This window comes from Hyperolius riggenbachi, chromosome 10 (genome assembly GCF_040937935.1).
Source record: "Hyperolius riggenbachi isolate aHypRig1 chromosome 10, aHypRig1.pri, whole genome shotgun sequence".
NCBI classification, from domain to species: domain Eukaryota; kingdom Metazoa; phylum Chordata; class Amphibia; order Anura; family Hyperoliidae; genus Hyperolius; species Hyperolius riggenbachi.
This window is the reverse complement of record NC_090655.1, coordinates 252,703,939-252,848,117: the sequence shown is the minus strand read 5'-3', so window position 1 is coordinate 252,848,117 and position 144,179 is coordinate 252,703,939. Positions and strand designations below refer to the sequence as shown.

At 46.0% G+C, this 144,179-nt stretch overlaps 2 protein-coding genes across 2 annotated transcripts; both read right to left on the bottom strand.

Annotated features, from left to right (window-relative positions):
* Window positions 1-24,210: 24,210 nt before the first annotated feature.
* Window positions 24,211-26,291, bottom strand: LOC137537103 (uncharacterized). Its single transcript, XM_068259241.1, has 4 exons — window positions 26,235-26,291; window positions 25,265-25,384; window positions 25,001-25,135; window positions 24,211-24,729 (listed from the first exon to the last, which is right to left on the bottom strand). The coding sequence occupies exons 2-4, from the start codon at window positions 25,358-25,360 to the stop codon at window positions 24,211-24,213; spliced, it is 750 nt and encodes a 249-aa protein (XP_068115342.1). The 5' UTR covers window positions 25,361-25,384; window positions 26,235-26,291.
* A 13,155-nt stretch (window positions 26,292-39,446) lies between these two features.
* On the bottom strand, window positions 39,447-121,988 carry LOC137537101 (zinc finger protein 850-like). The gene is made up of 9 exons (XM_068259240.1): window positions 121,938-121,988; window positions 115,580-116,009; window positions 102,127-103,497; window positions 69,391-69,548; window positions 69,143-69,277; window positions 68,947-69,025; window positions 68,722-68,819; window positions 65,386-66,343; window positions 39,447-47,257 (listed from the first exon to the last, which is right to left on the bottom strand). Exons 2-9 carry the CDS (start codon window positions 115,935-115,937, stop codon window positions 45,375-45,377), a joined length of 5,040 nt encoding a protein of 1,679 aa, XP_068115341.1. The 5' UTR covers window positions 115,938-116,009; window positions 121,938-121,988; the 3' UTR covers window positions 39,447-45,374.
* Window positions 121,989-144,179: the final 22,191 nt, after the last annotated feature.

Below are 144,179 nucleotides of genomic sequence, written 5' to 3'. Positions count from 1 at the left end.
CTAATGACCCCATTTTAGAAAGAAGACACCCCAAGGTATTCCGTTAGGAGTATGGTGAGTTCATAGAAGTTTTTATTTTTTTGTCACAAGTTAGCGGAAATTGATTTTAATAGTTTTTTTTCACAAAGTGTCATTTTCCGCTAACTTGTGACAAAAAATAAAATCTTCTATGAACTCACCATACTCCGTACGGAATACCTTTGGGTGTCTTCTTTCTAGAATGGGGTCATTTGTGGGGTTCCTATACTGCCCTGGCATTTTAGGGGCCCTAAACCGTGAGGAGTAGTCTTGAAACCAAATGTCGCAAAATGACCTGTGAAATCCTAAAGGTACTCATTGGACTTTGGGCCCCTTAGCGTACTTAGGGTGTAAAAAAGTGCCACACATGTGGTACCGCTGTACTCAGGAGAAGTAGTATAATGCGTTTTGGGGTGTATTTTTACACATACCCATGCTAAGTGGGAGAAATATCTCTGTAAATGACAATTGTTTGATTTTTTTACACACAATTGTCCATTTACATAGAAATTTCTCCCACCCAGCATGGGTATGTGTAAAAATACACCCCAAAACACATTATACTACTTTTCCTGAGTACGGCGGTACCACATGTGTGACACTTTTTTGCAGCCTAGGTGCACTAAGGGGCCCAACGTCCTATTCACAGGTCATTTTGAAGTATTTGTTTTCTAGACTACTCCTCGCGGTTTAGGGCCCCTAAAATGCCAAGGCAGTAAAGGAACCCCACAAGTGACCCCATTTTAGAAAGAAGACACCCCAAGGTATTCCGTTAGGTGTATGGCGAGTTCATAGAAGATTTTATTTTTTGTCACAAGTTAGTGAAAAATGACAGTTTGTGAAAAAAAACCAATAAAAATTAATTTCCGCTAACTTTTGACAAAAAATTAAATCTTCTATGAACTCGTCATACACCTAACATAATACCTTGGGGTGTCTTTTTTTTCTAAAATGGGGTCACTTGTGGGGTTCCTATACCGCCCTGGCATTTTACAGGCCCAAAACCGTGAGTAGTCTGGAAACCAAATGTCTCAAAATGACTGTTCAGGGGTATAAGCATCTGCAAATTTTGATGACAGGTGGTCTATGAGGGGGCGAATTTTGTGGAACCGGTCATAAGCAGGGTGGCCTTTTAGATGACAGGTTGTATTGGGCCTGATCTGATGGATAGGAGTGCTAGGGGGGTGACAGGAGGTGATTTATGGGTGTCTCAGGGGGTGGTTAGAGGGGAAAATAGATGCAATCCATGCACTGGGGAGGTGATCGGAAGGGGGTCTGAGGGTTTGGCCGAGTGATCAGGAGCCCACACGGGGCAAATTGGGGCCTGATCTGATGGGTAGGTGTGCTAGGGGGTGACAGGAGGTGATTGATGGGTGTCTCAAGGTGTGATTAGAGGGGGGAATGGATGCAAGCAATGCACTGGCGAGGTGATCAGGGCTGGGGTCTGAGGGCATTCTGAGGGTGTGGGCGGGTGATTGAGTGCCCTAGGGGCAGATAGGGGTCTAATCTGATAGGTAGCAGTGACAGGGGGTGATTGATGGGTAATTAGTGGGTGTTTAGGGTAGAGAATAGATGGAAACACTGCACTTGGGTGGTGATCTGATGTCGGATCTGCGGGCGATCTATTGGTGTGGGTGGGTGATCAGTTTGCCCGCAAGGGGCAGGTTAGGGGCTGATTGATGGGTGGCAGTGACAGCGGGTGATTGATGGGTGGCAGTGACAGGGGGTGATTGATGGGTGGCAGTGACAGGGGGTGATTGATGGGTGATTGATAGGTGATTGACAGGTAATCAGTGGGTTATTACAGGGGAGAACAGATGTAAATATTGCACTGGCGAATTGATAAGGGGGGGTCTGAGGGCAATCTGAGCGTGTAGGCGGTCGATTGGGTGCCCGCAAGGGGCAGATTAGGGTCTGATCTGATAGGTAACAGTGACAGGTGGTGATAGGGAGTGATTGATGGGTGATTGATGGGTAATTAGTGGGTGTTTAGAGGAGAGAATAGATGGAAACACTGCGCTTGGGTGGTGATCTGATGTCGGATCTGCGGGCGATCTATTGGTGTGGGTGGGTGATCAGATTGCCCGCAAGGGGCAGGTTAGGGGCTGATTGTTGGGTGGCAGTGACAGGGGGTGATTGATGGGTGATAGGTGATTGGCAGGTGATTGACAGGTGATCAGTGGGTTATTACAGGGAAGGACAGATGTAATTAATGCACTGGCGAATTGATAAGGGGGGGTCTGAGGGCAATCTGAGCGTGTGGGCGGGTGATTGGGTGCCCGCAAGGGGCAGATTAGGGTCTGATCTGATAGGTAACAGTGACAGGTGGTGATAGGGGGTGATTGATGGGTAATTAGTGGGTGTTTAGAGAAGATAACAGATGTAAACGATACATTTGGGAGGTAATCTGACGGCGGGTTTGCGGGCGATCTAATGGTGTGGGTGGGTGATCAGATTGCCCGCAAGGGGCAGGTTAGGGGCTGATTGATGGGTGGCAGTGACAGGGGGTGATTGATGGGTGATAGGTGATTGGCAGGTGATTGACAGGTGATCAGTGGGTTATTACAGGGAAGAACAGATGTAATTAATGCACTGGTGAATTGATAAGGGGGGGTCAGAGGGCAATCTGAGCGTGTGGGCGGGTGATTGGGTGCCCGCAAGGGGCAGATTAGGGTCTGATCTGATAGGTAACAGTGACAGGTGGTGATAGGGGGTGATTGATGGGTAATTAGTGGGTGTTTAGAGAAGATAACAGATGTAAACGATACATTTGGGAGGTAATCTGACGGCGGGTTTGCGGGCGATCTAATGGTGTGGGTGGGTGATCAGATTGCCCGCAAGGGGCAGGTTAGGGGCTGATTGATGGGTGGCAGTGACAGGGGGTGACAGGGGGTGATTGATGGGTGATAGGTGATTGGCAGGTGATTGACAGGTGATCAGTGGGTTATTACAGGGAAGAACAGATGTAATTAATGCACTGGTGAATTGATAAGGGGGGGTCAGAGGGCAATCTGAGCGTGTGGGCGGGTGATTGGGTGCCCGCAAGGGGCAGATTAGGGTCTGATCTGATAGGTAAAAGTGACAAGTGGTGATAGGGGGTGATTGATGGGTGATTGATGGGTAATTAGTGGGTGTTTAGAGGAGAGAATAGATGTAAACAATGGATTTGGGAGGTGATCTGATGTCGGATCTGTGGGCGATCTATTGGTGTGGGGGGGTGATCAGATTGCCCGCAAGGGGCAGGTTAGGGGCTGATTGATGGGTGGCAGTGACAGGGGGTGATTGACGGGTGATTGATGGGTGATTGACGGGTGATTGACAGGTGATTGACAGGTGATCAGGGGGATAGATGCATACAGTAAACAGGGGGGGGTGGTCTGGGGGGGGGGTCTGGGGAGAATCTGAGGGGTGGGGGGTGATCAGGAGGGGGCAGGGAGCAGGGGGGGGGATAAAAAAAAAAATAGCGTTGACAGATAGTGACAGGGAGTGATTGATGGGTGATTAGGGGGGTGATTGGGTGCAAACAGGGGTCTGGGGGGTGGGCAGGGGGGGGTCTGATGGGTGCTGTGGGCGATCTGGGGCAGGGGGGGGAGAAATCAGTGTGCTTGGGTGCAGACTAGGGTGGCTGCAGCCTGCCCTGGTGGTCCCTCGGACACTGGGACCACCAGGGCAGGAGGCAGCCTGTATAATACACTTTGTAAACATTACAAAGTGTATTATACACTTTGTATGCGGCGATCGCGGGGTTAACATCCCGCCGGCGCTTCCGTATAGCCGGCGGGATGTTGCGGCGAGCGAGCGGTGACAGGCGCCGGCGGAGGATCGCGTCACGGATGACGCGATCGCTCCGCCCATGCCCTTAAATGGACCGCCGCCTCTGTGGGTGAGGCCGTCCTGTAGGGCTCCACTTCCCCGCCGCCCCTGTGTAGTGGGCGGTCGGGAAGTGGTTAATGCGCAGAAATTATGATCTCAATCTTTTTTGGGGTTGATAATATTATGTTTTGAAATGTTCTGCAAATTCTTTTAGTGAATTTCAAGATTTTATGATAATAAGCAGAGTTATTCTTTAATCACGTTAGATTATTGGTTAGAGTAACCCTTACAGTAAGAAGCGCAAACCGCCGGCGATTTTTGCTGGCATCAGAGGATGCGGGCATCAGAGTGATTTTTCCGCGATTTCACATGGAAAAATCACTGGACAGTGCAGCAATGTCTCCGCGATCCCGTTTAGCGCTTCTAAAGCACTGAAATGCGATTGTCGGGAAATCGCCTGAAAATGGTGCAGGAGACATGTTTGCATTTTGCGATTTTGGCCGATTTGCGTCGATTAGCGCAAATCGCCCAAGTAAGAACGGGCCCATAGGGTTTAATTACACTAGCGCTTTCAAAAGCGTTTTGCCAAAATCAAAAGTGCTCAATGTCATTTTCTGCAGTGAGCTGTCTGTTCCCTGCACAAGGTTATGTTTATATTAAGATAGCGCTGAAGAAATGTTCTGACTCAGTTCTTGCTGCAATGCATGCTTAGAGCAAGGCTTGCCCAGCCCATCAGAGCTACATACCGCAGAAGCTAAGCCTGCTATATGCTGATAAGTTGATCATGTTTACTGATCATAGAGGTATTAATTAATAAGTTGATCAATAATAGACCTCTATATTAAAGGTAAATAAATTTGCTTTCTACATATTTTAGCATGTATTAAAACAGATGGCTGTTTGTTATAAAAACAATAAAGCATGTGATCAAGACAGTACAACCTGTGACCACAGGGGGCGTTCAGAAATCCCAGTTAATGATATACCAGAGAACATCCCATATTTTTAGAACATAAGATAAGCTTGAACATACGCATATATCTGGGCGTCCATCAGATCTAGGAAGATGTCATAAGACCACCACTTGGGTCATTAGATCTAAATAAAATGTTATTGATGTAATTTTGATTAGAAAAGACGTAGAGTGCTTACGTTAATAAGCCAAGTAGCGTCATATACTTACGCACCTGCTCAGATAACCCCATAGTTTAAAATGTCACAAAATGTCAGAATGTACCAGTTAAAAAAAATAAGTATGAATTTTATGCGTCACCCTAAAATCCCCCAACAGACCCCATCTTAGAAACTTTACTATAAGAAGGCCTACCAGGCTGTATATCTATTTCATTGAGCCTGAAACTCTACTGACTGAGGCCTATAGACTACCTACCTTCCACTGTGATTTTAGAACCCAAGAGAGGTAATATACATTATTCTTGGTGAATTTATTGACAATAGCTTATATGAATGTTAAAGAGACACTGAAGCGAAAAAAAAAATATGATATAATGAATTGGTTGTGTACTATGAATAATTACTAGAAGATTAGCAGCAAAGAAAAAATTCTCATATTTTCAGGTGTATAGTGTTTTCTAACATTGCATCATTCTCTAATATGTGCAGATTACACAACACTCTGCATTCAAAATGATTCTTTCAGAGCAGTCTGTGAAGTAATGACCTCTCCTCTGGCAGATAAAAAGAAAACTGTTTACTTACAGTTGAGATAATAAAAGTCAGAAGACAGCCCTCTCCACGACTTTGAAAGTCATAGAGATTAATGGCTTTTTTGCATAGAGATAACAACTGGAGTTTCTTGACTCTTCCTGTACTGGAAACAATTACACTGATGTATTTGATCTTCATGTTTTATTTCTTAGCTGTGCTACACATACAAATCATAATATCATAATTTTTTTTTCGCTTCAGTGTCTCTTTAAAGACTAGTCATTTCAAACTGAAGCAGTTTTCAATTTTTTAGATAACTTTTTTAATGTTATTTTTTTTTATAAACTAATCAGTAAGCATTACTATTTAAATGCAATTGCAAGCTTAGGGACAACTACCTAGCGTTGTTTCATATATCTACTTAAAGTTCTTTATAGAAGAATAAAACTCTATATACTCTACTGATAAGGATAACGCTATATTTGTGTGCACCATACATTGTACAATCTCGAGATAACAATCGATGAAGAAGAATTGCTATATCGATATGGACTTGTTTTACTAAAGGAACTTTGACAATGTATATTGGATGATGGACAACAATTGGAGAGATGTATATTTCTGTGTATATATGCTTTATCTATTTTTTATCAATATTTTATTCAATAATTATTTATAGCAATATAAATGTATAAACTTCAACTGATGAGTGTTGCGTATTTTTTTTGCAGAGGTAAACCTGTTAACCTATAAATATTCTGTTTATAGTGAGCTACGCACCCACTACAGGCTAATCTTGATTACGAGGACTTTTAGGCTGGCCCTTTAAGTAGTTAATGATCATTTTAAGGAATACTGTAGAGGGGTTGGGGGAAAATGAGTTGAACTTACCCGGGGCTTCTAATGGTCCCCCGTAGACGTCCTGTGCCTGCGCAGCCACTCACCGATGCTCCGGCCCCACCTCCGGTTCACTTCTGGAATTTCAGACTTTAAAGTCTGAAAACCACTGCGCCTGCGTTGCCGTGTCCTCTTTCCCGCTGACGTCACCAGGAGTGACCAGTATGGTCTGTGCCTGCGCAGTACGCTCCTGGTGACATCATGGGAGGCGAGGACATGGCAACGCAGGCGCAGTGGTTTTCAGACTTTAAAGTCTGAAATTCCAGAAGTGAACCAGTGGCGGGGCCGGAGCATCGGTGAGTGGCTGTGCGGCACAGGATGCCTGAGGGGGACCATTAGAAGCCCCGGGTAAGTTCAACTAATTTTCCCCCGACCCCCCTACAGTATCCATTTAACCACCCTGGCGTTCTGATTAAATCGCCAGGGTGGCTGCGGGAGGGTTTTTTTTAAATAAAAAAAAAACTATTTCATGCAGCCAACTGAAAGTTGGCTGCATGAAAGCCCACTAGAGGGCGCTCCGGAGGCGATCTTCCGATCGCCTCCGGCGCCCAGAATAAACAAGGAAGGCCGCAATGAGCGGCCTTCCTTGTTTTGCTTATATCGTCGCCATAGCGACGAGCGGAGTGACGTCATCGACGTCAGCCGACGTCCTGACGTCAGCCGCCTCCGATCCAGCCCTTAGCGCTGGCCGGAACTTTTTGTTCCGGCTACGCTGGGCTCAGGCGGCTGGGGGGCCCTCTTTCGCCGCTGCTCGCAGAGCGGCGGCGATCAGGCAGCACACGCGGCTGGCAAAGTGCCGGCTGCGTGTGCTGCTTTTTATTTGATGAAAATCGGCCCAGCAGGGCCTGAGCGGCGACCTCCGGCGGTGTTGGACGAGCTGAGCTCGTCCAGACCGCTCAGGTGGTTAAGGCAGATAGTGATAAGATATTTGACAGTCCTTAAGCGTAAGTCACGGGCCTCAGTACTCTTCTCCACTCCCTGAATTAGGCTTCATGACTGTGAGGTATTTCATGTGTGACAAGATGTGATTTCTGTGCAAAATATTTCCCAATCAGACACATGAATGGGTCTTCTCACCTGTGTGAGATTTCTCATGTCTGACAAGGTTCGATTTCCTGGCAAAACCTTTCCCACACTCATCACATGAATAGAGCTTCTCACCAGTGTGGGATCTCTCATGTGTGATAAGGTTTGATTTCCGTGAAAAACATTTCCCACACTCAGTACACGAATAGGGCTTCTCACCAGTATGAAATCTCTCATGTTTGGCAAGGTCTGTCTTCTGTCCAAAACATTTCCCACACTCAGCACATGAATAGGGTCTCTTACCAGTGTGAGATCTCTCGTGTCTGACAAGGGTCCCTTTGTCTCTAAAACATTTCCCACACTCAGCACATGAATAAGGCTTCTCACCAGTGTGGGATCTCTCATGTCTAACAAGATTCCCTTTCTCTCCAAAACATTTCCCACACACAGCACATGAATAGGGCTTTTCACCAGTGTGAGATCTCTCATGTGAGACAAGGTTTGCTTTCCTGGTAAAACATTTCCCACACTCAGCACATGAATAGAGCTTCTCACCAGTGTGAGATCTCTTACAATTATGAGATTTCTCATGTGTGATAAGGTTTGATTTCTGGCCAAAAAATTCCCCACACTCAGTACATGAATTGGGTTTCACACCAGTATGAAATTTCTCATGTTTGGCAAGGTCTGTCTTCTGTTCAAAAAATTTCCCACACTCATCACATGAATATGGCTTCTCACCAGTGTGAGATCTCTCATGCTTTACAAGGTTTCCTTTAAGTCCAAAACATTTCCCACACTCAGCACATGAATATGGCTTCTCACCAGTGTGAGATCTCTCATGTGTGAAAAGGTTGGATTTCTGGGCAAAACATTTCCCACACTCAGCACATGAATAGGGCTTCTCACCAGTGTGAGATCTCTCATGAATGGCAAGTTGTGATTTCCATACAAAACATTTCCCACATGTGAAACAGGAATAAGACCCTCCAGCAGGTGGATAGCTGTGCTGGGTATGGGGCCCCTCAGGGTTAGACAGGTGAGGGGAGTCTGGGGGAATATTTGGGGTAACCAGGATATCTGCAGGAGACTCTTGTCCAGTGACATCATCATCATCCGTTGTACAGTCTGTGGATACAGATAGACGAGTCCCTGAGAGGTTCCTGATGCCGGAACTCCGTGCTGCAAATAGAGAAATATCATCACTTCCTGTTAGAGAATTGTGAGGGGAGGAACAATTATCATTAGGGAGGGTCAGTGAGCTGCTGATAATTCCAAGTTGATACAAAATTGATTAAAATTAGACCAGATGCAGCAGCTGTATAACTGCATAAAATAAGTATATAATTTGCAACATCTCAGAGTTATTGGCATGTCACTGACCATCTCTAGTTATCAGCCTGACAGAGAACTGCAGAAGGTTGTGCTCATTACAGGCGGCCTGCATGCAAAGTTTATGTAGCTTAGAATTCAGCCAATAAAATGTACTTCCTGATAAATGTGATTAGCTGCATACAATTTGCATGATATTTGCATACAAGTACAGAGGTATTTGCATCTCATTGACCTCCCTACACATAAAGCGTTGGCCACACATTGACAAGCAGTAAATTGTAGAGCTTGGTGAGACAATGGAAGCAATGTGTTACTCTTGTGACAACAGACCTATATGTAGTTATAGCAAGAGATCTGTGTTATGTTTGTAGAGCAATGTGGTGTCACTTACACATTCTTATTACCATTGTATCCTCCTGTCACTCATATGCCCCTTGTAATGCACCTTTATCTCTCTCTTGTTCCCAATTGTACAAATAAAGATAATGTGATATTACACAACACAGAATTATAGGAGCTGCGAGGCAGAGGAATTATCCATTTACAACACGGGGATCCACAACCACTAATACTTCTCTAGCTGGATATAAATACATCCATATATACTCCTATATATACAGTATAGCCATATTTCTCCTCCCATCCTTCTGTCCAATGAGGACCCAGACTGCTTCACACTGCAGCTCCAATTGGACAGGAGATCAGTGGGGGCGGGGAATGGGCGTGACTAGAAATCTATGGGCCCTCTTGCAAAACTTGGGAAACTCCCTCCACCTTTGTAAAAAACCTGATATGACCCGATTTATGTTTTTTAAATGACGTAGTGATGTACATAGAACTGTATGGAAGCTCTTACTGGTTTTGCTGTCTTCCCCTGTCTCCTGTTTCCACCTGTGTTCACCTTTTGTGTCTCGCCGGTCTCACCCCTTAGTGCCCCCTGTGTTAATGCCAGGCTTTCGGGGTACATATCATTATGGCGCCAGGCTGTTTGGCGTTGGGCGAGCTGAATGATGGCTCTCCCTGTTGCCGCTAAACTCCCCGGAGGCGTTAAATACTATTCCCCCTTGTAGCAACTCAGAGGAACATGTAATTCCCAGTCTGGCATCCGCCGGAGCACTGAATTACCATTACGCGGGGGGGTACAGCACAGCTGCTATGACGGCACTCTGTTCTTCCTAAGTCTGTTAAGGAAAACATTACTTTTTTTCACTAGTTTTGTTAATATGTCACACAGGTTCTGCCATAAGAAGCTCTTAAGCTGGGTCACATCTGAACCAGAGTAACAGGAGGCCAGGCACGGCGGATGTAATGTAACATGCGCTGGGACTTTCCATCATTGCTATCTATGCCACATCTGATTCCCATCACTGCAATGGACAGAGCATACATGTCAGAACATGCTTAGCACAGGATCTGCTGACATGTCCATTTGCCAGTTGCAGGTTTAGTGAGAACCGAGCCTCACCGCTTCCTCCTCCGCCCCAGTGGCCGGTTACCAGAGCAATTATTAATCCTGGATTATAGAAGCACTCCTTTCCAGGAATATGTCCATGATCCGCACATGCCCAGTAAAAGGGAGTGCTTGTGCATGAAGGAAAGCAGACGTGCACAAGCCTTTCCTTTTATCAGCCATGAGCAGTATGTGAAGCTGCAATGTCCCTCCACCATGTGACACAAGCACTCTGCACGCTCTGCCACGGGTGTGGGGACATGTGCTGGCAGCAGCAGCATCATCAGCAGGCTGCTAGGCTTTTACTCCCTGTCCTGCACATATTGTGAACTGTGAAAAGTTTGTGTGACGGGCCCTCCTGACAACTTTTGAATTTTTTCAAGAGAATAGTAGTGGTGTGTGTTCATTATCAAGCAGCATCTGACTTGTGTCAGCTGCAGATATAACTTAAAGGCACAGCATGCGCAAATGTGTATCTGCAGTGCCAGAATATGCTGGGCCTAAACTAACTATACTGCTATGCTGTGCAGGAGTGCGGTCGGCGCGCTGCTTGTGCTGATCCCCTTTCTTGGGTGCATAGGAGACCCACATGCAGCACCACTGTTAATATGTAAACATGTTTGTATGGACTGACTCCTGCAGGGAGAAGCAGTGTAGTTAGTTCAGCCCATGCACATTCTGGCACTGTGGATGCAATTTGCACATGTTGTGCCTTTAATTAGCCGTGAGGCTTTTCTGCAGCCATTGGTTTGTCAGGGGCTGCTCGGTCGTCAGGGACTGCTTGGTCGTCAGGGGCTGCTTGGTCGTCAGGGGCTGCTTGGTACTCAGGGGCTGCTTGGTCGTCAGGGGCTGCTTGGTCATCAGGGGCTTCCTGGATGTCAGGGGCTGCTCGGTAGTCAGGGGCTGCTTGGTAGTCAGGGGCTGCTTGGTAGTCAGGGGCTGCTTGGTCGTCAGGGGCTGCTTGGTCGCCAGGGGCTGCTTGGTCGCCAGGGGCTGTGTGGTAGTCAGGGGCTGCTTGGACGTCAGGGGCTGCGTGGACGTCAGGGGCTGCTTGGTAGTCAGGGGCTGCGTGGTAGTCAGGGGCTGCTTGGACGTCAGGGGCTGCTTGGACGTCAGGGGCTGCTTGGACGTCAGGGGCTGCTTGGACGTCAGGGGCTGCTTGGAAGTCAGGGGCTGCTTGGTACTCAGGGGCTGCTTGGTACGCAGGGGCTGCTTGGTACTCAGGGGCTGCTTGGTACTCAGGGGCTGCTTGGTATTTAGAAGCTGCTTGGTCCTCAGGGGCTGCAATCGAGAATCTGTGGCAAGATCTGAAAACTGCTGTTCACAAACGCTGTCCATCTAATCTGACTGAGCTGGAGCTGTTTTGCAAAGAAGAATGGGCAAGGATTTCAGTCTCTAGATGTGCAAAGCTGGTAGAGACATACCCTACAAGACTGGCAGCTGTAATTGCAACAAAAGGTGGTTCTACAAAGTATTGACTCAGGGGGCTGAATAATTACGCACACCCCACTTTGCTGTTTTTGTTTTTTTTTAAATGTTTGTGGCAGTAATATGACAAAATGTGGAAAACTTCAAGGGGGCCGAATACTTTTGCAAGCCACTGTATGTTGTTGTTGGGTAAGATATATCGATGATGTGTTTTGCGTGTGGGCGGGGCCACGTTGGACCCTTGACCAATTTGTTGGCCAGTTACATGGTCAGTGTGTACCCAATATGTAGTCTATATTCTAAAATGCCCATGAGGCCTATTCTATGTGGGTGAGACTACTCAAAAGTTTAAAGTGAGAATTCCAGCACATAAACATGCTATCCATGAGCGCATTATGGAACAACCTGCTGCATGTCACTTTGCAGTAAACAACCATCATGTCAGTCAATTACGCTGTCAAATAATCGACAGCGTTCCACTAATGAAAAGAGGAGGGGACAGACATAAACGTCTATTGCTCCGTGAAGCCCACTAGATAAAAACTCTTGATACTCTAGAACCCCGGGGTATGAATAGGGAATATAATCTTTTGCCTCTTATTTAGCTATCTATTTTAGTTATTCCTGCTGATGGCCTTCAGATCTGCCCCATTTGATTAATGTGTGTTGTACATACTCAGTAGCATTATGATGTATATAGCAAGGAAATGAGCAGCGCTACTTAAAAACAGACAAGTGCCTACCTGCAAAAGAGTGCAAGCCCCACTTGTGGGGTCGAATACACACCGAGCATACACATGACCTGTCTACCACTGGAGGATGTTGGTTTCCTGTAACAGCTTGCATGCAACCTATTAAGTACTCGTCCCTCCCACTGCGAAGAAGTCAATCCTCCATGGGAGGGGCCTAACACTAACTAAATCCTAACATATGTATATGCATAGCCTGGGTGCGCTACCAAGTAAAATTGAAAAATCGAAAATTGCGCAAAAAGGTGGATCAGCGCAACACCAGGCCGCCTCCGAATGGCCTCCAATCAGAGATGCGCTGAGCCCCCCCAGGAACTACAAACGCACCTTGAACCCAAACAGAAGCTCTGCATATACACCAAAAGCATGGCTGTTAAGTGGGAGCAGCTGACCAAAAACAAATTAAATTAGTACATAGCAAGTGGGGCTTGCACTCTTTTGCAGGTAGGCACTAGTCTGTTTTAAGTAGCGCTGCTCATTTCCTTGCTATGTACTAATTTAATTTGTTTTTGGTCAGCTGCTCCCACTTAACAGCCATGCTTTTGGTGTATATGCAGAGCTTCTGTTTGGGTTCAAGGTGCGTTTGTAGTTCCTGGGGGGGCTCAGCGCATCTCTGATTGGAGGCCATTCGGAGGCGGCCTGGTGTTGCTCTGATCCACCTTTTTGCGCAATTTTCGATTTTTCAATTTTACTTGGTAGCGCACCCAGGCTATGCATATACATAGGTTAGGATTTAGTTAGTGTTAGGCCCCTCCCATGGAGGATTGACTTCTTCGCAGTGGGAGGGATGAGTACTTAATAGGTTGCATGCAAGCTGTTACAGGAAACCAACATCCTCCAGTGGTAGACAGATCATGTGTATGCTCGGTGTGTATTCGACCCCACAAGTGGGGCTTGCACTCTTTTGCAGGTAGGCACTAGTCTGTTTTTAAGTAGCGCTGCTCATTTCCTTGCTATGTACTAATTTAATTTGTTTTTGGTCAGCTGCTCCCACTTAACAGCCATGCTTTTGGTGTATATGCAGAGCTTCTGTTTGGGTTCAAGGTGCGTTTGTAGTTCCTGGGGGGGCTCAGCGCATCTCTGATTGGAGGCCATTCGGAGGCGGCCTGGTGTTGCGCTGATCCACCTTTTTGAGCATTATGATGTATGCTTAATAGTTCCCCATCAAGTCCGCTGCTGCTGCAGTGGACAGGGATTGGTTCTTCATGTATCTGGAACCATGATTGGTGAATTCAAAATGATGATGTACTATATAAACTGCTGTAAAACCGTGTTTAATTGAGACATGGCTTGATAAAGGAGCAGACCACCACTCCGAAACGTCGCACTCTGTATTTTTATACTGCATGACGGTCTATCAATAAAAGTAAAAGAGCAATTTTGATGGTGCCGGCTGTGCTTCTTCCATTGTCTAGGCTCGGGTGGTGACTGAGCCTGCCGTAGCACATCAGCTGTTTAACTCTATAGGAGTGTGCAACGCTACATTACTTCTACCCTTGAAGGAACATAGTATACGGGATAAACCCACAGTGAATATAATTTAATTCTGTTATATGGTATTCTGTATATCTTTCAATTAGCAGACCTACATTTTGACTATAACTGATGTATATGTACACCTATGTGAGTTGATAAAATATTGGTATGTGATAGGAACGCTGAAGCTTTATAAATATGGCTACTCCTAAATTAATAATGGTCCAACAATTATACACAATGAAAAGGATGTGCTATCAGACGCATCCTGAGAAATAATGACCTTATGTCAGTGTGCAGTAAAAAAATGGATATAAGAAATTAGTAATGATGTATTTATAATCAATATATAAGATGTCTGTGGCTGACAGAATACAAATGATACTGTACATTCAGGTTAAAAATAATGTCAGAGATCGAGAAGATATTTATTGAGTAATCAGGAAAGAAGACAGTGCTTAATACCAGCAGGAGCCTGACAGTTTGCCCTCCAAACTGGTTAAAGGGGTTCTCTTGGGATTTTTTAAAACAAAAACGGACACTTAACTGGGGCTTCTACCGGCCCTCTGAAGCTGTAATGTCCCGCACCGTCCTCCTTTAATCCGCCGTTCTCCGCCGCCGGTCCCGGCTGATCGGCATCTGCGACCCACAGCGGCTGCACAGCCATGTCCGCAGTAAGCTCCTGATGACGCGCGTGGGAGCGAGCATTATTCGTCTTGTTAGAAGAATATATTACTGGGACCGGTGGCGGGGAACCGAGGATCGTAGGAGGAAGCCCCAAGTAAGTGTCCGTTTTATTTTTTTTTTAAAACCAAGAGAACCCTTTAAACACTTCCTGTGGGCGATATAACTTTTAATCTCTTTGCCTGCTGCATTCGTTTATATGAGCCAAGTCGCTGCTTGTAATCCATAATGACGGGACACTTGGGCGGTGACGTGTGCCTTGTTTACTGGGCACTGATTGACCCAATAGATGAGAGTAGACGCAGCACACACGGACTGGTGATGAACGCTGGTCTCCCCGCCCTGACAAGTGATGAAGCGCATATGGATTGGCAGTAAGCACTGGTCTCTCCACCTTGCCGGTCTCCATTGCAACTAGTGTACGCTGCTCGAAGAGCTGAGCGGTGATTAGAGAATAGAGGTGGGGGCGGGCTGAGGTGGTGGAAATGCACTAATGGGAAGCTCCCTATGTTTCCTTATGGGGAAACAGCGCAGATCGGCATTTTACCTTTATTTTACACTGCCTTATAAAGCCTTCAGGGGGAAAAAGTACTCAGCAACCAAACTACTACATGAAGTTACTTTTGAGGTGAGCAGATCCCTAGAAAGCGTGTTTTCAGGATTAACGGAGTGAGATATGACAGCCAATGGCTATCTGTTTTTGTTGATTGAAAGCCTAACTGACCAATGAAAAGGATGAAAAAGACAACTTTACTTACGGTAACGTCTTTTCCGGTAGTCAGGAGGACAGCACCCCTGGATGAGACCTGTCTCCCTCCCAATCGTGGACAGGAAACTGCAAGAGAATAATTTGCATAAGCTACTGGCAGCCTACTATATAAGGTACCTAACTTGCTACTATACCTCAGTAAATAAAAGAGATAACACGGACAATAATAATGCTTATACAAACCTTTGATTCTCCACCCAATAAGGGCGGGTTGTAGGGGTGCTGTCCTCCTGACTACCGGAAAAGACGTTACCGTAAGTAAAGTTGTCTTTCCCGGATCGTCACTCGGACAGCACCCCTGGATGAGACGATATAACAGAGATCAGGCTTAGGGCGGGACCACTGCTTGCAGAACCTTTCTTCCAAAGCATAAATCTGCGCTTGCCGATACGTTAAGTCGATAATGCTTCACAAAGGTGTTATGACTCGACCAAGTTGCAGCTCTGCATATCTGATCAATAGAGGCCCCTGCCCTCTCTGCCCATGACGTAGAGATACTTCTTGTTGAATGAGCTTTAACAGAAGAAGTTAATGTCTTTCCCTGTGTCTGATATGTTGACATAATCGACTGCTTAATCCAGCGTGCTAAAGTTGTTTTAGAAGCCCTGCTTCCTTTCGATTTGCCTGCAAACAGAACAAAGATTGAGTCTGACTTCCTCCATGATTTAGTCCTTTCAATGTATTCTAATAGACATCTTCTTACGTCCAGAGAATGAAGTCTCTTTTCTTTATCATTCGTAGGATTTTCACAGAATGATGGTATATATATTTCCTGGTTTCTGTGAAAGGAAGAGACCATTTTAGGCAGAAATGCTGCATCCGGACGCAATGTAACTCTATCCTCTGAAACAATAAAGTACGGTTCCTTTATGGATAATGCCTGTAGTTCTCCTATTCTTCTTGCTGTAGTAATGGCCAGAAGAAACACAGTCTTTAACGAGAGGAATTTGTCCGAACTCTGAGTTAAGGGTTCAAATGGTGGGTCACATAGACCCTATAAGACAGTATTAAGGTCCCAAGGTGGTACCCTTGATTTTATAGATGGTTTTAGTCTTCTCAGTGCCTGAAAGAATCGAATTATATAATCTTCCTGTGCTAATTTTCTTTCTAAAAATACACTTAAAGCTGAAACCTGAACCTTCAGGGTAACACTGAGGCCTTTTTTATATCCACATTGTAAAAATTCCAAAATAGATCTGAGTGACCTGTTGCTAACAGACCTGTTTGTACACCAGTCATTAAAGACTCTCCATGCCTTATGGTAAATTACCCGAGTAACCTTCTTCCTACTATTACGTAATGTCTCAGAGAGACCATCTGAGAACCCTTTGGACTTCAAGATCTTCCACTCAGGTTCCAGGCTGAGAGGTGCAGTAGATTCAATTCTGGATGAGACACTGGGCCCTGGGTCAACAGGTCCTGCGTCAGCGGAAGGATTATTGGTTCTGATATTGCCAGAGATTGAAGTAATGTAAACCATGGACGTTTGGGCCACATTGGAGCAATCAATATGACCCGTGCTGTGTCCTGGACTATCTTCTTCAACACCCTTGAAAGCAATGGAATTGGGGGAAAAGCATACATCATCATACCCGTCCAACTGATTGTGAATGCATCCACTGCCCAAGGAGAGTCCTCTTGGTACAGGGCACAAAATTTCTGACATTTCGTGTTCCTTCTCCTGGCAAATAAATCCAGTTCTGGACTTCCCCAATGCGAAGTTATCATCTGAAATATTTTTGGATTGAGTGACCATTCGTTCTGATTCAGCACTTCTCTGCTGAGAAAATCTGCTATCCTGTTTGATACACCTTTTAAATGAAGTGCCCTTAGTGAGTTGAGATTGCTCTCTGCCCAAAACATAATTTTTGATGTTTGATTCCACAATGTTTGACTCCTTGTGCCTCCCTGTCTGTTTATGAACGCAACAACTGCCCTGTTGTCGGTCCTTACTGTAACATGTGATCCTTTGATCTGATCCTTGAAATGTAGTAATGCCCTCCATACTGCCTCTAATTCTCTGCTGTTCGAGGATTTCGAACTGATTTGTGCAGACCACTGTCCCTGGGCTGGGAGAGAATCCAGGTGGGTTCCCCATCCCCATAGGCTGGCATCTGTCATAATTATCCTCTGTTCTGGGTAATTCCATAAACGACCTGTCGAGAAGTGAACCTGGTCCTGCCACCAAAGTAAAGACACCTTTATGCTGTATGGGATAGGAACTCTCTTGTCTAGGACTTTGAGGCTTCTGTTCCATGACTTGAGTATCCACAACTGTAGAACTCTTGCGTGGAATTGCCCCCATTGTACTGCCGGAAATGAGGCTGTTAAGAGGCTGAGTATTGCCATTGCTCTCCTCAGTGATATTGTTCTTGCTTTCTGAAAGGAAAAAACAGCGTTTAGAATAGTAATCGTCTTTCTATTAGGTAAGAAAAGTTTCTCTTTCCTAGTATCAATATTAAATCCTAGAAATTCAATAACTTGAGACGGAACTAGGGAAGACTTCTCCCAATTTATAAGCCAACCCAACTCTTGAAGATAATCTAATGTAGAGGTCATCTGTATTTTTACTATTTCTGCTGATGATCCCCATATCAAAAAATCATCTAAGTAGCCAATAATATTAATCTTCCTTAGTCTAAGATTCGCTAACACTTCAGACATCACCTTGGTAAATAGCCATGGGGCTGAGGAAAGTCCAAAAGGAAGGGCAATAAACTGAAAATGTCTTACCTCTTCCTCCATGTGGACCACAAATCTTAGGTACTGCTGAGATGATGGATGGACGGGTAAGTGGAGGTATGCATCTTTCAGATCTAGGGAGGCAAGAAAATCGTTTCTCTGCAAAAGATGAATCACAGATCTTATATTGTCCATCCTGAATTTTCTGTATCTTACGTTCAGATTTAATTTTTTTAAGTTCAGAATAAACCGGAAATTTCCTTGATGTTTCTTTACTAGAAATACTGGAGAGTAGAAACCTTTTTCTCTCTGACAAGTTGGTACGTCTCTTATCACACCCTTTTTTAGTAGAGAGAGGACCTCGCTTTGTAATGCTAGATCCCTTCTCTGATCCTTGGGCTGGGGAGTAATGCAAAACTTTACTGGAGGAGGGTGATCGAACTCGATCTGATATCCCTCCAGAATAATCTTTAGTAACCACTGATTTGCAAATTGTGGCTGCCATGTTTCGTAAAAATTTGCAATTCTCCCCCCCACTGGGATTCTGGCGTCATTGTTTATCCTGCCTTTTGGCAGGATTGAAGTTAGGCTTTGACTTCTGCGTTCTATATGGGACCCAACGTTTACCTTTAGAGGACTTGGAATCTTGTTCTGATCTGTTAGGGGGACGAAAAGGCCGTTTGTATTGAAAAGGTCTTTTCTTATCTGGAAAGTTCTTTTTCCTATCAGCTGTTCTATCCAGTGTGTCATCTAATTTGGACCCAAAGAGGAGACCTCCCTCACATGGTATACCACATAGTTTTGATTTTGAGGAATTGTCACCATTCCAAGTCTTGACCCATATTCCTCTTCTGGCCGAGTTAACCAAAGCAGTAGTTCTGGCCGTAAGCTTTACAGTGTCGTCAGAAGCATCCACAATATAATTAGAGGCATTTAAAACTTTAGGGAAATCATTCAGGATCTCCTCTCGAGGAACCCCCGAAGCAATTTTATCCTGCATTTCTAATAGCCATGTCTTCAATGACCTACTCACCGCCGTTGAAGCTACAGCAGGCTTGAAGGTCAAAGAAGAGGATTCCCATGCTCTGCGTAAGAGATTGTCCATCTTTTTATCGATTGGATCCTTTAGACTACTGAAATCCTCAAATAATAAATCGGTTTTCTTTGACACCCTTGAAAAGGATGGGTCCAACTTAGGCGGAGTCCCCCAAAAACCCTGATCCTCAGGAGAGAAAGGGTAACGGTTAGACAAGGACCTAGGCCAAAAGGCTTGTTTCTCAGGATTATCCCATTCCTTCTTAATCATACCTTTTAAGGTGGAATAGACTGGGATAAACTGAGGCTGGGGGTCCGCCAAAGTTTTGTACATCTCATCCAAAGGTGTCAAAGATTTTTGTTCTGTCTTATTGCCCATTGTATCATACATGGCCCCCAATAAGTCCTTCATTAAATCAGTAGAAAAAGCAAATTTTGGCCTATCTGTATTAGACCGCTCCTCTGTATCTGATGTTTGTTCAAAATCAGAAAATTCCCCTTCTGATAATTCTGATCCTTCCAAGTCACTTTCCCTTCTGCGTTTAGAACCAATAGGTGCTGTTTGGGATAAAGTTAACACAGGAGATGTGGGGGTAGTAATAGCCGGCACTGCGTCCATATTCCACTAGTTCCAGGAAGGTCAGACGGGACTACAGAAGCGGAAGCAATGGCGGAATCCTTAATCTCCTTTATAGCGGTGGACATCTCCGACCGCATCCAGCCCATCAAATCCTTAAATATAACTGGTGATTCATCTTTAACCACTTTTTCTGTACAGTTTTGACATAACTTCTTAGAGGAAGATGAAGATATACGACTGCCACAAATTGCACACTTCTTTTCAGACCTGCTCGAACTATGCTGGCTGGTCTGAGTAGCAGATTTGTCAGATTTTTCACTCTTATCAGATTTGTCCAACTTGTCATGTTTTTTAGGCTATGAAAAAAACACAAACAAGGAACAACTATTACTATGGTTTCTCATACACAAACAATCAAGCAGGAGTATCACAAGTACCACATCTACTTGCCAGAGAGGGGTCCTGTCCAGACTTAGCAGACTGCAAAGGAGCTGAACTAGAGGCGTCCTCCATGATGAACAGCAACAACTGACTCATGGACTACTAGCCAAATATATAGAAACAAGGACCCAGCTGAAAGGAATTAATGCTGCCCCTGCTGCATAATTTATTCAATCAGTCTCACATACCTTAACAAATCAGCCTCCAATCTGACTACGTGTCACCGACGCGGCCCCTGCCGCATAATTAATTAGTCAGGCAAATACATCTGCTGATTGAAATCAGCTGTTTCGCTGATTTGTCTCTCTCCGCTGCGGCCCCTGCCGCTCTGCAGACCTCAGATCACGCGGGACGCCAGCGCGTGATTACTTCCGGGTAACCCGGAAGTTGTTTTTTCTGTGAGGGCGCCTGCGCGCATAATACTGCTGCCAAATCCGGAGAAGCCTCCCAAACTCTGCAGGACTCCGCACTATGCACTGCACAGCTCTATCCGGAGCCCTGCTGACCGCTGCCCCTGCCGACTGACACGGATGGCACCCCGGAGACCTCTCCCTCCGCTTCCGTCCGGGACAGGAAACTATACTGAGGTATAGTAGCAAGTTAGGTATCTTATATAGTAGGCTGCCAATAGCTTATGCAAATTATTCTCTTGCAGTTTCCTGTCCACGATTGGGAGGGAGACAGGTCTCATCCAGGGGTGCTGTGCGAGTGACGATCCGGGAAAGAGGGTGGTCCAGATTGCATGAGACCCACCCCTCCCATAGAGTATATAAGGCTGGTCAGTGGAAAGGCTCATTTGATTGCTGACTGAGCTGGAGAGCACATCGCTCTAAATTTTTTGTTTTTCATATATGATGTGATTGCAATGTAAGTTCTCTGATGCACTTAGCACCCTAGCACTGAGCACTTTTTCCCTGACGATGGCTCCAATTAAGGGGTTGAAACATGTTGGATTGGTGGGGGAGGGGGGGGTATCTCATTATGTATAAGAGAGCAAAAGCATCCTAGTCGAAGGATAGGATTTGATCATTCCTAGATCTGCCTGAGTGGCAGAATCACATCATCACTGAACAATAGAATCCTACCTCGTTATGTTAACAATGTTTATTAAGGAAATTTTTTTTTATAAAAATATAATGAAAAGTTTTAATATATATATATATATATATATATATATATATATATATATATATATATATACATATATATATATATATATATATATATATATATATATATATACACTTCCAAGAGGATCAAGCTTGTGTTTTGAATGTAAATCAGAATTTGCGAATGGTTAGTTTTCTGTACAGGGAAAACATGGTCTTCATTCTGCTCCAGATCCTTATACAATTGGCCATAAACTGACAGGTCCTCCTCCCTCTACTTACCTAACTCTAATGTGTGAGATCAGTGTCTTCCACGTGGAATTAAAATCCAGAAGAGCCCTCAGGTTCCTGTCTCTCCCTCTCTGGAATCTGACTCTTCTGGACTAGCTAGCTGCTGGATTGGCTACTCCCTGCTCCTGATTATTTCCCTCAGTAATCGGAGCAACAGGAGCTGGACTTTTGGACATAGACAGACCAGCCTCAGTCAAACAAGATTTAAAGGAGACCAGAGAAGAGTTCCTCTCCCCTCTAACTGCCTGTAAGGTCTCATGCAGGGACAGACCAGCCTGATCCCCCAATACTTTTTCCACACAAACTAGGCACAAAGTTTTAGGATAAGTTATGGAAAGTTTAACATTACATATTGGGCATCGCTTCGATCAAGGCTTATCAGAAGATTCCCCAGATTCTGTCTAAAAATAATTTTATGAAAAATACCATCAGCCTAACATGAAATGATGTAATGCAACACTACCCCCTTAAAGGCAATGGAGCGCTGGTCCTTTAAGGGACTACTGTAGGGAGAAAAATATGGAGGCTGCCATATTTCCTTCCTTTTAACCACTCAAGGACTGCAGTTATAAAACCCCTTAAGGACCAGACACTTTTTTTCCATTCAGACGACTGCATGTTTAACGGTTTATTGCTCAGTCATACAACCTACCACCTAAATGAATTTTACCTCCTTTTCTTGTCACTAATACAGCTTTCTTTTGGTGCTATTTGATTGCTGCTGTGATTTTTAGTTTTTATTATATTCATCAAAAAAGACATGAATTTTGTAAAAAAAAAAATGATTTTTTTTAACTTTCTGTGCTGACATTTTTCAAATAAAGTAAAGTGTGTATGTACATTTTTGTCCAAATGTATTGTGCTACATGTCTTTGATAAAAAAAAAATCCAATAAGTGTAAATTTATTGGTTTGGGTAAAAGTGATAGCGTTTACAAACTATGGTGCAAAAAGTGAATTTTCCCATTTTAAAAGCATCTCTGACTTTTCTGAGCACCTGGTGAGTTCATAGAAGATTTTTTTTCTTTTCACAGGTTAGCTGAAATTGATTTTTGTTTTTTTTTCACAAAGTGTCATTTTCCACTAACTTGTGACAAAAAAATAAAATCTTCTATGAACGCACTATACACCTAATGGAATACCTTGGGGTGTCTTCTTTCTAAAATGGGGTCACTTGTGGGGTTCCTATACTGCCCTGGCATTTTAGGGGCCCTAAACCGTGAGGAGTAGTTTAGAAACCAAATGCATCAAAATGACCTGTGAAATCCTAAAGGTACTCATAGGACGTTGGGCCCCTTAGCGCACCTAGGCTGCAAAAAAGTGTCACACATGTGGTATCGCCGTACTCAGGAGAAGTAGTATAATGTGTTTTAGGGTGTATTTTTACACATACCCATGCTGGGTGGGAAAAATATCTCTGTAAATGACAATTTTTTTTTGTACACACAACGCTCCTAAAAATGCTAGGCATATTTAGAAAACGTCTCTAAACATGCCTAGAATCGCTCTGAAAACAGCTCCAAAAACCGCTAGCGTTTTGAGGATCTGCTAGCGGTTTTGGTGTGCACTGGGCCTTACATGTACCCACAGTTACATTGCCTAGGGCCTGATCCACTAGATTTAGTCTGTGACTAAAAGTATTAGAGGTAGAAGATCCACCGGATATCCAGATAACACTGGTATTGTTTAAAAGGGAATAAATATGGCAGTCTCCATATCCCTCTCACTTCAGTTGCATTTTAAAGTTCCTAAGTGTTGGCAGTTAAGAGACGAATTTCATGTTGCATACTTCCAATCAACAAGATTGTAATATGCAAATTATAGGAGTCGGCGTCAAGAATTCAGAGTCAGTGGAATACTAACCTGAGGAATCGGAGTACGTGGATTTTTATACCGACTCCACAGCCCTGCATGCACAACCATCCCACAACAGAAGCTGTGTCTCTCTCTCCCATAGTGAGCAAAAGGGCCATTTCCAGCAACTTTACCACTTCCCGGAAGTAGCATGTGACTGGAAGGGGCGGAGCCAATAGAGAGACGGCCTCGCAGGCTGAGGCCAGTAATACCCGCTGGAAATTCTGACATGTAGGGACGCCAGATGATCAGCTCATACTGCCAGAGCCACATGCAAACAGCTGCACTCCGCCACTCGATCCACACATCACTGGCTACCCAAAGCGCAAAAATCATCTCATTGACTCCCAGAAAAGCCCCCCAGCCCCCCCCCCCCCCCCACACACACACTTCCAAGCTGCAAGTTATACTGGAAGGTTATGACGCTGCACCGTTCACACTTGCAATGTACAGTGACCATTATCAGCTTATTACAGACCAGTAGAAGTCACCATTACTATGACTAATTTGTATACAGTAATGTACAGTGACCATTATCAGCATGTTACAGCCTTGTAGAACTAGTTTAAATCACACATGGTAGTTTTCTATTAGTTTAAACAATTCGTACTAGTACTCTCGGAGTTGAAAAGTCCTCACCTGATTACCATTGTATTTCTACTGTGAGATGTAGCGAGATGCTTCTCACTCATCTACCACCTCCCCTCTCCACAGAACAAAACAGGGCACTCCAAATCCATCAGGATGTCTGTACTGCTATTGTTACTAAGCTGTCACCATATATATTCATGAATGATAGTTTTAGATTACATGAGTACATAGCATATCCCCTAATATGGCCAGTCTGTGAGCAGTGATAGTCATAACAGCAATACAGATACACATTTATTCTACATTTAATGCTGATTACTCACCTGTTCTGTCCTCTGTAACAGTGTCCTCCTCTTTACTTGTCCTCATCATGTCACCCTCCTCCATAGACTGCTGATCACCCCTCACATATGTCTCTTCTTCTTCCTCTTTAATTGTCCTCCTCATGTCACCCTTCTCCACAGACTGCTGATCACTCCTCGCATATGTCTCTTCTTCTTCCTCTTTAATTGTCCTCATCATGTCACCCTTCTCCACAGACTGCTGATCACTCCTCACATATGTCTCTTCTTCTTCCTCTTTAATTGTCCTCATCATGTCACCCTTCTCCACAGACTGCTGATCACGCCACACATATGTCTCTTCTTCTTCCTCTTTAATTGTCCTCAATATATCCCCCTCTTCTGCAGACTGCTGATCACCCCTCACATACATCTCTTCCTCTTTATTTGTCCTCCTCATGTCCCCCTCCTCCATAGACTGCTGATCACTCCTCACATACATCTCCTCATCTTCCTCTTTAACCACAGCACTTCCATGTATACGTTCTCCATCCTAGGTGCACAAAGTAAGAGATAATGTAAAATATGAACACATATAACAGCATACACAGAAGGGAACAATGTCACATAGTTTGGGTGTGATGTTGGGGGTGGCTAATTCTCTATCGTGGTGTCCTTGTAGATTTCCTTGTGCCCTTCTATATGTTGCCAATACTCCATGGAGAAATAGATGGTGATATCCTGACACCTCATAGGAACCTGACCCACACAAAGATACAGTCACTGTTACTGGATAATATCCCATAATTCTCAGCCCTTCTCACCTCTCCAGTCAGCAGCATCATCATCTTCCTGGTTATTTCCAAAATCTTCTGCTTGCTATGTACATCAAAGATCAGGGAGTGAGGTGGGGGTACCGTGATGGTCACATGATCACCATACTTAACTAGAGAAAAACTCTGTGTAGAAAAAAATAAAAAATAATGTCCCATTGCCCTCACAGAATCGCCCTCACCTCTCCAGTCAGGTGTGTGTTTTATTTATAGAGATAAGAGTAATGTCATGTGATCTGCCAGAATCCTCCTCACCTCTTCAGTCAGCAGACAGATGATTTCCAGGGTGAAGTTGAATATCATCTCAGTCATGTGACTCTGGTCCTCATCCATCCTCAGTGATGTGGTCATGTGATCTGTACAGGATGCTGCTGCCTTTTGATAGATAAAAAGGGAAGATAATCTAGGCTGTACAGTTTTCAGTGGTGAAACAGGATCCCCCTCCCCCCAGCAGTCCCAATTGCTGTCACTTGTGGGTGGTAGGGCCATGCAGAGTATTATTATTATTTATTGTATTTATAAAGCGCCAACATATTACACAGCACTGAGTATTGCAGGAAAGCATAAAAAGTTGGATAATAGCTACCTGTGCACTATACTTACAGCATGCTGCAGTCCTGTCCTCCCTCTGCCTCCTCTCCAGCTGGCCTTCTCTCCTCACATCCACCTGCCACTGTTACCATTCCTGTGATGTTACAGAAGTGCTGGTGGTGGTATATGGATGAGGATATGAGGAGAGAATAGGCAGAGAGGCTAATGGGAGCAGAGGACTGGTACACACTGTGACAGCTAGCTATAAACCAATGTAAATCCTTCCTTTTACTACTCTGCATAGAGGTGGGGGCCGGGGGGGGAGGGAGAAATACTGAATTGTGGACATTAAATAACTGGCATTACAGGGGTGGGGGAAATGACATACTGGAGGATAACTGCAATGCAGGGGAAGCAGGGAGGACGTAGCTGTACTGGGACATATATAACAATGGGGGGGGGGGGGGGGGGCACAAGGAGGACATGGCTATGCAGGTAATGAAATTAGAAGTTACATTACTGGGGTGGGGGGGCCAATCCATACTGCAGGACAAGCAAGTCACAGCAGTCTCTTCTATGACAATTACTTCAAGGGGGATGATCAGGATAGTGACAGGTGTACTATGACCTCCTCTGTAACAAAGTATGTCCACCCCGACCTCTACTCAATATATAACATAAATCACACAATTACCACTTCCAACAGCGTCTCCTCTCCACTGCCTGCAACTTCTCTTCCTGCATGTGCATCACATCCTGTCTGTGGAACCATTACTTCCTGCCTGTGCGTTCCACCTGGGAGAGAGGAGTTCGCCATCTTGTGGTGAATAGGCTAACTGCAGCCTCTGACTGTGAAATTACTGCACTTACAGTAGTAGCAGCAGCAGTAGAAAGCTCTGTAGGTGGCAAGAAAAAGAGGGGAGGGGGGCGGGGGCAGCGGCAGCAGCATACCTCACAACTTTTTGAGGTAAGAAAGAGGGACAGTTAAGCTACGCCCCTGTCACACCCCTAACCACGCTCCCAACACACCCCTAATCATGCATACCATAAAGATTTCGAAAGAAAAATATGTTGTTTTATATTTCAAACCACACTGGTTCCCTCTATCCTGCTTCATTTTCCTCCATATAACTCATGAAAATACGATGGGAATAAAGTTTAGAGTCAAACACATTTTTCAGTAGAAAAATACATACATTTACACAGACTTATATATCAGTCCTGAAAGAGGGACAAATGAGGAGGAAAGAGGGACAGTGGGGGGATTTATTTGTATGCTTAGTAGTATGGCTCTGCAATGATCTTTTAAATCTGCAGAGCACTAAATTGTAAAAAAAAATAGCCTGGTCACTAGGGGGGGTGTAAGTCTGTTGTCCTGTAGTGGTTGAAGGATACCTTAGCCCCATAACACAAATTAAGAATGGGGGGGGACAGGTATGTGTGTTGGGCTCTCCTCATGCCCACCGTTTCCCCTTCTACTCCGGCAACCTCCTTTACCGTGCATCGACCCTCCAACGCTACTTTCTAGTTGGGAGGATTGGTGAAGACTGCGCATGCGCAGTATGTAGTTGTGATGTAGCGCACATGTGCAGAGTGCTTCCAGCTGTGAGTGCACAATTTATGATGCATGTCACCAGGCAGCACTTGCGCAGTCTTCACCAACCCTTAGGGTTGCCACCCAGCCGGAATCTGGCCGGCACAGCTGGAAAATCTATTATGAAGCCGGTGTCGGCATTAATTTTGTCTCGGCACGCCATTTGCCGGGCAGCACGGTGGCGTAGTGGTTAGTGGTTAGCTCTTTCGCCTTGCAGGGCTGGGTCCCCGGTTCGAATCTCAGCCAGGTCAACATCTGCAAGGAGTTTGTATGTTCTCCCTGTGTCTGTGTGGGTTTCCTCCGGGCACTCCGGTTTCCTCCCACATCCCAAAAAACATACGGATAGGTTAATTGGCTCCCCCCTAAATTGGCTCTAGACTGCAACACATACACTACACAATATAGACATAGGACTATGGTAGGGAATTAGATTGTGAGCTCCTCTGAGGGACAGTTAGTGACAAGTCAATATACTCTGTACAGCGCTACGAAAGATGTTGGCGCTATATAAATACCAAATAATAATAATAAATCTGTCAGCTCTCTCTCTCCCTTCCTGGATTGGCTGGCCACCGGCACTGCCAGCCAATCACAAGTGATTGATGTATGGTGTTTATTTTCTCCCCCACGCTGGCTGGTTAGTACTCGGGGAGAAGCTGACGGGGAGTCTGTGCTGTGGCTACTGCTGCTTCTGAGCTGAGCAGCGTGTTCTTCTGCGCACTGTCCCTGAGTCACACTCTGCAGCTCAAATATACACTGTGATCTGCTGCATGGGCAGAGTTTCAGGAGCCAGGGTGAGAGAGGAGAGTGGTCGTTGCTGTGTGGTGTATGCACACAGTGAAAAGCTGAGCAAGCCCAGACCCCCAGGCAGCAGTGTGGAGAGGAGAGGGGTCCAGACGACTTATCACAGCTTATGCTGTATGACAGCAAGGCGAGAGGAGCATCCAAATGACCTGGCTGAGCCTGTCCAGCAGGTAGAGTGGACACAAACACAGTCACTTTCTCTGTCTTTAATCTCTCTCTCCCCAAACCTCCATCAGCCCCTATCCTCCTTTCCAGATTTTTAAAGGGAATCTGAACCATTTGAATTAAAATGAGATTCACTTACCTGGGGCTTCTCCCAGCCACCTGCAGCCGTCCTGTCTCACGCCTCTCCTCAACGATCCTATGTTTCCCCACTGCGGGTTATTTTAGTTTTTGCCGACTGAGAGTCAGCGGGCCACTGCGCCTGTGCAGCCCTGGCCATGCTTATCCTTCTTCGCATTCCCCTTATATTGTGGAGGAGAACGTGAAGGATACGTGTGGCCAGGGCTGCACAGGTGCAGTGGCCCGTTGACTCCAAGTCGACAAAAACTAAACTAACCCGCAGCGGGGTAACGGAGGATTGTTGTGGACCGGCTGCAGGGGGCTGGTGGGAGAAGGTAAGCAAATCTCATTTTAGTTCAAATGGTTTAGGAACACTTTTTAAAGTAATTAAAGTGTGCAGGCACTCGAGAGCATCAGTGGGTCAACAAAAAGTAAATAAATTCACATCAGCAGAAATGTCCATACAGGGTACTCTCACCATAAGGGATGGCTGATTGTATGATAAATCAGCATATGCACATGTCAGCAGTATCCTGTGAGCAAGTATCCTCAAACAAATCTGGATCTGGAACTCAAAAAGCAAATATGCATAGCGTAATTCCGTTCAGGAGAGTGTTAAGTTCACACTACCCCACAAGTGAACCAAAGTGTAAAACACCCTCCACCAGCACACAAATGGTAAATATAACCGCTCACCAGATATTATTGCTGATCACAGTGTCAGACCAGCATCAACGTTTTTATATTGTAGAGATCTTCCAAGACAACCTGCAGACACTGTAATCCTATGAACTTGAAACAAACGCTAACATATCGTAATACCGTTTTATTAAATATTTAAATGGCATGGAGCAGGGTGGGAGACGCGACTGTGTGAGCTGGTCCGGACTGCCGAAGATTTTATTATACAATGCGCATTGTTTTCATGGGAAATGTGAGTGCACTGGCATACTTTTAAATATTTAATAAACCGGTATTACGCTATGTTAGCGTTTGTTTCAAGTTCATAGGATTACAGTGTCTGCAGGTTGTCTTGGAAGATCTCTACAATATAAAAACGTTGATGCTGGTCTGACACTGTGATCAGCAATAATATCTGGTGAGCGGTTATATTTACCATTCGTGTGCTGGTGGAGGGTGTTTTACACGTTTGGTTCACTTGTGGGGTAGTGTGAACTTAACACTCTCCTGAACGGAATTACGCTATGCATATTTGCTTTTTGAGTTCCAGATCCAGATTTATTTGAAGATACTTGCTCACAGGATACTGCTGACATGTGCATATGCTGATTTATCATACAATCAGCCATCCCTTATGGAGAGAGTACCCTGTATGGACATTTCTGCTGATGTGAATTTATTTACTTTTTGATGACCCACTGATGCTGTCGAGCGCCTGCACACTTTCTTTATAAACTGTGTTAGGGTGGATACCCCCCAAGTGTGTGGCGAACCAGTTAAATTGGACTTTTGTTGTATCAATTTGTGCTTGATTGTTTTGTATTCAGGTTTATATAGTTGATTTTTATAGAGGAGCGCCATCAAGCCACTTTTAGCATCACACTTTTTAAAGTAAACCTGAGATCTCAGAATAAGATTTTATACTCACCCGGGGCTTTCTCCAGCCCCATAAGCACTGATGCGTCCCTCACCGTCCTCCTGGGTGCCTCTGTTCAGCTGCAATCAGCCCCGGTAACTGGCTCAGTCGCGTCAGTCGGGGTCTTCTGCGCATGTGCAGCCCCTCCGTGCATGCGCAGAAGAGCAGGCTGATGCGACTGAGCCAGATTACCAGGGCTGATTGCGGCCAAACAGAGGCACTTGGGAGGATGTTGAGGAACGATTTGATGCTCATGGGGCTGGAGGAAGCCCCGGGTGAGTATAAAATCTTCTTATTGCGAGATCTCAGGTACATTTACCAATTAATGATACAATTCTGTGGCTGATCGATCATTTCCACAGTAATCAGTCAAAAACAATTGGTCATGCCCATAAATGGCCGAATTCCTGCTACCCAATTATATTGGGATCCATCCAAAAATTCGATTCTATTAATCTGATCAACTTGGCTACCAGTAATTCGGTCATTAATGGACATGACCAATTGTTTCCAATTGATTACTACAGTCATTGGAAATGATTGATCAGCTATGGAATTGTATAATTAATGGGCACTTTTAAAGTGTGCCTGTAGGAAAAAAAATTGCCCCTGGGGTTATTTACCTTGTAAAAGAAAGCCTTTGGATCCTAATAAGGGTTCCCCTGTCCTCCTCGGCAGGGGCATTCCAGCGCTAGGACCCCCTCAAGATCTCCAATCGCTTGTTGGCATGTGTGCTTGCGCACTAGCAGTTTCCCGCTCTGCTCACGCAGTAGAGCAGACCCGATCAGGCTTGGCTATTTTCGCCAGAGCCCAAGTGAGAAGCTGCTACTGCTCCTGCGCACAATGGCAACATGGATTGGTTTTGTTTTCTTTTGTCCGAGGGCCCAGCGCAGGATCAGGCTGCCCGAGGAGGATGGAGGAAGCCGTAGGATTCAGGGGCCTTCCCTTCCAGAGGCAAGTACCACCCATGGGCACTTTTTTTAACGTGTGATCTTTAAACTATATAAAGGGATCCTAAAGGCAAGAAAAAAAAGAGTTTCACTTACCTGGGACTTCTACCTACCCCCTGCAGCAGTCCTGGGCCTTCGCCAGTCCTCAACGATCCTCCAGTCCCCCGCCAGGGGTTAGTTTTGTTTTTGCCAACTCGGAGTCGGCGACTCAGCTCTGTCCATGCAAATCGATGCATGGACAGAGCTGACCATGCATATCCTTCTTCGCATTCCTGTCCACAATAGCGTCCTGCGCAGGATGCTATTGCGAATGGGAATGCGAAGAAGGACATGCGAGGACAGAGCTGCAGCCCGCCGACTCTGAGTCGCCAAAAACGAAACTGACCCACGGTGGGAGACCAGAGCATCAGTGAGTGGCTGAGCGGGCACAGGACAGCTGCAGGGGGCTGGTAGAAGCTCCAGGTAAGTGAAACTCATTTTTTTTCTTGCCTTTAGGATCCCTTTAACATTTGTTTCTATTTCTGTAAATATTTAACTTTCTTGTGCTATGCTTGAAAAAAGGTTGTGGCAAACCCCTCCCACTTTTAGGCCACACCTCCAGGCCACACCCTAAAGCCGGTATTTTTTCAGTCAAAAGGTGGCAACCCTCCTGTCCAGGAAGTAGCTTTGGAGAGTCAGTGCACGGTAAAGGAGGGCGACCGAGGAGCATGGGGGAGCAGCAGTGTCAGACTGGGAGGTGGAAAAACTGAGGAAATCCACCTGCTACCCAAACAGCAGAAACCCTGTGTTATCACTCCCAATAGAAACCTGCAGCAAGTCTTCATTGTGAGCAGCACCTGATAACTGCTGCTTGGCCAGCAAGTGGTTTTCTCAGCTTTTCCAGCTCCCAGTCTGACACTGGGGAGTAGTGGGCATGAGAAGAGCTCACCACCCATGCCAGCTCCCGCCGTTCTTAATTTGTGTTATGGGCAGGGCTGCTCATCACCAGGGGCGCCTCTGGCAATTTTGTCACTCCAGGCGCGGAAACCTGTGGCGCTACAACACCCCCCCCCCCCCCATGAGAATAATCGTAACGCAGCAGCATTTCACCAGAGAATAATCGTATTACAGTAGTGGTTCAGTGCAATACTATGAGCCGCCGATCTGCCGCCACTATGCCACTGCGTCAAATTGAAAAATGTTCTGTTTAACCATTTAAGGACCACAGTGATTGAAATCTACGTCATATTTTGGTGGGCTCCTGGCTGGCAGGACGTAGATTTCAATCACCTTCCGCAGCGCGCCTCCGCCATTTCCATCGCTCCCCGCATCTCACAGGCTCTGCCTGTCTCTATGACAGCAGAGCCACATGAGCCGGCCAGGGGCCAATTTCATTGGCTCCTGGCCATGTCTATCAATGTAAGTCGCTCCAATTGGCTTACATTGATAGACACGGTCAGGAGCCAATGAAAGCGGCTCTTGACTGGATCACATGGCTCTGCCATCATTAAGACAACAGAGTCTTTGTCCTGGGGGTCCCGGCGAGCGGCGATGATGACAAGTATGTGCGTGGCGATTCGTCGGGATTCCGTCGTTATTGTACTAGCGGTCTCTGGTCCTTAAATGATACCCGAACTGACATGTGACATGATGAGATAGACATGTGTATGTACAGTGCCTAGCACACAAATAGCTATGCTGTGTTCCTTTTTTTCTTTCTCTGCCTGAAAGAGTTAAATATCAGGTATGTAAGTGGCTGACTCATTCCTGACTCAGACAGGAAGTGACTACAGTGTGACCCTCACTGATAAGAAATTCCCCTTTTTTATCTCTTTCTTGCTCTCAGAAGCCATTTTCTGCTAGGAAAATGTTTTATAGTTGGAATTCCTTGTCAGTGAGGGTCACACTGTAGTCACTTCCTGTCTGAGTCAGGACTGAGTCAGCCACTTGCATACCTGATATTTAACACTTTCAGGCAGAGAAAGAAAAAAAAGGAACACAGCATAGTTATTTGTGTGCTAGGCACTGTACATACACATCTCTATCTCATCATGTCACATGTCAGTGCGGGTATCCTTTAAGGGGGCACAGACAGCTGGTACTTAAGTGGTTAATTTAAATTTTTATATATTTTTGCACCGGATTGATTGAGCATTATCGATGCGATTTTCTTCTGGCGGACTCAATTTGCTTGAGCTGCAGCCACTAAGAATCACTCAGTAGGCAGTATCAGTCTTGCCCAAGGTCTCCTACTGAATAGGTGCTGGCTTACTAAGTAGGAAGAGCTGACAGGAAAAATAAACTTTTTTCCCCCCCTGGAAGCCCGCCCCTAGATAAAGCAGCGCTCCAGGCAATTAGCTTATCAGCTGGTCCCTAGAAGCACCTCTGCTCATCACAAGAACTTTTCCCCTCCGGATTCAGATCCTGTAATCGAGCATGATCACGGGTCCCAGTTCGAATGGCACCCATGATTGCACTCGAATCCTGCCGCGATCACGGGTTAAGCTAGTGATCACGAATCTGGATGACGCGCGGTATCCATGGATGACGTTGTTGGGCCAATCAGAAGGCCCCCAGCCAAGGCCCTAGCAACAAATCAGAGGAGGGGAGCCTGGCCCTCCCCCTCCTCTATATAAAGCGGTGGCCATCTTGAGGATCTCGTCCTTGCTTGTGACTCTGTGGTACTGAGAGCATCTCCAGTACTGCTGTGCTGTATGTCTTTGCAAGTGCTTTTCTACTGTTTTACAGTGCGTTTTTGCTAATTAACACATTCTCAACACATATATTGTACTGATTTATAGATAGTGATTTGATTGTTATAGTTTTCAGTCAGCTAGTGTAGTGTATATACTGTATACTGCTAGGCTAGTGTTAGGTCTGTGTGCAGGCTAGGCCTGCTAGCCTAGGTAGCCTTAGCCTACTAGCCTCCTGTAGGTAGGTTAGGGATTAGTTAGCTGTTGTGTAGTGTAGTTCATTTGTACTGTTAGTTGATTTATTGTTAGACTAGCAGCTGCAGTACTAGTTAGCAGGCAGGCCAGCCTCTGTTTGATTATTTTCTGACTGCTGCGTCTGCCTGTATTGATTGTGTGGCAGACAGTCTTTTAGTGTCACTGTCTGTCACTCTGTTAGTGCCACTGGTACTTATCTACTGCTGTGTGTTACATTTATTTAGTGTCCACTGACTACTACTACTACTACTAATAGTGTAGTGTGTGTACTACTCCAGCCAGGCAGCATCTGTTTCTGACTGCTGCCTGTATTTTGAGAGTGTGACAGACAGTCTTAGTGTCACTGACTGTCTGTCACTCTTTGCTCTGTTAAAGCTGACCCAAACCAAACATTTTTTTTAATTCAAAATATTTAGTTGCACCACTCTGACCCATAAAAACATACAAAAACACTCCTTCAAGCCTATGAGAATTTCAGTGCATGCTTTTCAACCTTCTGTTTCCATAACTAGGGTTATACAGGTGGCAGCCATTAGCAATTCCTCCTTTGCTGGACACCTACTCCACCAGTCTGCCAGATTCTAATATGAAAGGAAGGGAGGGGTTCCGCCAATAAATGTAAAATATTTTATATTTGTCATCAGACATGCAGCTGAAAAAAGGCTGCTATTCATTATTATAATTGATAAAATAGATTTTATTTCTGAAATCTTGTATTTTTAATTTGGGTCCACTTTAAGTGTTATTCTTGTAGTTCATTCACTGTCAGTCTGTCACTAACCGTTTACAGTGAAGTGAACTACCTGTCATCATTCCTGACTTGTGTGACTGAGTGACCTGTCTACTAGTTAAAAAAAACCCTTTCAATTTTTTTTGTCACCAACCACCACCCCTCTTTCCCACCCTATATATATATATATATATATATATATATATATACACACATACTGTATACTGTACATATTTTTTTGTTTTTCTTATTGTATTTGTATATTATTGTACAATGACTGGCAGAGGTAGAGGAACCACCAGGAGTGCTGCAACCACTGCCAGCAGGTCTGTGACTGGTCTGCTGCCAGCCACTGGCTGCACAGTTGTAGAGGAGGGAGCAGAGGCGCAGCAGCAGCGTGTTGCACCTATCTTTGCCGTGGGTCATCTTCGCTGGCCCATTGAGGAGAGTCAGGCACAGGCTATCGTGGAACTGATGGCGGAGCAGCAGGCCACTGGTTCCAGCCAGACCTCCAGCGAGACCAGTGCCACCACCAGCACTCCGGTCTACAGCAGGCCTCCACCACCGCTTGAGGTCACGTCGACCCCAGTGGCCAGCCTGCCCTCACTGAGCTCGCCGTTTACCCCAAGGACCGCGAGTGACTTGAGGGCTGTTGTGGCAGAGTTTGAGGAGATGATGATGGGGAGAGGTGAGGAGGAGGGGTTGAGATGGAGGAGGTTGTTGCCGGCGAACAACAACCTGATTTTCACGAGGAGGAGGAGGGGCCTGATCCAGGGTATGTTGGGGCAGAAGAGGTGGTTGGGGGCTCAGAAGAGCTGTTTCAGGAGAATGATGATTATGAGGTGCGGGACAGTCCCTACGTGCCACAGTTGGGTGAAGGCAGCTCTGAGGAGGAGAAGGCAGCTCTGGCACAGAGGTGCAGCAGCATGGCAACCAGGGGCAGGGGCAGCATTGGGCGTGGAAGGCAGGAGCCACAGCCTGCTGCTTCAGCCGCTACCACCACCACCAACAACAGTCAACCCCCAACCAAAGGGAAAAACCACAGCCTTCAAGCCAGAAGGGGAAGTTCACATCCCCAATCTGGCGTTTTTTCCACGTGTCAGAGACGGATGAGAGCCGCACAGTTTGTAACAACTGCAGGGCCAGCCTGAGCAGAGGTCATGAAGATGGGTACCTCGAGCCTGCAGATCCACTTGCAGACCAGGAACCAGCAGGAGTACAAGGAGTTTCAGAGGCTGAAGGACAGTGGCGCTGGCAGTGGTCAGAGCAAGGGACCCACTGCACAGCCTACCGCAGCATCAGAAGCGGGAAAACTCATGCCCCCCCCTCCTTCCGCGCACTCTGTCACTCCCGCCGCGATTGAGGCTGGATTGTGCAGCCAGTCCTCAGTGGCCTCCTCTGCTCCCTCCACAGTTGCCTCCTCATCCTACCGTGCAGGCAAATGCCGCCAGACCTTGCTCAGCGAGTCCTTTCCGGGTGTGACCAAAATTCTGCCTCCCAGTTATAGGCGCATCCGGATGCTAAACGGGTTGCTTGCCGGGGCCATGTGCTCCCAGCTCCTGCCATACTCCTTTGTGCAGGAGGGGAGTGACATGAGAGCACTCCTGCAGTATGGGATCCCAGAGTGGCGAATCCCCAGCCACCACTACTTCTCCCGCACAGCGATTTTGGCATACAGCTCATGAAAACCCAAATTTCCTATCTCAAAAAATTAACATATTTCACCCGACCAATAAAAGAAAAGTGTTTTTAAAACAAAAAAATCAACCTTCAAATAATTATGTTCAGTTATGCACTCAATACTTGGTCGGGTATCCTTTTGCAGAAATGACTGCTTCAATGCGGCGTGGCATGGAGGCAACCAGCCTGTGGCACTGCTCAGGTGTTATGGAGGCCCAGGATGCTTTGATAACGGCCTTAAGCTCATCCAGAGTGTTGGGTCTTGCTTCTCTCAACTTTCTCTTCACAATATCCCACAGATTCTCTATGGGGTTCAGGTCAGGAGAGTTGGCAGGCCAATTGAGCACAGTAATACCATTGTCAGTAAACCATTTACCAGTGGTTTTGGCACTCTGAGCAGGTGCCAGGTCGTGCTGAAAAATTAAATCTTCATCTCCACAAAGCTTTTCAGCAGATGGAAGCATGAAGTGCTCCAAAATCTCCTGATAGCTAACTGCATTGACCCTGCCCTTGACAAAACACAGTGGACCAACACCAGCAGCTGACATGGCTTTATGGAGATGAAGATTTCATTTTTCAGCATGACCTGGCACCTGCTCACAGTGCCCAAACCACTGGTAAATGGTTTACTGACCATAGTATTACTGTGCTCAATTGGCCTGCCAACTCTCCTGACCTGAACGCCATAGAGAATCTGTGAGATATTGTGAAGAGAAAGTTGAGAGACGCAAGACCCAACACTCTGAAAGAGCTTAAGGCCGCTATCGAAGCATCCTGGGCCTCCATAACACCTGAGCAGTGCCACAGACTGATTGCCTACATGCCACGCCGCATTTAAGCAGTCATTTCTGCAAAAGGATTCCCGACCAAGTATTGGGTGCATAACTGAACATAATTATTTGAAGGTTGACTTTTTTGTTTTAAAAACACTTTTCTTTTATTGGTCGGATAAAATATGCTAATTTTTTGAGATAGGAAATTTGGGTTTTCATGAGCTGTATGCCAAAATCATCAATATTAAAACAATAAAAGGCTTGAACTACTTCAGTTGTGTGTATTTGAATTTAAAATATATGAAAGTCTAATGTTTGTCAGTACATTACAGAAAATAATGAACTTTATCACAATATGCTAATTTTTTGAAAAGATCCTGTAGTGTTGTACAAAAAAATATTCTGAGATGTCTGGGTTGAAAACTGTGCTGTCCCAGTTGTGCATTGGACACAATGTGGGCTTCACGACTGCTGTCCGGAACCTCCTGCTGTTGGTGTTTATTTACAGCCGTGCTACCAACGCTAGGTACCATGGTCCGTTACATTGCCTGCTGCCAAACGTCACTCCTCCTCCTCCTGCTGCTGCTGTATTTAACTTCCTGCTGTGTGTGTTCCCACCGCCAGGGTCCACACAATTATGCGCTGCTGCCATGCGCCACTAGGTATTACGCCACAAATTTAGCTATGCTGGTGTTGAAGAAAATTTTTTACAACAGTAGAGTTCTGTAAGGGAAAAAACATTAAGTTGGGTACAAGAGGAAGAATATGAACACAAAACAAACAAAAAAAAAAAAAGATGGTGGTGGTGAAGAAGAAGAATAACCAGGTGAAGAAGAACCAGAAGAAGAAGAACCTAGCCAGAGTTTGGAGGTTCTTCTCGTATCTGCATGGGTTTCCTCCAGGCACTCCGCTTTCCTCTCACATCCCAAAGACATACAGATAAGTTAATTGGCTTCCCCCTAAATTGGCCCTAGACTACAATACACTACACGATACATACATAGACATATGACTATGGTGGGGATTAGATTGTGAGCCCCTCTGAGGGACAGTTGAATGACAAGACAAAATACTCTGCACTGTGCTGCATAAATAATAATAATCCTCTGTAGGAATCTCAATTTTTTCTTGAAGACTGAAAGAAAGGATGATTTCATGGTTATCAAATAACGTGTGAATTGGTGATAACAATGATTACCGAGTTTTGCAGAGATACTGTATGTCTTGTGAAAGGTACCCTATAAGGGAGAAGGGCATTGGAATTTTCCCAAAAACCCTATTGGGGGATTTAACATTTTTCCCAGGCCTCTAATGATGTTTGAATAGTTGTTAGCTTACCATATTTTTCAGAATATAAAACGCTCCAGAATATAAACCCGCACCTAGGTTTAGAGAGCAAAAATATATATACTAAACATGGTGTGTCCATGTTCCTTGTAGTTGTTCTACCCCAATCAGTGTCCTCCTGTGTCTCCTTCTGCCCTTTATTGCTCTACCTGTGTGTCCCCTTCTGTCCTCAGTTCAGTGTGTCCCACTGTGTCCTCCTTTGCCCCCTAATGTTCTCATGTCCCCTCTTGGTCCCACTTTTCCCCGTCCTGGTCCCCCTGTGTCTCCTATGTAACCCTGTGTCTCCTGTGACCCTCCTGCTCCCGTGTCTCCTCCTGGTCCCCCTGTGTCTCCTCCTGATCCCCCTGTGTCTCCTCATATGTCACCCTGTGTCTCATTCTATGTCCCTGTGTCCCCTCCTGCTCCACCATTGTCCCCTCCTGGTCCCCCTGTGTCTCCTCCTATGTCCCTGTGTCCCCTCCTGCTCCCCCTGGGTCCCCTCCTAAGTCCTCCTGTGTCTCCTCCTATGTCCCCGTGTCTCCTGTCACCCGTGTCGCCTCTTATGTCTCCCTGTGTCCCCTCCTGGTCCCCTGTGCCTTTTTCCCGGTCCCCATGTCCTCTCCTTATCCCACTGTTTCAAACTCTGTGCAGATAGTGTCTCAGCTGGGATTTAAACTGGGGACCCAGCACTGTAAAGTGAGAGAGCTAACCACTACGCTTACAACAGTATCTGTCTTACAGATTGGAAGCGTTCGTTCCATAAGGCATCAGGGCCGGGGGGTTATTATGTGAGAGCGGGGAGATGGACATATTTATTTCAGTGCCATTAGTAGGTAGTGTCTCTAGTTCTTCTTAGGAAATGAAAGGAAGGTTTAGGGATCTCAAACAGGTTTTAATCTCTTCAGGAGATGGCTGGTGGTTATCAGCATTACTGGGTGGGCTGTAAAGTTTATTATAGAACTCACTGAAGGTCTCAGCTATGGCTTGACAGTTTACTATTTTTCCCTTGGGCTAGGATGAATAACTTGTTGTATGACCTAGTGCTGTCTTTCCTTCCTATTTACCATTGTCTCTAGCCCTATTAATTGTCCAGCACTACATAATATGTTGGCACATCATGAATACAATAACAATAATAAAAATCACTGAGCTTAGAATAAATTGTGACAATGCAATTTATTTGTTTACAGTAAATCTAATTTGTGCACTTAACAGTACATCTTACATTACATGACGAGGCATGAACAACTTAACAATGTGCAAACGATATACAGTATAGTAGAATAGTATAAACAACCAGTCTCTCCAGCACACACACTGCAAAACACACACACACACACACACACACACACACACACACACACACACACACACACACACACACACACACACACACACACAATTCAGTCCATCTGTACTACATTCTATCACATTTGCTCAGACAGCCCATTGGTATTCAACATATTATCCAGAGGAATAACTTTATTAGCAGCTTTTAATCACAGGAGAGCTACTTGGAGAGGCATCAGATTTCCATTCAAATAGGATTTATTTTGTTACATAACCTGTCCCCCTCTCCACCCCAGAATTTCTGTATCTCACCTCAAGCCCAAATTACCTGTATCCAATCACCTTCTTCTAATTTACATTTGGCGTGCGGCACTGAGGTATTGGGGTATAGCTGCATTATTTGTGCTGGAGTATAATTTGACCTGGGAATACTGTACATCTATTACCTTATCTATTGCTGCTATCATATTTATAGTATTATCAAATAAGATTGTTCCAATCTTCCTCTGTGATAGGGTAACTATATAGATCTATAACTTTATCCCTCATATTATTTGGAGTAAACAAGGGATCTCTGAAAAATCCCGTCACAATGATCCAATCTCTCTGAATATCAGTCCTGTGTGTGTCCAGCGTAACATTGCTGGCAGATAAATCCCTCTCTTTTTAGCTTACTGGACTTTGTGCATTCAGCTCACATCTCCTCGTTTCCTGCATATAAATATGGTATTTCCTGTGAGCCCATTAATAATCACCTGGATAGACCAGACTCATATGTCAGGATCCTCCTCATTGACTTTAGCTCAGCGTTTAATACCATCAGCTCCCAAATACTTCAGGAGAGCCACGCTAGAGATCCACCCTACCCTATGCCTGTGGATCACAGACTCCCTCACAAACAGATCCCAGGTCATCAAGCTAGGCGCTGTCTCCTCACAACCAATGGCCACCAATACAGGGGCCCCACAAGGCTGTGTTCTGTCACCGGTCCTGCTCTCCCCATATACAAACAACTGAACATTCACAACAAACTGTCAAAGTAATAAAATTAACTCACGACTCCACCATAGTTGGCCTCATCACCAATGATGAGCAGACATAGGCCAGCAGGCTGATAGAATTTGCACTGGTGAAGAAAGAATGGGCTGGTTCTCAACCTCTGCAAAATCCATTGAGATGATCGTTGACTTTAGGAAGCTCACCTTCAATCCACAATCCACAAGTAAAAAAAAAAAAAAAAGTTCCCTGTGTCCACCTCCGGGGCACAACCATCTCCAATGACCTGAGTTGGAAGGCCAACACTGCCTCCACCCAGGGGAAAGCCCAGCAGAAGCCATTCTTCCTCTATCAAATGAAGAAGTTTGGTATGGCCCAGAAGCTTCTGATGAGCTTCTACTCCACCACAACCAAATCTGTCCTCTCTTCTTCCATCCTGGTCTGGTATGCTGGCTCCTCCGCCAGCGACAAACACAAACTACAGAAGGTCATCAGATCAGTGGGAACCCCCTTCCTCCTTTGGACCTCCTCAACAACTCCAGAATATGCTCCAGAGCACTGTGGGATGCCAATGATCCCTCACACCCAGGCCACAGATTCTCCCATTGGCTCCCCTCAGGCCAGAGGTTTCGATTCACCTCCTACAGGAACCTTCAGTCACAGGAAAAGCTTCTTCCCATCAGCAGTCAACTTTCTGAACTCATTTCCCCCCAAAACCACACACACACATCTTAGGGGGGGAAATTCTATGCTATAACTGACAAATAATGTTCACATTGCTATATATTGCACATAGTAGCAGTACATTTTTAAGTTTAATTGCTGTGCTTGTGAATTATTCTACCCTGCTATTTCTGCATGTGAAATTGTGTCCTATCCTTTAGCCCTGTATGTGCCAAGTCCAATTCCAGCAAAGCCCAAGTCATGCTTGGAAAAATAAAATTACTTTGATTCTGAAAACAAAACAAACAAAAACACAATGAGAAAGAGAGGAGGGAATCCCCTTTCCTCTGCATGAATGGGAGCTTCTAATATCGCCACATTTTCAGCTCACAGAAGATAAATAATGGTATACAGAACTTTCCTGGAGTCTTCACATTCTCATCTTCACATTTAGTGATGGCAGAGCAGTTCCCCAGGAGAACAATTCCCAGCAAACTTCCACCATGTGCCCCTTTGCCTTTGATGCAAACTTTTTTTAAAAAAAATTTGTGTTTGCATTTAACATGAAAGTCAATGGCTGCCGACGGTTAATAGCAGAGCCACATTTGCAGAATATGTTAAGGAGAACCAGGGCTGTGGAGTCAGAGTAATTTTGGGTACCTGGAGTCGGTGATTTTTGGACAAAATTCAAAGCCCTGGTAAATATTAGACTAAGGAGTTGGAGTCGAGGAGTCTGAGCTATTTTGGGCACCTGGAGTCGGAGTCGGTGGTTTCATTAACTGAGGAGTCGGAAGATTTTTGTACTGACGTCACAGCCCTGAGGAGAACAGTGGGTGTGACAGGTGTGGGGAGGACAGTGGAAGCCAGCAGTGCAGCGTCGGGAGGGACCGCTGTGCAGCCGACACGCCTCTCAGCTGTGTAGGGGAGCGTTGCGTGTGTGGCAGCAGCTGGTGGAGATCTTCAATCAAGGTAACATGAATACAGTATATTGGTGTGTGACTTTTTTGAGGCTATTGGCATGGGAGCCTTTTTAAAAAACAAGTATTTATGGTTAATTAAGAACATTAAAAGACTTTTTTTGTGGTTGTGTTTTTATTTCAATGTAACCCTTTGTGGAAATGGGTAAGGGGTACTGTGTATCTCTATACTCATTTCACCTGGGCAAGGGACTGGCATCTGGGGGTTCCCTTTTTTAAAAGGGACACCCAGAGTCCACCATGAACCCCCCCAGGGCATCGTCAGCCCTCACCTCCTCCTGGGGCAACATGAATTGGACAAGGGCTCTAGGGGAGGGGAGGCTTGGCCACCCCTCTCCTCCAGAGCTCCCTCAACCATAGACCATGATAGCTGGTATAGCTCAGGGTGTAAAGCCCCATACTGCCGGGGCTCTGCATTCTTGCTGTCCCAGCTTGCTTGGGAGGGGGGACCCCATGTAATTTTTTGGGGATTTACATTTATATCCATGTTGATACATTATCTGTCATTTAACAGCATTTAAATATAGAATTTTAAAATCAATTTTTGAAAAAACAAAATCTCTCATTCCCACTGTCCTCCTTAACATGCCCCGCAAATGTGGTGGTTGCTTTGGGGGCTTTGCTATGAACCATTAAAGTCGGCGGCTATTACATTTCTTTAAAAATAACCATTAAAAAAAAGCATTTGCCCAAAATACCTATTTTTGGGTGATTTTGCACGTGACCCCATGCAACTGTCCTGGTTTTGTACACTTTTTACATATTTCTCAAAGAAATTGTGGCTGAAAAGAAGCCCTGAAAGATTTAGAAGTTTGTCTGACTATTAAAGTCTATGGAGCTCGCCGCAAACAGTCAGTTCACGAATGTTCATGGTTAAATTTGCAAAGGTGAAATTTTGATGTTCGGCCCTCACTATTCAAGTTAATGGGGTTAAAAATGACTGTGAATTGTGCACAGCAGCCATATCAGTGTGATGTAAAATCTGGGTCATTTGACCCCCAACAGCACTTTCGTGTTACCTGGAATGTTTCTTCATCCAGATAAATGTGTTTAGTCTATCAATAACTGATCAGGAGAACTGTGGCTGCAATTGCACATCCTGCCTCATTTGCATATTGACAAAGCAACTGATTCATGAGCTTCTGCAAAAACTGAATGCAGGGAAAGTGTAAGTTTAGTACTACATGGTAAAGCAGGTCATGTGGGCATAGCGCCAGGCGATGGCGCAGCTATAGCTGCAGTAATATAATCCGCAACCTGCGTAACGGTAATTCGGGGTTCTGGTGATCGTCGGACCCCAAATTACTTCTCCCTGCGAGTTTCTCTGACTCGGAGGGGGAATAGTATTTAACACCGCCTGGTGATTCAGCAACAGGGTGAGCCTTCATTCAGCTCTCCCTGCGCCCAGCTGATGGCGTACTAATACATACTTCTTTAGATACCCATGTTTATCTCATCGTGTCTTCTCAGTTCAGGGACTTTAACACTTTAAAGTGGACCTGAACTCAGAACTCCTCTCTGCTCTAAAAGATACACAACAGCATAATAACCTTTAAACAAAAAAACATTTCTTTGTTGCAGCTGAGACAAATCCTAACATACATCTGCACAGTTTCTACTTCCTGATTCATGGAAGCAGACATATTGTTTACAGCCTGTGCTTTGAAATGGGATTATCTGCCATAGGCAGTAGGCCTGAACGATTTATCGTTTTGATATCGAAATCGCGATCACGGAAACGACGATTCCGTGATCGCCACAGTGGCGATTTTTGCTGATATTCTGCGGACATGTGCCATCCCGCTGTGCGCAGCTCTGTGTGTAAAATAGCAGTGGCTTTCACTCCCCGCGGCAGCTTATCTTTCTCTCTGCCTAGTTCCCCCTCCTCCTCTCCTACGTCATCAGCCCTGCTGCGAGAGCGGCTCAGGCTCTGGCTCTCGCTAATGTGAACAAACACTTTCCTCCACAGATTGTTTAATTCTGCAGACCACGGGGAGGGGAGAGACAACGGCTATTTAGCTAATGTCTGGCTGACTTTTCCTCTCCCCTTATTCAACAGTTCCCATTGAAAGCAGGGAGCAGAGAAGGAATTCCCTCCACCTTCATTGCCGAAGTACAGGAGAAGAGAGCATGTGGATGGAGCTGCACAGCATGGGGGAGTTTGAGTAAGCAAGACTGAGTGCATGACTGTGTGTGTTTCAGTATGTGTGTATCAGTGAGTGCTGGAGAAGTTTGATTGTGTGTGTGCGCATATTAGTGTGTGCTGCAGGATGTGTGTATCAGATATGCTGCAGGATCATCTGTGTGTATCAGTGAGTGCTGCAAGATGGAGAAGTGTGTGTGTAGTGTGTGGTGTGTGTGTGTGTAAGTGCTGAGGGCGAGATGGATGTGTATCAGCGCAACCCCCCACGGCTTACCTTTACGCTACCTATCCCACACCTAACATTAACTGTCCCCACCGCCTCTGTGACATGGCTTTTATCCCAAGCACACACCCCAAGCATAGTAATATGTACTGCATGGGGAATCAAGGGACAGTGGCATGATAACTCCCCACCCCCTCGACTTGGTCTATTTTTTTTTTAATTTTGACCTACTGTCTATTTGTTTGGGCTTAGGATTTATCACAGCTCTGCTCTGCCTCCTTTGCGCAGACGAATAGGCACATGCTTAAGCTCGATTTTGAAGAAATCGTGAATCGAATCAAAATCGCAATTTCTGACAGAAATCGTGCGATTCAATCTTTTCTCAAAATCGTTCAGGCCTAATAGGCAGTCATGTGACACAGAGGAGAGATCAGATTACAACCAATGTTCTCCCCAGGCTAGTTTTGCTGAGCACCCGGCTGTCATCGGCCCACCACCTCCTATTCTGTAAGAAGAGTTACACACAAAAGCACCGGCCCTGCATTCTTTCATCTCGCCCCACCCGGCTACTTTTTCATGCCACCCGGTTGGAAAAATTTTTTTGGGGGGAGAACACTGTTACAACTAGTGATTAGACACAAATGAGGGGGAATTACACAGGCTAAACTATTTAAACACATACAGGGTGCATTTCTGTTATGTTTTCCTTCTGTCCTGTGCAAGAGTTCAGGTCCACTTTAACAATCCAATGCACTGAGCAGCATGAAAGAGTCCTCGGGATTCTGTGTAAAAATGCTTCCATGTGCGCCTTGCAAGATGTAAAAGAGACATTGGAAAGGAAGACTCATGGCCAAAGCATGTCCCACACTCAGCAAATGACTAGAACTTCTCACCAGTGTGAGATATCTTATGTTTATCAAGATGTGATGTCTGTGCAAAACATTTCCCACACTCGGCACATGAATAGGGCTTCTCGCCACTGTGACATCTCTTATGTCTGACAAGGTCTGACTTCTGAACAAAACACTTCCCACACTCAGCACATGAATAAGGCTTCTCACCAGTGTGAAACAGCCCATGTATAGCAAGGCTTCTTTTCTCTCCAAAACCTTTCCCACACACAGCACATGAATAGGGCTTCTCAGCAATGTGAGATTTCTCATGACTGACAAGATGTGATTTCCGCCCAAAACATTTCCCACACTCAGCACATGAATAGGGCTTCTCACCAGTGTGTGATCTCTCATGTATAGCTAACGCTGATTTCTGGGCAAAACATTTCCCACACTCAGCACATGAATAGGGCTTTTTCCCAGTGTGAGATCTCTCATGCGAGAAAAGGACTGACTGCTGTACAAAACCTTTCCCACACACAGTACAAGAATAGGGCTTCTCAGCAATGTGAGATCTCTCATGACTGACAAGATGTGATTTACATACAAAATATTTCCCACACTCAGCACATGAATAGGGCTTCTCACCAGTGTGTGATCTCTCATGTATGACCAATGCTGATTTCTGGGCATAACATTTCCCACATTCAGCACATGAATAGGGCTTCTCCCCAGTGTGAGATCTTTTGTGTTTATTAAGATCTGATTTCCATGCAAAACATTTCCCACACTCAGCACATGGATAGGGCTTTTCACCAGTGTGATATCGGTTGTGTTTAACAACATCTGATTTCGATGCAAAAGATTTTCCACACTCAGCACATGGATATGGCTTCTCACCAGTGTGGTATCTCCTATGTTTACCAAGATCTGTCTTCTGGGCAAAACATTTCCCACACTCAGAACATGAATAAGGTCGCTCACCAGTGTGAGATTTTTCATGTCTGATAAGGTTTTCTTTATTTACAAAACATTTACCACACTGAACACATAAAAAGGGCTTTTCACCAGTGTGAGATCTCTTATGTTTAACAAGATTTGTTTTACACGTAAAATATTTCCCACACTCAGCACATGAAAAGCGCTCCTCACCAGTGTGTGATCTCTTATGTATGACCAACACTGATTTATGGGCAAAACATTTCCCACATTCAGCACATGAATAGGGTTTCTCACCAGTGTGAGATCTCTTGTGTTTATTAAGATCTGATTGCCATGCAAAACATTTCCCACACTGAGCACATGAAAAAGGCTTTTCACCAGTGTGAGATCTCCCATGCTTGACAAGGTTCCCTTTAAGTCCAAAACATTTCCCACATGCAGCACATGAATAGGGCTTCTCACCAGTGTGAGATCTCTCATGTGTAATGAGCTCTAATTTCAGTGTAAAACATTTCCTACACTCAGCACACGAATGTGGCTTCTCAGCAGTGTGGGATCGCTTATGTTTGACAAGATTCCCTTTATGCCCAAAACATTTCCCACACTCAGCACATGAATATGGCTTCTCACCAGTGTGAGATCTCTCATGCCTGACAAAACTTGATTTCCAAACAAAACATTTTCCACACTCAGCACATTCATAGGGCTTCTCACCAGTGTGAGATCTCTCATGTATGACAAGTTTTGATTTCCGTACAAAACATTTCCCACACATGGAACAGGAATAACATCCTCCAGCAGGGGGAGAGCTGCGCTGGGTATGAGGCTCCTTGTGGTTATACAGGTGAGGGGAGTCTGGGGGAATATTTGGGGTAACCAGGATATCTGCAGGAGACTCTTGTCCAGTGACATCATCATAATCCGTTGTACAGTCTGTGGATACAGAGCGACGAGTCTCTGAGAAGTTCCTGATGCCGGGACTCCGCTCTGCAAATAGAGAAACATCATCACTTCCTGTTAGAGAATTCTGAGGGGAGGAACAATTATCATTAGGGATGGTCAGTGAGCTGCTGATAATTCCAAGTTGAGGCACATTGGAAATGGACCAAATGCAGCTGCTGCATAGCTTCACATATTCATAGCATACATTCTGCAGCATCTCAGAGTTACAGTTAGGGAAATAAGTATTTGAGCCCCTGATGATTTTGCTCGTTTGCCTTCTGACTAAAACATGATCAGTCTATAATTGTAATTGTAGGGTTTGTAGCTGTGAGAGACAGAATGACAAAAACAAAAAACAGTGTCCCAACGTCAGAGCTTGATATGCATTGTAATGAGTGAGATAAGTATTTGCTCACCTATCAAACTGTAAGATTTCAGGCTCCCAGGCGTATGCAACTGAGATTAGGAGAAACCAAGGGAGTGCTCTCGATTCCAGCTTGTTACAGGACCTGTATAAAAGACACCTATCCTCACAATAAAATCAATCAATCCGATTCCAAACTAGCCAAAATAGCCAAGACCAAAGAACTGTCCAAGGATGTCAGGGAAAGGTTTATACCATCACCAGGCTGGGTTGGGCTACAAGACTATCGCCAAGCAGCTTGGGGAGGAGACAACAGATGGCTGCATAATTTGCAAATGGAAGAAACACAAAACAACTGTGTCTTCCTCAGTCTGGGGCTCAATGCGAGTATCGCCTCGTGGACTGGAAACGATCATGAGAACGTTGATGAAGCAGCCCAGAACTACACACAGAGAACTTGTCATTGATCTCAGGGCAACTTGGACCATAGTCACCAAGAAAACAACTGGTAACACTACGCTGTGAAGGACTCAAATCTTGCAGAGCTTGCAAGGTCCTCCTGCTCAAGGCAGAACATGTACAGACCCACCTGCAGTTTGTCACTGCACATCTGAATGATTGAGAGGAGAACCGGGGGAAGTGTTGTGGTCAGATGAGACCAAAATTGAGCACTTTGGCATAAACTCAACTCGTCATGTTTGGAGGAGGAGGAATGCTGCCTATGACCCAAAGGACACAATCCCAAATGTCAATCATGGAGGTGGACACATTATACATTGAAGTTATTTTTTTTTTCAGGACACCATCACTGCATTAAAGGAACAATTGTCTCTAAGGATTCTCTCTGGGGCTGGTACAATATGCACAACCTCTGCTTTTATTAAGCCAGTATTCTATGATTTTTATTCTGACTTTTAAGCCGCATCTACACGATTTTAAGCCGCATCTACACGGATCTCCGCAACGCCGATTCCCTGCTCACTCCCCGCGAGGGGACAATGGCAGGGAATTGAGCGGAAGATAAGCGGCGCCGGCGGGCACGAGCGTGAAATCGAATGCGGCGCACGCGCGGCGAGTGGGGACGCGGCGGGCACGCGGAAGAGGCGATCCGGCGGCTAATCGAGCCGCCGTATCGCTACAACATCTACCCGTGTAGACGGGGCTATACACAAGTAAAATTAATAGCTGTTCATACTCCACATATGGATTTCTGGATGAGCTAGATCTACCAAAATCAGAATGGCTCTAGAAACCATGCCATCTCGGCAGAGGAAAAAGCTCTAAGGCTAGAAACCCACTAGGAGAGCTTTTCTGAGCGCTTTGTGATTTGAAAAGCTCTAGCTAATGTAATGCAAACTCGAGAGGGGTAGGTAGGCACTCAGTACAATGCAGATGAAGATTATTACGCTGAATATAGTGCAGGAGACCTCAGCAGCAGCTACGTGCTCAAGATGCGGATAGTTGAAACATGATAACCATTTGTACAAAGGAGAGAATAGAGAGGCGTCTGGCACTGTAGCTTTAATTTCAACACAGCAAGTGTACAGTGATGTGGCAGTGAACAATGCAGAGTGTAAAGTTCAAATGATGCCAAAACTGGTACTTATCGTGCTTCTGCTGGAGGTGGGGAGGCAACTGTGGGCGCCAGAGGGTGCACGGCCTTACAGCCGTTTCACATTGGGGTGAGCCTTTCTTCTTCGGAGGCTATTCGTGCACGAATAGCCGTGCACCCTCTGGCGCCCACAGTTGCCTCCCCACCTCCAGCAGAAGCACGATAAGTACCAGTTTTGGCATCATTTGAACTTTACACTCTGCATTGTTCACTGCCACATCACTGTACACTTGCTGTGTTGAAATTAAAGCTACAGTGCCAGACGCCTCTCTATTCTCTCCTTTGTACAAAAAGCTAATGTAATGCTATGGGTGTGATCCCACTTGAGTGATGTGATTTTATAAAAATCCCCCATAGCATTGCATTACCAAGAGCTTTTTCAAATCACTCACGCTTACAAAGCGCTCCCAGTGGGTTTCTGGCCTAAGGGCTGGTGCACACCAAGAGCGGTTCTGAGCATTTTTAAAAACACTCTCCGGTCGAAAACCATTTGGTTAATGTATTTCAATGGGATGGTGCACACCTGAGCGGTTCATTTTTTCCCGAAACGCAAACTCTGATCCTGCGGCATTTTTGTGGATTTCTGAGGCGTTCCTGCCTCAATTTTAAGTATAGGAAAGTGGAAAACCGCTCTGAAAAACGCTAGATCAGAGCAGTTTTCCAGGCGTTTTTGTTACAGTAGCTGTTTAGTTACAACTTTACTGTAACAAAATATAAAATCTGCTATACAAAAATGCTAGACATGTTTAGAAAATCACTATAAACATGCCTAGAACCGCTCTGAAAACCGTTTCAAAAACCGCTAGAGTTTGAGGATCTGCTAACGGTTTTTGGTGTGCACTGGCCCTAACTTCTTTAAAAAAAGCAAGATGGACTATCTGTAGAATGGTACTTGAAAAGTAAAAAAAGTGATCAGTGCCCATGTTGGCAAAGTGGTTTGCTTACTCATCAGAGGGGTGCACTTCCAGAGTCAATGTATGAGACCTTTATTACTTTGTTACCCAAGCCGAATAAAAACTTGGAGCTGTGCACATCATACAGACCTATATCTCTGGTTAATTCAGATGCTAAGGTCCTGGCAAAAGGTTTTAGCAAATAGGTTGATCCAAGATATGACTTCCCCAGTTTGTGATAAGATAAGGGGAAAATTAACTCACCTCTCCAGGATCCACAACCAGCTATACAAAGGCATATACCTGCGGGGGCGGGGCTTTTCAAGAGTTTGGAGGTGGAACTTGGCACGGCCCGATTTGGGGTGGAGCTGTGCAGCGGCTCCTTCGACCACTCAAAGAAGAACATTGTGGCACCCTGGACGGCCATTCAGGGCAATATTCTCAAACAGTACAGACCGAAAGTTTGGACACACCTAATTCAAAGAGTTTTCTTTATGTTCATGACTATGAACATTGTAGATTCACACTGAAGGCATCCCAACTATGAATTAACACATGTGGGAGTATAGTACATAACCAAAAAGTGTGAAACTACTGAAAATATGTCATATTCTAGGTTCTTCAAAGTAGCCACCTTTTGCTTTGATTACTGCTTTGCACACTCTTGGCATTCTCTTGATGAGCTTCAAGAGGTAGTCACCTGAAATGGTCTCCCAACAGTCTTGAAGGAGTTCCCAGAGATGCTTAGCACTTGTTGGCCCTTTTGCCTTCACTCTGCGGTCCAGCTCACCCCAAACCATCTCGATTGGGTTCAGGTCTGGTGACTGTGGAGGCCAGGTCATCTGGCGCAGCACCCCATCACTCTCCTTCCTGGTCAAATAGCCCTTACACAGCCTGGAGGTGTGTTTGGGGTCATTGTCCTGTTGAAAAATAAATGATGGTCCAACTAAACACAAACCGGATGGAATAGCATGCCGCTGCAAGATGCTGTGGTAGCCATGCTGGTTCAGTATGCCTTCAATTTTGAATGAGTCCTCAACAGTGTCAAAAGCAAAGCACCCCCACACCATCACCCCTCCTCCTCCATGCTTCATGGTGGGAACCAGGCATCTAGAGACCATCCATTCACCTTTTCTGCGTCGCACAAAGACACGGTGGTTGGAACCAAAAATCTCAAATCTGGACTCATCAGACCAAAGCACAGATTTCCACTGGTCTAATGTCCATTCCTTGTGTTCTTTAGTCCAAACAAGTCTCTTCTGCTTGTTGCCTGTCCTTAGCAGTGGTTTCCTAGCAGATATTCTACCATGAAGGCCTGATTCACACATTCTCCTCTTAACAGTTGTTCTAGAAATGTGTCTGCTGCTAGAATTCTGTGCAGCATTGACCTGGTCTCTAATCTGAGCTGCTGTTAACCTGTGATTGCTGAGGCTGGTGACTTGGATGAACTATTCCTCCGCAGCAGAGGCGACTCTTGGTCTTCCTTTCCTGGGCGGTGCGCATGTGAGCCAGTTTCTTTGTAGCGTTTGATGGTTTTTGAGACTGCACTTGGGGACACTTTCAAAGTTTTCCCAATTTTTCGGACTGACTGACCTTCATTTCTTAAAGTAATGATGGCCACTCGTTTTTCTTTACTTAGCTGCATTTTTCTTGCCATAATACAAATTCTAACAGTCTATTCAGTAGGACTATCAGCTGTGCATCCACCTGACTTCTCCACAATGCAACTGATGATCCCCACCCCATTTATAAGGCAAGAAATCCCACTTATTAAACCTGACAGGGCACACCTGTGAAGTGAAAACCATTTCAGGTGACTACCTCTTGAAGCTCATCAAGAGAATGCCAAGAGTGTGCAAAGCAGTAATCAAAGCAAAGGGTGGCTACTTTGAAGAACCCTGAATAATATAAATGCGAAAGTTAGGATGTTTGTTACTCAATCACGCAACAATGGCTGAATGGATTAGAATGAAATTTGGCACACACATAGTACACTACCTGGAATAACATACAAGATACATTTTATCCCCGTGCCCAAAAAGTGGGCGGAGACAAATACAAATTTCACTGGGAAAATGTAAACTGCAGCCATTCTTACACTGTTAATGGCGGGGCTCTCAAACTTTGCACAGTTGGTCACTGGGTGACTGGGATTAATATTCAGAAGAGTGGGTGGAGCCTACAAAAACCAATCAAAATTCACCTATTGATTTTCAAGGGGAATGTTTAATTGCTGCCATTCTTGCAACGCTAATGGCACAAGCCTCAATCCTGGTACAGTTGGTCATTGGGTGACTGGGGTTCAAATTCAGAAAAGGGGGTTGAGCCACAAACAGCCAATCAGATTTGTTTCATTTCAATGCAAATTATTGATGCCAAAGACCGCAAAGCTCACAAACTAGGTCATTGAATAACTGAGTAATTGTGTATTAGGGTTAGAAAAAGTGGGAGGAGCCATCACCACTTAAATACATACCCATCAGCTAGAGAGTGTGTGTGTGTGTGTGTGTGTGTGTGTGTGTGTGTGTGTGTGTGTGTGTGTGTGTGTGTGTGTGTGTGTGTGTGTGTGTGTGTGTATAATATACAGTACAATATACATACATACATACGTACATACATACATACATACATGCATATGTATACACACTCACAAAGTGTAGCTGTATTCCTTCTCCCTTTCTTTTGTTCATTGAGGAACCAAACTGCTGCACACTGTGTATCTCTTTATACAGGAGGCAGGATGGGGATGAGCAGATTTTAAAGGGGCATAACGAGCTGAGTGCATGGGGTGCGACCCACCCCTGGGTGTCACCATCAGAGGGGGTGTCACAGGTCAGGGTTATCTTGTGTGCGCATTAGCACACCACTGCTACAGACAGCCTACACCTCCATGCCCGCTTTTTCCTGCTGGCTCCTCTCTCCAGCCAATAAGAGCGAGAGACAGGAGCTAGCAAGCCCGCCCACACAAGCCACCCAGGAAGCAGTAGCAGGAGAGAGAGCTACAGTGGAGGAAATAATTATTTGACCCCCCACTGATTTTGTAAGTTTGTCCAATGACAAAGAAATGAAAAGTCTCAGAACAGTATCATTTCAATGGTAGGTTTATTTTAAAAGTGGCAGATAGCACATCAAAAGGAAAATCGAAAAAATAACCTTAAATAAAAGATAGCAACTGATTTGCATTTCATTGAGTGAACTAAGTTTTTGAACCCCTACCAACCATTAAGAGTTCTGGCTCCCACAGAGTGGTTAGACACTTCTACTCAATTAGTCACCCTCATAAAGGACACCTGTCTTAACTAGTCACCTGTATAAAAGACACCTGTCCACAGAATCAATCAATCAAGCAGACTCCAAACTCTCCAACATGGGAAAGACCAAAGAGCTGTCCAAGGATGTCAGAGACAAAATTGTAGACCTGCACAAGGCTGGAATGGGCTACAAAACCATTAGCAAGAAGCTGGGAGAGAAGGTGACAACTGTTGGTGTGATTGTTCGAAAATGGAAGGAGCACAAAATGACCATCAATCGACCTCGCTCTGGGGCTCCACGCAAGATCTCACCTCGTGGGGTGTCAATGGTTCTGAGAAAGGTGAAAAAGCATCCTAGAACTACACGGGAGGAGTTAGTGAATGACCTCAAATTAGCAGGGACCACAGTCACCAAGAAAACCATTGGAAACACATTACACCGCAATGGATTAAAATCCTGCAGGGCTCGCAAGGTCCCCCTGCTCAAGAAGGCACATGTGTAGGCCCGTCTGAAGTTTGCCAATGAACACCTGAATGATTCTGTGAGTGACTGGGAGAAGGTGCTGCGGTCTGATGAGACCAAAATAGAGCTCTTTGGCATTAACTCAACTCGCTGTGTTTGGAGGAAGAAAAATGCTGCCTATGACCCTCAAAACACCGTCCCCACCATCAAGCATGGGGGTGGAAACATTTTGCTTTCGGGGTGTTTTTCTGCTAAGGGCACAGGACAACTTAATCGCATTAACGGGAAAATAGACGGAGCCATGTATCGTGAAATCCTGAACGACAACCTCCTTCCCTCTGCCAGGAAACTGAAAATGGGTCGTGGATGGGTGTTCCAGCACGACAATGACCCAAAACATACAGCAAAGGCAACAAAGGAGTGGCTCAAGAAGAAGCACATTAAGGTCATGGAGTGGCCTAGTCAGTCTCCGGACCTTAATCCAATAGAAAACCTATGGAGGGAGCTCAAGCTCAGAGTTGCACAGAGACAGCCTCGAAACCTTAGGGATTTAGAGATGATCTGCAAAGAGGAGTGGACCAACATTCCTCCTAAAATGTGTGCAAACTTGGTCATCAATTACAAGAAACGTTTGACCTCTGTGCTTGCAAACAAGGGTTTTTCCACTAAGTATTAAGTCTTTTATTGTTAGAGGGTTCAAAAACTTATTTCACTCAATGAAATGCAAATCAGTTGCTATCTTTTATTTAAGGTTATTTTTTCGATTTTCCTTTTGATGTGCTATCTGCCACTGTTAAAATAAACCTACCATTGAAATGATACTGTTCTGAGACTTTTCATTTCTTTGTCATTGGACAAACTTACAAAATCAGTGAGGGGTCAAATAATTATTTCCTCCACTGTATATGCTCCAGCGAAGACTGTTGTGTTTCAGTTCTCCCCCAGCCAGCCAGGTAACAAACTGACCTCTGCTCTGCAGCCAGCCGGGATCGGATGACACAGGATCCCTTCCTCGCTGTGCGAGTGTGACATAGTGCAGAGCCCTGACAGCCAGGCAGGCCTGCATGTCACACTGTCACACACACACTGCTGGGCTGGCTGCAAAACATCAGATAATAGTGTGCTACACAAATCAGTTTGCTGTTGAACACTAAACTTTAGTTTTATTCTGAGGTGTGTATCTTATATTGTTTACTGAGAAACGAGCATGACTGATGTCATTTATGGCTGTCCTTTATGGAACTTGCTGATCTTAGGATAAATGCCCACTGCAGAGAGTTCCATAAAGGGATTCCTTAAATTAGATCAGTTATGCTTGTTTCTCAATAAATAATATAAACTATGCCTTACAATAAAACAAAAGTTTGTGTACAACAGACAACCGTCCTCAGAGAAGCTCACAATCTAATCCTACCATAGTCATAGTATAATATCCTACCATATTATCATTATTTCTTTAGCACTGACATCTTCTGCTGCATTTTACAGAGTACATAGTCATGTCACTGACTGTTCTCAGAGGAGCTCACAATCTACCGTATATACTCGCATATAAGCCGACCCCCCAACTTTTCTCTGAAAAACCAGGGAAAAATGATTGACCCCCATATAAGCCGGGGGTAGGAAATGCTGGATTGGTGCAGCCCCCCAGTGTGTCCCAGTATAGCTAGTATAGTGTCCAGTATAGGTAGGTAGTGTCCAGTATAGCTAGTATAGTGCCCAGTATAGCTAGTAAAGTGCCCAGTATAGCCAGTATAGTGCCCAGTATAGCCAGTATAGTGCCCAGTATAGCGCCCAGTATGGGTAGGTAGTGCCTCAGTTTAGCTAGTATAGTGCCCAGTTTAGCTAGTATAGTGCCCAGTTTAGCTAGTATAGTGCCCCAGTATGGCTAGTATAGTGCTCCAGTATGGCTAGTAAAGTGCCCAGTTTAGCCAGTATAGTGCCCAGTATAGCGCCCAGTATGGGTAGGTAGTGCCTCAGTATAGTGCCCAGTTTAGCTAGTATAGTGCCCAGTTTAGCTAGTATAGTGCCCCAGTATGGCTAGTAAAGTGCCCAGTTTAGCCAGTATAGTGCCCAGTTTAGCTAGTATAGTGCCCAGTTTAGCCAGTATAGTGCCCAGTTTAGCCAGTATAGTGCCCAGTTTAGCTAGTATAGTGCCCAGTTTAGCCAGTATAGTGCCCAGTTTAGCTAGTATAGTGCTCAGTTTAGCTAGTATAGTGCCCCAGTATGGCTAGTAAAGTGCCCAGTTTAGCCAGTATAGTGCCCAGTTTAGCTAGTATAGTGCCCAGTTTAGCCAGTATAGTGCCCAGCATAGGTAGGTAGTGCTCCCCCCGCTCCCCGCTCCCCCCGCGGCTGCCGCTGCTATCACCTGCTTAGGCAGCGGCCGCTTCCTAGTCCGCGTTCCCCTTCTGAACTTTCAGAGTGTATCACAGCAGCGCGCCCGGCGCTGCTGCTGTGACGATGCAGAGTGCAGGAAAGAGCGTGGCTCCCTATAGCGGCGATCTGTATCGCCGTTACCAGGGGAACCGCTCTTTCCTGCCCCCTGCATCGTCACAGCAGCAGCGCCGGGCGTGCTGCTGTGATACACTCTGAAAGTTCAGAAGGGGAACGCGGATTAGGAAGCGGCCGCTGCCTAAGCAGGTAATAGCAGCGGCGGCCGCGGGGGGAGCGGGGAGGGGGGGGGGGAGCGGGGCGCGGACCACCCACCACTAGACCACCAGGGAAGACTCGCATACAAGCCGACCCCCCAACTTTTGACCCCCTTTTTGGGGGTCAAAAATTTGGCTTGTATGTGAGTATATACGGTAATCCTGCCATAATCATAGTCTAATGTCCTACCATATTATTATTATTATTATTATGTATTTATATAGCACTGACATCTTCTGCAGCACTTTACAGAGTACATAGTCATGTCACTGACTGTAATGTATTTTTCCACTATACACCATAAAGGCTATAGCAAAAGTTTTTGCAGCCACAACAAAGGTTCAAGATGCCTCTACGGCAGCACAATAGTACTCTGCCTAGTACATGCACACTAATCCTCCTATAATCACAAAGTTACCCAGGCAGAGGCTGGTACATAAAGGTATCTTAGTCCACACTGATTACAGGATTACAACATCAGGGGCCTCTAAGGAGACGTTGATTTCAGAGTGATCTCAATGCGAATATTACTAGGAATTTGTTTATATGTATATTATCATACTACTAATTTTATATATATTATTATATGAAGTTTATATATATTTTACTATCACCATTACGTTAAATGATTGGAAAACAGAAGCATAACCAATCCATTGAAGAAACGTATGTTTGTAAAGCATTTAAGATTTGAAGAAATAGGGTGCTTTTGTTGTGATGTCCGTTTGCATTATGAAGTATTAAGTTAGACATTTGTATGTATGTTTTGAGGTTAACTGTTCTCTAATTGACCTGAGGAAGCGGGCCTGGTCCCGTGAAACCTTTTCTTTTGGGCGCCTCCTCACAACCCTGATCCAGTGTCCTCAGAGGGGCTCATAATCTGATCCCTACCATAGTCATAGCCTAATGTCCTATCATATTATTATTATGCACTTATATAGTGCTGCACTCTTCTACAGCAGGGGAAGGACCACTATATAATTACCTTTTAGGTCACCTCCTAACTGTGTTTTTGGAGGAAACTCGGGTCCACTGCCTTTGAGTTACACTGTTATATAAGCTACACCCACATCCTGTCATGGCCATGCCCATTTTTTGCTGTGGAGTGCTTACCACTACATACTCCTTTACCCTCAGAATTTGCCACAACGCACAAACAAAATTGCTTGGGGGGGGGGGTGTAAATAAGCAGCACCGAGTTTCAAATACCCTAGCTCTGCAACTGCATTTGTGTCAGAGACAGGCACAGCGGATGTGATGTACATTGCGATCTACTGTATGCCACGTCTGATTCCCATCACTGCAATGGACACAGCATGTGATGGTACATGATAGTGATCCATCATTAAGGATGGCAGGCCTAGTACATGTCCCAAATCCCAGGAAGGGAGGGGATCGCAAGAGGATACTGCTACAGAGTGAAGCATACCTCATCTCCAAAACAGAGGCCATGGGTCCTTTAGGATTTAAAGGACAACTGAAGTGAGAGGTATATGGAGGCTGCCATGTTTATTTCCTTTTAAACAATACCAGTTGCATGGCAGCCCTGCTGATCCTCTGCCTCTAATACTATTAGCCATAGCCCCTGAACAAGCATGCAGCAGATCAGGTGTTTCAGTGGTTCAGACTTTAAAGTCAGATCTGACAAGACTAGCTGCATGCTTGTTTCTGGTGTTATTCAGATACTACTGCAGTGAAATAGACCAGCAGGGCTGCCAAGCAACTGGTATTGATTAAAAGGAAATAAATATGGCAGCCTCCATATACCTCTTACTTCAGTTCCCCTTCAATGATAAGAATGACCTTGGGGTGTTCCTCGAGAGATAACGGATAAATGATAACTTGTTATGAGATGTTTTGACAACTTATGCAAATAGATGTATGAATATAGTGGTAACTAGTATGAATATTTGTATAGTCTTTTGTAGAGTAACATACATATTTGGAAGATGTAGTCTTTTTGTAGAAAATTGGATTTATGATTGTTAGAGGTTTACCCTTCTAACCGACCTCCCTACTGGTAGTTTGGCTGGTTCCTTATTCTTTGTCACTGAGGTGGCTTTTATCCTATTCTGAATTTCAAGCATTCTGGGGTCCTAGATCTATTAATACTTTCAATGTCCTTGAGCCATGTATTGCAATATTATGCCTAAACACTGCTCTCTGTCCGCAACTCTGCCTCCCCCTTTAATATGGCAGGTTCTCCTGTAGTTGGCCGGCTGCTTAAACGGGGGATATTTCCTCCCTTCTCCCTTGATTGAATGGGTGCCCGAATGAAGTGCAACTTCCTCTACGAGGGATGCAGCAGACAAACATTACACGACACGTGTGCATGCGTACATTTTGATGCATAGAGCTACAACACGTGTACAGGTGAAGCGGATTGGCTGATAGGAGCATGTGAGCGCACCCGGAAGTATTTAAAAGGGAAGCGCCTGTTCAGTGGCGTGGAGCCCTATTCCTCACCGCAGAGACAACAAGCAGTCTGTGAAGATGCATGTTTGATGTGAAACGATTGTTGAACAAAGTATCTCTATGCTGGGTGACCCCGGGAAAGGTGATGTATTGCTTTTTATTGTGACATCTGCTAGATTGCTGAAGTTTGCCATTAACCTCCTGAGCGTTACGCCGCTCAAGAGGTTTTGTTAGTTTGTGCCCGCAGGATTAATTTGCTCGCATGGCTGTAAAAGCTTTAGCTAGCACTAGGCTAGCTAGTAAAGGTGTTCGGCACCCCCCATTCCAGCCAGTTTATACATTACTCAGCCTGGAGCCAGCGATCGGCACAGCCTCCCCGCACTGCTCTGGTCTTCACTATGGGGAGGATCGCACATGACGTCATGCGCAAACCCGATCCTCCCCATAGAGAGACCGGAGCTGTGCAGGGAGGCTGCGCAATCGCTGGGTCCAGGATGGGTAATGTATAAACAGGGGGGATCGGGGGGGATCACAGGCAATCGGGGGGTGCCGGACACCTTTAATAGCTAGCCTAGGGCTAGCTAAAGCGTTTACAGCTATGTGAGCAAATTAATTAATTCTGGAGGACAGAGAGCGGTATGCTTGACACAGTGTCAGGCATACCGCTAAGGATGTTAAACACAGCAATGTGCATTTTACTGGTGCCCATGTAGTCTGTTGTTGGAACTGTTTGCTCTGTTCTCCTTATATGTGGAGGCACAGAAGGAACAGCACGCAGTGAATGTTATCCTTTCCAAAGTAGTCAGACCAAAAGAATGCACAAACTGCTTTTTTCTTGATTTGTTTGTAATGGACACAGTATACATGTCAGAACATGCCTAGCACAGGATCTGCTGACATGTCCATTTGCAGGTTGCAGGCTTAGTGAGAACCGAGCCTCACCGCTTCCTCCTCTGCCCCAGTGGCCGGTTACCACAGCAATTATAAATGCTGCATTATAGAGGAGCTCCTGGCCCCCTGATAGATCCCACCTTATACAGTTCGTTTTCTTTAAAAAAAAAAATAATTTAAAAATCCATCTATCAAGTTCAATCAATAACACTGGTACTAGCTTCCACCCTCTTATGTCCCATCAGATACAGAGGAAGGAAAAAAACCCTTACAAGGCCGGGGCCGATTAGCCTTCAATGGTAAAAATATTCCTTCCCAACTCCAGGTGGCGGTCAGATAAATCCCTGGATCAACACTGCTGGGAATTACCTAGTAATTATTGCCTTCCTGTGATAAGATTATCCACATTTTAACTACTGCTACTGTTATTCAGGGAGATTTCAATATTGCTGTGGTCAAAGAGGTCAAAGACGTGTCTACATCAGCTACATCAGGGATGAATGGGGTCAGCAAGCAACTCTGGGACAGTTTAATACATTACGCATGGGACATGAGAATTCTCGCTGATACACGAGGGGTGGTAGGGGATGGATGGGGAGGCGTGGGCCTGGAGTAGTAGTAGCAGTGTTGTATGGTTGTAGGTTGGATAGGCTGTGTGATTGGGGGGAAAGGAGGAGGGATGGGGAAGCGTGGGCATGGAATATGAAATGTGGTTATATGGTTGGAAAGGCTGTGTGATGGATGATGTTGAGTCACTACCGTAGTCCTAATCCTGGGGCCACTGTTATATTTATTCTTGAAATCCCGATGCTTATAATAAAAGATTGTTTGATATATCATTTCAACTAATGGATGGATAATATAGTCAAGCCTTTTGTTTCTTTCGATCTGTTTGCCTTTTCTGCTATATCACTTATAAATGAAAACCATGATGCAAATGTATCCAACATCAGGAAGGCCCTGAGCCATTGGTTAGGCCCTGATTCAGCTATTGGTTGGGACTATGCGACTAAACGCTGCTGAAAGTTTGCATTAAAAAACAAAACTAACTGTAAAAATCTCCTTCCCTGCCTCCCTGGCGTTCACTTTCCCCAGAATTTCTTTGCAAAAAGTGCTCCATTTAATTTCAAATAATTTTCAAGCATTTTTTTTATACTTACTTTTTTAAATCATGAATTTAATATAAAAAGAAATACATCTATTTGCCGCCAGATGTTGATCATGCTGCGTGACCCTGGTGTCATCATCACCAATCACCGGGGAACATGCCATCACCGAGGGAGAAGCAAATCCGTCGAGTGACATGGACGAAGACAGTGGATAAGCTATCAGAGCTATCAGAGGAACACAATGAGGGATCAGCACGCCAATGCTCGACTCAAGTATGAGCCTCCACCCCTATATGTCTGATGCAGAGTGCGCATTAGAAGCTAAGCTTCCAATCAGGGCAGTTTCTATACTAAATTGGTCTCAGGATGGGGGTGTAAAAATTGCGACCCCCAACCCCAGTATAGGTAGCCAGGTATAGGTGCCCCCAGTATGGGTAGCTTGGTATAGGTGCCCCCAGTATTGGTACTCTGGTATAGGTGCCACCAGTATAGGTAGCCATGTATAAGTGTCCCCAGTATAGATAGCTAGGTATAGGTAGCCAGGTATGTGTCCCCAGTACAGGTTAGCCAGCTATAGGTGCCCCCAGTGTAGTTTCTCTCCCTCCTTCCCCTCTGCAGAGATCCCGGCACTGTGTGAAGCATGTGTTTACTCACCGTGCCTCTCTCCAGCGCTGATCACACCACCTCTGCCGTATACAGCTCCACTCTACTGTCCACAGCACTGGGACATGGTTCAATGATGTCATCAAGATGCGCCTCAGTGCTGTGTAAGGAGAAGACCAGAGCTGTATGTGGCAGAGGTGGTGCGATTATAGCTGGAGAGAGGCAAGGTGAGTAATACACACGCATGTATTACAGTGTGAGGATGGCTGCAGGGAGGGTGAGAAGGAGGGAGGGGGAAAAGGAAACAGTGTACAAAACTGCCCTGCTCCGCTGGCTACCCTAGGACTGCTGGATGTTTGTTGGCACACTGTGGGTAGCACAGAACGCTACTCAAAGTGTGCTGACTGGGTAACCAGCAGTCCTAGGCAAGCCTACGTGGACCCAGCAGAGCAGAGCAGCTATAAATCTTCCCTCGCAGCATGGACGAGCCTGACTCATCCTTTCAGCTACAGCTTTTAGCTGGATAAGTCAGACTCGTCCTTACTGCCAGGGAGGTTAAGGGCTAGTTCACAGTGCTCATTTGTGTTGCAGGATAATTCTGCATGTCAGCTCCCTGCCCATGCAGCTCTATGGGGCTGTTCACAGTACTGCGTTGTAACGGATTGCGTTATTCTAACTTGCTGCATGCAGGCTTTGCATTAAAGTCTATATCCAGTCTTCATTGCAGTTCACACTCAGTATAACTCATGCCTCATACAACGGACCACTGCGGATCCAGCCTAAATAGAAGGCAAAACCTTTTAGCCCCCATACACAGATCATGTCCCCCTATGCTTTTGTAAAGACCTAAGGACAAAAAGCTAATCAGTCGAGATAATGTATTACCCTCTGATGTATTTATACTGTTAATCAGATCACCTCTAAGTCATATTTTTACCAAGCTAAATAAGTTGCCGTCTTCATACCTGTTCTAATATGTAATTGTCCTTGCCATAGTGTGGTGGCCAAACCTGTATCCTATACTGCAGATGCACCCTCACAAGTGATTTATACAGAGGGAATAGTATACTAGCATCCTGTGATTTTATTTTCCATATTATGCAATTCCAGGTTTCAGGAGCCATTTTCTAATCCTGATGTTCCCAGCTGAAAGCTATTTATCTTATATGGTGCATGACATAACATTTATCTACCACACATTAAATTTAACCTGCCAACTGTCTGCCCATATGGTCATGCTGTTGAGATCCTGATGTAAAATGTTACTGGCCTGCTTAGTGTTCAGAGCCACTGGATCATTGATAAATTAACTGAAAAGGATTGGATCTAGTACTCTCTGTTTAACCTCTTCCACTCCACTGGCACTTTCTCCTCTCACTATAAACAGGACAGCATACTTCCCATGCTCACTTGACCCCTTACTGCCATTCAGCTACCACCCTATCTCCCTTCCTCCCCTTCGCTTCAAAACTCCTTAACTGTCTAGTTCACCAACACATGACCCAATAACTTGGCTCCAATTACCTGATGGGCTCCAACTATCTGTTCAACCACCTACAATCCGGATTTCATCAGGCCTATTCCACCCTCACCAAGGTTGTCAATGACCTCACGCTTGCCAAAGGAAAATACTCCAGCCTCCTCCCATCAGCATTTGACACAGTGGCTCTGAATCTCCAGATACCTCCCCGCCCGGACCCTTCATTCCTCACAGGAGACCCTTTTGTCCTCTAGCCTAGTCACTTCCTCTCACGCTCGTATCCAAGACTTCTCCCGAGCTGTCTCTTTCCTTTGGAACTCTCTCCCTCAGCCGGTTCATTAGGCCCTGAGTCTGGAAACCTTCAAATGTACTCTGAAAACACACCTGTTCAGACAAGCCTATGATTTGCTATAAGCAGCACTGAAGGCACACTGCCTCACCACTAACCCCTGTGTTTCCTTCCCTGTTTCCTCTCCACTACCCTCTAGATTGTAAGCTCGCAAGGGCAGAGACCTCCTCCTAGTGTTTCTCATACTGCTGTAATTTTAACATATGCACATGTACCAACTACAGATCAACTATGTATGTATTTGTATTTATTCTATCCAATGTCATGACTGTACAGTGTCTTGTATTTCTTATGTATATTTGTTCCCCATTATTTGTTTGTACTATGTACAGCGCTACGGAAGATGTTGGTGGTATATAAATAATAATAAAAACTAATAATAATAATAATAATAATAACAGTCGATCACCTCCTGCTCCTCCAATCCCTGCAATCTGCAGGCATCCAAGAACTTGCTCTAGCATGGTTCTCCTCCTACCTCTTCAAACATTCCTTTAGGACTTCCTTCAATGGGCCCTCCTTAACCCCCACCCTCCTCTAGGTTAGGGTCCCCCAAAGCTCTGTTCTAAGTCCCTTGCTGTTCTCAGTTTACACCACCTCCATTTGCAAACTCATCTCCTCCCTGGCCTTCAACTACCTCCTATTCACAGATATCTCCATTGTAAGGACCTCTCTACCACCACCATGGACACCATGGAAAAGGTATCTCCCTGCCTCTTAACCATCTCATCCTGGATGTAGCCGGGTTCCTGAAATACAAACCCAGATAAAACAGAACTTCTAATTTCCCTGACCCATGCTGTCTGACCCCCCCCCCCCACACACACACACACACACTCCACAATGGGCCATATGGTGCAAAAAATTCTGCTTTGGATTTTAACTCCATAAAATGCATTCTGGGCCTCCAGTTCTCCAACAACGCGGCCGTGGCATTAGCATTTGATACCCCCATGCATGGGAAAAGTTGACACATGTTTTAGGATGTATTTTGTGGTCTAAAGACAGCATGTTGGCATTATGTGCTTTCAGTAGCATGTTTGCAGAAAAATATGAATTTTTAAATTTTACCCCATTCTTCCAATCAAAATGGAAGGAAAGACCAGAGGGCAAATTCCTCATTATACCCCCTGCCAAATACAATTGGGAGTTGAATTTTAAGATGGGTTAATTAGTGGGGACATTTAATGGTCGTGTACCTTTTACCATGCTATAAAGGAAGTATGGTGCAAAAAAACTTGTGTTATATTTTTAGTCTGAAATCAAAATACATACAGCTTTTCCTGCGGCTTCCAATAATACCAAATTGGAAATAAATACACAAATTTGGTGCCGCTACACTCAAGATACAATGAAAAGTTAGTTTTAGGGAAAAAATACATGTTAAAGAGAACCCGGTGGGAATTACTTATGCTATTGGGGCACAGAGGCTGGTTGTGCACACTAAGATCAGCCTCTGTTGCCCCATGGTGTGCCTACATGTCCCCCCTGCGCGCCGCTATACCCCCCGCAGTGATGGCGACACGCAGCGCGTCGCCTGCACAATGTTTACCTAAGCGCTGTCTGTCAGCGCCGCTCCCCTGCCTCCTCCGCATCGCTGCTACCCGCCCGCGTCACTTCCCTCCTATCAGCGGGAAGGAAGGGACACGGGCGGGTGCGCCGATGCGTAGGAGGCGGGGGAGCGGCGCTGACAGACAGCGCTTAGGTAAACATTGTGCTGGAGACGTGCTGCGTGTCGCCAGCACTGCGGGGGCTATAGCGGCGAGCAGGGGGGACATGGAGGCACACCATGGGGCAACAGAGGCTGGTCTTAGTGTGCACAACCAGCCTCTGTGCCCCAATAGCATAAGTAATTCCCACCTCGGGTTCTCTTTAACTCCCCTTTTAAAATATTACCTTTTTTTCCATTTGTAAGATTAAATATTTGACATTAGAAAAAAGCCCAATCTGTTCCAAGAAAAACAATACCAAGACTATTACCAGAAGAACTATGAGCTGTGAAATATTCACACCAATAGCAAAAATAAAAAAATGCTCTGGCACTGAGAGCTGCTTTCACTGGCAGTAGCAAAGTGGTTAATGCAGATTACTCACCTGTTCTACCCTCTGTAACAGTGTCCTCCTCCTCTTTACTAGTCCTCATCATGTCACCCTCCTCCATAGACTGCTGATCACTCCTTGTGTATGTCTCCTCTTCTTCCTCTTTCAATGTCCACGTCATGTCACCCTCTTCCAAAGACTGCTGATAACTCCTCACATATGTCTCTTCTTCTTTTATAATTGTCCTCACTATGTCACTGTCTTCCATAGACTGCAGATCAATTCCCGCATACGTCTCTTCTTCTTCCTCTTTAATGGTCCTCATCATGTTACCCTCCTCCATAGACTGCTGGTCATGCCTTGCATACATCTCCTCTTCTTCCTCTTTAATAGACCCCATCATGTCTCCCTCCTCTGCAGACCACTTACCACTCCTCACATATGTCTCTTCTTCCACTTTATTTGTCCCCCTCATGCCACCCTCCTCCATAGACCGCGGATCATGCCTCACATACATCTCTTCTTTTTTCTCTTTATTTGTCCTCATCATGTAATTCTCTTCAATAGACTGCTGATCACTCTTCATATACATCTCTTCTTCTTCCTCTTTATTTGTCCTCATCATGTCACCCTCCTCCATAGACTGCTGATCACTCCTCACATATGCATCTTCTTCCTCTTTACTTGTCCTCATCATGTCACCCTCCTTCATAGACTGCTGATCACTCCTCACATATGTCTCTTCTTCCTCTTTATTTGTCCTCATCATGTCAACCTCCTCCATAGACCGCTGATCACTCCTCACATATGTCTCTTCTTCTTCCTCTTTACTTGTCCTCATCATGTCACCCTCCTCCATAGTCTGCTGATCACTCCTCACATATGTCTCTTCTTCTTCCTTTTTACTTGTCCTCATCACGTCACCCTCCTCCATAGACTGCTGATCACTCCTCACATACGTCTTTGCTTCCTCCTCTTTAACCACAGCACCTCCATGTGTACATTCTCCACCCTAAGTGCACAAAGGGTCATATCCTATTAACATTTCTCCTGTGTTTTCTCCAAGGAGATACAGTATTTTCAAACCTTAACAATAAAATGCCTTTAAAGGAGTTGCGAGGTGGTCAAAATAACAAATTAAGCTTTACTTACCTGGTGCTTCTTCCAGCCCCTAGAAGGCATTGTGTCCCTCATCGCAGCTCCAGTCTTCTCCTGGGTCCTGCTGGCAGCCTCTGAAGGATCAGCGAACCGAAAGTCACCATCTTCTGTGCATGGGCCCACATGACCTGTCATCGGTCCTTTCCGATCCTTCAGAGGCTGCCAGCAGGACCCAGGAGAAGACCGGAGCTGCGGTGAGGGACACAATGCCTTCTAGGGGGTTGGTAGAAGCACCAGATAAATTAAACTTAATTTCTTATTTTCACCTAGTAGCTCCTTTAAAGTGGAATATAACTGACATAACATTCATAAAAATGAGTTTTCTTACTTTTTACCACCCATACAGTTACCATATTTGCTTTTGTGCACAAGTAATGGTTGTCTGATTACAAATTACATTGTCCAAAGTACAGTTTATCTGCTCTGAAAGCTGCCATTACGTTTTTGAAAAGCTGCTGTATTTATATATTAACATCTATTGATTAATCAGTGAAGCAGAGATAGATCAGTTTCTGCACTTTGCTAATGTTTACTAATAGCAGCACCATAGTTTCACACCAGTCTTCTTAAAACACAATAAGTCTTTATTAAATTCCGCTAAACAAAGAAACCCATAACCCCACATAAAAATGAGCCACATTAGGTGTAGTAAGCCTAAAAATACACAGCCAGCTATGTCATCCACACTACACACATACACATCGGGCACGCATACAGAATGTCCAAAAGCTCCCGAGAGTTTATGAAGGGGGTGCCCCAATTGCAGATACTCCTAAGGAATGGAACCACAAACTGTAGCTGTCCTTAGTGTCAATAACCACAGAACATAATGCGTCTAGATGTTGAGCACATACATGGAAAAACCATCCTGGTCACTTTAATAACATATCTGCTGATCTTGCAAGCATATCACGATGCAGTCCAAGCAGGATCAATTAGCAAGCGTGCCAGTATGCAGTTGAAGCAGTGTAATGTGCGCTGTTATCGGCGGGGAGGACAGGCATGCAGAATAAGGGTACTAAGTGTAGCTGCCTCAGAGGGCTCTCACCACCTCCATTAGGTTGTTTTCAGCACTTGGGGTCCCCCTCTGGCCACTTGCCACTACAGCGAATGGCTGTCTCCTTCCCATAGTTCACGCTGCGGCGCTCGTCTCCCGCTTAGACATCTCAGTCTGGTGCGGATGACATAATTGGCTGTGTATGTTTAGGCTTACTACACCTTATGTGGCTCATTTTATGTGGGGTTATGGGTTTGTTTTTTCAGCAGAATTTAATAAAGACTTATTGGGCTTAATTCACTAACCGGCTATAAGTGATAGCGCTGGAGTGAACAGCCGCTTAGTGCCCCATAAGTAGCTTTGCGGGCACTAATAGTCCCGCAAAGCTACATCAAGCACAAGACCACCCACATCGCACGCAGCGCAGCGGGACAGTAATAGTGCGCGGTGCGACGATAACGTCGCACCCACTGCCTTGTAAACGTTGCACCCGGTGCGATGAAAACGCGCTTCGGGGGAACCTGATGTGCCGTTTTCGTCGCATTTACAAGGCAGCGGGTGCGACGTTATCGTCGCTCTGCGCACTATTACTGTCCCGCCGCGCTGCGCGTGATGTGGGTTAGTGAATCGAGGCCATTGTGTTTTAAGAAGACTGGTGTGAAACTATGGTGCTGTTATATGTGAATTCTTCACACTAAGGCTCCCCTATACGGGTTGTTAATTTATACTTGAGCGCTTGATACTGTTGTTGGAATACAATGTTTACTAAACGTATCTGACAAAGGAATGTAAACAAAATATAATGTCACTGTTTCAGATGCAGCCAGAAACTGCCCACAAAAGCAAGAAGCTTTACAATTAAGAACAAAGTGCTGTGTTTAACTGTCTGAATGCTGTTCTGCTACAATATTTTTGCGGTAGTAGGTTTAAGGCTGTAAATTATTTTTTAGATCAAAGAAGAAATTATGAGTTTCATACCACTTTAAATATCCCACAAAGCAATAAAATACTCAAAATAAGCTTAATATTACTTTTTACCTTCTTTTTAGTACTTTTTTCAATTGCTGAGTACTGAGAAGTTAATTGTTAGATAAGAGGAAAACTCAAGAAAAAAAGAAATTTGGATAATGGCTAAAGTGAGAGATAATGTAAAATGTGAACGCAGATAACAGCATAAGCTGAAGGAAAGGATTTATCGTGGTTTGGAGTCACTGGGGACACTCAGCCCCACCTACCTGATAATGGTGGGAGATGGTGCAATCTTCTTGTGGATGATGCAGGGAATAAAGAGGACCTGTACATCTCTTTGGTGGGTTTCTGTTATTGGATCCATCTGTAGGAGACACACACACTGACTTGAATTTGTTGTCTCTTATCTGTTTATCAGAGGATGGGGAGGGAATCTAGGCGGACCCTCAATACTGCTCTCTCCATTACAAGACATGAAAGTCTCCTCTTACCTGGTGATGTGAGGGACAGCTGATTCTCCATCATGGTGTCCTTGTACAGGTCCTTGTGTCCTTCTATATACTGCCACTCCTGCATGGAGAAATAGACACACCTTATAGGAACCTGACACACACAATGATACAGTCACCACACAGACACACCCCTTATGTTACTGGATAATATCCCATAATTCCAACCATCACTCACCTTTCCAGTCAGCAACTCCATCATCATCCTGGTTACATCCAGAATCTTTTGCTTGTTATGTACATCAGATATCAGGAAGTGAGGTGGGGGCACTGTGATGGTCACATGATCACCAGACTTCACTGGAGAAAAACTCTGTGTATAAAAAGCAACAATAATCTCACATGACTCTCATTGAATCCTCCTAACCTCTTCTGTCGGCTGTGTGTTTATATGAATGACATGTGACTTCCCAGAATCCTCCTCACCTCTTCAGTCAGCAGATAGATGATCTCCAGGGTAAGGTTGAATATCCTCTCGGTCATGTGACTCTGGTCCTCATCCATCCTCAGCGGTCCGCTTAGTGCCTCCCAATCTGCTTCAGCCCACAGACCATCCAATCTCATGGATGCAATTAATGCAACCACTAGAATTGGGAAAACAGACAGGCCAGGAGGAAACGTGTGACAAACACAACACTTTACTACATACAATTTCGGTAAAAGGCTGCCACTACCTCTATTGTTCGGGAAAAGAGGAACCAGCTGTCCAGTCTGAGCTAAGAAGAAAGGGTTAACAATGTATTCTTACTGAAACAGCACAATACTTCAGGCAGCGAATCTTCAGAAAGGCCAGGATTCTGTCTGCAGTGCTCAAAGCAGGTAAATAGCTGAAAAAATGACTTATAGTGGTACCTTTAATTGCAATACAAATATTTCATGTCTACAGAAAAATGATTATGAGTAATAATTATGAAAAAGGTAGCCACAGTATGAAATAAAAAGGAGAAAATAAAGAAATTAATACTTAGAGATTAGAAATGTTGAGTCCTTTGTGGAAGTCCAGAAAGTTGTTATGTTTGAATGACAACTGTAACGGGAGGGATGTGGAGGCTGCCATATTTATTTCCTTTTAAAGGATACCTTAGTGCTAAAAATATGACAAAAATAACGCCTAATGTGTGTGGGGAGTAGTGCACCTCCCTTGCCCTGATGTCAGCCTCAGTTTCCCTGCAAAGTGGACTGTTCCAAAGTCCTGGTCAGCAGGATCGTGCCCTCTGTCCTGGACATACTACGCTGCGTATGCGCAGTATGTCCATTTGGGCACCTTGTGACCACGTGACTGCACCCCCCGCTGACCTCAAGCCCAGAGCGCGCTGGGTACAACTTCCTGTGGTAGTGCGCGCATGCGCTGACCTAGACATTCAGAATGGTCTGCTTTGCAGGGAAACTGAGGATGACGCCAGGGAAAGGGAGGGGTGGTGAGCCTCTGCACCACTCCCCACACACAGAAGGCATCATTTTTGCCATATTTGTAGCGCCAAAGTATCCTTTAAACAAAACCTGTTTCCTGGCTATCCTGCTGATCCTCTGCATTCATTACATTTAGCTATAGACCCTGAACAAGCATGCAGCAGATCAGGCATTTCTGACATTATTATCAGATCTGACAAGATTAGCTGCATGATGGTTTCTGGTGCAATTCAGAACTACAGCAACCAAATAGACGAGCGGGGCTGTCAAGCAACCGGTATTGTTGAAAAGGAAATAAATATGGCAACTTCCATATACCTCTTACTTCAGGTGTCCTTTAACCGCTTCCCGTCCGCCTAATGCAGGATGGTGGTGGGACAGTGGCTCTCTCGGGTCACAGAGATGCCATATGGCATCATTTTGTGAGGAGTGAGATTTAAAGGGAGCTTGCATGAGCATAAGCTCCCGTCACTGTACACAGCGGGCTCCAATGATCAGCCTGCCAGCAGCTGCTGGTTAGAGCTGGCAGGCTGTTTTTTTTAGTAATTAAACAAGACTGTGGAGACGGTATGAAAATCATCCGACTCCAACTCCTCAGTTTATGTTACCACAGACTATGACTCCAACGCCAGGTACCCAAAATGGCTCTGACTCCTTGACTCTGACTCCTTAGTCTAATACTTACCAGGGCTGTTGATTTGGTACAAAAATCATCTGACTTCGGACTCCTCAGTTTATGAAACCACTGACTCCTACTCCAGGTACCCAAAATTGCTCCGACTCCTCGACTCCGACTCCACAGTCCTGTATTTAACAATAAAAGTATTTATATAGCACTGACATCTTACGCAGTGCTGTACAGAGTATAGTCTTGTCATCTTAACTGTCCCTCAGAGGGGCTCACAATCTAATCCCTGCCATAGTCATATGTCTATGTATGTATTGTGCAGTGTATGTATCGTAGTCTAGGGCCAATTGGGGGTGGGGAGAGAGTAAAAAAATAGGTTTTTTGCAACAGTTGTTGGTCCTTTTTAATTAATAAAAAAAATAAAAAATAGCAGCTGCAATCAGATACCACCAAAAGAAATCTGTTTGTGAGAAGAAAATGAGGTAAAATTCATTTGGGTGCGAAGTTGTATGACCGAGCAATAAACTGTTCAAGTTGTGAAGTGCCGAATTGCAAAAAATGGCCTGGTCACTACGGGGGTATAACCCTCTGGGGCTCAAATGGTTAAGAGTGGTTAGAGTCACGGCTCAGGCAAGCTATCTCCATGGGCTCTTTTGGAAGTTGCCTGTTGGATGGAGAGTGGGAGATTGAAGATGGCCACCAGGCCTGTCCTTCCGAAGAATCTGCCTGGGGAGGCGGGAGCCCGAGTCCTGCCCCTGCTTTAGGCTCATCCTCCCACTGCATGCTGTAAGTGTGGAATGTATGATCACTCATATTCCGGGCTTGGCTCATCGCCTTCCTACGATAATACCATATTCATGACTCATGGAAAATCTGCACTCTTTTGACACCACACATGATTGTACTGTATGAAATAATAAACTATTAAAGGGGACCTGAACTCAGCACCTCCTCTCTGCTTCAAAAGATAGGCAACCTTTAAAGAAAAACATTTCATTGTTATAGCTGATACAAATCCTGCAATAAACCTGCAGTGTTTCTACTTACTGCTTTCATGGAAGCAGACATATTGCTAACATCCCGTTTTTACAAATTAGCTGCTCTGCCGTGGCAGGTAGCTGACACGGCTGAGGGATCAAATTACAACTTGTGATTAGTCATAGATGACTCACATATTAGTAGCACCTAAGTAACATATTTACTTTGTAATTTACTAATTGCTATTAGTAGTAAAAATGTTTCTGTACCGTGTTAGCCAAACAATATATGTAGGTAGAAAAAAACAAAGTCTTGTAAAAGTAATACCTTTTAATGGCTAACTGATTAACAAGATTAAAGACACTGAGGAAGATATCGAAAGCCCTGCAACCGATACTTCATAAAGACAAACGCCTGAAAGAAGTTTTTCCTGATTTACCACTGCTTGCTTTCAGACAACCTCCCAATTTGAGACAAATGATTATCAGAAGTGCATTATCTACACCAGAAACTCCAGGCACATTACCCTGCAATAACGCAAGGTGTGAGACCTGCCCTTATATCTTGTGCACAAGCCAAATACAAATACCAAACTCACAGAAATATCATCAAATATCAGACCAATTTTCCTGTGAGTCATCCAATGTTGTATACATGATACGCTGCATGAAATGCCCCCTCAAGAGGAATCTATATAGGAGAAACAGGACAAAAACTGCGCACAAGAATGAACCATCACCGCTTTAAAATTAATGAGGGTAAAATGGACACACCAGTGGGCCAACACTTCTGTGAACCAGGACACAGCATGCAAGATCTAAAAGTATTTATTCTTAAGGGTAACTTCAAAAATGAACAAGCAAGAAAGATTTCTGAGTACAAATTTATGAAAATGTTCAAGACATTAACAGAAGGTTTAAATTGTGGAATGGGATTCATGACTCCTTATGTAACATGATTGACTTGGCTTCACTATCTTCAGAAACCTGCTAGATTTCATGTTTGCTTGCATAAGCTCACTGGCTCCAGCCTGCTGATCACCTGACATCTAACTGCTAAACAGCAACCAGTACAACTGCCATCTTCATGCAGCTTCCCTGCATCAGTGTTTTACTACAGCTAACATCTAGAAATATGCCTGAAGAAGGGGACTAGTTCCCAGAAAGCTTGCATTATTTAACTTTATCAGTTAGCCATTAAAAGGTATTACTTTTACAAGACTTTGTTTTTTTCTACCTACACTAATTGCTATTGAAATTCTGGCTTTTGTTTCACGCTGGTGGCCTGTCTGTAATTTCAAACAAAGTTGTAACACCTACAAGTTTGTTTGACTTGCAGGAGACTCTAGTGACCCACCCCCCTGCTTAATTGTAAATTGTCTGCCAGGCCATCCTGATTACTCATTTGCTCTGATGGTGTGTGTATATCAGGAGGCCTGCTAGTCGGTTCGGCCCGACTTCGGTTCGTCTTCTAAGGGTGGAAATTAACCAGAATTTACCAGAATTCCACAGCAATTCAGCAGAATTCAGCATTACACCAAGGTAACTTCCTCGACCTTTTAGCCTCACCTGCATTCCTGATCACTATCCAAACCTTACACACATTTCTTCCTCTCTCCTACTCCATGCATCTTCCACCATTCTCTACACTTCTACCTCAGTCCAAACCACCGCCAGCCTCATCACCACACAACGTAATGTACCCCTTCCCCCTGCCTTTTTCCTGGCTCACCCACACTTCACCCACCATATTCCTCCCAACCCTTTGCCACCCCTCCACCACTACCACATGCTATTCCTCCACCTGCTTCTCCAGCTTGTCCCATTACTTTCTCCCTCCATCCTCTACCCAACCATCCCAAGACCCCCACTGGTCCCTAAACTCCCAGCCACCCCCCTTCCAGCCCCTCCACACTCCTCTTGCATCTGCAGACCACACCATAATAATCTCATTCCCATCCATACAACCTCCAGGCACTCTCTCCCTCTGTTTTGTGGTCTATGGAATGCCAGATCTGTCCGCAACAAGCTCACATCCACCTATGAGCTCTTCCTCTCCAAATCCCTCACCTTCCTCGCCCTCACAGAGACATGGCTCACCCCCTCTGACTGTTCCGCAGCCGCTGCTCTCTCCTATTGGGGACTGCACCTCAGTCACACCCCCAGACCTGACAACAGGACTGGAGGAGGGGTGGGTATGCTTCTTTCCGCATCCTGCACCTTCCGGGTCCTATCACCACCCCCTTCCCTGCACTTCTTATCCTTTGAGGCCCATGCAATCTGCCTGTACCAACCTCTCCCAGCCATCATTGCAGTCCTATATCACCCCACATCTGCTGCAAATTCACTCTTCCTTGACACATCCTGTCATCTGACCTTGGCTCCCCCACATCTTGTCATCTGACCTCCCCACCATCATACTTGGGGATTTCAACGTATCTATCGATGAGCCTATCTCCCCTGCAGCCAAACAGCTACTCTCCCTCACCAAATCCCTTGGTCTCTCTCAGCACACAAATTCCCCCACCCACTGCGCTGGTCATACTCTTGACCTCCTATTCTCAAAGTCCACCTCCCTCAGCAACCTGGACATCGCACCTTTCCCTATTTCCGACCATCACCTCCTCACCTTCACCATCTCCCCCATCAACAACTTCTCTCCCCACCCCTCAGCCTGGTCGATGGCAGAGAGACCTACGTAATCTCAGCCCAAATGTCCTAGCAAGTCCCCTTCTCTCTCTCCTCCCACCTACCCACCCTCACATGCCCCAATGAAGCGGCTGCACAATATAACCTTGCCCTCTCATCTGCTTTAGATCAAGCTGCCCCCTCAATCTTCCGCCCTAACAAGCCCCCCCAACCCCCAACCTTGGCACAACACCCACACACGTAACCTCAGGAAAGAAACTCGAGCAGCCGAACGGAAATGGAGGAAATCACGTCTCAATTCTGACTTCCTAGATTACAAGGCCAAACTGTTACTCTTCCACACTGCCCTCTCTGAGGCTAAACAAAGGTACTTTGCATCACCGATTGGAACCCAAGCTTCCAACCCTCGACAGCTTTTTGCTACCTTTAATTCCCTCCTCAACCCCACTCCTCCCCCTCCCAGCTCCTCCCCCTCAGCCAACGACTTTGACAACCACTTCACCACTAAAATTGCAACAATATGCAATGAAATTTCCCTCCTCCATCCCTCCCTTCCCAACGCCTCTCAGGTTGTCCCCTTGCCTGCCCTTCCAGCTGCTCCCGTCTCATCCACCTCTCACCTCTTTTGCTCCTGCCACCATTGATGAAGTCAGCCTGCTGCCCCCCCCCCCCCCCCACATCCTCTCCCTGTGATCCGGTACCTGCGAATACTCTTCGTCCCCACTTCCCTGACCTGGCCCCAGTCCTCACCTCCTTGTTCAATCTCTCCCTTTCCACAGGCACCTTCCCCAAAGCTTTCAAACAGGTCACTGTACTTCCCCTGCTGAAAAAACCCTCACTTGACCCAGCCCTACCCTCAAACTACCGCCCAATCTCCCTCCTTCCCTATGCTTCTAAACTCCTCGAACGTCTAGTCCACCAACGCATTACCCAATACATCAACACCAATACCCTACTTGACCCCTTACAGTCTGGATTCCGACCTGCACACTCAACTGAAACAGCCCTCGCCAAGGTGGTCTACGACCTTACCTTTGCCAGGGCCAAAGGCAGTTATTCCATCCTGCTCCTCCTTGACCTCTCCACAGCATTTGACACTGTTGACCACCCCCTCCTCCTCCAATCACTACAGTCCATGGGCATCCATGGTCTTGCCTTGGCCTGGATCTCCTCCTACCTATCCAATCGCTCCTTCACCACTTCCTTCAATGGCTCCTCCTCAACCCCTGCCCCCCTCTCAGTTGGGGTCCCCAGGGCTCTGTTCTGGGCCCCCTTCTTTTCTCCATATACACTTCCTCAATTGGCAAGTTTATCTCCTCCCTGGGCTTCAAATACCACCTTTATGCCGATGACACTCAGATTTACTTCCATACCCCCGATCTCTCATCCACCACCATAAACAAGGTCTCCTCGTGTCTCTCAGCAATTTCCTCCTGGATGTCAGCTAGGTTCCTGAAGCTTAACCTAGACAAAACTGAGCTCCTGATCTTTCCATCCCATGCTGCTGCACCCCTCCCAGATTTCCACCTCACAATTGACAACACAACCATTCACTCTACCTCCCAGGCCCGCTGACTGGGTGTCACCTTGGACTCTGACCTCTCCTTCATCCCACACATCCAAAACATCACCAGAGCCTGCAATTTCCACCTCCGTAATATTTTCAAGATCCGCCCCTTCTTAACCCCGGACACAACCAAACTGCTCTTTCATGCCCTCATCATCTCCCGCCTTGATTACTGTAACTCCCTCCTTTCTGGCCTCCCCTTGAAACGCACTGCCCCCCTTCAATCAGTGATGAACGCGGCTGCAAGACTCATCCATTCTTCGCACCGCTCCGCATCCACATCTCCCCTTTGTGAATCCCTGCACTGGCTCCCTATCCGTTTCAGGATAACTTTCAAGATTCAATGTCTGACATATAAATCTGTGCACAAAACCTGCCTTACCTACATCTCGGAGCTTGTTCACAGGTATACACCAGGTTGCCTCCACCGACCTTCGCCTCACCACCCCACGCATTTCACACTCCCATGCCCGCCTGCTGGATTGCTCAAGAGCTGCCCCCACACTCTTGAACGCCCTTCCACCACCCATCAGACTTGCTCCCTATTTCTACACATTCAAGCAAGCCCTCAAAACGCACCTCTTTATGATGGCCTACCCACCTCTTACCACACAGTAACTCTCTATTGAATATTTCACAGCCCCACCTAGTGTTTCCACCCAACCCTTTAGATTTTAAGCCTCTGGCAGGATCCTCCATTCCCTAGTGTAATCTACAGGATCATGTACTCCTGTCCTATAACAGCCTGTACTTGTATTACTGGGCCCACCTAACCAGCCCATATCACATGATCATCTATTTTGATCAATTTGCATATATAACTTTGTTTTATGTTGAAGAAACCTTATGTCTGTCATCCTTGTATCATTGTATATATTTATTGTCCAGCGCTGCGTAATATGTTGGCGCTTTATAAATACAATAAATAATAATAATAAAAGATGAGAAGGAATTAGACAGTCTAAACTCCCTAAATACATACAGGGTGCATTTCTCTATGATTTCTTTCTATCTTGTGCAAGAGTTCAGGTCCGCTTTAAACTACTATTTTATAATGATTGTTTGTTAATGGTTACTTCAATCATGCAAGGTGTCTGTGTGTCGGCCGCGATGCCCAGAATCTGGCAGTGTACTTTTGTGGAGATGTGACTTATGGTTTAGTGTTCATGGCAGCAAATATGAAATGGCTTCACCGTTATACTTTGTGGAATACAACAGCTACCGCCCATGGTTTTGGGGACAGGGAGATGGCTTCCTGCTGCCACAGCTCCCTCATTTGCTATCAGTCTTTTGGCTTTAGCAGGGATGTGCTAATTGGGCACTGGCCAGGTATGGACTATCCTGGGCCTTGCTGCAGCATCCGCTCTGATATGTAGATGGACTCCTAAGAGCTTGTTTTCACACCTAGGCAATTAGCAAATGGCTTGAGCTTGTCGGAGGCAATAGTCATTTCAGAATAGATCTTTTTGTGACCTAACTCCAGGTGCTCTGACCCAACACATACAAACTCAATTGTAACGTAATCAACTAAAACGATTGTGACTCATTGTTTCTCCATTTGAGGAAAAGACCACCTCAATGAACCACACCAAACTGATTTAGGCCAAAATATACATCACATCTTTATTTCAAACATTACATAAAAACACTTACATTCAAACATATGGAAGTAGGGCAAGGATACCTGAATTATATGAAATGACAATAATATATGCAGGGCCCCCAAAGAGGGAACAAAGTGTCAATAGTGTAAAGTGCATAGTGCGAAACACGTACCTATTACAATAGATCTGTAAACAATAAATAGTGCAGTACAAAAATACAAAAGATAAATAGCAGTGCAGTGCTTAACAATAAGACCATGTGCAATAAGTAGAGAGTGTGACAGAACCACACAATATAGTATGTGTGTCCCACAGCGGGGAACAGTGGAGTGAAAAGAGGAAAAAAGAAGGAAGCAAGTAAGAGCTCCTACGGACTCGCTTGGAGGGATCTATTACACCTTTTTACTTCTTTTCACTCCACTGTTCTATATTGTGTGGTTCTGTCATGCTCTTTACGTATTGCACATGCACTTTACTTTTCTGTGTGTATGGTCACCATATTGTGGTGGTCTTTGCCCCACTCCTATTTATCTTTTGTATTTTTGTACTGCACTATTTATTATTTACAGATCTATTGTAATAAGTACCTGTTTCGCACTATGCACTTTACACTATTGACACTTTGTTCCCTCTTTGGGGGCCCTGCATATACAGTATTATTTTTATTTTATATAATTCAGGTATGCTTGCCCTACCTCCATATGTTTGATTTTAAGTGTTTTTATGTAATGTTTCAAATAAAGATGTGATATATATTTTGGCCTAAATCAATTTGGTGCGGTTCATTGAGGTGGTCTTTTCCCCAATTGTTGTAGTTTGTTTCCCACCATTTTGCACATTCTGAGTGATTTATTAGGCTTAATTATCTATTTTGTGACATTTATCTTTGTGGTTAACCCCACAATTTTGTGGAACTATTTATGAGATGGTGCTCACCCATTCAAGTATGTGATGGAGTCATCGTTCCTCCATGACACATGGCTATTCTGGGAAACAAATGGCATTATTGGGGTGGGGGAACATTACATACTGGAGGATAATGGTAATCAGGGTTGCCAAATCATCCCTTTAAATACTGACATCTAGGTTATACAGGTTCTGGGGCTACTTAGACATAATCAGTGCCTAAACGTCATCTAACTAGCCAAAAGACCTGTATATTTCATATGTGTCTGTATTTAAAGGGATGAGTTGGCAACATTGATGGCATTGCTGTGGGACACAGGGAGGACATGGCTATAGTGGGAAATAAATAGCATTACTGGGGTAGGGTACATTACATACAGGAGGATAATGGCAATGCTGGGGGACACAGGGAGGACATGGCTATACTGAGGTGGGGGACATTACATACTGGAGGATAGTGGCAATGCTGGGGGACACAGGGGGGGCTATACTGGATTGACATGTGGTCTTGTCTCTGTGATGTGACTGAAATGAATTATTACTAGGAAGGTGAGATGCCAGCAATAATATATGGCACATGTAGGGAGGCCACTAGAAAACAAGTCACAGCAGTTATATAAAAGTCTCTTGCATGGCAATTACTTCAAGTGGGGTGATCAGGATAGTGACAGTTGTACTATGACCTCCTCTTAGTGTACTTTGCCTTCTTAAAACAGCAGGTATTAGCGATAATTCAGATTTAAGTGTATAGCTTTGGTTACCTACAATGCACCACTGCTAATATGTTGGGTTGATGTGGCTCTGTAAAATGTAAAGTTATAGGCTTGCTATATACCGGTGGTTCTGGATGTAAGCCTGGGTTCTGGAGCATAAAGAGCTAATTTCTATAATCAGCACTGGTGGATTGTGGGTAACCACCGTTACACACTTAAATCTGAAATATTGCAAAAACAAACTTAGAAACAGCATAATAACCTTTAAAAAAATGACTTTGTTACAGCTGCTACAAATCTACACTGTTTCTTCTTCCTGCTTTCATTGAAGCAGACATATTGTTAACATCCTGTGCTTGCAAGTTGTGATTCGACACAGATGAGGAGGAATTAAACAGGCTAAACTCTCTGAAGACATACAGGGCAAATTTCCTTGCTTTCCTTCTGTCCTGTGGAAGGCGTACATTTGAAATGGGCGCCGGTAGACTTGGGTGCAGGATACAGCCAGTATATGGCTGATCCTGCTGCTGCACAAGTCCGGGCCGTATTAATTACTATTCCCCCTCCAGGCCGCCATGGATAGTGGGGGAATGAAATAATTCGGCTTCCAGCAATTGCTGGATGCCGAATTATTGTGTTTTTTAAGCAACCTAGGCTCCGTCTTCTGACGGCGCCAACGTTACTCACTGAGCACCGCTATAGACTGATTCCCATTACAGACTATGGCGGCGCTGGCTGCGCCCAAATCTAGCAGCGCTAAAAAGCACTGCTCCATGTGGAAGAGTTCAAGTCCACTTTTAAGAAGGCAAAGTAACACGAAGCATTGCTTTTTTTTTAGTAGGAGGGCTTTTCAGTCTCTATTGGTCCCCGATACTTTCCTAGTGGTTTTTGGGTCTCCCAGAGCTGCTTGGGTATTCTGCTATATCCATCCCGACCTTTGCTCTGCTCAATATATAACAAAAATCAAACAATTACCTCTTCCAACAATGTCTTCTCGCCACCTCCTGCAAATTCTCATGCATCAAACATCACTTCCTGGCACTGGCTTAATTGTTTCCTGTCTGTGCGTTCCACCCGGAAGAGGTGAGGTCGCCATCTTGTGGTATATAGGCTAACTGCAGGCTCTGTTTGTGAAATCAACTAAACTTGGCTATCTATTGGCAGCCATGTACTTATAGTTAAAGGGAACCCAAGGTGAGATCATAGCCCTGCACTCACTATAGCTGATACACTCCCATACCACAAGCCCTGCACTCACTATAGCTGATACGCTCCCATACCACAAGCCAGCTATAGGAATACAACAAGCCCTGCACTCACTATAGCTGATACACTCCCATACCGCAAGCCCTGCACTCACTACAGCTGATACACTCCCATACTGCAAGCCCTGCACTCACTAATGCTGATACACTCCCATACCACAAGCCCTGCACTCACTATAGTTAATAAACCCCCATACCACAAGCCCTGCATTCACTATAGCTGATAGTGTACACTCCTATACCGCAAGCCCTACACTCACTATAGCCGATACACTCCCATACCACAAGCCCTGCACTCACTATAGCTGATACACTCCCATACCACAAGCCCTGCACTCACTATAGCTGATACGCTCCCATACCACAAGCCAGCTATAGGAATACAACAAGCCCTGCACTCACTATAGCCGATACTCTCCCATACCGCAAGCCCTGCACTCACTAAAGCTGATACACTCCCATACTGCAAGCCCTGCACTCACTAATGCTGATACACTTCCATACCGCAAGCCCTGCACTCACTAATGCTGATACACTCCCATACCATAAGCCCTGCACTCATTATAGCCGATACACTCCCATACCACAAGCCCTGCACTCACTAATGCTAATACACTCCCATACCACAAGCCCTGTACTCACTATAGCCGATACACTCCCATACCACAAGCCCTGCACCCACTATAGCTGATACACTCCTATACCACAAGCCCTGCACTCACTATAGCTGACACACTCCCACACCACAAGCCCTGCACCCACTATAGCTGATACACTCCCACACCACAAGCCCTGCACTCACTATAGCCGATACACTACCCATACCACAAGCCCTGCACTCACTATAGCTGATACACTCCCATACCGCAAGCCCTGCACTCACTATAGCCGATACACTCCCATACCACAAGCCCTGCACTCACTATAGCTCAGCATTGGCTAACCTATGGCACGCATGCCATTTTAGGCACGCAAGGCCATCTCTGTGGGCACGCATGCTGCCCCGTCGCCAAGTCCCGGACGGCAGTCAGTGTTGACAACCGCCCGTAACAGGAGGAGAGCTGCAGAGCAGTGGAGGGAGAGCTGTGGGCAGCAGTGGAGAAGGGGCGCCATCTCCCCCACCCCCTTCCCTCACCTTAGGGCTCTCCCTCCCTCGCTCTCCCCTCCAGAACGAAGTGCTGTGGCATTTGGAAGCGGGCGGAACTTACCTCTGTCTCGCTCCAGCGCCGGAAGTTCTGGTGCCGCAGCCGCTGCTCTGGTCTGGATAAGACCAGGCTGCGTTCCACCCGGAAGAGGTGAGGTCGCCATCTTGTGGTATATAGGCTAACTGCAGGCTCTGTTTGTGAAATCAACTAAACTTGGCTATTTATTGGCAGCCATGTACTTATAGTTAAAGGGAACCCAATGTGAGATCATAGCCCTGCACTCACTATAGCTGATACACTCCCATACCACAAGCCCTGCACTCACTATAGCTGATACACTCCCATACCGCAAGCCCTGCACTCACTATAGCTGATACGCTCCCATACCACAAGCCAGCTATAAAAATACAACAAGCCCTGCACTCACTATAGCCGATACACTCCCATACCGCAAGCCCTGCACTCACTACAGCTGATACACTCCCATACTGCAAGCCCTGCACTCACTAATGCTGATACACTCCCATACCACAAGCCCTGCACTCACTATAGTTAATAAACCCCCATACCACAAGCCCTGCATTCACTATAGCTGATAGTGTACACTCCTATACCGCAAGCCCTACACTCACTATAGCCGATACACTCCCATACCACAAGCCCTGCACTCACTATAGCTGATACACTCCCATACCACAAGCCCTGCACTCACTATAGCTGATACGCTCCCATACCACAAGCCAGCTATAGGAATACAACAAGCCCTGCACTCACTATAGCCGATACTCTCCCATACCGCAAGCCCTGCACTCACTAAAGCTGATACACTCCCATACTGCAAGCCCTGCACTCACTAATGCTGATACACTCCCATACCACAAGCCCTGCACTCACTATAGCTGATACACTTCCATACCGCAAGCCCTGCACTCACTAATGCTGATACACTCCCATACCATAAGCCCTGCACTCATTATAGCCGATACACTCCCATACCACAAGCCCTGCACTCACTAATGCTGATACACTCCCATACCACAAGCCCTGTACTCACTATAGCCGATACACTCCCATACCACAAGCCCTGCACCCACTATAGCTGATACACTCCCATACCACAAGCCCTGCACTCACTATAGCTGACACACTCCCACACCACAAGCCCTGCACCCACTATAGCTGATACACTCCCACACCACAAGCCCTGCACTCACTATAGCCGATACACTACCCATACCACAAGCCCTGCACTCACTATAGCTGATACACTCCCATACCGCAAGCCCTGCACTCACTATAGCCGATACACTCCCATACCACAAGCCCTGCACTCACTATAGCTCAGCATTGGCTAACCTATGGCACGCATGCCATTTTAGGCACGCAAGGCCATCTCTGTGGGCACGCATGCTGCCCCGTCGCCAAGTCCCGGACGGCAGTCAGTGTTGACAACCGCCCGTAACAGGAGGAGAGCTGCAGAGCAGTGGAGGGAGAGCTGTGGGCAGCAGTGGAGAAGGGGCGCCATCTCCCCCACCCCCTTCCCTCACCTTAGGGCTCTCCCTCCCTCGCTCTCCCCTCCAGAACGAAGTGCTGTGGCATTTGGAAGCGGGCGGAACTTACCTCTGTCTCGCTCCAGCGCCGGAAGTTCTGGTGCCGCAGCCGCTGCTCTGGTCTGGATAAGACCAGGCTAGCGTCAAATCATCCCGCGCCTGCGACGAGACCAGACGGAGTCATGAAGGTAAGTTCCGCCCCCTGCCAAACGCCACAGCACTTAGCGAGGGAGGGAGAGCCCTAAGGTGAGGGAAGGGGGGGGGGAAGATGGCTCCCCTTCTCCACTACTCTCCCTCCACTGCGCTGCTCTCCTCCTGCTGGGGGGGGGGGGCACCTGGCTACCTATTCTGGGGACATATACCCCTGGCTACATATACTGGGGATATATACACCTGGCTACATATACTGGGCACATTACATATACTGGGGACATATACCTCTGCCTACATATACTGGGGACATATACCCCCTAACTACATATACTGGGCACATTACATATACTGGGACATTTACCTCTGCCTACATATACTGGGACATATACCCCTGGCTACATATACTGGGGACATATACCCCCTGACTACATATATACTGGGCACATTACATATACTGGGGACATATACCTCTGCCTATATATACTGGGACATATACACCTGGCTACATATACTGTACTGGGGACATTGGTTGTTTGTCATTATGTGCATTTACTGTTGAAAAGCTGTCTCTTATGTGCATTTACTAGTGAAAATCTGTGTCTTATGTGCATTTACTGGTGAAAAGCTCTCTTTTACTATTTCTCTACCCTCGGTGTGGCTGACTATCCTCCCTCCAGCACCCCCTGTGGCTGTCTCTGTCCCCCCTGGTGTGGCTATGTCTCTCTCTCTCTCTCTCTCTCTCTCCCCCATTATGTGGCTGTCTCTCTCTCTCCCCCCTTTTGTGGCTGTCTCTCTCTCTCCCCCCTTATGTGGCTGTCTTTCTCTCTCCCTCCTTACAGTGGTTTGCAAAAGTATGCGGTCCCCTTGAAGTTTTAAGTTTTACACATTTTGTCATATTACTGCCACAAACATTAATCAATTTTATTAGAATTCCACGTGAAAGACCAATACAAAGTGTGTACACATGAGAAGTGGAACGAAAATCATGCATGATTCCAAACATTAAAAAAAATAAATAAATAACTGCAAAGTGGGGTGTGCGTAATTATTCAGCCCCCTGAGTCAATATTTTGTAGAACCACCTTTTGCTGCAATTACAGCTGCCAGTCTTTTAGAGTATGTCTCTACCAGCTTTGCACATCTAGAGACTGAAATCCTTGCCCATTCTTCTTTGCAAAACAGCTCCAGCTCAGTCAGATTAGATGGACAGCGTTTGTGAACAGCAGTTTTCAGATCTTGCCACAGATTCTCGATTGGATTTAGATCTGGACTTTGACTGGGCCTTTCAAACACATGGATATGTTTTGTTTTAAACCATTCCATTGTTGCCCTGGCTTTATGTTTAGGGTCGTTGTCCTGCTTGAAGGTGAACCTCTGCCGCAGTCTCAAGTCTTTTGCAGACTCCAAGAGGTTTTCTTCCAAGATTGCCCTGTATTTGGCTCCATCCATCTTCCCATCAACTCTGACCAGCTTCCCTGTCCCTGCTGAAGAGAAGCACCCCCAGAGCATGAAGCGGTCACCACCATATTTAACAGTGGGGATGGTGTGTTCAGAGTGATGTGCAGTGTTAGTTTTCCCCCACACATAGCGATTTGCATTTTGGCCAAAAAGTTCAATTTTGGTCTCATCTGACCAGAGCACTTTCTTCACATGTTTGCTGTGTCCCCCACATGGCTTGTGGCAAACTGCAAACGGGACTTCTTATGCTTTTCTGCTAACAATGGCTTTCTTCTTGCCACTCTTCCATAAAGGCCAACTTTGTGCAGTGCACGACTAATAGTTGTCCTATGGACAGATTCCCCCACCTTAGCTGTAGATCTCTGCAGCTCATCCAGAGTAACCATGGGCCTCTTGACAGCATTTCTGATCAGCGCTCTCATTGCGTTATTTTCTGGTCAAATTTTTTTCCACATTGCGTTATTTTCTGGTGCAATCTGGCCTACAGCGATAATTTTCTGTGAAATGTGTCCCACTGCATTATTTTCTGCTGAAATGTTGCCCACATTGCGTTTACTTTCTGGTGTCTGGGGTAACTGTTGCTGCATTTATTATTTAATGGTCATAGTTGGCTATATTTGCTGCTTTGGGGTTACGGCGGGTATACTAATAAATAGCATCACACAGTTTCTGCACAACCATGATGCGAATCCTCGTTTCACCACATCATGGAAGAAACACTGCTTTCTTATGCCTCGCTGTTACATCATTACGTTAGGTCTGCCCATACAATGTCATGGCCATGCCCATTTTTCAGTGCGGCGCAAACCCCCCCCCCCCCCCCCCTTGGCACTCGGTGATAAATAAGTCTATGTTGGGTCGCAGTTTTGGCACTCGGCCTCTGAAAGGTTCGCCATTACTGCTATGGCTGATACACTCCCACACCACAAGCCCTGCACTCACTATAGCTAATACACTCCCGTACCGCAAGCCCTGCACTCACTATAGCTGATACACTCCCATACCACAAGCCCTGCATTCACTATAGCTGTTACACTCCCATACCACAAGCCCTGCACCCACTATAGCTGATAATCTCCTATAGTACCACAAGCCCTGCACTCACTATAGCTGTTACACTCCCATACCACAAGCCCTGCACCCACTATAGCTGATAATCTCCCATACCACAAGCTCTGCACCCACTATAGCTGATAATCTCCTATAGTACCACAAGCCCTGCACTCACTATAGCTGTTACACTCCCATACCACAAGCCCTGCACCCACTATAGCTGATAATCTCCTATACCACAAGCCCTGCACCCACTATAGCTGATACACTCCCATACCACAAGCCCTGCACCCACTATAGCTGATACATTCCCACACCACAAGCCCTGCACTCACTATAGCTGATACACTCCCATACCACAAGCCCTGCACTCACTATAGCTGATAAACTTCTATACCACAAGCCCGGCACTCACTAATGCTGATACATTCCCATACCACAAGCCCTGCACTCACTATAGCTGATACACTCCCACACCACAAGCCCTGCACTAACTATAGCTGATACACTCCCATACCACAAGCCCTGCACCCACTATAGCTGATAATCTCCTATAGTACCACAAGCCCTGCACTCACTATAGCTGTTACACTCCCATACCACAAGCCCTGCACCCACTATAGCTGATAATCTCCTATACCACAAGCCCCGCACTCACTATAGCTGATACACTCCCATACCACAAGCCCCGCACTCACTATAGCTGAGACACTACCCATACCACAAGCCCTGCACTCACTATAGCTGATACACTCCCACACCACAAGCCCTGCACTCACTATAGCTGATACACTCCCACACCACAAGCCCTGCACTCACTATAGCTGATAAACTCCCATACCACAAGCCCTGCACTCACTATAGCCGATACACTCCCACACCGCAAGCCCTTCACTCAATATAGCTGATACACTCCCATACCGCAAGCCCTGCACTCACTATAGCTGATACACTCCCACACCACAAGTCCTGCACTCACTATAGCTGATACACTCCCATACCGCAAGCCCTGCACTCACTATAGCTGATACACTCCCATACCACAGGCCCTGCACTCACTATAGCTGATACACTACCCATACCGCAAGCCCTGCACTCACTATAGCTGATACACTCCCACACCACAAGTCCTGCACTCACTATAGCTGATACACTACCCACACCGCAAGCTCTGCACTCACTATAGCTGATACACTCCCACACCGCAAGCCCTGCACTCACTATAGCTGATACACTCCCATACCACAAGCCCTGCACCCACTATAGCAGATACACTCCCATACCACAAGCCCTGCACCCACTATAGCTGATACACACCCATACCACAAGCCTTGCACTCACTATAGCTGATACACTCCCATACCGCAAGCCCTGCACTCACTATAGCTGATACACTCCGACACCACAAGCCCTGCACTCACTATAGCTGATACACTCCCATACCGCAAGCCCTGCACCCACTATAGCAGATACACTCCCATACCACAAGCCCTGCACTCACTATAGCTGATACACTCCCATACCACAAGCCCTGCACTCACTATAGCTGATACACTTCCATAACACAAGCCCTGCACTCACTATAGCGGATACACTCCCATACCACAAGCCCTGCACTCACTATAGCTGATACACTCCCACACCACAAGCCCAGCACTCACTATAGCTGATACATTCCCATACCACAAGCCCTGCACTCACTATAGCTGATACACTCCCATACCACAAGCCCTGCACTCACTATAGCGGATACACTCCCATACCACAAGCCCTGCACTCACTATAGCTGATACACTCCCACACCACAAGCCCAGCACTCACTATAGCTGATACACTCCCATACCACAAGCCCTGCACCCACTATAGCTGATACACTCCCATACCACAAGCCCCGCACTCACTATAGCTGATACACTACCCATACCACAAGCCCTGCACTCACTATAGCTGATACACTCCCACACCACAAGCCCTGCACTCACTATAGCTGATACACTCCCATACCACAAGCCCTGCACTCACTATAGCCGATACACTCCCACACCGCAAGCCCTGCACTCACTATAGCTGATATACTCCCATACCGCAAGCTCTGCACTCACTATAGCTGATACACTCCCATACCACAAGCCCCGCACTCACTATAGCTGATACACTCCCACACCACAAGTCCTGCACTCACTATAGCTGATACACTCCCATACCACAGGCCCTGCACTCACTATAGCTGATACACTCCCACACCACAAGCCCAGCACTCACTATAGCTGATACACTCCCATACCACAAGCCCTGCACTCACTATAGCTTATACACTCCCACACCACAAGCCCTGCACTCACTATAGCTGATACACTACCCATACCACAAGCCCTGCACCCACTATAGCTGATACACACCCATACCGCAAGCCCTGCACCCACTATAGCTGATACACTCCCACACCACAAGCCCAGCACTCACTATAGCTGATACACTCCCATACCGCAAGCCCTGCACCCACTATAGCAGATACACTCCCATACCACAAGCCCTGCACTCACTATAGCTGATACACTCCCACACCACAAGCCCAGCACTCACTATAGCTGATACACTCCCATACCACAAGCCCTGCACTCACTATAGCGGATACACTTCCATAACACAAGCCCTGCACTCACTATAGCGGATACACCCCCATACCACAAGCCCTGCACTCACTATAGCTGATACACTCCCACACCACAAGCCCAGCACTCACTATAGCTGATACACTCCCATACCACAAGCCCTGCACCCACTATAGCTGATACACTTCCATAACACAAGCCCTGCACTCACTATAGTGGATACACTCCCACACCAAAAGCCCAGCACTCACTATAGCTGATACACTCCCATACCACAAGCCTGGCACTCACTATACCTGATACACTCCCATACCACAAGCCTGGCACTCACTATACCTGATACACTCCCATACCACAAGCCCTGCACTCACTATAGCTGATACACACCCACACCACAAGCCCTGCACTCACTATAGCTGATACACACCCTAACCACAAGCCTTTCACTCACTATAGCTGATACATTCCCATACCACAAGCCCTGCACTCACTATAGCTGTTACACTCCCATACCGCAAGCCCTGCACCCACTATAGCTGATACATTCCCATACCACAAGTCCTGCACTCACTATAGCTGATACACTCCCATACCACAAGCCCTGCACCCACTATAGCTGATACACACCCATACCGCAAGCCCTGCACCCACTATAGCTGATACATTCCCATACCACAAGCCCTGCACTCACTATAGCTGATACACCTCCATACCACAAGCCCTGCACCCACTATAGCTGATACACACCCATACCGCAAGCCCTGCACCCACTATAGCTGATACATTCCCATACCATAAGCCCTGCACTCACTATAGCTGATACACTCCCACACCACAAGCCCTGCACTCACTATAGCTGATACACTCCCACACCACAAGCCCTGCACTCGCTATAGCTGATACACTCCCATACCACAAGCCCCGCACTCACTATAGCTGATCCACTACCCATACCACAAGCCCTGCACTCACTATAGCTGATACACTCCCATACCGCAAGCCCTGCACCCACTATAGCAGATACACTCCCATACCACAAGCCCTGCACTCACTATAGCTGATACACTCCCATACCACAAGCCCTGCACTCACTATAGCTGATACACTTCCATAACACAAGCCCTGCACTCACTATAGCGGATACACTCCCATACCACAAGCCCTGCACTCACTATAGCTGATACACTCCCACACCACAAGCCCAGCACTCACTATAGCTGATACATTCCCATACCACAAGCCCTGCACTCACTATAGCTGATACACTCCCATACCACAAGCCCTGCACTCACTATAGCGGATACACTCCCATACCACAAGCCCTGCACTCACTATAGCTGATACACTCCCACACCACAAGCCCAGCACTCACTATAGCTGATACACTCCCATACCACAAGCCCTGCACCCACTATAGCTGATACACTCCCATACCACAAGCCCCGCACTCACTATAGCTGATACACTACCCATACCACAAGCCCTGCACTCACTATAGCTGATACACTCCCACACCACAAGCCCTGCACTCACTATAGCTGATACACTCCCATACCACAAGCCCTGCACTCACTATAGCCGATACACTCCCACACCGCAAGCCCTGCACTCACTATAGCTGATATACTCCCATACCGCAAGCTCTGCACTCACTATAGCTGATACACTCCCATACCACAAGCCCCGCACTCACTATAGCTGATACACTCCCACACCACAAGTCCTGCACTCACTATAGCTGATACACTCCCATACCACAGGCCCTGCACTCACTATAGCTGATACACTCCCACACCACAAGCCCAGCACTCACTATAGCTGATACACTCCCATACCACAAGCCCTGCACTCACTATAGCTTATACACTCCCACACCACAAGCCCTGCACTCACTATAGCTGATACACTACCCATACCACAAGCCCTGCACCCACTATAGCTGATACACACCCATACCGCAAGCCCTGCACCCACTATAGCTGATACACTCCCACACCACAAGCCCAGCACTCACTATAGCTGATACACTCCCATACCGCAAGCCCTGCACCCACTATAGCAGATACACTCCCATACCACAAGCCCTGCACTCACTATAGCTGATACACTCCCACACCACAAGCCCAGCACTCACTATAGCTGATACACTCCCATACCACAAGCCCTGCACTCACTATAGCGGATACACTTCCATAACACAAGCCCTGCACTCACTATAGCGGATACACCCCCATACCACAAGCCCTGCACTCACTATAGCTGATACACTCCCACACCACAAGCCCAGCACTCACTATAGCTGATACACTCCCATACCACAAGCCCTGCACCCACTATAGCTGATACACTTCCATAACACAAGCCCTGCACTCACTATAGTGGATACACTCCCATACCACAAGCCCAGCACTCACTATAGCTGATACACTCCCACACCAAAAGCCCAGCACTCACTATAGCTGATACACTCCCATACCACAAGCCTGGCACTCACTATACCTGATACACTCCCATACCACAAGCCTGGCACTCACTATACCTGATACACTCCCATACCACAAGCCCTGCACTCACTATAGCTGATACACACCCACACCACAAGCCCTGCACTCACTATAGCTGATACATTCCCATACCACAAGCCCTGCACTCACTATAGCTGATACACACCCTCACCACAAGCCTTTCACTCACTATAGCTGATACATTCCCATACCACAAGCCCTGCACTCACTATAGCTGTTACACTCCCATACCGCAAGCCCTGCACCCACTATAGCTGATACATTCCCATACCACAAGTCCTGCACTCACTATAGCTGATACACTCCCATACCACAAGCCCTGCACCCACTATAGCTGATACACACCCATACCGCAAGCCCTGCACCCACTATAGCTGATACATTCCCATACCACAAGCCCTGCACTCACTATAGCTGATACACCTCCATACCACAAGCCCTGCACCCACTATAGCTGATACACACCCATACCGCAAGCCCTGCACCCACTATAGCTGATACATTCCCATACCATAAGCCCTGCACTCACTATAGCTGATACACTCCCACACCACAAGCCCTGCACTCACTATAGCTGATACACTCCCACACCACAAGCCCTGCACTCGCTATAGCTGATACACTCCCATACCACAAGCCCCGCACTCACTATAGCTGATACACTACCCATACCACAAGCCCTGCACTCACTATAGCTGATACACTCCCATACCACAAGCCCCGCACTCACTATAGCTGATACACTCCCACACCACAAGTCCTGCACTCACTATAGCTGATACACTCCCATACCACAGGCCCTGCACTCACTATAGCTGATACACTACCCATACCGCAAGCCCTGCACTCACTATAGCTGATACACTCCCACACCACAAGTCCTGCACTCACTATAGCTGATACACTCCCATACCACAGGCCCTGCACTCACTATAGCTGATACACTACCCACACCGCAAGCTCTGCACTCACTATAGCTGATACACTCCCACACCGCAAGCCCTGCACTCACTATAGCTGATACACTCCCACACCGCAAGCCCTGCACTCACTATAGCTGATACACTCCCATACCACAAGCCCTGCACCCACTATAGCAGATACACTCCCATACCACAAGCCCTGCACCCACTATAGCTGATACACTTCCATAACACAAGCCCTGCACTCACTATAGCTGATACACTACCCATACCACAAGCCCTGCACCCACTATAGCTGATACACACCCATACCACAAGCCCTGCACTCACTATAGCTGATACACTCCCATAACACAAGCCTTGCACTCACTATAGCTGATACACTCCCATACCGCAAGCCCTGCACCCACTATAGCTGATACACTCCCATACCACAAGCCCTGCACTCACTATAGCTGATACACTCCCATACCACAAGCCCTGCACTCACTAATGCTGATACATTCCCATACCACAAGCCCTGCACTCACTATAGCTGATACACTCCCATACCACAAGCCCTGCACTCACTATAGCTGATACACTCCCATACCACAAGCCCTGCACTCACTAATGCTGATACATTCCCATACCACAAGCCCTGCACTCACTATAGCTGATACACTTCCATAACAGAAGGAAGAGATTCTCCTGCGCTACCCTCTCACTCAATATGGGCTATGATGGCTTGAAGGTGCTGCTCCTGGTTGCTGGGTGGTGCCAGTGACCTGAGTAAAATAGTAGAAGAGACAAGAGCGCTCCTTTGGTGTGATACTTTTCTTTACTTAAAATTCCACGCATCTATGTGTGGAATTTTAAGTAAAGAAAAGTATCACACCAAAGGAGCGCTCTTGTCTCTTCTACTACACTACCCATACCACAAGCCCTGCACCCACTATAGCTGATACACACCCATACCGCAAGCCCTGCACTCACTATAGCTGATACACTCCCATACCGCAAGCCCTGCACCCACTATAGCTGATACACTACCATACCTCAAGCCCTGCACTCACTATAGCTGATACACTCCCATACCACAAGCCTGGCACTCACTATAGCTGATACACTCCCATACCACAAGCCCTGCACCCACTATAGCTGATACACACCCATACCACAAGCCTTGCACCCACTATAGCTGATACACTCCCATACCACAAGCCTGGCACTCACTATAGCTGATACACTCCCATACCACAAGCCCTGCACCCACTATAGCTGATAAACTCCCATACCACAAGCCCTGCACCCACTATAGAAGATACACTCCCATACCACAAGCCCTGCACTCACTATAGCTGATACACTCCCATACCACAAGCCCTGCACCCACTATAGCTGATAAACTCCCATACCACAAGCCCTGCACCCACTATAGAAGATACACTCCCATACCACAAGCCCTGCACTCACTATAGCTGATACACATCCATACCACCAACCCGGCACTCACTATAGCTGATACACATCCATACCACAAGCCCTGCACTCACTATAGCTGATACACTCCCGTACCGCAAGCCCTGCACTCACTATAGCTGATACACTCCCATACCACAAGCCCTGCACTCACTATAGCTGATACACTCCCGTACCGCAAGCCCTGCACTCACTATAGCTGATACACTCCCACACCACAAGTCCTGCACTCACTATAGCTGATACACTCCCATACCACAGGCCCTGCACTCACTATAGCTGATACACTACCCATACCACAAGCCTGGCACTCACTATAGCTGATACACTACCCACACCGCAAGCTCTGCACTCACTATAGCTGATACACTCCCACACCGCAAGCCCTGCACTCACTATAGCTGATACACTCCCATACCACAAGCCCTGCACCCACTATAGCAGATACACTCCCATACCACAAGCCCTGCACCCACTATAGCTGATACACTTCCATAACACAAGCCCTGCACTCACTATAGCTGATACACTACCCATACCACAAGCCCTGCACCCACTATAGCTGATACACACCCATACCACAAGCCCTGCACTCACTATAGCTGATACACTCCCATAACACAAGCCTTGCACTCACTATAGCTGATACACTCCCATACCGCAAGCCCTGCACTCACTATAGCTGATACACTCCCACACCACAAGCCCTGCACTCACTATAGCTGATACACTCCCATACCACAAGCCCTGCTACCACTATAGCTGATACACTCCCATACCACAAGCCTGGCACTCACTATACCTGATACACTCCCATACCACAAGCCCTGCACTCACTATAGCTGATACACTCCCATACCACAAGCCCTGCACTCACTAATGCTGATACATTCCCATACCACAAGCCCTGCACTCACTATAGCTGATACACTTCCATAACAGAAGGAAGAGATTCTCCTGCGCTACCCTCTCACTCAATATGGGCTATGATGGCTTGAAGGTGCTGCTCCTGGTTGCTGGGTGGTGCCAGTGACCTGAGTAAAATAGTAGAAGAGACAAGAGCGCTCCTTTGGTGTGATACTTTTCTTTACTTAAAATTCCACGCATCTATGTGTGGAATTTTAAGTAAAGAAAAGTATCACACCAAAGGAGCGCTCTTGTCTCTTCTACTACACTACCCATACCACAAGCCCTGCACCCACTATAGCTGATACACACCCATACCGCAAGCCCTGCACTCACTATAGCTGATACACTACCATACCTCAAGCCCTGCACCCACTATAGCTGATACACTACCATACCTCAAGCCCTGCACTCACTATAGCTGATACACTCCCATACCACAAGCCTGGCACTCACTATAGCTGATACACTCCCATACCACAAGCCCTGCACCCACTATAGCTGATACACACCCATACCACAAGCCTTGCACCCACTATAGCTGATACACTCCCATACCACAAGCCTGGCACTCACTATAGCTGATACACTCCCATACCACAAGCCCTGCACCCACTATAGCTGATAAACTCCCATACCACAAGCCCTGCACCCACTATAGAAGATACACTCCCATACCACAAGCCCTGCACTCACTATAGCTGATACACTCCCATACCACAAGCCCTGCACTCACTATAGCTGATACACATCCATACCACCAACCCGGCACTCACTATAGCTGATACACATCCATACCACAAGCCCTGCACTCACTATAGCTGATACACTCCCGTACCGCAAGCCCTGCACTCACTATAGCTGATACACTCCCATACCACAAGCCCTGCACCCACTATAGCTGATACACTCCCATACCACAAGCCCTGCACTCACTATAGCTGATACACTCCCGTACCGCAAGCCCTGCACTCACTATAGCTGATACACTCCCATACCACAAGCCCTGCACTCACTATAGCTGATACACTCCCATACCATAAGCCCTGCACTCACTATAGCTGATACACTACCATACCACAAGCCCTGCACTCACTATAGCTGATACACTCCCATACCATAAGCCTGGCACTCACTATAGCTGATACACTCCCATACCACAAGCCTGGCACTCACTATAGCTGATACACTACCATACCACAAGCCCTGCACCCACTATAGCTGATACACTCCCATACCACAAGCCCTGCACTCACTATAGCTGATACACTCCCATACCACAAGCCCTGCACCCACTATAGCTGATACACTCCCATACCACAAGCCCTGCACCCACTATAGCTGATACACTCCCATACCACAAGCCCTGCACTCACTATAGCTGATACACTCCCATACCACAAGCCTGGCACTCACTATAGCTGATACACTCCCATACCACAAGCCCTGCACTCACTATAGCTGATACACATCCATACCACCAACCCGGCACTCACTATAGCTGATACACATCCATACCACAAGCCCTGCACTCACTATAGCTGATACACTCCCATACCACAAGCCCTGCACCCACTATAGCTGATACACTCCCATACCACAAGCCCTGCACTCACTATAGCTGATACACTACCATACCACAAGCCCTGCACTCACTATAGCTGATACACTCCCATACCATAAGCCTGGCACTCACTATAGCTGATACACTCCCATACCACAAGCCCTGCACCCACTATAGCTGATACACTCCCATACCACAAGCCCTGCACCCACTATAGCTGATACACTCCCATACCACAAGCCTGGCACTCACTATAGCTGATACACTACCATACCACAAGCCCTGCACTCACTATAGCTGATACACTCCCATACCACAAGCCTGGCACTCACTATAGCTGATACACTCCCATACCACAAGCCCTGCACCCACTATAGCTGATACACTCCCATACCACAAGCCCTGCACCCACTATAGCTGATACACTCCCATACCACAAGCCTGGCACTCACTATAGCTGATACACTACCATACCACAAGCCCTGCACCCACTATAGCTGATACACTACCATACCACAAGCCTGGCACTCACTATAGCTGATACACTCCCATACCACAAGCCCTGCACCCACTATAGCTGATACACTCCCATACCACAAGCCCTGCACCCACTATAGCTGATACACTCCCATACCACAAGCCCTGCACTCACTATAGCTGATACACTCCCATACCACAAGCCCTGCACCCACTATAGCTGATACACACCCATACCACAAGCCCTGCACCCACTATAGAAGATACACTCCCATACCACAAGCCCTGCACTCACTATAGCTGATACACTCCCATACCACAAGCCCTGCACTCACTATAGCTGATACACATCCATACCACAGGCCCTGCATTCACTATGCTTGCACAGACTGGTACTTGATGCCTTGGGCGACAGCTGGCATGTGTGCATGATCCCACTCATGCAAATTCCTGTTTAAAAGTGAGTTATTGTTGCTTTAACAGAAATCATTCATTACAGTTGGGTGAAAACATTTTTTTTACAAGTCAAAGTGACAGGTCACAATAAAAAATACTTTTTTTCCCAGTTAAATTTTAACCCCTACCTACCGTATTAACCTCCTTTTAATCCCTGTTATACCTATACCTGTTAATACACCTGTAATAATTTATAAAAGATGGAGGGCGCTTATGTAGGCTATTTATAAGTGTGTGTATCTCACCCGCTGTAAACTAGTTAAATATGGGGACCCACTTTCCTCATATAAACAGGTAAATCAATAATAATCAGAAGACCAGTTGCGCTGGGCCTAAAACATATTGTATATTAATTTCACCAATAATAGGTACAAGTTAGCTGAATAGAAGGGTATCCGTATATTTATTCAAGATATACTTATAAAATATAAAACATCAAAAAAATATATATATATCAGCTGCAGCATAAATAAAAACGATTTCATATCACAATAGTGATGTACATATTTCATACATAATATGTGTGCATATATTGTACTCAGTCCCTGTGCATATCATCCATTCACTCATTCACTCAACCATACACAGACCTTCCAATGTGCACAAAAAATGAAAACTGAGATAAAAAAATATAAAAAATATATATATATATCTATAGGGAAGAAGAAAATCTATGCAGTATATTCGCTGTGAATATTTAAATTGTTATGTATTTCTGCATAGTCTTTAAATCCTTTAGTAAAAATAGGCTGTATTCGAATATTCCAGTATAGATACCCTGTGGGGGGGCTGGTTGGCACAAAAATAATTGATAATACATTGCTACGTGAACTACAGACTGTAATAACAAATATAGACCAAAACTTTATACAGAAACCCTACAGCGAGGAGGATATTTTTGCGCCAACCAGCCCCCCACAGGGTATCTATACTGGAATATTCGAATACAGCTTCTATATATATATATATATATATATATATATATATATATATATATATATATATATATATATATATATATATATATATATATATATATATATTTTTTTTTATCTCAGTTTTCATTTTTTGTGCACATTGGAAGGTCTGTGTATGGTTGAGTGAATGGATGATATGCACAGGGACTGAGTACAATATATGCACACATATTATGTATGAAATATGTACATCACTATTGTGATATGAAATAGTTTTATTTATGCTGCAGCTGATATATATATATTTTTTGATGTTTTATATTTTATAAGTATATCTTGAATAAATATACGGATACCCTTCTATTCAGCTAACTTGTACCGATTATTGGTGAAATTAATATACAATATGTTTTAGGCCCAGCGCAACTGGTCTTCTGATTATTATTGATACACCTGTAATAATTGTCACATGCAGCGATCAGTGTAGATCACTAGGGCGACAGTTCGGGGGCTCAATGTTTACAGATTCATCACTCTGCTGTGTTGCCTAGCGATGCACCTGTACAGCACTGGGGCCCCTGACCTGCTGCCCTAGCAGTCACATCCGATCGCTACAGACACACAGGCGTCTAGTAGTGAAATAAGGCATCAGTGGTATCATTTTAATAGGAAAGGTCAAAGTATGTATTTGCTATGGGTTTTATAATGTAAGGACTTGTGAACTAGTGGTTCTAGAATTACAGCTGCGGCATCTTCAGTGTGACATCTTCAGTGTGAGGGCAGCCTGGGAACAATTAGTTGATGAGGAAGGCAGCTGACATATGTGTGACTGCAGCATCTACAGCTGGAGGATGGTCTGGGTCAGATCGGATTATACAGAGGATTCTGAGCAGTATGTATGTACTCCATACCTACAAAAGGGCAGCCTCCCCTCCCCCTGCAGTGTCGCCCATCACAGTGTGCCATACTGAAGGGTATCCCTGCTTTCTGCTGGTCCCAGTTCCAAGATTCAACTTGCAGTTCGAGCCTTGGCAAAGGCAAGGCTGGCAATGGAATCTAATATTTTGTAGAAATTAATTAAAGAGGCACTACTCCTATTGTATGTCACAAAAGTGAGTAGACCACTCACATTTTCATACATATTTAATTCAAAATTTTCATGTGAATGCACTGAAGATATGACATTTTGATACAGTGTACAGCTTGTATGACACTATGGTCTCGATTCACAAAGCAGTGCTAACCCAGTTAGCACGCCTAAAAGACTTTAGGCGTGATAACCATTGCACCACGCTGGTGAAAAGCCAGTTTAGGCGTGATAAGTTTAGATAAGTTTAGATTGTGCGCAAAGTCCCGCGCGCAAAGCAGCGCCATTAAACTCTATGCGAAGTGCACCAGACTTTGCTAGCACAAAACTTTTGATCAGCTGTGCACTGCGGTGCTAACCCAGTTGGTGCTTAAACTTATCACGCCTAAACTTATCACACCTAAACTTATCATGCCTAAACTTATCACACCTAAACTTATCACACCTAAACTTATCACACCTAAACTTATCACGCCTAAACTGAGTTTAGGCGTGATAAGGGGCTTTTCACCAGGGTGCTAACTGTTAGCACCGCTTTTTGAATCAAGCCTTATAAATGTGCTGTCCCATCATAATAACGCAACACACAACACTAATGCCCAAACCTCTGGCAACAAAAGTGAGTACACCCCTAAGGGAAGAGAGGCAAAATTTTGCCCACCTAGACATTTTCCCTCCCCTGGGTCATGTGACTCGTTAGTGTTACTCGTTTTAAGGTGTGCTACATTTGGCGTTATTGCACTCACACAGGCTGTGGACACCGTGTACACGCTCAGAGACAGTTCTCCGGTGCATAAGTGCGTATGTATGTATGTATGTATGTATGTATGTATGTATGTATGTATGTATGTATGTATGTATGTATGTATATATACTGTACACACACACACATTATCCAGAGGAATTACTTTACTTTGCAGCTTTAATCACAGAAGAGATACATCAGATTTCCATTCTAATAGGATTTATTTAGTGATGGTACAATACCCTAATGCGAATATTATTTTGTTACATAACACAGAATTGTTTCCAGTAACAGCTTCCTACATTTGTCTGTAGCAGTGAGTGAAACACATAACAATAACCTGCCCCCCCCCCCCACTCCCACCCCAAAATTCCTGTATTTCACCTCAAGACAGGGCCACCATCAGAAGTTCCTGGGCCCCATACTCAGCAAACCTTGAGGTTCGATACTCGGCAAACCTAAAGCCCCCACCCCGCCCCAGAATCCAAATCTGCAGGATAAAAAAAAAAAAAAAAACAAAAAAAAAAAAAAAAAAAAAAACTTTTTTTGAACAAAACAAAAAAACCGTCAGTGCTTTCCTGCAGAATACACAGACAAACACAAGTAGGCAGAGTACCCCATTAAACACCCATTGGTCTGCAGTCCTGACTGTTAGCAATCCTGATGCTGTGTTACTTAGTCCTTATCGTTGTCCCTAGTGGTTTAATGGCCCGCCTCCTCCTCATGGTATTCCCTGGTGGTTTAGTGGCCCCTCCTCCCCCTTACTGCAAGTGATTGCCTAGAGCTTTGTCCTCCCCATTCACCTCACCCATGCCACAACTGCACCACTACATTGGCCCTGCGACCCCCTGCATAGCAACAGAACACATCGCTAGCCTGCAGGCTAGAGACATGTCTGTGCAGGGTCAGCCTTGCAGTGTGGTCTGAGGGATTGGGTACACTCCTCATGCATGTGTAGAACGTTTTAAAGACAGGATAGGGCTATCTGTTATGGGAAAGTAGTGTTTTAAGAATACAGAGAAATCAGGGGATCAGGGTTAGGCATTTAAGCGGGATGGGGTTATAGATAGGTCAAAGTATCTAACACTGAGGAGGTAAGGGGAAATTAGCACTTGGACAATTCAGGGTTAGGATAGGGATTATGATTATGGGGATATGGTAAAATTAAGATAAATAATTATGGTGGCCATACACGTATAGATTTTTGCCACATGTAGCAAACAGATCAATCCTTCTGTTCTAAATCAGATCAGAGAGGGATCGATTCTCCCCATACACTGCACACAGATTTCACCTTGAAATCTATTACAAATCTTATTGAACCGCAGCATTTCACTGCTTGATAGCTGTCCAACGCTACAGGCCTTCACTCTACCAATGCTCCCCACGTCCAATCAATCAACATTTACTGTCCGCTTCGATCACAGTTTTATGTTTTGCTGCAAACTGATCACAATAGTGATCACTGCAGCTTGTTGATAACTGGCAGATTGGATCATAGCGATGTAATCTGTTGGTAAAAATCAATGCATGTATGGCCAGCTTTAATGAAAAAATTGGGGTGATTAAATTGTCAGGGTAAGATGGGTTGGGAGGAAGAGGAAAAGTAGAGAGCAACAGAGGAGAGAAAAGCAAAAAGAAAAGGAAAAACATATTTGCCTCACCAGGATTGCAGTCTTTATTTACCTGCCCTGTTGGACATTGAACAATGTACAAGAAGACATAGATACCCAGCACTAGAGGTAGGGTGGGGACAAAGGTAAATAAGGGAGAGAGGAAGAGTGCAGATAAAATGAAAATAGCCTGAGATGGAGATTTATATTTCAGTCCAAACCTCACACAGAGGCTATCTACTTGCCAGTAATACAACTCATCTCCATCACTGCCAGACCCTTATGCTCAGGCACCAGTCTGTAAGTAGCCCTCTTAGAGCGATTGTGAAAATTGTAGCACTGCAGCAACAGTAGGATGTTCAAGTGGTCAGGACATAATGGGGGTGGGGCTGCCCAACCGAATGAAGCAGCAGCAGAGCGCCGAGCACTGCCAGCGGGCTTCTGTGCTGCAGATGCTTTTTACAAGATGGCCCTGGCTGTAACTCTTCATGGCAAGGCCTCAGACTCCTCACGCCCCATACAGCCGGGCTGCCTGTGATGCCCTGAGGGTGGCGCTGCCTCAGGAGGGAAAAAAATCAATTCTTCTCCTTCTGATTTACATTTGGGTGCAGCACTGAGGTATATCTTCATTATTTGTGCTGGAATATAATATGACCTGGGAATACTTCTGACTTTTTATACCCCATCTATGGATGCTGTCATATTTATAGTATTTTCATGTAAAATAGTTGCCAATCTTCCTCCATGAGGGTGTCACAATGTAGGTCTATAATGTTATCCGCCAAATAATTCACGATTAGGGTTTCTTACCAGTGTGAGAGCTCTCATGTCTGATAAGGTTACTTTTAATACCAAAACATTTCCCACACTCAGCACATGAATAGGGCTTCTGACCAGTGTGGGAAATCTCATGTCTGATCAGATTTTTTTTAATTCCAAAACATTTCCCACACTCAGCACATGTATACGGCTTCTCACCAGTGTGAGTCCTCTCATGTATGACAAGGCTTCCTTTGTCTCGAAAACATTTCCCACACTCAACACATGCATAGGGCTTCTCACCAGTGTGAGATCTCACATGTCTGACAAAGTTTCCTTGTTCTCCAAAGCATTTCCCACACTCCGCACACGAATAGGGCTTCTCACCAGTGTGAGTTCTCTCATGTACGACAAGGCTTCTTTTCTGTCCAAAACATTTCCCACACTCAGCACATGAATAGGGCTTCTCACCAGTGTGAGATCTCTCATGTATGACAAGGTATGCTTTCTCCACAAAACATTTCCCACACTCAGCACATGAATAGGGCTTCTCACCAGTGTGAGATCTCTCATGTATGACAAGGTATGCTTTCTCCACAAAACATTTCCCACACTCAGCACATGAATAGGGCTTCTCACCAGTGTGAGATCTCTCATGTTTGACAAGGTATGCTTTCTCCACAAAACATTTCCCACACTCCGCACACGAATAGGGCTTCTCACCAGTGTGAGTTCTCTCATGTACGACAAGGCTTCTTTTCTGTCCAAAACATTTCCCACACTCAGCACATGAATAGGGCTTCTCACCAGTGTGCGACCTCTTGTGTCTGAAAATGCTTCCTTTATCCCCAAAACATTTCCCACACTCAGCACATGAATAGGGCTTCTCACCAGTGTGAGATCTCTCATGTATGACAAGGTATGCTTTCTCCACAAAACATTTCCCACACTCAGCACATGAATAGGGCTTCTCACCAGTGTGAGATCTCTCATGTTTGACAAGACTTCCTTTGTCTCCAAAACATTTCCCACACTCAGCACATGAATAGGGCTTCTGGCCAGTGTGAGAAATCTTATGTCTGATTAGATTTCCTTTATTTACAAAACATTTATCACACTCAGCACATGCATAGGGCTTGTCACCAGTGTGAGACCTCTCATGTAAGACAAGTTTTGATTTCCAAGCAAAACTTTTCCCACATGTGAAACAGGAATAAGAACCTCCAGCAATAGAAGAGCTGTACTGGGTATGAGGCCCCTCAGGGTTAGACAGGTGAGAGGAGTCTGGGGGAATATTTGAGGTAATCAGGATATCTGCGGGAGACTCTTGTCCAGTGACATCATCATCCATTGTAAAGTCTGAGGATGCAGAGAGAGTCTCTGAGAGGTTCTTGATGCCAGGACTCCGCGCTGCAAATAGAGAAACATCATTACTTCCTGTTACAGAATTCTGAGAGGTGTTGATGCAAAGTTTATGCAGATTAGAAAGGAATCAAATGTCGTGGTTGAAGAGATTTGCATATAGAGTAATTAGCAATTTACACCTACACCATCTCAGATTGGCATGTCATTAACAATCACTAGTTATCAGCCTGACAGTGAACTGCAGAAGGTTGTGGTAATTGCAGTCAGCCAATCACACTCCTCTGCCCCTCCTGTATGTCCTCTTCATCGCCTCCTATGCATCATCTGTGTGCCCGCTTCAGTGCCTCCTCTGGCCCTCCTGTATGCCCCCTTCAGTGCTTCCTCTGCACCTACTGTGTGCCCCCTTCAGTGTCTATTCTCTCCTCCTGTGTGCCCCTTCATTGCCTCCTCTACCCCTCCTGGGTTCCCCCTTCAGTGCCTCCTCTGCACCTCCTATACACCCTCTTCATTGCCTCCTCTGCACCACCCGTGGGCCCCCTTCAGTGTCTCCTCTGCATCTCCTGTGTGTCCTCGTATTTATTTATGCATGTTAATCAGGTCAACTTTCCTGCCCCCTACACACACATACTTATATTAGTGCCTCCTCTTTATCTGTGTGAGAGACCCCTTAATTGCCTGCTGTGTGAATGCCAGGCTTTCTACCCCTTTAAAGAGGATCTGTGACTTTAACTGATACTTGCCTCAGGAGGGGGATTGTCGCGGTATACCGGTATGATGGTATACCGCGGTTTCAATGTGCATGGTAATCATACCATGCAGATTCTTGAAATACCGTTTTTTTAATGCTTTCACCGCCTTCCGCATTATCCCCGCCACCGCTCCGCCATTGCCCTGCTCTCCACTCCCTCCATTAAAAAAGCTAGCTCCCAAAGCTTGCTGACCGGTGCCGGATGGTGACGCGCAGGACAGGACATGATGCCGCGGCTGGAGCGCATATGCAGAGAGCTCCTGGCCGCAGCTGGAACACACACGCAGAGCGCTCCCGGCCAGAGGCGCTTCTGGGCAGTAAATAGTGCCCAGGGCGACAGCGACGTGTTCTTAAACAACTAGCAGGGAGATCCGCTCCAATTAACAGCTAAAGCATGCGGACGGAACTCACATTACAGCAGTGTAGAGCTTCCTGCTCTAAGGATGAGCGTCGCCCCCACTCATTCCCGGCTTGTTTGAAAGTGCCAGACAACCAGAATGCAAGCAGCGGTGAGTTTATCAGCTGCAGAGCTTCTAAGATGACAGAACTGCACAGGAGGTGGGGGAGAGATGAGCTGTTTCTTGGTGCGTGTTCCAGTGACAGAAGCAGAGATGCTGAAGCATGGTGGAAGGTCTGCACTATATTTACATAAGCAAGCTAACCTGCCGCTAGAAGTGCCTGTGTCTGGCTGCCCTGTTATTGTCATGCTTTGCTTTTCTACATCCCATATGCTCCTCTCACCCTCCCTCCTTCTTGTATCCCCCTTCCTAGTGCTTTAACCCCTGCCCTGCTGATCTGGACCACCTGTGGTGAGATGCATCTCTCTCAATCATTCATTCTCCTCTGACTCTCACACATTTTTCAGCCTCTGTCCCTCCTACATTCCTCTATCTGCCTTACTTCCCCCTCCCACTCTCCTTTTCCTCTACCTCTATTTCCTGACACTCTTCCACTTTCTTGCATCTGTCTCTGTTATCTTTTATGCTGGAAATACACGGGTCGTTTTTAAGGCAGATTGATGGTTAGATAGATAATTTCCGACATGTCCGACCTCCTGTTCGATAGTTTTGCCGCTGGATTCCTGATTTTTATTTTTTTTAAAGTATTCATATAGTGCTGACATCTTCCGCAGCGCTGTACAGAGTATATTGTCTTGTCCCTCGGAGGAGCTCACAATCTAATCCCTACCATAGTCATATGTTTATGTATGTATCGTGTAGTGTAGGTATTATAGTCTAGGGCCAATTTAGGGGGAAGCCAAGTAACTTATCTGTATGTTTTTGGGATGTGGGAGGAAACCAGAGTGCCCGGAGGAAACCCACGCAGACACGGGGAGAACATACAAACTCCTTGCAAATGTTGACCTGGCTGGGATAAAAAACGGGGACCCAGCGCTGCAAGGCGAGAGCGCTCACCACTACGCCATCGTGCTGCCCACCGTGCGGATAGAAGTGAACGGAAAAAGATAAGATAATCGAGTGGAGAATCGAGCGGCAAAATCAATTGAGCGGAAGAAAACAAAAACCTGTGTATACCCAGCATTACTGTCCCTACGTGCCTTCTCTCACAGACTGCTGTGTATTTCCCTTCCTTCTCTCTCACTTTCCTCTCTCTGACCTGTATTAAGATTATGATGTATTTATTTTACAATGCTTCAGGTAAGATTTTATAACGTTTATAGTTATGTCACTGATTGCCCTCATAGGAGCTCGCAATCTAATCCTACCACAGTCTAATGTCCTAGACCAGGGGGTCTCAAACTCAATTTACCTGGGGGCCGCAGGAGGCAAAGTCAGGATGAGGCTGGGCCGCATAAGGGATTTCACGTGTCCCCGCCGCAAAACGAGGGCTGCAGAGCCCCCAAATCGTCTGGGGGGCAATCCGCCGGCATTTCCTGGAAGGGGCAGAGCTTTCAGCTTCAGCTGTGCCCCTCCTGACGTCAACCGCGGTGGATCGCCGCCTCTGCCCGCCCCTCTCACTCTTCCTTCACAGAGAGGGACGTGGAGAGGCGGCGATTCGTGCAGCGATTTACGTCAGGAGGGGCAGAGCTTCCAGCTGTAGCTCAGCGCAGTTGTGGATGTTTGCCCGGGGGATTTGGGGGCTCTGCAGCCCTCGTTTAGCGCCGGGGATGCGGCGGATTACTTGGGAGCACTGAAGCGAACTATAAGGTAAAATAGGCAAAAATAGTTTGCTTCCGTGTCTCTTTTGCTTTTGCCGGCGGGGGCCACAAAATATTGTATCAAGGGCCGCAAATGGCCCGCGGGCCGCGAGTTTGAGACCCCTGTCCTAGACCATATTACTATTATGTATTTCTATAGCACTGACATCTTCTGCAGCATATTACAGAGTACATAGTCATGTCACTGACTGTCCTTAGAGGAGCTCACAATCTAATCCTACCATAGTCAAAGTCTAATGTGTTTGATCTCTCCCCATGTCACCTGTGACCTGACTGCCACCATGGCAGATACGCTCATTTTTAAAAGAGAACCTGTTGCATTTCCAGCCACAGATCACGCAGGCTCAGGGTAACTGAAATGAGAAGAATTGTGTAGTACCGTATACCGTGTTATTTTTTTTGACGGTTATCATACTGTGGATTTTCATACCGTTGCAACCCTAAATGAGGCTTCCCCCGTCTTCCTCAGCCAGCCCCGGTCTAGAGCTGGGACACCCAGTCAAAAACAGTAACAACAAAGTCCTGCCTGTGCAGGTGCACTAGTGGCTTTCCGCTAAGGCTCCAGCAAAAATAGCCAAGCGGGTCTTTCCTACTGCACAGGTGCACACAGCTCAGCGCCTGGGCAGTAAAGCGGACCTGATTGGGCTCAGCTATTTCCGCTGGAGCCCGAGCGGAATGCCACTACTGCGCCTGCGTGCAGCACCAACAAGCAGACTTTCAGGGGTCCCACCACTGGATCACCTTTGCTGCTGAGGAGGAGGAGGTCAGCCCTTCCCCCCTCCCGAAGCAAGTTACCCCCTGGGGACACTTTTTCCCATTTCAGGTTCACTCTAAAGCAAACCTGAAGTGAAAATAAACTTGTGAGATAATGACTTGTATGTGTAGTACAGCTAAGAAATAGAACATTAGTATCAAAGAAAGAGTCTCATATTGTTTTCCAGTATAGGAAGAGTTAGGCCCCGTTCACACTGCACGCGTTTCCAGCCGTGTTTTGGAAACGCGTGCAGGTGGCCGACACGCACGACATCAGACATTGCATAGAGTGCAATGTCTGATGTTCACACTGCATGCGTTCCGGACCTGTGCGGTCCGGGAACGCATGGTGCACGCATTTTTTGTAAAAACGCGTGGCTGTCCCATTCACTTTTCAGTGATGGGATCAGCCACGCAACGCACACAAACGCGGATGGCGTGCGTTCGCATGCGTTGCGTTCCGCATGCGTGGCCATCTGCATTTGTGATGTGAACGGGGCCTTAGAAAAAAAAAACCTTCAGTAGTTATCTATGGAAAAGAGCTTCTCTGCCTGGGTCAAATACAGCCCTGTTTTCTGAAGCACTTAAACAGCCAAGAAACAGTGAGAGTCAGTTTTTACTGCAGGACAGTTCAAAGAGTCATTATTTCTGCTTTGTTTTATAGCTTAAAAGATACAGTGTGGTTTCTAAACTGCAATGTAAAAAAAAAAAAAAAAAAAAAAAGGAGCTATAGTTGAAAATAAAAATATGACACACTTTCCTTGGCTACTAACGTTCTAATCATTATCCATACTACACATACAATTCATTTTATTTCACTTCAGGTTTGCTTTAAAGAGACTCTGAAGCCTCTTAAAAAATCCATTTTTACCTTTTATTTAGTTTAAGGATCATTGGCACACCTAAAACGCAGCATTCCCGCGGCCGAACAAGGGTTTCATCACCCTCAAATCCTAGGGCAAAAATCCACAACTTTCTTGGTGGTGGATTTTGTTGCCCAGGGAGGCAGAGCTTAGCGCTGTAGCTCTGCCTCCATTCGCATCAATCCACCGCGGATCTCTGCCTCTCCCCCGCCCCTCCCAGTGAGAGAAGACTGCGAGGAGAGGAAGAGCTACTGCAGAAAGCTCTGCCTCTACCAGGAAATGCTCCCCCGTTTTTTCCCTGGGGATTTGGGGGTGATAAAAACCTTCGTTCGGCCGCAGGAATGCAGCGTTTTAGGTCTGGCAATGATCCTTAACATAAAAGGTAAAAACTGATTCTTAAAAACAGCTTCAGGCTCTCTTTAAAAGGTCAATGCGAACTTAAAAAAAAATAAAAAATAATAATAAATCAGCCAGACACAGTACTTACCTAAGGAGAGGGAAAGCTCTGGGTCCTATAGAGCCTTCCCGCTCCTCTCTTGGTCCCTGCATTGCAGCGGCAGCTCCCAGTCTGAATCCCCGCCACGGGAGACCTCGGAAGTCTCCAGGAGCCTGAGTGCTCCAAAGACGGGCAGCTCTGTCCTGCGCCCCATTCAGCGGTGGAAAGCAGTATTTGACCAATTTGGTCGCCTACTGCTACGGGGAGGCAGCGCGGGAATGAGGGATCTGTGTGCGGAACAGGAAGGCTCTATAGAACCCAAAGCCTTCCCTCTCCATAGGCAAGTATCTTTTTTTTTTTATACAGGTTCCCATTCACTTTAAAGAAAACTGTATTTCTTTGTAAACTTGTCACACAGGTTCTGTGATAAGTCGCACTTAGGCTGGGCCACATTTGTGTTGGAGTAACAGGAAGACAGGCACAGCAGATGTGATGTAACAAGAGCTGTGACTTTCCATCATTCCTATCTATGCCACATCTGATTCCCATCACTGCAATGGACAGAGCATACATGTCAGAACATGCTTAGCACGGGATCCGCTGACATGTCCATTTGCCGGTTGCAGGCTTAATGAGAACCGAGCATTACTGACTCTTTTTAAACACCTGCCCTGAAAGGGGAGGGCTTTGGGTCCTGGAGGGAGTTGCTGCCCCTGCTTCCTGAGGTGGAGACCCCAGACTATACAGAGAGACATAGCATAGTTATGAATATTGGATCAGTTCTCACCTGGCTTGAAGCGTACAAAGCATACGATAGCAGATTCAGAATAAGCTAATTTTCCCAATCAAAAGACACCAAGCTTGGTTATCCTAGAGTGGTTTATTATAAAGGAGTGAAATAACTCTGGTTTCTCTTAGGCTAGCCTCCAGCAAAATACATGTAGCTGCTTGCCTTGGCTGCAGCATTTAACTGGTATAATTTCCCTGGTGATGTGATGTTCCAGTCACCTGTAATGTGATGAGATATGAATTGTTACAACTCTATGTATTGAAATGCAGGGCTTCCAAGGACCCCGGCTGTAAGGCCTGTGAGAGGGTGTCTCCCCTCCAGAGTCCAGCTGCATTTACCACCCCCTCTTTATGTGAGTTCTCAGGAGAACTGTGGCCATACATCAGATGACTTGCCGGATGAAAATGGTGCCATCAAGTGCATGTCCAATCGACGATATGACAAACTGTGGGCCAAAATTGGCTGCAATAATCGATTGGACATGCTGCAAGAGGTTGGACATTGTGGTCGATCGGGTGTGCAGCATTAATGGCGAGCAATAATGGGATGAGCGCAAACGTGACAAAACCCCCGACACTGTCCATGTTCTTCCCTGGTCCCAAGAGCACAATACATTACCTATCTGCATCTGCTGCTGCCTCTGAGCACTGTCCACCATCCATACACGCGCTCCATGTGGTCACCTGTGTACACATGGGTATGTATGTGACATCACACACGTGCCCACATTACTCCGGCAACCACGTGGGGTGCGTGTATGGACGGAGCCAGCGGTGGATGCAGACAGCTAATGTATAGTGCACTGGGAACTGGGGGGGGGGGGGGGGGGGAAGAGAGATGGAACATTAGGCGGGACATTGTGGGGCCGGTGAAGGGGCAGATGCAGCATCACAAAGCCAATTCTGGACCGATTTCAGCATGAAATTGGTCGGGAATCGGCCTGTGGTATATGGGTAGCTGATCATAGAGAGATCTGTCTCTTGGTCGATCTGCCCATACATTGTTTGATGTATGGGCACCTTAAAAGACAACTGTTCCAAGAACAAAAAGGGTCTAATCCCATGTGGGATTACTTTGCAATATCACCTGGGATTAAAAAATGATTGGCTATTTCACATTGGAGGAAATCGCCCAGAATGCTGACCATTAAGGAATGGCTAATTAAGGTAGATATAATTTCATATATGCTATGAAAGAGCTGAGAGCTACTAGGCAGGACAGGACTGATACATTTGCATTCACTTGGGCCCAAAGGGCAGATTTCAAGAGCTCAAAAAAGTACGACAGACTGTTGCGATAGAGGTACCTTTTTAACTACTTCCATGTGTATGCTGCGCCCCTGACCTCAATCTGATATGAAAAGGACATGGAATGTAATGCTACACTGCCTAGCGGTTTGGGACTCAATCTGATATTCGAAGGGTCTGATGTCCCCATCTCTCCCGCTCATGTCTTATTAACAACCCCTTGTTCACACCAGGTCTGTATAACTCCTATAGCTTCAGGTGGTGGAGGGACCAGGGCCTGGAGCAAATTCAAAAACTGACGGACAGCTCAGGTGTTCTCTCTTGGGAAGGGCTGGTTGACAAATTTGAAATCCCTAATGCAGAGCGCTTTCGCTACACGCAGTTGCGCCATTGGCTTAGGTCTTTCTGCCGCCTCAAACAACTTATCCGCTATCCCTAACCAGATTTGAGCACTTCTGTTCTAAGGATCCCTTCTCTGAAGGGATTATATCTGTTCTTTATACTATTCTGAATGAGCCCTCCTGTCCCCCTACTCATTCGTATATGGCCCGATGGGAGTCTGACTTACAAGGGTCTAGACCCAGAGAAGGATGGGAGAAGGCCTGGACTGCACTCCCGAAACTATCAATCAACCTCTCAATAGTAGAATCTGCATACAAAGTTTTCTTACGTTGGTACTGGGTCCCTACTAGATTAAAACATTTCTCAAGTGCAAACTCTGGCCTATGTTTTAGAGGCTGTGGGGCCCCAGGTAGCATGGTCCATACCTTCTGGTCTTGCTCAATGCTCTCCAGATACTGGTCAAAAATGTTCAGGCTCTTCCATACTCTGTTTGGGGTCCAGATAACAAAAGATCCTTGGGCCGCCCTTTTACACTTCAGAATGGACTCTCTGAACAGAGACCAACAAGTGCTAGCACATTTTGTGTTTGTAGTGGCTAAGCAGAGTATTGCCCGAGCCTGGAGGATTTGTCTCTTTCCTGGAGATTAAAAGAAGAGTAACCGCTTTCATAATGCAGGAAAAGATGGCAGCTACCCTTGAAGACAGGGTGGATAGATTCAACAGAATTTGGGAACCCTGGCGACTATTAGAAGGCCTCACCTAAAGAATTAACCTGTTGAAACCTCAAAAGCCCTGAATAATATCCCTTCAGGACTTTGCTTTTTGACACACTCCCCTTCCCATCCCCCCCTCCCCTTTCTTCCTTTCCCTTTTCTTTTCTTCTTCCTCCCTTCTTCTCACTCTTCCTTTGTGGCCAACTGGCCACCTGTACATGCTCCTGGTTATGTTCGTGACCTAGTTGGAAAGTTTCTGCGAATATATTACGTTATTTTGATTGAGACGCCATGGCAAGACTAATGGAAGCTTCAGTAGTTAAATTTGCATAACAATCTATGTTGGTTCACGAGCTGTGCCTCTGTTATAAGTTGGTCTGTGACCACACATGACTGTAATTACTTTTCTATACAAAATGTAAAAATTCAATAAACATTTTGAAACAAAAGGACATGGAATGATTGCCTTATGTAAGCTATGTTACACTTGAATCACCCCGACCCTATTTTATGCATGCCCCTCCCTAGCGATGCTCCCCTCCCTCTCCAATGCCTGATCTCCCCTCCCTACCGATGCTCCCATCCCTCCCCAATGCCTGATCTCCCCTCCCTACCGATGCTCCCATCCCTCTCCAATGCCTGATCTCCCCACCCTACCGATGCTCTCATCCCTCCCCAATGTCTGATCGCCCATACCTACCGATGCTCCCATCCCTCCCCAATGCCTGATCTCCCCTCCCTACCAATGCTCTTATCCCTCTCCAATGCCTGATCTTCCCTCCCTACCGATGCTCTCATCCCTCCCCAATGCCTGATCGCCCATCCCTACCGGTGCTCCCATCCCTCCCCAATGCCTGATCTCCCCTCCCTCCCCAATGCCTGATCTCCCCTCCCTACCAATGCTCCCATCCCTCTCCAATGCCTGATCTCTCCTCCCTACCGATGCTCTCATCCCTCCCCAATGCCTGATCGCCCATCCCTACCGATGCTCCTATCCCTCCCCAATGCCTGATCTCCCCTCCCTCCCCAATGCCTGATCTCCCCTCCCTACCAATGCTCCCATCCCTCTCCAATGCCTGATCTCCCCTCCCTACCGATGCTCCTATCCCTCCCCAATGCCTGATCGCCCATCCCTACCGGTGCTCCCATCCCTCCTCAATGCCTGATCGCCCATCCCTACCAATGCTCTTATCCCTCTCCAATGCCTGCTCTATCCCTCCCTACCGATGCTCCTATCCCTCCACAATGCCTGATCGCCCCTCCCTCCCCAATGCCTGATCTCCCCTCCCTACTGATGCTCCCATCCCTCCCAAATGCCTGATCTCCCCTCCCTACGGATGCCCCCATCCCTCCCCAATGCTTGATCTCCCCTCCCTACCCATGCTTCCCACCCTTCCCAATGCCTTACCGCCCCTACCTACCGATGCTCCCATCCCTCTCCAATGCCTGATTGCCCCTCCCTACCGATGCGCCTATCCCTCCCCAATGCCTGATCTCCCCTCCCTACCGATGCTCCCATCACTCCCCAATGCCTGATTCTCCCCTCCCTACCGATACTCCCATCCCTCCCCAATGCTTGATCTCCCCTCCCTACCGATACTCCCATCCCTCCCCAATGCTTGATCTCCCCTCCCTACCTATGCTTCCAACCCTTCCCAATGACTTACCACCCCTCCCCACCGATGCTCCCATCCCTTCCCAATGCCTGATTTCCCCTCCCTACCAATGCTCTCATCCCTCCCCAATGCCTGATTGCGCCTCCCTACCAATGCTTCCATCCGTCCCCAATGCCCGATCTCGCCTCCCTACCGATGCTCCCATCCCTTTCCAATGCCCGATTCGGCTCTATCTGTATGTTAAGGGCTATCTTAATAAGTAGTTTCATATTGTGAGTTGAACTTACAGTTAAGAGTCTGATTGTCCAAGTAAAATAATAGCACTTCATTGTGGTTCATATGACAATATTATGGGACCGTGACTTTCATGAGTTACCAACTTAAAGTGTACCTGAGATTGGAGCTTAAAAAGAAGATATCCATACCTGGGGCTTCCTCCAGCCCCCTCCAGGCTTACTGCTCTCACGCTGTCCTCCTCCAACTGCGCATGCGCATCGCGGCTACCTACCCTCCCATCGGCGGGAGCGTTAATGCGCAGAACTCTCCCGTTGATGGGAGTGAGACGGGGGAGTGCACATGACCGGCCTTCGCTGACTGGCCAACTTATTGGGGCCAGAAAAAAATAGATATATCCAGGCACATCGCCTCTAGTTAGGACATTAAATAAGTTATTAAGGAAAGGGAGGTGCTGCGCAGTACTTCTGCGCAGTATAGGTGACTAAGCATAAGTATGCATTCTTCTGTGAACTAAAACCCCGGCTTTTAATTTAGCTGTAGGGATAACAGTTGTGCCTGGATGAGTAAATCTGTGAATGCATTTGTTTGAACATTTGCATGCAAGAGTGTGAAGGGTTAATAGATTTTAACTTATTGGGGCCAGTTGCAGACCAATGAGGAGGTAGAGGTGGATGGCGTAGGAGCGATAAACCTGGTGTGGGATGGAGGAAGCCCCGGGTATGTATATTTTCTTTCTAAGTCCCCCTTACTTTTCCCAGATATTTCATGAATATATTTTGCTTTCACATTTGCAGAGTATGTTTATATTTTTGTATACATATTTGAATATGTATCTCCATGCTATGTTTGATATATAATAGATCTGATTTATATTGTTCCTCTCTTGCACAACTAGATCTTCAATATAATACAACTTCCCTGTATATGTTCCTGATATGATCTCAATGTTGGATATTTTTGTCTGATGTTTTTCTGTACTCGATTCAAATAAATCTTTTTGAAACATAAATAAATGATTGGGGCTGTGCGATCCTCATGCACCAGCTGTGAAAGGACCAATCAGCCTTACAAGGAAAATGAGCCCTTCCCAACTCTACACTGCAGATACAATCACTGCTAAACACTGCTGAGAAACACTTGGTAATTATAGTCATGGATGCCCTTCAATTCAAGGAATGCATCCAAGGCCCCTTTAAAGGACAACTGAACTGAGAGGGATATGGAGGCTGCCATATTTAATTTTCTTCATAAACAATACCAGTTGCATGGCAATCCTGATGATCTCTTTGACTACAGTAGTATGTAGCTTACACACCAGAAACAAGCATGCAGAGAATTAAGTCAGAAACACCTGATCCGCATGCTTGTTCAGGGTCTACGGCTGGAAGTATTACAAGAAGTGGATCAGCAGGACTGCCAGGCAACTGGTATTGTTTAAACAGAAATAAATATGGCAGCCTCCATATCCCTTTCCCATTAGGTGTCCTTTAACCACTTCCCCACCACAGGTTATTTTCCCTAAAGGCCCGTTAATACTTAATGCATTGGGTTGAGTTGCATTGAGTTGTGTCATATTGTATTCCATTTGCCAAAATGGGCCGCTATGCAACTCAACACAACACATTAAGTGTAAATAGGGCCTCAGAGGAACCCAAGGTAAGGGGTATATGGAGGCTGCCATATTAATTTCCTATTAAACAATACTAGTTGTCTGGCAGTCTAGCTCATTTTTCAGCTGTGTCTGAATCACACACTTGAAACGAGCATGCAGCTACTTGAACCAGACTTCAGTATTAATATGTCAGCTTCCGTGTATCCCTCACCTCAGTTCCCTTTAAAAATCAGAGCAATTTTCACATTTTACGCTCCTCCTATTCGTTCATCAATAACTTTACCACTATCCAAAATTAGCTATATTGGGTTTTTTGTTGCTGAACAAACTAGGCTTTCTTGGGTGTCACTTTTTGCTAAGAAGTATATTTTCGTATGCATTTTAAAGGAAGAAGGAAGAAAAAAAAATTAAATGATGTCGCTAGAACAATGTATAGTGACAATATTTTACTTGGAAATTTGTGTATTTCTGTAAATGTACTTTTTTTTGTTTTCTTATTGCTAATATGGCCAGTCTGTGAGCAGTGAGACTGTCATACCAGCAATATACAGTAGATACACATTTATTCTATATTTACTGCTGATTACTCACCTGTTCTGCCCTCTGTAACAGCGTCCTCCTCTTTACTTGTCCTCATCATGTCAACCTCCTCCATAGACTGCTGATCACTCCTCACATATGTCTCTTCTTCCTCTTTACTTGTCCTCATCATGTCACCCTCCTCCATAGACTGCAGATCACTCTTCACATATGTCTCTTCTTCTTCCTCTTTAAATGTCCTCATCATGTCACCCTCCTCCATAGACTGCTGATCATTCCTCACATATGTCTCTTCTTCCTCTTTAAATGTCCTCATCATGCCCCCCTCCTCCATAGACTGCTGATCACTCCTCACATACGTCTTTTCTTCTTCCTCTTTAAATGTCCTCATCATGTCACCCTCCTCCATAGTTTGCTGATCACTCCTTACATATGTCTCTTCTTCTTCTTCTTTAACCACAGCACTTCCACTTAATTTTCCCTTAAGTGCATAAAGGGAGAGATTATGTAAAATGTGAACACAGATAACAGCACAGAAGAAAACAATGTCACACAGTTTCTGTTTCCTCCTACATCCCAAAAAATATACAGATAAGTTAATTGGCTTCCCCCTTAATTGGCCCTAGACTACTATACATGCACTATACGATACATATATGGATATATGACAATGGTAGGAATTAGATAGTGAGCACCTCTGAGGGACAAGACAATATACTCTGTACAGCGCTGTGGAAGATGTCTGCGCTCCATAAATACTAAGTAATAATAATAATTTCCGGGGTTGGGTTACTGGAGGATAATGGCAATGCTGGGGGACACAGAGAGGATGTTGGTATACTGGGGAAGAAATAGCATTGAATATATAAAGTCAGCACAGATCTATAGTAATACAGCTTTCGTCATTTTCTGGTATACAGGATCTTCGAACAAAAAGGTAAAGAAGCAAAGCTTACCAGATTCCAACAACCCACACTATAAGGTTGTAAACGAGTTTGATAGATGGTCGGCAGAACTTTCAAATGGTGTCGTTTCACCAGCGATGTTGCACACCACAGATTCCTCCGGAATATAGTAGATATCCTGAGGTCGCAGAGACTCGCCAAAGGGGAGTCCAGTAGGATAGTGACATGAAAGAGATGTACGGCACATCTAAGTGTAAACCGTCTCTATTGCATAACAAGTAAATCAATTTAAAAACAAGGAAAAAAGAAAAACTCACATATGGGGCCCGTGCACTGGGAACCCCAAAAAAGTAGCGCGCATAAAATGGTCAATAGAAGACCTCAAATAAAATGGTGCCGCCTGTCGGGGAAGGTTATTTGAGGTCTTCTATTGACCATTTTATGCGTGCTCCTTTTTCGGGGTTCCCAGTGCACGGGCCCCGTATGTGAGTTTTTCTTTTATCCTTGTTTTTAAATTGTTTTACTTGTTATGTAATAAAGAATCTGTGGTGTGTAACATCGCTGATGAAACGACACCATTTGAAAGTTCTGCGGACCATCTATCAAACTTGTTTACAACCTTATAATGTGGGTTGTTGGAATCTGGTAAGCCTTGCTTCTTTACCTTTTTGTTCGAAGATCCTGTATACCAGAAAATGACGAAAGCTGTATTACTATAGACCTGCGCTGACTTTATATATTCATTGCTTGTGTGGACTTTTGGACATTGTCCTTCTCGGCTGCGGTCGCCTTCTGCCTTGGCACTGACACTTGTTTATTGAAGAAATAGCATTACTGGGGAGAAGGGGGTGACATTACATACTGGAGGATAATGGCAATGCTGGGGGACACAGGGAGGACATGGCTATACTGGGGAAGAAATGGCATTACTAGGGTGGAGACATTACATACTGGAGGATAATGGCAATGCTGGGGGTCACAGGGAGGACATGGCTATACTGAGAAGTAAATGGCATTACTGGGTGGGGAACATTACATACTGGGGGATAATGGCAATGCTGGGGGACACAGGGGGGACATGGCTATACTGGGAAAGAAATAGCATTACTGGGGTGGGTGACATTACATACTGGAGGATAATGGCAATGCTGGAAAACACAGGGGGCGTTGGGTTACCGCCATTGGCTTGGGGGTGTGATCTGGGGTATGATCTAAGAGTGGAAGGGATTTGTTATGACCTTTTTTCCAAAATAGAATAAGAAATTTTAGGAAATGTAATGCAGATAATAGAAGTTGAAAAATATTAAATCGTTTAATACATTTAAACTATTGAAATGCTACATATAACGAGATCAAATTACATTGCCTATTGCCTCACACCCACATATAAAGGCATATGCACAAATAATAAGAAAGGTTTCCCGCATGATGTGGTCGAAAGGGAGATTCATATCATGGATGTGCAGACAATATATTTGATGTCACCTTAATATGGACCAAAATCTACGTGTAATGATCTGCTAGTGTGTGAGGGACACAAGCAGACAGGCAGGTGTCCGACGCTCCCAGGCAGGGAAACGTCGTACAGTATCTACAGTGACAGCAGAAGGCAGAACTGACACTGCAATACAACTACAGAGAATGGTCAGGCAAATCGAGTCGGCAACAGATCAGATTGGCAAGGTACAAAATCAGGAGACAAAATCAGAGTGAGTATTCAGGCAGAGGTCGGCAACAGATCAGATTGGCTAAAGTACAGAATCAGGAGACAAGGTCAGAGTACAGGCAGAGGTCGGCAACAGATATATCAAGAAATAATCAAGGCCTAAGCTAGTGTGAAATCCCCGGGCTCCTGCCGGTTCAAAGCACACACGGACTGACTAAGGTCTGGAGCCTTCACAAGGTTGTGTTAGCTAGAACAGACAACGTGAGACTGGCAGCACAGGGTTTAAAAAGCCCGGGATGACAGGGAAGCCACACCCCCAACCTGCCCAGCAATCAGAATCTGGACGTGGATCTATGCGGGTCAGCTGACAGCCGGTCAGCTGACACGCTTCCTAAGGGCAGAAGAGGGCGCAACGCTGACCGTGCGCACGCCCGCCCTCACTCGTCATCTGTCTTGCGCAAGAGCGCTCCTCCACCAGAGCACCGCCGACGTCATCAGCGCTGGTGCGGCAGGATGACACGGAAGCCCTGGAAGCGCCGCCGGCTGCGTCGGCAGAGGTATGCTCTGCCGAACTGACACTATGATGAAAGCCACAAAAATAAGGCAAAAAGGCTGAACTCAGTAACAGCAAGATACCTAATGAAGTAGCCAAAGTAGTATATACATTTTCCAATCATTGTATCTTTTGGTTCATGTATTAGCATACCATTTAGTAATGATGAGCCCTCAAAATGGCAAATTCTGCAATAATAAAATTCAGTTATTATGTCCATCAAATAATTAATGCAGCAATCATTACCCTACACAAATAAATGCAGCAAGTGTCACCCCACATATGAAGTGCAGAAAACATTAGTCCGACATATGAAATTCAGCAAACATTACCCCACATCTAAAATGCAGAAAAGCTTAAAGAGACTCCGTAACAAAAATTTCATCCGGTTTTCTTCCATCCTACAAGTTCCAAAATCTATTCTAATGTGCTCTGGCTTACTGCAGCACGTTCTACTATCACCATCTCTGTAATAAATCAACTTATCTCTCTCTTGTCAGACTTGTCGGCCTGTGTCTGGAAGGCTGCCAAGTTCTTCAGTGTTGTGGTTCTGTGATGCATCTCCCCCCTCCAGGCCCCTCTCTGCACACTGCCTGTGTGTTGTTTAGATTAGGGCAGCTTCTCTCTGCTCTATTATCTTTTACAAGCTGGATAAATCCTCCTCTGAGCTGGCTGGGCTTTCACATACTGAGGAATTACATACAGGCAGAGCTGTCTGCACTCTGGAGGAAGAAACAGCCTGACACTTCAGTGGAAGATAGCTGCAGGGGGAAAGAAACACACAAATGATCTCTTGAGATTAAAAAGGAAGGCTGTATACAGCCTGCTTGTGTATGGGTGTATTTTCTATGTGTGGACATACTGTACATCAACCTACTTCCTGTTTTGGTGGCCATTTTGTTTGTTTATAAACAAACTTTTTAAAACTGTTTTTAACCACTTTTAATGCGGCGGGGAGCAGCGAAATTGTGACAGAGGGTAATAGGAGATGTCCCCTAACGCACTGGTATGTTTACTTTTGTGCGATTTTAACAATACAGATTCTCTTTAACAAATTAAACCCAGCACACTTTATTACCACATGTGAAATACAGAAAATGTTACCTCCCATCACATTACTTAACCTCTTGCCGACCGCGTCACGCCGATGGGTGTGGCCGCGGCGGCAGCCCCAGGACCGCCTAACGCCGATTGGCGTAAAGTTCCGGGGCTCTGTTTTGCAGGAGATCGCGCGCAGGCTGCGCGCGCATCTCCTGCTTGTGGGGCGGAGTTCCGCCCCGCCTTCAGTCTCTGAGCGGCTATTGCCGCTCAGGAGACTGTTAGACGGCGTGATCGCCGTCTATTTACAAGGTGCAGCGCTGCGCATGTGACACGGCTGTCCCCCTGGGGGACAAGAGAGCGATCGGCTCTCATAGGCAGAAGCCTATGACAGCCGATCACCATAATTGGCTGGCTGTGGGGAGGGAGTATATTTAAAGAAACAGGTTTTTTTTTTTTTTAAAAGCAAACGAAAATATTTATTAAAAAAAAATAATATATATATATAAACATGGGGGAGCGATCAGACCCCACCATCAGAGAGCTCTGTTGGTGGGGAGAAAAAGGGGGGGGGGGGAAATCACTTGTGTCCCGTGTTGTGCGGCCCTGCAGCTTAGCCTTAAAGCTGCAGAGGCCAATTTTACTAAAAACGGCCTGGTCACTAGGGGGGTTTAGCACTGCAGTCCTCAAGAGGTTAAACAGATACACACCTGCTACTGCAGTGCCTCTTCCCCTCTGGTGCAGTCACCACATCACTGCTTGTCCAATCATCCCCAGCGCCTTCATGCAGGGACTGAGGGCAGAGCTACTTCACAGCCACAGGTATTAAGTAACCAGCCTAGTTCTATTCTGGGGGCAGCCTAGAGAGCAGTGCCAGTGACCTGGGGATATGGAATGCTGCAGCGAAAGAGAAAAAAAAGAGACGAATAATCAGCAACAAATGCACCAACTCTAGTATAGTACACAGACCTGTATGCCCCCAAAAGATGAAGTCATAATAAAATGGGGGCTTATGATCCTATCCTTTTACCCCTTTAACAAGAGGAATAAGACATCCCACCTGGCACTCCTCCCAGTGTGCACCTGGAATAGACATGAGGGAAGCGCTGAGTCTGGCTGGGGGCAGATTGGGCTGGGCTAGAAGGAGTGTTGCCACATGAGATTCATGGCATAATGATTATAGCTCCATGTCCTGACATCCAGGGCACAGTGTCAGGGGATTCAGGGCTCAAGCCACAGATTCCAGACCCTAGTGGTGCACCTGCTGTGACTGCCTACTTAGCCAGAGCCTCTCTATGCTGCCTTAGTACATCTCCTCTCTAGACTCCGGGGACCTACAGTCAGGTCAGTCGGTCTCCACCTGCTAAAAACTCAATTTCTCAGGGCTGGAACAAGGTTCTCCAGCACCACAGATAGTTACGTACCCCCCACCCGAATTGTGACTGCCCCAGTATAGGTAGCAATGTGCATAAAGTACTAAATAACCCTCCCCCTCCCCCCGTTTAAGTAGCCTCATGTCCCTCCTAGTATAAGTAGCCTCATGTACCTCCAGTAGACAACCCCCCTTCCCAGTAAAGTTAGCCTGATGTTTTCCCAGTATAGGAAGCCCGTTCCTTCCAACTTTTTGAGATGAGAAATAGAGACACTTAAGCTACGCCCCCGTCACACCCGTAGTCACGCGTATCATAAAGATTTCATAAGAAAAATATGTTGCTCTATAATTCAAACCACACTGGTCCTTTCTATCCTGGTTCATTTTCCTTCATATTAACATTTTAAAATTAGTAATATATCAATTTAAAGGATGGGAATAAAGTTTAGAATCAAACACATTTTTTTAGTAGAGAAATACATATATTTACATAGAAGGAGAGACAAAGTCCTGAAAGTGGGACAAATGAGGAGGAAAGAGGGACAGGGCTCCCAAAGAGGGACTTGTCCCTCCGAAAGAGGGACAGTTGGGAGCTATGGAAGCCTTTTATCCCCCTCCCAGTACAGGTAGTTAGATCCTCCTCCCTCCACAGTGTAGGTAGCCAGTTACCCCTCCTAGTATACAGTATGTAGGCAGTATTACTTAGTATAGTTAGCCAGATTAGTCCTAATAGTAGCCAGAGTCCCCCCCTAAGTATAGGTAGATAGCTAGTGTCCCTCCTCTCTCACCTCTCCAGGTGTACTACGACCTCCTCTGTAACAAAGTATGTCCACCCCGACCTGCTCAATATATAACAACAATCACACAATTATTACCTGATCCAACAACGTCTCCCCTCCACCGCCTGTAACTTCCCTCCACCGCCTGCAACTTCTCTTCCTGTTGTGAAATCACTTCCTATCTTTGGCTTGAGAGGAGAGTTCTCCATCTCGTGGTGAATAGGCTAACTGCAGCCTGTGTTTGTGAACTCACTTGCACTCATGAGTATATCTACATTATTATTATTATTATTCTCGTTCACTTCATTAGAGATGGGAAGTCCGGATCTTTTCAATGAGTCGGATGATTCGAAACGGATCATTGAAAAGATCCGGGGGGGGGGGGGGGGGGGGACTTTCCCTGCAGTGGACAGAGGAGGGGAGGGGGTGGACAGACAGAGAAGGGGGGATGGTGGGGGATAGTGGACATAGACGGGCAGGGAGTAGACAGAGAAGGGAGGAGGTGAACGATGAGGGGTGAGCAGAGAGCAGAAATGTTTTTTTGCACACATTACCCACATGTTGCAATCATATGCTTTAAATATATTTCACCTATTTGTTCATCTGTATACTCTGAATGCAAACGTCTCACAGTGAAAGAAAGCATTCCCCAGTGTGTCCTTTTCTCACCTCCAACACTTATCATAAATTTAGGAGGAAGTTAAGTGCAGCTGTTTAGAGCCGAGTGCAGGAGGATCATATTTCACTGCAATCACAGTGCCTGCCCTGTTGTTCTAGCCCAGCACGCTGTCTGCAAAGTTACTGAGCTGTGCTTCTGAGCCAAAAGTTTCCCATTTGTTCACTATGCACGAGCAGACAGCCTAAAATGAGCAGCACATTACAGCCAGTACAGGGGCGTAGCAATAGGGGTTGCAGAGGTTGCGACTGCATCGGGGCCCTTGGGCCAGAGGGGCCCCGAATGGCCCTCCCTCAACTACAATATTAACTTCCTATTGGTCCTGTGCTGGTAATAATCACTTCTATAGATACTTTGAATAGTGGTAATCATTAACAATCTGTTTCCCATCCCCTTCTTGCACCTCAGACACTGTAGTTGCCATTGGCAGGTTTTGCTATGCCGTATCAATTGTTATGCATAGAGTGCTTGGGGGGCCCCAGTCCCCCACTGTAAAACTTGCATCAGGGCCCACAGCTCCTAAGCTACGCCACTGAGCCAGTACGTGTGCTCTACACATATATGGCAGTGGCACCCATGTCCCCTCTCATCTACCTGTCCCTGTGCAAGGCTGGCTCCTCTCCAACAGAGCGATCCATCTCTGCGCTGCTTCCAGGACCCCCCTGCCCGCTGCGAGGGACGGGGGGGCATGCAGCTCCTGGCTCCACCCCCTTTGTGAACCGAATCGTTCATTTTGATGATCCGGATGATTCGACTCACAAAAGAGATTCGGATCAAAGGTCTGAATCGTTCATGATCCGGACAACACTACACTTCATGCCATCCTCACTTTCAGATCCATCCCAAGTAACAGTAGTTCTCAAACTTTTCTCGATGAGGACACCCCTGGCTATTTTGAATTTATTTTATGACACCCCTATGGGTTGTCGATCTACTGCCACTCTCACACTGTGGTCAATCAACCAAAATTTACCAAGTGATCATAATTTGTGATCAATTTTTACCAAAAATGTTTAAAATTATGATTGATGCGGCTCATTGCATCACAGATAACCTGAAGATTTGTTGATGGCGATCAAATTTGCCAGCGAAAAAATCGTATGCATGTTTGGCCAGATTTTAGACTCGACCCCCTCACAGCCCCATAGAAAGGCACCTCTTTCATCAATGTCACTATCAACATTAATCCCCTCCACAATCAACATCGTCACCAGGTGCATCATTAGGGCAAGAGATTGGGGCCTATCCCAAATCTCTTCCCATGGTGTACCCCAGTCAGGAGCAGTGGATAGAGAAAGGGTGGGGTTGAATGGCCGGGCCAAAGTGTTTAGAAGCTGGGGAGGGGGGGGCGCAGAGAGGGAGCCCGACTTTTATCCTCTCTCCCTCTCCTCAGGACCTCCCTCCTGTCACTGTGCTCTCTCCCACAATGGAAGAGACAGCTTGACAGGCTCCTGGCTCCATCAGCCACTACAGCACCAGCCGCCAGGTCCACACTGTCTGCTCTGCGATGCTGCTCACCCTACTTTTTGTTTTAGTGTGAGCAGCATTGCCAGTGTCGGGCTGGGAAGGGGAAAAACTGAGGAAATCCACCTGCTGGCCAAGCAGCAGTAACCCTGTGTTATTACTTCCAATAGAAACCTGGAGCTCTCACTGTGAGCAGCAACACCTGATTACTGCTGCTTGGCCAGCTTTTCCAGCTCCCAGTCCGACACTGAGCATTGCAGAGGAGACAATGTGGACCTGATGACTGGTGCTCTAGCGTGATAGAGCCAGGAGCCTGTGAATCTGTCTCTTCCACTGCATGAGGGAGCACAGTGACAGGAGGGGGGCCCCGAGTAGAGTTGCACACCGCCTATGAACACCACTCTCCCACCCACCAGTGTGACCCACCTCCCACTACTAGCCACCAGCCTGGCCCATCTTCCCTACCACCCCACTAGCCACCAGCCTGACTCACCCTCCCTCCCACCCATCCCACTAGTCAGCAAACTGACCCACCTCACCATCCACTAGCCACTCTCCCACCTACCCCACCAGCCACCAGTGTGACCCTGCCACCAGCTTGACACACCCATTCCACCAGCGTAACCCACCTCTTCAGCCACCAGAGTGGCCAACCCCATCAGTGTTGCCCATCCTACCAGAATTTCCCACCCCACCAGCGTTTCCCACTAGCATTTCCCACCCACTGCAGTGGCATTTCCCACCCACCCCACCTACCAGCTTTTCTCCCACCTACCACCACCCAGCATTTAACCCTTCCTCCCTCCCACCCCACCAGCATCCAGCGTTTATATCTTCCTCCCTCTAACCCCACCAGCACCCAGCATTTATACCTTCCTCCCATCCCACCTAGACCCAGGGTTTAACCTTTCCTCCCGCCAACCCCACCTGCACCCAGCATTTATACCTTCCTCCCATCCCACCTAGACCCAGGGTTTAACCTTTCCTCCCGCCAACCCCACCTGCACCCAGCATTTATCCATCCCACACCGACAGCACCCAGTGGGGGGGGGGGGGGGGAGGGTATGTGCATTTATGTCTTAGGTAACATTTGCTGTATTTCATGTATGAGGAGTATGTGCATTTCACATGTCGGAAGTAATGCTTTCTGCATGTCACATCTGTGCTAACGTTTTCTGCATTTCACATCTGTAATAACGGTGTCTGCATTTCATACCTGTGGTAATGGTTTCTGTATTTCATAGATACTATGTTGGAGACTCCCTAAATAAATCTTTACAACTGTATATATCTAGGAGTATATAGATACACTCATATCCTCATTGAGGACAAACCACAAATGTAAGTTTAATTTTTATTCATGCACATAAGACTACCCATGTTATAGGTGCTTGCCCAATTCTTCAGGTCAATAGAAAAAAAGTGCCTTTCAAAGCAGTACATCACAGACGTGAGCGTCTAGATAGTGGGGGCAGTTGCAGATCTTTGCAACCCATCTTTGTGAGTGTAATACTTACATTTTTTTTTAATAATTACATTTGTATATATCCATTCATTTCAAATGATACTGCACCATAGGGCTCCTGGTCTCTCTCATCTAGATACCTGGAGATGTTTGAGATCACCAGGAATCACACCAGCATCTTCTGTATTTCATACATGCAGCGTAATGTTTTCTGCTCTTCACACCTGTGGTAAGTTTCTGAATTTCACATCTGTGATAATGGTTTCAGCATTTACAGTATGTGGCATAACAGTTTCTACATTTCACAAGTGTGGTAAGTTTCTGCATTTCTTACATGCAGCATAAGGTTTTCTGAATTTCATATCCGTGATAACGGTTTCTGCATTTCACATCTGTGGTAATGGTTTCTGCATTGACAGTAAGTGGCGTAACAGTTTCTGTATGTGTGATTTTTTTTGGGGGGGAAAAGTCTTTAGGGTGTGCCTGAATTACATGTCCCCTCCCCGAGTTGCTACAACTTGGAAGAGGAACAGTATTTAGTACAAGGTGTGTGTGTGTGTGTGTGTGTGTGTGCGTGCGTGCGTGCGTGCGTGCGTGCGTGCGTGTTTTCTGCACACTATAGACTACTTCCAGTATAAAAGAAAAAGCACAGAAAGCTAAAGCTTTATTTAACACCGTAAATATCATGGGGTCAATAACTCACCTGCTCGACTGTGATTGATTAAACAGGTGACCCCCCCTCCCAAATAAAGTTGGTGTTTTTTTTTTTTTCAAGTCTTCTACAGCTCTGACCACTCCCACCTGCTTTGCTGTTGCCCGCCCCCAGCTCAGCAGCAGTCACTAATAGGGCCACAGTGGGGGAGGCTTCGGGAGACTTGGGAAAAATGGCTACACCTGTCTTGCCTCTGGAGGGGGTAAATCTTCACCTGTGTAATAAACTAAAGGTGAGCAGGTAAGTTATTAACCCTGAGACCCCCCCTCTCTGATCCTGCAGTATTACGGCAGTCTTGCATAAGAGACTCTGGCTGGCCCATATGCAATCTGCTTTTTCTCCTAAGTTTTCTCTTAGGAGATCATTTTTTATCTTCTGTTTTACCTCCTGGGTGGTGATCCCGGGTCAAGCCCAGGACAGAAATCCGCAGCTCAGATAAGTGGCCTCTGTCTTTTACACTGATGGTACTCTTTAAAATGACCCTGAAGCAAATGGGGAAAAAAGTGAGAGATACTCAGCTATGAAGAGGGAAGGTTATGGATCACATAGAGCCTTCCCAGTACTCTCTCCATGCCTTCAGTCCACCCCTGTCCCTTGTCCCGAAATTATTCAACCAGCAGTTAGGCTTCACATTATAAATCGCAAGCGTGATCACAAGCGCTAAGCGTTTTTGTGTGCAATTTTTCAAGCAATTCCTGGCGTTTTCTGAGCGTTGGGTGATTTTGTGTATGCGCGTTTGTAGAGCGATTCGTTTTTTCACCTGACGTCAGTAAGGAAGTGAACTCTTTGACCCAGAAAAGAATAAATACAATGTATTTATTCTTATTCCAAAAATTACAACACCTGGAGAGCCACCTAATAATTAATCGTGCTACTATAATAAGGAGCCAGCAACAGACTACCACACACGTTACTTACAAAAATTTCAATTGCTGTCTCATGCACTTATATGAATTTTATTGTACGCCTTGGCTGCATAATGTTGAGTCACAACACATTTAAAAACAGACATTAAAACAACTACCTGGCCATGAGTGCTAGCTATTTAGTAAGGGACCAGATCCATATATCCGTGCAGCGCAATCGCCCAGCCTCAACCTATGCAAAAACCGCTGCACTGAATGGATCAACTAGGTCCTCACCCACCACCGCAGCACCATACACACAGTGAGATGTTAGACCGACCACACGATCTCAGCTCGGCATTTTGATCCTCCTGACGCTTCCTCACATTACAAGTCCGCCTATACTAGATGGTGATGCATAGCGGCTAGCATGTAGAACTTTCACCCTGCAGGGCAAGCAATCACTGGCTTTTGATTCTGGCTTTTGCAAGACATGGAACGTCACAAATGTGGCTTAAGATTCTTGCATATTTGGGTGGTGAACTCCGTCTCACTTAACTTTTTGACCTGCAGTGCACTGGGTCGAGTTGTTCATGCGGCCTTTCTGGGAAACGTCACCCATCCAGGAGAACTTATGGCTCTGTGGCCTGGGACTCTGTGGCTGCGGTTCATGCGGCTGGGGATCCCGGCTGTGTGGAGTATCGCTCAGCGTGCCGGCGTTTGCACGTGGTAGGCCAGCGCGAGCACTCCGGTGGTAGCCACGCCTACCGGCGTGTTTCGCCACGCCCACGGGGCTTTCTCAAGGTAGCAAATAGTGAATAGCAAGACTGTTCCTCCTCTTGTACTATGTCTCACAAGCTCCACCTCCAGTTTAGGTTTTCCATGGCAACAAATGCCTAAGTATTCCTATACATTCTGGTAACGGTGGATACGAATAGCAGAGGAGTACTTGATTTTTACTCATTTATTGCATTCCTCATCAATTCCAACTTATCACCAGACAACAGGATATGCAGATATAATTTTTTCAACAAATATCTATTGAGCTCTTCCCCATCAGGGAGAGTGATTATAGCAATTACAAGAAATATACCAAATTTAGGTCTGTATTTAATCCTCTGGGTATTAGCATTCCCAGACGATATATCCATGTCTGCTCAATCCTGTACAGATCCTTTTCAATGTCACCACCCCGAAATGGTATATGTTGCTTGATTATGCCTTTAAAAGTTAGACCATCAGGCTTTCCATCATGATAATCCCTAAAATGTTTCCCCAAGGGGCTATCCAGGTCTCGATTGTGGATGTTCCCCACATGATCACCGATACGCTTGCTTGGTCGTTTTTTTGTTTTCCCTATATATAAAAGATTGCAGGGGCATTTTATGGCATATACAACACGTGTTGAATCACAGTTTATGTTGTCACGTATATCAAAGGACATAGTACCATCATGATTGGTAAAGGTTTTGCTTCTCTCCACATATCTGCAATTCATTTCACACATGATCAGGCCCGTTTTTAGGGCCGTGCGGGCGCCAAGGAGTTGTGGGCGCAATGGAGGGGGGAGTCAGCCCGACCTCTCCCTCCCTTCCTCGCCGCGGGCGCCCTCCGTGCTCCCCCCTCCGAGTCTGACTGAAGGGAAGCGCTGTCACCGCTGTGTAGGGAGGGGCAACTCACCTCCCTGGATCCAATCGCAGCCGGTCTCCTCTTCTGTCTTCTCTTCATACTAGCCGCTGATACACACGCTGCTTCCAGCTAGGGAGCAGCGTGTGTATCAGCGGCTGTGAGGAGAAGACAGAAGAGGAGACCGGCTGCGATTGGATCCACAGCGGTGACAGCGCTTCCCTTCAGTCAGACTCGGAGGGGGGAGCACGGAGGGCGCCCGCGGCGAGGAAGGGAGGGAGAGGTCGGGCTGCCCTCCCCGCAGCTCCCCCCTCCATACTGGGGGGCACCTACCTAATATAACCTATACTGGGGAGCACCTACCTAATCTAACCACACTGGGGGGGCACCTACCTACTCTAACCACACGGGGGGGCACCTACCTAATATAACCTATACTGGGGGGCACCTACCTAATTAACCACTCTGGGGGGCACCTACCTACTCTAACCACACGGGGGGGGGCACCTACCTAATATAACCTATACTGGGGAGCACCTACCTAATTAACCACTCTGGGGGGCACCTACCTAATCTAACCACACTGGGGGGCTTCTACCTAATCTAACCACACTGGGGGACACCTACCTAATCTAACCTATACTGGGGGCACTTACCTCATCTAACACACTGGGGGGCACCTACCTAATCTAACCACACTGGGGGGCCCCTACCTATCTAACCTGTATTGGGGGCACCTACCTACCTAGCCTATACTGGTGGCAACTATACTGCCTACCTATATTGGAGGCACCTACCTAACTAACCTATACTGGGGGCACCTACCTATCTAACCTAGGCTGGGGGCAACTATTCTGACTCCCTATATTAGAGGCACCCACCTAGCTAACCTGTACTGGGGGCACCTACCTATCTAACCTATACTGGGGGCAACTATACCGGCTACCTATACTGGAGGCACCTACCTGGCTAACCTATACTGGGGGCAACTATACTGGGGCACCTATGCCTGGCTACCTATACTGGGGGGACCTATAGCTGGCTACCTGTACTGAGTGCAACTAGACCTGGCTAACCTATACTGCGGGCATGTATACCTGGCTCCGCAGGGGGGGGGGGGTGCAATTTTAACACCCTCGCCCTGGGTGCATTTTAGCCTAGAAACTGCCCTGCACATGATCCACAGGGAAACATCCTTGGATATCTATCCAACCATGTTGCAGGCTGTGTAGAATGAAATTCAGACCTCACTAGATGGTCCTTCAGATTTCTTGCTTTTCGTGCAGTCATGAAAGGTCTATCTCCAACACGTTTTTTTATTTCACTATCCAGCATAAGTACATGCCAATGCTTTTGAACGGATTTGTGTAGATCAAACCAGTGGGGTCCAAAATCGGACACAAATCTTATTACCTCATCCTTTAAACTGAAAGTTTTCTTCTTTTTTACAGTAATCAGAGAGTCCCTTTCCCTTTCAGCTAGAGCACCAATTGTCTCCTCAACCATTCGTTCAGGGTATCCATGTTCTCTAAAACGAGTTTTTAATTCATCTGCCTCTCTCAGGTAATCTTTATTCTGAGAGCAATTGCGCTTAATTCTTGCGAACTCTCCCTTAGGGATAGCTCTTTTTTGTGAAGGGAGATGGAAACTGGAGTAATGCAGCAAGGTATTTCCTGCGGTCAGTTTACGGAATGTACATGTTGTGAACATTCCGTCTTGTTTCCTAACCATCAAGTCCAGGAAGGACAAAGCCTCCCTATCAAACTGATAGGTCAAGCGTATATTTCTAGAATTGCATTGTAACTTATCCACAAATTCCGCTGTTGTTCTGAACCCCGCCAGACCAGGAGCATGTCGTCTATGAACCTCAGCCAGAGCACAACATGGCTCCGGTAGAGGTCCAAAGGATAGACGTCCTGCCGCTCCCAGAGCCCATGGACTTACCTTTGCCCCTGTGAGCAAAGGCGATCCCTTCCAGGTATATAAGGACCTCTGCTTCTTTTTAAGCCGTATACAGCTTTCCTTCACATATGGTGGCGATGAGCATGAGACCCAGCCCCTTGAGGGATCCCCTCCACGATTGGATAGCTTATGTGACAGGGAAGCGCTTATAACTGAAAACTTAATAGATGAGGGAGGTCCCCCAGTGCCCGATACTGCCGTTGTTGATGAGATACTCAACCCTTTACCAGCCAATGTGAGAACAAAATCTAAGTTTATGCTGCAGCTGTCACATCGTTTGTCCACGTTTAAGGAACTTGTATGTAGAGATTTCAACAGATTGCATTTGTCCCCGTGTAACCGTGATAAGAACCTTACCTCGGGGGAGGAGCAGGCCCTTGAGTATCTGAGGAATTTATCAGATGTAACGATTAAACCTAGTGACAAGGGCGGCAATGTTGTTTTGCTACCCACTGTGTATTATGTTGAAGAATGCCTGAGATTGCTGAGTGATGAGAACACGTATTTGAGATGGGTCTGATCCTTTTCCAGTGATTAAGTCCAAGGTGAACCACCTGATGGACGAGGGTCGCGACCGGGGTGTTGTGTCAAAGAATGAACATGATTATGTTGGGTAGATACTTACCGTATACCAGTGTTTTATATGATACCCAAGGTTCATAAAAACTCCACACACCCCCCCGGGCACCCCATCGTGTCGGGTAATGAAGGCCCACTGGAAAGACTGGGAAGGTACCTGGACCTCAAGCTCAAAAATATAGTTGAGATGCTGCCATCGTATGTGAGGGATACTGGTGATGCCCTACGGGTGCTAAGTACAGTTGGGGTGTATGAGAGTGACTACATCGCGAGTATCGATGTGGAGTCACTCTATACCTCAATTCCTAATAAGGTGGGGATTGCTGCAGTACAGTCTGAGTCACGCTGCCACAGCGTTTCCCCTAAGGGAGCATTTTACGGAGTCCACACAGCATAATCAGTGTAACGGTTTGGTGTAGCAAGTGTCTGATTATTTGGTGATCTGCAGAATCGCCAATAATGCAGACGCTATACCTCATTATGTGTGATCTGCAGAATCACCAATAATACCAGTATAGCAACACAAAGAGCTGAGTGTGTAGTGCTTGGTGCAACCGTAACTTTAATAGTTTTATGAGACCTCACCAGAGGGACTGGTGAGGTACTATCGGTACACTGACCGTGTAATAGGGTTCAAGCTCCAGCAAGCTGGAGATACAATACTGAAGAGACCGAATCTCCCGAGGAGCGGGTGACTCAGAGTGTACTGCAGCCGAGTGATCACCCAAGGAGCAGGTGACTCAGACTGTACTGCAGCCTAGGAGCAGGGGATACAAACAGTACTGCACTAATGATCGCCTGAGAAGCAGGTGATTCAGACTGTACTGCAGCCTAGGAGCAGAAAACGCAAACAGTACTGCACTAAAGAATAACTTCACCAGAGGAGCTGGTGAAGCTAGCACCTCACCAGTGGTGAGGGCCCACTGGTGAGTAGAATGGTCTGACAGGCAAGGTTCGGCAACAGAGAGGTAAGTATCGGTACAGAATCGTGAGGCAGGAGAGTAATCGGTAATCAGGCAGAGGTTCAGCAACAGAGAGGTAAGTATCGGTACAGAATCGTGAGGCAGGAGAGGAGTCGGTAATCAGGCATAGGTTCAGCAACTTTAAGGCAAATAGGCAGAAGTACAGAATCAGAAAGCGAGATCAGAGTCAGAGTTTAGCCAAGAGTCATACACAGGTAATCAGTACAATATCAACAATATCCTAGTCTAGGTGTGAAGTTCTTGATATCAACACCTGGGACCTAGTCTAAGGTCTGAGCGCTAACACACGAGGTATCCACGACAACAGACAACCTCTGAATGAAGCCTGGAGGCTTAAGAAGCAGAGGAGACCTCACTGGCACGCCCCCTTGCGCACAGCCAATCCTGGGCGCCGTGAGTCTCCTCTGCGATCAGCTGACCAGCAGGTCAGCTGACCGGCTTCCTCCCAGCATAAAGGTCCCGTCTGTGCGCGCGCCCGTGCGAGACGGTGACCCCCCTACTAAATGTACGTTCCGTCCTCGGCGTCCTAGATGCCGGGAGGACGGGTGGCGGCATGGAGGCAGCTGCGGCGGCGCTGTTCGCCGCAGCTGCCTCGTCTGTTACAATCAGTTTATATGTGATGCCCTAGAACTGGTGTTGAGTTTTAATTGCTTCTCCTTTGATGGTCGGTTCTACCGCCAGATCAGGGGCACGTTGATGGGGGCTTCCTGTGCCCCAGCTTATGCCTGTTTACATTTTGGGCTCTGGGAGCGGCAGGACGTCTATCCTTTGGACCACTACCGGAGCCATGTTGTGCTCTGGCTGAGGTTCATAGACGACGTGCTCCTGGTCTGGCGGGGATCTGAACGACAGTTAGCGGAATTTGTGGATAAGTTACAATGCAATTCTAGAAATATACGCTTGACCTATCAGTTTGATAGGGAGGCTTTGTCCTTCCTGGACTTTCATGTTTAGGAAACAAGATGGAATGTTGACAACATGTACATTCCGTAAACCGACCGCAGGAAATACCTTGCTGCGTTACTCCAGTTTCCATCTCCCTTCACAAAAAAGAGCTATCCCTAAGGGAGAGTTCGCAAGAATTAAGCGCAATTGCTCTCAGAATAAAGATTACCTGAGAGAGGCAGATGAATTAAAAACTTGTTTTTGAGAACGTGGATACCCTGAACGAATGGTTGAGGAGACAATTGGTGCTCTAGCTGAAAGGGAAAGGGACTCTCTGATTACTTTAAAAAAGAAGAAGAAAACTTTCCGTTTAAAGGATGAAGTAATAACATTTGTGTCCGATTTTGGACCCCACTGGTTTGATTTACAAAAATCCCTTCAAAAGCATTGGCATGTACTTATGCTGGATAGTGAAATAAAAAAAACGTGTTGGAGATAGACCTTTTATGACTGCACGAAAAGCAAGAAATCTGAAGGACCATCTAGTGAGGTCTGAATTTCATTCTACACAGCCTGCGACATGGTTGGATAGATATCCAAGGAGAGAGGGGATGTTTCCCTGCGGATCATGTGTGAATTGCAGATATGTGGAGAGAAGCAAAACCTTTACCAATCATGATGGTACTATGTCCTTTGATATACGTGACAACATAAACTGTGATTCAACACGTGTTGTATATGCCATAAAATGCCCCTGTAATCTTTTATATATAGGGAAAACAAAAAAACAACTAAGCAAGCGTATCGGTGATCATGTGGGGAACATCCACAATCGAGACCTGGATAGCCCCTTGGGGAAACATTTTAGGGATTATCATGATGGAAAGCCTGATGGTCTAACTTTTAAAGGCATAATCAAGCAACATATACCATTTCGGGGTGGTGACATTGAAAAGGATCTGTACAGGATTGAGCAGACATGGATATATCGTCTGGGAACGCTAATACCCAGAGGATTAAATACAGACCTAAATTTGGTATATTTCTTGTAATTGCTATAATCACTCTCCCTGATGGGGAAGAGCTCAATAGATATTTGTTGAAAAAATTATATCTGCATATCCTGTTGTCTGGTGATAAGTTGGAATTGATGAGGAATGCAATAAATGAGTAAAAATCAAGTACTCCTCTGCTATTCGTATCCACCGTTACCAGAATGTATAGGAATACTTAGGCATTTGTTGCCATGGAAAACCTAAACTGGAGGTGGAGCTTGTGAGACATAGTACAAGAGGAGGAACAGTCTGGCTATTCACTATTCGCTACCTTGAGAAAGCCCCGTGGGCGGGGCGAAACGCGCCAGTAGGCGTGGCTACCGCCGGAGTGCTCACGCTGGCCTACCACGTGCAAACGCCGGCACGCTGAGCGATACTCCACACAGCCGGGATCCCCAGCCGCATGAACCGCAGCCACAGAGTCCCAGGCCACAGAGCCATAAGTTCTCCTGGATGGGTGACGTTTTCCAGAAAGGTCGCATGAACAACTCGACCCAGTGCACTGCAGGTCAAAAAGTTAAGTGAGACGGAGTTCACCACCCAAATATGCAAGAATCGTTTTAATGTCTGTTTTTAAATGTGTTGTGACTCAACATTATGCAGCCAAGGCGTACAATAAAATTCATATAAGTGCATGAGACAGCAATTGAAATTTTTGTAAGTAACATGTATTTATTCTTAAAAGCACTCGAGAAATCGCTATACAAAGCGCTTAGCGATTTCCCTATACCTTCCATTGATCCTAAGCACTCAGAAAATGGTACAGGCAGCGCTTTTGGAAGCGGATTGTAATCAAACCGCTCATATGTGAACATTCTCATAGGGAATCATTGCACAAGCGCTTTTGGGGCGATTTCTAAAATTGCCAGTGCTTAAAAAAAATATGCAAATACTCATAGTGTGAACAAGCCCTTAGAGTACATCTTCAGCCCTCCCCAGGCAGTCTTCAGAAATACTCATGTCCTCAAGTACCAAAGCCAAGCGGATCCAGACTGCATGCCCCCGAGTTGGCGCTTACGCATGCGCAGTACGGATGCAGCCAGGGACACAAGTGCTTCTGAAGGCTGCCGGCTGGGGAGTCCAAAAGGTATGAAATGTGACCAGTGGTGGGAGGAGGGCATAGAGAGAGGACGGGAAGGCTTCTATGGATCCAGATTTCCTAGGAGAAAACTCAAGAGAAAACGCTAATTGCATATGGGCCATAGTTGTGTCAATAATTCTCCCTCCAAGGAGCTCCTTAATAAATACGATAAAATCTTTTAAAGACTCCTCATCCTGACTCCAAATAACAAACCCCTCGTCTGTGTATCTCTTCCATAGCTTTAGGTGCACCTCTGGCAACTCTGGACCTGAAAAAAGACATACTTTTTTGGATCTGAATGGTTTCTTCAGATGCAAAAGATGTTTCACATGCAGACATTGCACCACAAACCCCAGGAAACAAGTAAGGTCACAAGAGAACATTTTAAGATTGAAAAGTTCTTTAGCCCCTTCTGTACCAGCAGTCTCTGGCCCCTTAAGGACCAGAGACTGCTGGTTTAAAAAAAAAAAGGGGGCTTACCTACGCCACGCCGATGTCCCATCACTGTAGTCCCCTTGCACCCTGAGTCGGTCAGGAGCCGATCTCATTGGTTCCTGACTGTCATTAATGTGAGTCAATGCAGTTGCGTAGCAATAGGGGTTGCAGAGGTTGCGACCGCATCAGGGCCCTCAACTACAGTATTAGCACTCTATTGGTCCTGTGCTGGTAATAATCACTTCTATAGATACTTTGAATAGTGGTAATCATTAAACTGTTCCCCATCCCCTACTTGCACCTCTGACACTGTAGTTGCCATTTAAAGGGAACCTAAACAGAGGAGGATATGGATTTTTCCTTTTAAAATAATACCAGTTGCTTGACTCTCCTGCTGATCCTGTGTCTCTAATACTTTTAGCCACAGCCCCTCAACAAGCATGCAGATCAGGTGCTCTGACTGAAGTCAGACTGGATTAGCTGCATGCTTGTTTCAGGTGTGTGATTCAGCCACTGTTGCAGCCAAAGAGATCAGCAGGACTGCCAGGCAACTGGTATTGTTTAAAAGGAAACATCCATATCCCTCTCAGTTAAGGTTCCCTTTAAGTTGTCAGGATCTGTACTGTCTAAAAATCTTTATTTATTATAGCTCTTTAAAAAACCAGATCAGGCATAAACAGTGTGTGCCGGGTCGGCGACCCAGAACATACTTTTTATGCCTGTTCTGATTTTTTTAAAGAGCTATAATAAATGAAGATTTTTAGACTGTGCTGATCCTGACAACTTATTTGGAATTATTCCCTGCACACCCCAGGGGAGATCACTGCACGTCATTGCCCATTGGTGCTGCCACATTTGAAGTTACTGTAGTTGCCATTGGCAGGTTTTGGTGCACCGTATCAATTGTTATGTATAGAGTGCTTGGGGGGCTCCATTGTAAGACTTGCATCGGGGCCCACAGCTCCTTAGCTACGCCACTGAGTCAATGTGATTGGCTCACACAGTGATCACATGGTCAGGAGCCAATGAAATCAGCTCCTGACCGGCTCAGGGAGCTTTGCCATCATACCGATAGCGGAGCAAGGGGGAGGCAGTGGCGAGAGAGCGGCACGGTCAGTGGGAGCGGCGGGAGTGTGTGGCAAACAGGATTAAAAGCTATGCCCAGGCAGGGATAACAGGTGCAAAACAGGGCATGGCTTTCAATTAGCTCAGTCTGGAAGTGGTTAATTGCAAAAGCAGCTTTCTGGTCTATCTTTTGGAATGCACATTGGTCTACAGTATGTGGGTAAAACCAAATGTGAATTTGAACGCAGATTGTATGAACCTGTGCATAACATTGCTAAAGGGGAAATAGACCACTCTATTCCCAGTCATTTCATACATGGGCAGGATCCATCAGGACTCAAATTCTGTATCATTGATCAGCTAAAGAGTGACTGGAGGGCACAGAACAAAAGGAGAGACCTTTTTTTTTTTTTTTTTTTTTTTTTTTGTGTTAACTGTTTTATTGATAACTCTTGACTACCATACCAACATTCTACATTTTCTGCTCAATTCATTATTTTTATTTTTCCAGTGCTTTTTTATTTCAGCTGCATTACTAGTTTTCTGCCACAAACACTCAATTCCTCTGTAAAAAAAAATCCCAATGAGGCTTCCCCCTCCTCTGTAGCTTCGGGAGGGGGGTGGTCAGTATCCCCTAGAGGGTTTATTTTATAAGTACATATCCTCTTTAAAGCCGACTTCATCTCAGCTCGTAAAGATAAGCAACGGCATAATAACTTTTAAAGGGATCCTTAACTAAGAGGGATATGGATGTTTCCCTTTAAACAATACCAGTTGCCTGGCAGTCCTGCTGATCACTTTGGTTGCAATAGTGGCTGAATCACACACCTGAAACATGCAGCTAATCCAGTCTGATTTCAGTCAGAGCAACCGATCTGCATGCTTGTTGAGGGGCAACTGGCATTATTTTAAAAGGAAAAATCCATATCCTTCTCAGTTTTGGTTCCCTTTAAGAAAAACATTTCTTTGTTACAGCTGATACAAATCCTGCAATAAGGCCGAATCCAAACTATAAGCGCTTTTATGAGAGCTTGTGTTTGATTAGTGCTTGCTCCAATTCCCTTTCATTAAAATCGCTGCGAAAACGTACGCGATCATGGTGATTTTTACTGCGATTTTAATGAAAGTGAAAAGCGATTTATTTAACAAGCGCTCAGAAAGTGCTAATCAAAAGCAAGCTCTCACAAACGCGCTTATAGTGTGGATCCAGCCTTAATCTGCAGTTTGTACACTTCCTGCTTTCATGGAAGCAGACATATTGTTAACATCCTGTTTACAAATGAGCTCTCTGCCATGACAGTTTTCCTTCTGTCCAGTGGAAGAGTTCAGGTCCATTTTAAAGTGGACCTAAACTTTTGCACAGGACAGAAGGAAAACAGAGAAATGCCACCCTGTATGTATTTAGAGAGTTTAGCCTGTCTAATTCTCCCTCATCTGTGACTAATCACAAGTTGTAATTTGCTCTCTCACCTGTGTCAGCTGACTGCCACAGCAGAGCAGCAAATTTGCAAGCGCACTGACTGGAAGTGTCTAGCGCAGACGCAGTAAAGATTCTCTCATACCGCACCTGTGCAGGATGCTCCTGGCCGTGGCGGGGGAACAGAGGATTGTTTAAAAAGGGCGTAGGCACATGTTGGCTGCAGGCAGCTGCCAGAAGCCCTAAGTAAGTGAAAATCTTTTTTTTTTTCTTATTTCATCTTCCTGTCCACTTTAAAAATAATGCTGGATGACTATAATTGCAATACTTCATCCTGTTTTTCTGGGCAATACGTGCATTGCATGCATAACATTGTTTATGAGCACTTGTACTTTAACTAGGCAATCCTGGTCTCATAGGAATTGATGTTAAGCTGGGAACTACATTTCCCAATAGCACTTATACCTTAGCAGGTATGATATCAGGCTGGAGAGGAGACTACATTTCTCAATGGCACTTAAAGTGAACCTCCAGACTAAAAATTGACTCAGCAGCACTGAAAAGGCCTGGTGTTTCTTTAACAGTTTCACAGCATCAGAACTTTGTTTCTCTTATACAAGCCTCATTTTTAGCTGCACAGAAGAAAACTGCCTGGGCATTTTTCCCCTGATGCTGTGCAAAGCATGATGGGATTTCTGATGTTGTTCTCGTTCTGCTGTTTTGGTGCAATTTTTTTTTTTACATTTTGAATTCGACATTTGAAGCCTAGTGTGTGCAGCTGGGAGGGGTGATCAGGACACAGGACAGTTGGAACTGTGTCTCCTGCTCCCTATCACCTCCTTTCAACCAAAAAGATGGCTGCCCCCATGACAAAGATGGCAGCCCCCATGAATCACAAACATTTGCCTGTTCTTTTAAAACAGGGTGGGTAAGAGATCTAATTAACATAACTAATGTAACTTAATGACATTATGTTTGTTTAGGCTGAAGTTCCTCTTTAAGCATTGATGTCAGACTGGGGACTACATTTCCCAATAGCACTTGTGCCTGACATCATAGAACCTTGCGACACTTTTTGACCTATCGCAATGCCCAGCTAGTTGCTTGCCCTATCCTATGGACCACATTACCCATAGCGCTTGGCTTTTGCCCCATGTGATCTCGGGCCACACATCACATTTTCATAATGCATCTCTATGACCAGTGCGACTAAAAGAGAACAGCATGGTGGAACATGGGCCCTGCACTTTGGACAAAAAAAACATATACTATATATATATGCCCCACTATACAGTCCACTCTCTAGAGACCCCTGATGACGGCAGAGAGATGAAACTAAAGAGTGGACATCTCTAGGTTTATCTGACTTTTATTGACACTGAATAGTGCATTAAAGTGATTGTATTTTGTCTGGGTCCCTGTGATACAGGACCCACAATGTGAGTTTTTGTTTAAACTTTATGGCATTTGTACTAATAAATTGCATTTTAAGTTTTGGATTATCGCCAGTGTCTCACTCCTATTTGGTTGCAGTAGCACTATCTGTGTTGGGAGCACTGGGTCTCTGCAGGTTTAACCATTTGATGACTGTCTAAAGCTTACTGCAAAGAGCACTTTCTGCACCAAGGAGGATTGAGATGACATAGAGGGGGGGTCCCTCTAAATGCAACAAAGTCTGGGACAGATGGTTAACAAATCCTCATCTATAATCAGTTGTATACTAGGCCAGTTGGTCAATTTTATTATCTTGTAATACCCTCTTAGAGAAAAATCAGTAAGAAAAAAAGAAATCCTCCGGAGGAAGAAGCCTTCTGCATCCTAATGAGGTTTCCTTATCCTCCTCCATCCTGACGATCCAGTGCTGGAAGACCCCGAACATAGGGGAGGTAAATATTTATACCAGCGCAGGTGCACTTTCTGATCAGGATCAGGTGTATATAGCCAAGTCTGATTGGGTCCACTCTACTGCGCAGGCAACTCGCACCCGTGCATTAGAGTGGACCTGATCTGGCTCAGCTTTTTCTGCCGAAGCCCATTGGAAAGCACCAGATTGCGGTAGGTAATTATTGTAGGCACTACTGCACCTGCACTGACTTCCTTGCTGGCTGTGGTTTTGGGGGCTTCCAACGCTGGATAGCCAAGACTGAGGAGGACGAGGAAAGCCTCATTAGGATCCAGAGACTTCCCCCCCTTCGGAGGTCAGTATCTCCCAGAGGGTTTAATTTTTCTTATAGTCTCTTTAAAGAGGAATTGCCGCAAAAATCTTAAAATTTAAAACACATACAAATGAGAAGTACATTTCTCCCACAGTAAAATGAACCATAAATTGCTTTTCTCCTATGTTGCTGTCACTTACAGTAGTTAGTAGAAATTTGACATTACTGACAGGTTGTTAGGGCTGGTTCAGACGGACGCTTGTGGAGCGTTTACCGCAAGCGTTCGGAACGTCGCGGTAAACGCTCCCATTCAAGCGAATGGGAGCATTTACACCGAGCTTTTGCGCGCGTTTGCACGATCGCGGCGTTCGGGTCCCGATTTTTGCGAGCGTTCGAGCTGCCCCTGGAAGCGACATGTAGCTTCCAGGGGGCGGCCAACCGCGACGGCTAATGTCCCCCTAAAAACGCGACCGCAACACAACGCGACGCAAAGGCTACTGAAAGCCTGACCGCGCAGCCGCTGCAACGCCCCCGAACATGACGCCGCCGAAACGTCCGTCTGGTAACTCCATCTCTTCATGGGGGAATCTCAACATGGCCTTTATACTTTATAAAGACATTCCCTGAAAATGGGAGGCTGGCCAGCATGCAAAGATGCTGGCCAGCCTTTTTGCTTACTGCACACTATTTTGGCAGTTGGATGGAGCAACTGCCATTCACCAAGTGCTTTTAAAAATAAAGAAAATCCTGAGACCCCCCCCATGAGAAGATGGACTAATCCAAAATCTGTCGGTAATGTCAGATTTCTTCTACTTACTGTAAGTGACGGCAACACAGGAGAAAAGCAATTTATGGCTCATTTTACTCTGGGAGAAATGTACTTCTTATTTGTATGCATTTTAAATTTTAAGATTTTTGCGACAGTTCCTCTTTAAGTATTCTCTTGCAATACTCCTCTTCATAAATTGTACATCAGTTCCTATATATCTAACTGAAACTGTCTGTATGAGAAGTCTTAGCTCTGCACCTCTGATTTGATCCATGCTACTCTGGAAGTATTACATACTTTGTTTTCCCATATACTATATCTCTATATATAATTTCCAAGTGTCCCTGCGTCCGTCCCTGTGTCAGTGCTTTTTTGCACTGCGCATGTGCAGGGACAGACGCAGAGACACTGCCGAGAGCCGAGGAAGACAGGCCCACGGGGCGGGCATGCGCACGGCGGATTAGTGACAGACCTAGCCCGTTTTTAAACGGGCTAAGGTCACTAGTAATGTAATAACATGTATTGTCAAACTTCTGGTGAATGAAAAAAAAATATAAATAAAATATGAGTAAAAATAAATAGTGACTTTGTCCCTGGACCAAACAAACAGCCCGAGAGAAACTCTGGCACCTGCTCCCTGTGGGGAAACACGGAAAAACCGAGGAAGCTGGGGTTGAAGGTGACACTTTTTTGTGGCCGTGTTTTCAGTGGACGGAGCCCGGAATATCTCCTGTTAGGTTGTCCTGGAGGACAATTTAAGAAATAACAAATACTTTATAAACAACACCAAACTAGTATGTCAGCTCAAAAAAAGCAATAGTAAATGCTTGGAAACTTTTTATAAATGAGTACCATGTACTACTGTTAATATGTCTGTATCAAGGGGTACTTGAGATAGTATTTACCACAGGGGGGAGCAATTGGCCAGCACAGGTTATAGGTACAAACCCATGAGATGTTGAGAAACATGGCTCTATACCTACACAAGGGCAGCACCCCATCCCCCTGCGGTGTCACCCATCACAGTGTGGCCATACTGAAGGGTATTCCTGCTCCCTGCTGTTTCCGGCTCCTGTGACTCAGCTCTGCAGTCCGTGTAGTGTGAAGGTCGGCAATGGCATCTGGTATTTTGTGTCAGAACCTTGTGAGGTAGATGGAGGTGAAGGGAAGTCACCCTGTTGGGATGGGGAACAAGCCCGTGTCAGTCCAAGTTGCTGCAGGATTAGAGGATTTCAGCTCTGCATTTAACCTGCTGGGCTTTCTGATTATGCGCAGCCGCACAGCTGCGCATGTTTTTTTTTATACCTAATTTTTTTTAAAATCATGTAGCTAGCCTAGCGCTAGCTACATGATACCCCCCTCCCTTCCGATTACCACCCACCCACCCTTCCGATCGCCGCCGGCACCTATGCCCGTCAGGAAATCCCGTTCTGATTTCCTTGAGGGCTTTCCCCATCGCTATGGCGACGAACGGAATGACATCATCAACGTCGTGACATCATAGGGAGTCCCGATCCACCCCTCAGCGCTGCCTGGCACCGATTGGCCAGTCAGAGCACGTGGTCTGGGGGCGGCCCTATTAAGCGGCGGATCGGCGGCAAGCGGAGAAGCTGCGTTTAAAAAAAAATTTATTCAAATCGGCCCAGCAGGGCCTGAGCGGTGGCCTCCGGCGTCCAGAACGCTAGGGAGGTTAACACCATAATACCATCACTGCTATGCAGCAAACTCTCCCAACTAAGCATACCTGAACCCTTCTGCAAATTGATAATCAATTTCTTGACTGTCAGGAGACAGCAGGTTACACTAGGGAAACACTCATTAGACTCTGTGCACTCTCTTAGCACTGGAGCACCCCAGGGCTGTGTGCTTTCCCCACTGCCTTATTCAGTGTACATCAACGACAGCATCTCCACAGATCCATCTTTAAAGGTTCTGAAGTTTGCAGATGACACAACAGTAGCTGGGGATGAGTCAGCATACAAACTTGTAGTGCGAAGCAGGTAGTTTCAGTGCCGCTATGTAATGCTATAGTGCACGAGGTGTGTAAGGTTAATTCGGGGTTCCTAGGGGGAATAGTCAGGAATTTGAGCGGCAGCAGGCTCACCCTGTGCCCAACTCACTGGCAGCGCACCTATACATACACATGTAGAGGGACAGCTTTCTTGCTGGTGCAGCCCAACAACTTAGAACTTAATGCTCTTCAGGACTTCAGGATAGCCACCGCCCCCCTGCTCACTCCATCTTCCTAAGATTACCTCTGACTCCTCTCACTCCAACTTCCCAAGACTACCTCTGACCCCTCTCAACCTGCCCACTCCATCTTGCCAAGATTGCCTCTGACCCCTCTCACTCCATCTTCCCAAGACTACCTCTGACCCCTCTCAACCTGCCCACTCCATCTTCCCAAGTTTGCCTCTGACCCCTCTCAACCTGCCCACTCTATCTTCCCAAGATTGCCTCCGGCCCCTCTCACCCTGCTAACTCCATCTTCCCAAGATTGCCTCTGACCCTGCTCACTCCATCTTCCCAAGTTTGCCTCTGACCCCTCTCAACCTGCTCACTGCATCTTCCCAAGATTGCCTCTGACCCCTCTCACCCTGCTCACTCCATCTTCCCAAGATTGCCTCTGACCCTGCTCACTCCATCTTCCCAAGTTTGCCTCCGACCCCTCTCAACCTGCTCACTGCATCTTCCCAAGATTGCCTCTGACCCCTCTCACCCTGCTCACTCCATCTTCCCAAGTTTGCCTCTGACCCCTCTCACCCGCTCACTCCATTTTCCCAAAATTGCCTCTGACCCCTCTCACCCTGCTCACTCCATCTTCCCAAGTTTGCCTCTAACCCCTCTCACCCTGCTCACTCCATCTTCCCAAGATTGCCTCTGACCCCTCTCATCCTGCTCACTCCATCTTCCCCAAATTGCCTCTGACCCCTCTCAACCTGCTCACCCCATCTTGCCCAGATTGCCTCTGACCCCCTCACCCTGCTCACTCCATCTTCCCAAGATTGCCTCTGACCCCTCTCACTCCATCTTCCCAAGATTGCCTCTGACCCCTCTCACTCCATCTTCCCAAGATTGCCTCTGACCCCTCTCACTCCATCTTCCCAAGATTGCCTCTGACCCCTCTCATCCTGCTCACTCCATCTTGCCCAGATTGCCTCTG

Excerpts from the sequence above, each read along its gene's own strand:
- LOC137537103 (XM_068259241.1), bottom strand. The coding sequence starts at position 25,360 with ATGACCACATCACTGAGGATGGATGAGGACCAGAGTCACATGACTGAG. Across the intron at positions 25,136-25,264 it reads TCTGTCTGCTGACTGAAGAG|AGTTTTTCTCTAGTTAAGTA; the intron begins GTGAGGAGGATT and ends TTTTCTACACAG. Across the intron at positions 24,730-25,000 it reads TGATGCTGCTGACTGGAGAG|GATGGAGAACGTATACATGG; the intron begins GTGAGAAGGGCT and ends TTGTGCACCTAG.
- LOC137537101 (XM_068259240.1), bottom strand. The coding sequence starts at position 115,937 with ATGGAGGAGGGTGACATGATGAGGACATTTAAAGAGGAAGAAGAAAAG. Across the intron at positions 103,498-115,579 it reads TGTTACAGAGGGCAGAACAG|CGCGGAGTCCTGGCATCAAG; the intron begins GTGAGTAATCAG and ends CTCTATTTGCAG. Across the intron at positions 47,258-65,385 it reads TGTTACAGAGGGTAGAACAG|AGCGGAGTCCCGGCATCAGG; the intron begins GTGAGTAATCTG and ends CTCTATTTGCAG.